The sequence below is a fragment of the Coregonus lavaretus genome (genome assembly GCF_964263955.1).
Source record: "Coregonus lavaretus genome assembly, chromosome: 35".
Lineage (NCBI taxonomy): Eukaryota > Metazoa > Chordata > Actinopteri > Salmoniformes > Salmonidae > Coregonus > Coregonus lavaretus.
In genome coordinates this window covers 5337014-5479664 of record NC_140022.1, presented here as the reverse complement: position 1 = coordinate 5479664, position 142651 = coordinate 5337014, and the positions used below count along the sequence as shown (strand labels likewise).

The 142651-nt window shown below is 43.1% G+C and overlaps 9 protein-coding genes across 13 annotated transcripts in view; 8 read left to right on the top strand and 1 right to left on the bottom strand.

Moving 5' to 3' along the window:
• The window catches only part of LOC311109776 (uncharacterized protein), an 11207-nt gene extending 7133 nt beyond the window's left edge, over positions 1–4074 (top strand). Inside the window, exons 8-9 of the mRNA XM_084152764.1 lie at positions 3556–3640; positions 3748–4074. Of these exons, the coding sequence (XP_084008890.1) occupies positions 3556–3595 (40 nt within the window). The 3' untranslated portion in view covers positions 3596–3640; positions 3748–4074. The remainder of the gene's footprint in view (positions 1–3555; positions 3641–3747) is intronic.
• Positions 4075–10786: 6712 nt separating this feature from the next.
• Positions 10787–15383, top strand: LOC311109538 (importin-5-like; the record flags this gene model as incomplete). Its single annotated transcript, XM_084152462.1, has 4 exons — positions 10787–10825; positions 14127–14353; positions 14595–14736; positions 15145–15383. 4 exons carry the CDS (start codon positions 10787–10789, stop codon positions 15229–15231), a joined length of 495 nt encoding a protein of 164 aa, XP_084008588.1. The 3' UTR covers positions 15232–15383.
• A 14890-nt stretch (positions 15384–30273) lies between these two features.
• LOC311109775 (uncharacterized protein) lies at positions 30274–34919 on the top strand. Of its 2 annotated transcripts, XM_084152762.1 has the most exons (12): positions 30274–30424; positions 30926–30945; positions 31134–31331; positions 31510–31715; positions 31889–31936; positions 32086–32130; positions 32304–32343; positions 32438–32499; positions 32678–32717; positions 32819–32880; positions 33034–33118; positions 33226–34919. In XM_084152762.1, the coding sequence occupies exons 2-11, from the start codon at positions 30930–30932 to the stop codon at positions 33109–33111; spliced, it is 795 nt and encodes a 264-aa protein (XP_084008888.1). In that variant the 5' UTR covers positions 30274–30424; positions 30926–30929; the 3' UTR covers positions 33112–33118; positions 33226–34919. The 2 variants fall into 2 exon arrangements, with proteins under 2 accessions (XP_084008888.1, XP_084008889.1); XM_084152763.1 differs by lacking the exon at positions 30926–30945.
• Positions 34920–38806: 3887 nt separating this feature from the next.
• Positions 38807–42582, top strand: LOC311109537 (importin-5-like; the record flags this gene model as incomplete). Its single annotated transcript, XM_084152461.1, has 4 exons — positions 38807–38852; positions 40538–40766; positions 40951–41092; positions 41320–42582. 4 exons carry the CDS (start codon positions 38807–38809, stop codon positions 41404–41406), a joined length of 504 nt encoding a protein of 167 aa, XP_084008587.1. The 3' UTR covers positions 41407–42582.
• A 2497-nt stretch (positions 42583–45079) lies between these two features.
• Positions 45080–49516, top strand: LOC311109774 (uncharacterized protein). Of its 3 annotated transcripts, XM_084152759.1 has the most exons (15): positions 45080–45169; positions 45684–45703; positions 45892–46089; positions 46268–46473; positions 47161–47205; positions 47379–47418; positions 47513–47574; positions 47753–47792; positions 47894–47955; positions 48134–48173; positions 48275–48336; positions 48515–48554; positions 48656–48717; positions 48871–48955; positions 49063–49516. In XM_084152759.1, exons 2-14 carry the CDS (start codon positions 45688–45690, stop codon positions 48946–48948), a joined length of 951 nt encoding a protein of 316 aa, XP_084008885.1. In that variant the 5' UTR covers positions 45080–45169; positions 45684–45687; the 3' UTR covers positions 48949–48955; positions 49063–49516. The 3 variants fall into 3 exon arrangements, with proteins under 3 accessions (XP_084008885.1, XP_084008886.1, XP_084008887.1); XM_084152760.1 differs by lacking the exon at positions 47161–47205; XM_084152761.1 differs by lacking the exons at positions 47379–47418; positions 47513–47574.
• A 7267-nt stretch (positions 49517–56783) lies between these two features.
• LOC311109536 (uncharacterized protein) lies at positions 56784–60526 on the top strand (the record flags this gene model as incomplete). Its single annotated transcript, XM_084152460.1, has 6 exons — positions 56784–56966; positions 57484–57503; positions 59453–59653; positions 59832–60037; positions 60210–60257; positions 60407–60526. The coding sequence occupies exons 2-6, from the start codon at positions 57488–57490 to the stop codon at positions 60524–60526; spliced, it is 591 nt and encodes a 196-aa protein (XP_084008586.1). The 5' UTR covers positions 56784–56966; positions 57484–57487.
• A 3513-nt stretch (positions 60527–64039) lies between these two features.
• LOC311109673 (ubiquitin-protein ligase E3A) lies at positions 64040–71549 on the top strand. 2 transcript variants are annotated; one of them, XM_084152635.1, is made up of 12 exons: positions 64040–64486; positions 65131–65175; positions 65676–65914; positions 66101–66765; positions 66949–67515; positions 67684–67828; positions 68090–68295; positions 68557–68721; positions 68894–69049; positions 69130–69203; positions 69353–69496; positions 69733–71549. In XM_084152635.1, coding segments are annotated over exons 2-12 (2484 nt in total). In that variant the 5' UTR covers positions 64040–64486; positions 65131–65173; the 3' UTR covers positions 69854–71549. The 2 variants fall into 2 exon arrangements, with proteins under 2 accessions (XP_084008761.1, XP_084008760.1); XM_084152634.1 differs by having other exon boundaries at positions 64041–64329.
• A 63-nt stretch (positions 71550–71612) lies between these two features.
• LOC311109629 (cyclic nucleotide-gated channel alpha-3-like) lies at positions 71613–80186 on the bottom strand. Its single transcript, XM_084152573.1, has 7 exons — positions 79983–80186; positions 79651–79818; positions 79441–79497; positions 78231–78317; positions 78024–78125; positions 77820–77926; positions 71613–73864 (listed from the first exon to the last, which is right to left on the bottom strand). The coding sequence occupies exons 1-7, from the start codon at positions 79988–79990 to the stop codon at positions 72507–72509; spliced, it is 1887 nt and encodes a 628-aa protein (XP_084008699.1). The 5' UTR covers positions 79991–80186; the 3' UTR covers positions 71613–72506.
• Positions 80187–89430: 9244 nt separating this feature from the next.
• Positions 89431–127513, top strand: LOC311109626 (transmembrane protein 131-like). The gene is made up of 35 exons (XM_084152565.1): positions 89431–89603; positions 90823–90884; positions 91335–91375; positions 97824–97892; positions 98613–98733; positions 99679–99795; positions 103473–103676; positions 103896–104046; positions 104263–104319; positions 104465–104635; positions 104755–104863; positions 105025–105178; positions 105458–105628; positions 106129–106239; positions 106442–106576; positions 112825–112929; positions 113208–113294; positions 113432–113660; positions 113745–113998; positions 114345–114454; positions 114630–114696; positions 114815–114969; positions 115537–115679; positions 115988–116174; positions 116295–116480; positions 116758–116916; positions 117064–117476; positions 117698–117977; positions 118207–118349; positions 118555–118719; positions 118915–119200; positions 119437–119561; positions 123596–123793; positions 125511–125671; positions 126417–127513. The coding sequence occupies exons 1-35, from the start codon at positions 89480–89482 to the stop codon at positions 126705–126707; spliced, it is 5541 nt and encodes a 1846-aa protein (XP_084008691.1). The 5' UTR covers positions 89431–89479; the 3' UTR covers positions 126708–127513.
• Positions 127514–142651: the final 15138 nt, after the last annotated feature.

Sequence of the window (142651 nt, the reverse complement as noted above, 5' to 3'; positions counted from 1 at the left end):
GGACTGGTTCATTTTTAGTGTGAAGCACCTTTGCTGTCTCTTCAAGGATGAAGGTCGTGTCACTCTGTGTATCGAGAAGAGCGTACACAAGAACTTCATGATTTGGCTTACTTGTAGTGGACAACCACACAGGAATGACTGAGGATGTATGGGTGCCTTTAACATTCTGGATAACTCTGTTAGATGTTACCTCGCGTGGTGGTTTTGTCACCCTCTCTTGTGAACGATCTGTCGTTCCTTCTCTTGACTTGTCACTCTCCATTTCTCCATCAGTCCTTGTTGACATTCCTCTTTCTTTGCTGCGATTATCGTGTAGGCAGGTTGGATGTCCTTTCTCACAAGTATCACAGATCCTTCTATTTTCACACTCCTTTGAGCGATGGCCAGGCTTCAGACAGCCAAAGCACAACTTCATCCCTTGAACAAACTTGACTCGCTCAGAGATGGTTTTATTCATAAATTTCCAACACTTGTGTAGACTGTGACCTGACTTCTCACAAAAAACACAGCTTGCGGAGGAAGCTTTTTCATCTGAGTTAGTTGCTAGTACCTTTGCTCCGAGAGCTCTGTTCTTTAAAACCTTGATCTGCTCACCTTCAGCAGGTTTCAGAGCATGGAGAGATGTTATTGGGTTATTTGCAATCTTAGCTTCACGTGTGAGAAACTTTACAAACTGCTGGAAGCTTGGGAATGTGTGACTTTCTTCCTCCACTTCTATGACCTTTCTGTTCCATCTCGAGGTCAGCCAGTCTGGAAGCTTTGCAAGTAACTTCTGGTTCTCATTGCAGTCATTAAGTACTTCGAGGCCTCTGATCTGAGTCATAGCAGCCTCACAGCTCCGAAGAAAATCAGCAAACTCTTGAAGTTCGATACTGCCTTTGGAGCTTATCTTGGGCCATGCCTCCAGCTTATCTCTGAATGCTTTGGCTATGAGGAATGGATTTCCATATCTTTCCTCGAGAATCCTCCATGCTGCGTGATAGGCTGACTCTGAACCAAGCAGGAAGTAGCTCTCTATAGCCTTTTTAGCAGGTCCACCCACATACTTTCGCAAGTAATATATATTTTCTTCGGCTGGAATGTTTTTCCGATCAATGAGTGTCTGAAATGAAACCTTCCAGTCATTGAATCTGAGTGGGTCGCCATTGAATATTGTTGGTTCAGGTATAGGAAGACGACCTGCACTGATGGACTCTGCAAGTGCTCTAACAAGAGCTGCTGTGCTGTCATCCTGCTTTGAATGTGCCCGGTCTTGTGGTGAAGAATGGTGCTGCAACAGATTATTTTCATGTTTAACTTCTTCCTTTTCCTTCATACAGACACTTTGATGGAGTAGACTGCTTATTTCTTTATCTGAGCACTCACTCTGATCATACACTCGCTGACGTGCCTTAGCAGCCTTTAACTTTTTAACTGTCTCTAGTCGCTCCAGTTGTCTCCGCTTTGCATCTAGCACCTTTTGTCTCTCTGCAGCTTCAGCTTCAAGCCTTTCCAATTCCTCAATGCAACACTCTTGTTCTAGTAGTACTTCTAGAGTAGCTTCATTGGCAGCAACTTCAGCAGCGGCATCTTGTCTGCTAACAGAAATCTGACTTGAATGTCTGGAGCTGCTTTGAGCATGAGAGGACTTAGTGCATTGGGATTTGATACTTATCTTGTCTGAGGCTACAGACTTGAATATAGACGATGTCGCCCTGTTGCCTCGTTGTTCATCTCCTCCACCGTTATCTGCTGTCTCCAAACGATCTTTTGCAGTTTGGATGATCTTCCTGGTTACTGCATCACAGGTGTCAATTCTGCGACGTGTGTCATGGTCAGGGTTGTCTATGCGCCTTAACTCATCATAAGCAATGTTCAGATTCTCTGAGGCAGCACTTATTTTGCTTATGTGTTCATGTAGCAGGTTGTTTGAGCATTGTCCACTCAAAGCTTGCTTGGCTTCTTTAGCAATAGCCTTCCACTCCTCATAGCTCACAGTGAAACGGTGAGCAAATCTTCTTATTTGCTCATTGTACAGTTCTTGGCCCTTTTCTGTTAACTTTCGGTCTCTTTGGCTTCTTCGTGGTTCTTGTGAGGAAGTGTGGTCATTAGCTCTTGTGCCTTTAGTAGCCTGTGGTTGCATGTCTATGCACTGCTGCTCTATACTTTCACCTACATTAACCTGCTTTCTCCCAGAGGTAAGACTCTGACATTGTTACTTGGTGTACTTAAATTTGGGTTAAATCTAATTTGGCCTGTAGCTAAGTGATTCAGCTCCCATTAGCTATTCACGTTTATACTATTTTTACCACTAATATTATTTTTTAGAACATATTCACATCTACTTCACACAAATCAATATCACGTTGTTCTATGAAATGCAAAATTCAGTCTCTTGGTTGTAGCTTATTTAACACTTAAACATACACACAACTATACCGTATGAATATGAAGGCAAAAATGTGTCAGTCTCTTGTGGGAAATAGTTTAAGCTTCTTTGCATCAGCTGGATTCATGGTAAGGCGCCTGGATTCTTCTGTGGATGCTGCGGCTGTGTAAATGTCAGGAGCAGATGCACACTCTTGGATGTAGAGATGTCCCTTCTTGTCCATGGATCACGGCTCTTTGGTACTGTCTTCCTCGTCTACTCATGCAGAGCAGATGAGTTCTCACTGTAGCTCCTCCAGTGACAGGCATGAGGCAAGAGGTGGTCTCCTGAGTGGCGCAGTGGTCTAAGGCACTGCATCGCAGTGCTAACTGTGCCACTAGAGATCCTGGTTCGAATCCAGGCTCTGTCGCAGCCGGCCGCGACCGGGAGACTCATGGGTGGCGCACAATTGGCCCAGCGTCGTCCAGGGTAGGGGAGGGAATGGCCGGCAGGGATGTAGCTCAGTTGATAGAGCATGGCGTTTGCAACGCCAGGGTTGTGGGTTCAATTCCCACGGGGGGCCAGTATATATAAAAAAATATGTATTCACTAACTGTAAGTCGCTCTGGATAAGAGCGTCTGCTAAATGACTAAAATGTAAATGTAAATGTAAATGTAAATGTAAGAGGTCTTGATTTGAATACAGGGCTTTAATGCTAGTCAACCCGTGACAACTCATTGCTGCTTATCACACAGAGGTGCTAAACATCCTTTTAAATGTCCTTTATCTTCTTCTGTATACTTTCTTTGTAAGTATGCACTTAAACACGATAACAGTGGAAAAATAATTCGCTTTTTGCGGTAAAGTTTCCTCGGTGCGTCGCTAAAAGGCACTCGGGTGACAACACTCGGGCGGAACCAATAATTAGTTCCGTCTTGCTGTAAACGTACAATTCAGAAGAAATTAAATAATAAAAAGTGCAAATACATGAAATAAACTAAAGTGCTAATACATGAAATAAACTGGCGACAGAGGCAGTTACAGCTATATAATGGTTTGTCAAATCATTGCAAATGATAAAACTATACATCATCAATCATGTGCCTCTTCGGTGCAACACTTAAAAAAAAAAAAAATAGAAGTCAAATTTAACGATGGTGTCTGTCATAATCGAGCTGTTAAACAAAAGTCATTATTCTCTTTTCAGTGGCGAGTGTCTTCAGGCTACAGCTGCATCTGTAGAGTGAGTTCATATGTGAAGCGGCGCTTCTGGGACAATAATGAGGTTCAAAGTAGGTAGTAGGTTGTCATTCATGTGGTCATTGTAATTAGAGTAATCATCACAGGTCAAATCAGGACCACTAACATCTTGTGTTTCATGTTTCCTAATCTTTTCAAGATCCATGTCCCTCTTCAACACCTCGTTCCAGAAGTGATGAAAGCAGTTCCACTTTTGTACCAACAATGAAGATATGAGAATTGTATTTATCTATCATTTCACGGCCTACTAAATAAGAAAATGTATTTACTTTGGATGTGAAGAGAATTTGCAGTTGTAATGTATAGTAATTGGGGCCGATATAAAAAATTTGATTAAAAATAATGGAAAATAATAAAGAAGAAACAGGATCTGTGGAAGGGGACACATCTCAACATCACTGGTAGTTTATACATGCATCCCACTTCTGACACCAGTGTAGCAAACAGTGGGGGTAACCCGGGTTGCTTGACGCAAGGCTAACTTGCTAGCCACAAATTCAACTATTTTGGAGGAGTTTGTAACAGGCATACAAAGGCCTCACTATTTTTGCAGTAGTTCAATGACTGAGCTGAGCTCTAAAGTGAGGGAAAAGGCGTTTGAACAAAACATTGCATTCTGGGACGTGTTACCTGGTCGGGTTGTTGAAGTCAAGATGGCTGTAAACACCAAACGGTGGCTAGAGCATGAAATTGGCCTCAAATGAAGTTCCTTATTCAGTAAAATCCTTAAAGGGCACCACTTATCAACCTAATTTTCATTATCTCCAGCACAATACCAGTGTCGACATATGTGAAAACGGCGCATTTGTACGTTTTGTAGGAAAAAATCTAACATTAACTTTACGTATGGGTGGTCCTCTGTAGCTCAGCTGGTAGAGCATGGCGCTTGTAATGCCAGGGTAGTGGGTTCGATCCCCGGGACCACCCATACGTAAAACATGACATGACACATGACTGTAAGTCGCTTTGGATAAAAGCGTCTGCTAAATGGCATATTATAATATATTATATTATTATATTACCTGATGACATTATCAAAGCACATTTATAAACACTGATTTTCAAACACTGAGATTCGCGGTGACGTGGGGAGCAAGAAAATACCCTCCCTTGGGCTAGAAACTCACTGCAGGTTTTGAAAATCAATGTTTTTTACTTTTAATCCTACCCTGTGATGTCACAGACAAGCATTTTTTTAGGACCTTATCTTTCTAACCACAGATTATAGAAACACGCTGTTTTCACATATGTAGACACTGGTTTGGTGAAGATTAATATGTGGCAGAATTTCCCTTTAAATGAAGTTCCTTATTCAATAAGAGTGTTTTGCTAAAATGTTATCCAGCCTGTGGAGGAAGCGTACATTCATATAGATGTCTGATTAACAGGATCACGAACTGAGGGATAGTCTTGTCTTACAGGTAGCTGCCAAAATAAAGGAAACGTTTGAGTAAATGAGGGATACAAAGTATATTGAAAGCAGGTGCTTCCACACAGGTGTGGTTCCTGAGTTAATTAAGCAATTAACATCCCATGATGCTTAGGGTCATGCATAGAAATGCCCAGTTGCCCATTATTTTGGCTACCAAGGCTAGAAGAAGAGATTTCAGTGACTTTGAACAGAAAGGATGAGGCGAAGTGAAAGGGTCCACTCCCGTCAAAATCTGTCCATGTGGGAAAACAGAAATTCTGTTTATTAAGCAGACCCCCTACCTTCCCACCTTTGGGACAATGACTCCCATTGTTAGGGCGGAGACAATAACATCTCTTCATTATATACAGTATCTCTGCTTTGAAAGAAGGGTCTCAAAGGAGCATAGGGGGTTTAAAAGGTATGTGTCTGTCTCGGTCACAAGGCTCAACCCAATTGGACACTTTTGGGAGATTCTGGAGCAGCGCCTGAACAGGGTTTTCCACCACCATCAACAAAACACCAAATGATGGAATTCCTCCAATAGATTTCCAGACACTTGTACAATCTATGCCAAGGCGCATTGAAGCTGTTCTGGCGGCTTATGGTGGCCCAACACCCTATTAAGACACTTTATGTTGGTGTTTCCTTTATTTTGGCAGTTAGCCTATCTGTACTATACCTTATATTACTATACCTTGTAGCAATGCCGCCCCTATATCGACATAATTCCTGCCTAAGAGCTGAAATGCATGTTTAGGTTCCCCCTCCGAAGAATGACGGGGAATACTTATAGGCCTACATATTCACGAATTGTGGGTGGGAAGGAATGTCGTGGTGAATTATATGGGGAATGCACAAACTAGAATGCTATTGTAACAGAGTTGCTTCCGTCCCTCTCCTCGCCCCTACCTGGGCTTGAACCAGGGACCCTCTGCACACATCGACAACAGTCATCCTCGAAGCACCGTTACCCGTCGCTCCACAAAAGCCACGGTCCTTGCAGAGCAAGGGAAACAACTACTTCAATGTCTCAGAGGGAGTGACGTGTTAGAAATTGCGTAATTCAAATCTGGTATTGGAATAAGAATCAAGAGATCTTCAATCCAAGCTAAATTTATTATATGCAAAATGTATGTATGATAAGTATGAAGGTTCGTATATACGGGTCCGCTGAGATACCACGCAGGGCACTCAGAGAACTAAACCATTGTTTACAGGTACTTTCTCAAATACTCTGACAGAGAGTTCCCACCTCTTCTGTTGGCCAATCAGAGTAAAGGACTGAGTGTGGTTTAGACTTTACTCAGCCAATCCGTTGGCGCACGGGTTAGTCCCACCCCTTGGCGCTCCACCGTTCCCAGGCATAAGTTGCTATCATAATAACCTGTAGAGTCAGCACCCAAAAGACTGTACGTTCCTACATCCAAGGACGGTTCACAGACAACGGTTCACAGACAACAAAGAGGCAGTGTTCGTATCTGTAAGAAATACAAGTCTTATCTGTCCTTCCCCTAACGTTCCACACATGAATCACAGCCTGTTATGTGAAACAATTTATATCAGTATAGTACAAACCTATGCTCCTCATTAATGCATTCCTTCTAAGCTATTCATCACTTCAATCCAATTATTAGAAAACAAATCCCAACAGACGTCACCGATTGAAATGCTACTAGCGCGCACCGCTAACTAGCTAGCCATTTCACACCGGTTACACTATCTTGCTAACCTTATCTAGCTAGCTAATGTTATCTGTTGTTTTTTGCTACACCATATTCAAAAGTTTAGCTGGCTAGGCTATTCTGGAGCTGGATTTGTCAAAAACATTTAGGGAAAGCATTGCCACAGATGGAAACCAATATCTTTGACTTCACATTCTATTGTTATCTCCAAAGATTGGGCATCTTCAATAAGATACTTATTTTTCTCCATTGTAATGGACACAGTGCAACCTTTTGTAGGTAGTCATTGAGCAAAGCCAAGTCATATAAACAGCCATTGAGCCAAGCCAAGTCAAATATACATTAATGTAGCAAAGTCAAGTCATATATACAGTCATTGAGCCAAGCCAAGTCATAAATGGTCATTGAGCAAAGCCAAGTCAAATATACAGTGGGGAAAAAAAGTATTTAGTCAGCCACCAATTGTGCAAGTTCTCCCACTTAAAAAGAAGAGAGAGGCCTGTAATTTTCATCATAGTTACACGTCAACTATGTCAGACAAATTGAGAAAAAAAAAACCAAAAATCACATTGTAGGATTTTTTATGAATTTATTTGCAAATTATGGTGGAAAATAAGTATTTGGTCACCTACAAACAAGCAAGATTTCTGGCTCTCACAGACCTGTAACATCTTCTTTAAGAGGCTCCTCTGTCCTCCACTCGTTACCTGTATTAATGGCACCTGTTTGAACTTGTTATCAGTATAAAAAACACCTGTCCACAACCTCAAACAGTCACACTCCAAACTCCACTATGGCCAAGACCAAAGAGCTGTCAAAGGACACCAGAAACGAAATTGTAGACCTGCACCAGGCTGGGAAGACTGAATCTGCAATAGGTAAGCAGCTTGGTTTGAAGAAATCAACTGTGGGAACAATTATTAGGAAATGGAAGACATACAAGACCACGGGGGGCCAGTATGAAAAAAAAAAAGAAAGAATAATGTATGCACTAACTGTAAGTCGCTCTGGATAAGAGCGTCTGCTAAATGATGTAAATGTAAAAATGTAAATGTAATAATCTCCTTCGATCTGGGGCTCCACGCAAGATCTCACCCCGTGGGGTCAAAATGATCACAAGAACGGTGAGCAAAAATCCCAGAACCACATGGGGGGACCTAGTGAATGGCCTGCAGAGAGCTGGGACCAAAGTAACAAAGCCTACCATCAGTAACACACTACGCCGCCAGGGACTCAAACCTGCAGTGCCAGACGTGTCCCCCTGCTTAAGCCAGTACATGTCCAGGCCCGTCTGAAGTTTGCTAGAGTGCATTTGGATGATCCAGAAGAGGATTGGGAGAATGTCATATGGTCACATGAAACCAAAATAGAACTTTTTGGTAAAAACTCAACTCGTCGTGTTTGGAGGACAAAGAATGCTGAGTTGCATCCAAAGAACACCATACCTACTGTGAAGCATGGGGGTGGAAATATCATGCTGTGGGGCTGTTTTTCTGCAAAGGGACCAGAACGACTGATCCGTGTAAAGGAAAGAATGAATGGGGCCATGTATCATGAGATTTTGAGTGAAAACCTCCTTCCATCAACAAGGGCATTGAAGATGAAACATGGCTGGGTTTTCAGCATGACAATGATCCCAAACACACCGCCCGGGCAACGAAGGAGTGGCTTCGTAAGAAGCATTTCAAGGTCCTGGAGTGGCCTAGCCAGTCTACAGATCTCAACCCCTTTTTGGAGGGAGTTGAAAGTCTGTGTTGCCCAGCGACAGCCCCAAAACATCACTGCTCTAGAGGAGATCTGCATGGAGGAATGGGCCAAAATACCAGCAACAGTGTGTGAAAACCTTGTGAAGACTTACAGAAAATGTTTGACCTGTGTCATTGCCAACAAAGGGTATATAACAAAGTATTGAGAAACTTTTGTTATTGACCAAATACTTATTTTCCACCATAATTTGCAAATAAATTCATTAAAAATCCTACAATGTGATTTTATTGATTTTTTTATCTCATTTTGTCTGTCATAGTTGACGTGTACCTATGATGAAAATTACAGGCCTCTCTCATCTTTTTAAGTGGGAGAACTTGCACAATTGGTGGCTGACTAAATACTTTTTCCCCCACTGTATATAGTCATTGAGAAAAGCCAAGTCAGTCCATGGACTGGAGTTTTTCAGTATCTCAGAAACAGCTGGCCTCATGGGCTTTTCACACATGAAATGAATGAATGGTTCGACAAACAAAAAACATCCAGTCAGTGGCAGTCCTGAGGGAGAAAACAGCTGGTTGATGAGAGAGGTCGAAGGAGAATGGCAAGAATCGTGCAAGCTAACAGGAGGGCCACAAACTGGCAAATACGGAGCAGTACAACATCTAACGCAAAACTCATCGGTCCTTGTCACGGACGGGCTATTGCAGCAGACGACCACACCGGGTTCCACTCCTATCAGCTAAAAACAAGAAGAAGCATCTCCAGTGTGCACAGGATCACCAACACTGGACAATTGAGGTGTGGAAAGCCATTGCCTGGTCCGATGAATCTCTGATCTATTTTTTCAAGAAAAACCTAGTTCAACCAAGACAGCAGCAGGGGGGAGCAATGTTTAAAACAAAGATCAGACATACTGTAAAAACTTACAGACATAGACACACTATAAAAAAATATATACATTTCAATTACAGAAACATACAAGCGTCATACTTAGAAAAAAGTAAATCATATGTACCACCGCATCAAGTCCTAATCACAATCACATTCCTCAGTAACATGTGAGTCAACCAAACTTTCAAACTCCTCCAAGGAAACAAGATCCAGGAATTTAAAGCTGGTCTGGAGAGAATTCCACCACCACGTAGCTGAGTAGCTAAAACACTTTTTGCCATGATCCGTTCAGATTTTAGGAACTGTTAAAAGTAAGTAGGAGAGAGGCCATAACAGGTGTTTATTTTCTGTCCTTATCAAAGATGAACAGCGATAAGGTGGCAGTTTTCCATAAGTGGCCTTATAGATCATAGTGTACCAATGTTTAACCCTACGTAGTCAACGAAGACCAGCCAACAGCACTATAGAGATCACAATGGTGTGTTAGACACTTTTGGTTGGTAATAAACCTACGTTTGAACGGCATAGATTATAAAGACAATTTAAGTCAAAACTGTAACTAGGCCACTCAGGTACATTCAATGTCATCTTGGTGAGCAACTCCAGTGTGTATTTGGCCTTGTGTTTTAGGTAATTGTCCTGATGAAAGGGGAATTTGTCTCCCAGTGTCTGTTGGAAAGCAGACTGAATCAGGTTTTCCTCTAGGATAGGCCTGTGCTTAGCTCTATTCTGTTTATTTTGATCCTAAAAAAACTCCCTAGTCCTTGCCGATGACCAGCATACATACCCAGAACCAGTGATTGACTTGGACTGAAATAGGTTCCGGTACTCATTTTGGGTGCCGGTACTGTTTATATGTAGGTGCAGGAGCTCCACAATACTGTTGAGCTTATATTCTATAAGAGGAACAGGAGCTCAAGCAGTAGAACATTTGAGGTGCCGGTACTCAGCTCTGGTGAGCTCCTGGCCAAGTCAAGTCCTGCCCATAACATGATGCAGCCATCACCATGCCTGAAAATATGAAGAGTGGTACTCAGTGATGTGTTGTGCTGGATGTGCCCAAACATGACACTTTGTAGTCAGGATATAAAGTTCATTTCTTTGCCACAATGTTTGCAGTTTTACTTTAGTGCCTTATTGCAAACAGGATGCATGTTTTGGAATATTTTTATTCTGCACAGGCTTCCTTCTTTTCACTCTGTCATTTAGGTTAGTCTTGTGGAGTAAATACAATGTTGTTGATCCATCCTCAGTTTTCTCCTATCACAGCCATTAAACTGTAACTGTTTTAGTCACCATTTAGTCACCTCCCTGGTCTTTGTAGTTGAATCTGTGTTTGAAATTCACTGCTCGACTGAGGGACCATACAAATAATTGTGTGGGGTAAAGAGATGAGGTAGTCATTGATATCATGTAATTATATTGAACCTAGTCAATGGGCAAACCATGATTTGGACATGCTCCCTTGGCTACAGCCCACTATGGATAGCAACAAGAATGAAGAGTTTCATGCAGTGAGGGTAAAAAGTATTTGATCCCCTGCTGATTTTGTACGTTCGACCACTGACAAAGACATGATCAGTCTATAATTTTAATGGTAGGTTTATTTGAACAGTGAGAGACAGAATAGCAACAACAAAATCCAGAAAAAACGCATGTCAAAAATGTTATAAATTGATTTACATTTCAATGAGGGAAATAAGTATTTGACCCCTCTGCAAAACATGACTTAGTACTTGGTGGCAAAACCCTTGTTGGCAATCACAGAGGTCAGACGTTTCTTGTAGTTGGCCACCAGGTTTGCACACATCTCAGGAGGGATTTTGTTCCACTCCTCTTTGCAGATCTTCTCCAAGTCATTAAGGTTTTGAGGCTGACGTTTGGCAACTCGAACCTTCAGCTCCCTCCCAGTGGCGGCTCCTGAAAAAATTCTCAGGGGGGGCAATTTTTCTGATGATTTAGGTGACCTACACACATTTAAAAAAAGATATGTCCAGCAACAACATGAAGACAGGGGCAGCATATAAGTCAATACTGATGTACACATTACTTGCTTCAAAAAGGCCTCATGGTTGAATTGGAAATATGTGCACCTGAGCATAATTCACAACAAGCAAGCAGGAGCTTTTGATAGAGGCTACTGAAAACATTGATGCAAGTTATTGGTAATAGGAAATTTTTATAGACTTCCATATTCTGCCCTCTTGTATAGATTTGTGAAAATGAACAGTGATAGACATTTTGCCTGAAAACAGAATTTGAAAATAATTTCTAGAAAAGGTAAACACAGCTATCTGTATGGCTTTGTAAAAATGAACAACCATATTCTGGCCAATTGTATAGATTTGTAAATATGAACAACCATATTCTGGCCAATTGTATAGATTTGTAAAAAAAAAGTTTTACTTTTTTTTTAATGAAAAATAACTATTTTAAACAACATCAACTGTGAACTGATTTGGGCGTGTGTGTGTTAAAGAGACAGACAGGGAGGGACAAAGAGAGAGAGAGGCTACATTACTTGTACTGAAACTGTTCTCTTCTCTCTTTCAATGCAGCAAAGCGGTCAATGACTTTCTCATTGAAATCAGGCATGCTGAGGACTAGTTTACTAGTTACTTTTTTGATGCGAGAAGTAGCTTGCTGCATGATAAAATTCAGCTGATGCACATAGCAATGCACGTAATGGGCATTCTTGAAATGCTCATGTACCTTTTGCTGCACACCAGCCTTCTCTCGCCTCATCACACTGGCTCCATCGTAAGCTTGCGCAATGAGTTTGACTTTCTCGTCGTCGGCAAAAAGACCGTTCAGTCTCTCCAAAAGCACACTGGCGATTGAGACTGAGGTTGATTCCGAGATGGGAAGGAACTCAAAAAAGCGCTCCTGCACTTTGTGGTTGCTATCTATGTACCTCAGCACCAGCTGTGTCTGTGTAGAAACATCCGTGGTCTCGTCAGCTTGGATAGCTACGAAGTTCGCCGACTTCACCTCCTCCACAATATGTTCCCTCATGACCGCTAGCATACACTCCAGTAGCTCGTTTTGAATGGTCTTTGATGTGAACTTCTTTCAAAGAGACAATCGAGTTGCACTGAACGCTAGCCATCTTGATAGTAGTACGTGAATTGATTGACGCTGCTACCCGCTCTTTTCTTAGTTACGTTCATGGTTATGTTACGTATGACGAAAGCGCGTAAGTGCAAGCCCTCAGAAACCCATAGAGATTGTATTGAAAGCTCTGATATTTGAAAAAAAAAGATTTTACATGAGAGGCTATGAGAGACTTCTGGGCGATTTTCAACCTGACTGAAATCGCCCCAAAACGGGCGGGGCCATTTGAAGCACGACTTTAGCCTGATTGGACATTTAGTGGCAGATCAGACGTCTAGATTAGAACACTGATAACTACTGTTGCCGTGATATAATTGATTAGAAAAAAAATCCCTTGCTTTTCCCGTTTGGCAGTGCGTCGCCCATATCGCCCTAATGAACACACCGCCCCTGCTCCCTCCACAGATTTTCTATGGGATTAAGGTCTGGAGACTGGCTAGGCCACTCCAGGACCTTAACGTGCTTCTTCTTGAGCCACTCCTTTGTTGCCTTGTCCGTGTGTTTTGGGTCATTGTCATGCTGGAATACCCATCCACAACCCATTTTCAATGCCCTGGCTGAGGGAAGGAGGTTCTCACCCAAGATTTGACGGTACATGGCCCCTCTCCATCGTCCCTTTGATGCGGTGATGTTGTCCTGTCCCCTTCGCAGAAAAACACCCCCAAAGCATAATGTTTCCACCTCCATGTTTGACGGTGGGGATGGTGTTCTTGGGGTCATAGGCAGCATTCCTCCTCCTCCAAACACGGCGAGTTGAGTTGAGACCAAAATCGAGCTCTTTGGCATCATCTGACCACAACACTTTCACCCAGTTCTCCTCTGAGTCATTCAGATGTTCATTGGCAAACTTCAGACGGGCCTGTATATGTGCTTTCTTGAGCAGGGGGACCTTGCGGGCGCCGCAGGATTTCAGTCCTTCACGGCTTAGTGTGTTATCAATTGTTTTCTTGGTGACTATGGTCCCAGCTGCCTTGAGATCATTGACAAGATCCTCCCGTGTAGTTCTGGGCTGATTCCTCACCGTTCTCATGATCATTGCAACTCCACGAGGTGAGATCTTGCATGGAGCCCCAGGGAGATTGACAGTTCTTTTGTGTTTCTTCCATTTGCGAATAATCGCACCAACTGTTGTCACCTTCTCACCAAGCTGTTTGGCGATGGTCTTGTAGCCCATTCCAGCCTTGTGTAGGTCTACAATCTTGTCCCTGACATCCTTGGAGAGCTCTTTGGTCTTGGCCATGGTGGAGAGTTTGGAATCTGATTGATTGATTGCTTCTGGGGACAGGCGTCTTTTATACAGGTAACAAGCTGAGATTAGGAGTGTGCTCCAAATCTCAGCTCGTTACCTGTATAAAAGACACCTGGGAGCCAGAAATCTTTCTGGTTGAGAGGGGGTCAAATACTTATTTCCCTCATTAAAATGCAAATCAATTTATAACATTTTTGACATGCGTTTTTCTGGATTTTTTATTTGTTATTCTGTCTCTCACTGTTCAAATAAACCTACCATTAAAATTATAGACTGATCATTTCTTTGTCAGTGGGCAAACATACAAAATCAGCAGGGGATCAAATACTTTTTTCCCTCACTGTATGTTACCTGCACTGCTTATTGCACGTTCTACATGAGGGCCTTGACATTTGTGAGTGTATCTGTGTTTCTATCCCCCTCCTGACTGGTTATGGACTCTGCTCTCTTCTCCAGAGGCCCTGCCCCTACTGGTGGGAGTGATCCAGTCTCCAGACTCCAAGGTCAAGGAGAATGTCAACGCCACAGAGAACTGCATCTCAGCCGTGGGCAAGGTCATGAGGTTCAGGCCCGAGTGTGCCAACGTCAACGAGATCCTTCCCCATTGGCTCTCCTGGCTGCCACTCAACGAAGACAAGGAGGAAGCTGTGCACACCTTCGACTTCCTGTGTGACCTTATTGAAAGGTGGGGGACTGACTTTACTGATTTGGGTTGTTCATTAGGCTCCGAACGGTAGTTAACTAACAAATGGGGAGTAACTAATTGAACTTAGCCAATAAGAAATGTTTCATTTAGCTTTCTGTTGCTACGAGTTTAGACATTTTCCATTGTGTCGCCTAATGAACGTGACCCGAGTGTTGCAGTTGATATGTCTATGTTGTAGATGTTGTTCTCTTTTGTTAATAATGTATTTTCCTCCCAACAGCAACAATCCTATTGTCCTCGGACCAGACAATGCAAATCTTCCCAAGATATTCCAGATCATCGCTGAAGGGGTCACAAACGAGTCTGTTAAGAGTGAGGATGCATGCAGCAAGAGATTGGCAAATGTCATCCGTCAAGTGCAGGTCAGCTATTGCTCTGCTTGCCAAAGTTACCTTTTGTTCTATCTAGAAACTTTTTTTCTTTTCTTTTTTTTTTGTCATTTAGCAGACGCTCTTATCCAGAGCGACTTACAGGAGCAATTAGGGTTAAGTGCCTTGCTCAAGGGCACATCGACAGATTTTTCACCTAGTCGGCTCTGGGATTAGAACCAGCGACCTTTCGGTTACTGGCACAACGCTCTTACCCACTAAGCTACCTGCTTTTGATCAATCAAATTGTGCAAAACAATGAGGAATACTGAATATTGGCTTGAACCAAACAGGTTAATTTGAAACACCTTGTCAGTGTCCCACATTGAAATGTCCTAGGTCCAGTCTAGTCTGTCAGCAGTTTCTTCATCTAAAAAGGTATTGTGTTCCTCTACCCCCCAGGGTTCTGGAGGACTGTGGACACAGTGTGTAGCGATGCTGAATGAGACGCAACAGAAGGCCATCCAGGACCTCCTCAACACCGCTTGAGAAGCCTTATCCCCTTAGTTTGTTGGAAAGCAACAAAATCATGTTTAAACATCTAGCTCCTGGATCTCCTCCTTTCTAGATCACCATCTCCTTTTCCAGCTCTGATCTGTAGCGTGTGTGTGGACTTCACTGCAGCCTCCTGCCGCCCCCCCCTCCCCCCCCCCTCCCTATCCCCTCAGTCAGTCTCCCCTGCACTCGACTAACTGTAGGGACCAGGTTGGTTTGTTTCTGAGCGACTGAGACTCCGCCCCCTCCATAGGATGACCCTTCACCTTTTTAAATCAGTAATGCGTCGACGACGCCCCCTGGAGCGGACTATACCCTCTTCTTGAATCCAGACGGTTGGAGCGTTGTTGGCCTCACCTGCGCAAAGGGAACACAAACACAAGTATTAATCCAGTTTCTTCTCCATCCTGTTAAACTGTTCAGAAATATCTGGTTTTATGATGAAATTGACTTAATCCTTTCCACGATAAGTTTGACTGGTGTAGTTGTGCTCTGTGGAACCATGTGAAAATGTCATGTTTACCCAGGTGTAAGAAACTCCTAGAAGTGTCAGACTTGGTAGGACCCAGCCGTTGTAAGAGGAGGAGTCTTGACTGGGGAATAGAAGAGGTGGGAGTGTGTACATGCCATGGGGTGACCGCTTCCTGCCTCTAGGAATTCACGGTTATTCTATATATTATTTCTTTTGTCTAGGCTTTTTTTGTTTCTTTCTGAAGGCGCCCCACAGTGGCACCTGGAGGAAACGGCCTCTGTATGCCATCTGCTCACTGATCTGAATCTGTCTATTCTCAGACTAACAGCATGTGTGTCAGTGGCTAACTCGCACTCTCCTTTAAATAAATGATAGTGAGAGGAAATCATTATTGTCCGTCTGGGAGATTTAAAACAAACACCTAAAGGGGTTATTTTCCTACTCTTGAAACCCTGTATAGAGGTAGAAGGGTAGGTTTGTTTTTCATGAAGGTTTACACCCATTGAATATGAATGAGGAAAGTTGGTTTAGGATTGTTAATAGTGTCTTTGCCACGATGTGCTGGGTTATGGACATGTAGAAGCATGATTAGAATTTCTTAAGGTGTGCAACAATCCTCAGCTAAGATTTGGTTTAGAACCTTAACACCCCTGCAGGTATTTGGTGGATTCCAACAATATCAACAATAAAATTCACATTGACAGAATTGAGGTATTTGTCATTAATTCATCTTTGTGTGCATGCACATGCATGGGTTTTCACTTTCACTGCGAAGTTGGCTTATTATACTGAACAAAAATATACATGCAACAATTAAAGATTTTACTGCGTTACAGTTCATATAAGGAAAATGTGTCAATTGAAACACACATTAGACCCTAATCTATGGATTTCGCATGACTGGGAATACAGATATCTGTTGGTCAGATACATAAAAAAAAAAAAAAACTTTTGACTCATGCATCGCGACACATCTCTGCATGCTAAATGACGTAAATGTAAATAGTTGATCAGGCTGTAGATTGTGGCCTGCAGTGTGGAATGTTGCCCCACGCTTCAGTGGCTGTGCGAAGTTGCTGGATATTGGCTGGAAATTGAACACGTTGTCGATCCAGAGCATCCTAAACACACTCAATAGGTGACATGTCTGAGTATGCAGGCCATGGAAGAACTGGGACGTTTTCAGATCCAGGAATTGTGTACAGATCCTTGCGACATGGGCAGTGTATTATCATGCTGAAACATGAGGTGATGGCTGCGGCAATGGGCCTCAGGATCTCTTCACCGTATATTTGTACATTAAAATTGCCATTGATAAAATGCAAATGTTGTCGGTAGCTTATGCCTGCCCATACCATAACCCCACCGCCCACCACGGGGCGCTGTACTCACTGTGAACAGAGTGGCCTTCGAAGGTGAGCATTTGCATACTGAAGTCTGATCAAGATCCTGGTGAGGACGACGAGCGCGCAAATGAGCTTCCCTGAGACTGTTCCTGACAGTTAGTGCAGATATTCTTCGGTTGTGCAAAACCAGTTTCATAAACTGTCCGGCTGGCTGGTCTCAGACGATCGCAGGTGAAGCCAGATGTGGAGGTCCTGGGCTGGCGAGGTTACGCGTAGTCAGCGGTTGTGATGCCGGTTGGAAGTACTGCCAAATTCTCTAAAATGACGAATGTGGTTTATGGTAGAGAAATTAACATTAAATTCTTTGGCTACTTGGTGGAAATTCCTGCAGTCAGCATGCCAATTGCACGCTCCCACCGCCGAATTTGAGACATGTGTGGCATTGTGTTGTGACAAAACTGCACATTTTATAGTGGCCTTTTATTGTCCCTGATGGAAATTCCTGCAGTCAGCATGCCAATTGCATGCTCCCACCGAATTTGAGACATTTGTGGCATTGTGTTGTGACAACTGCACATTTTTAAAGTGGCCTTTTATTGGCCCCAGCACAAGGTACATCTGTGTTATGATCATGCTGTTTAGTCAGCTTCTTGATATGCCACACCTGTCAGGTGGCTGGATTATCTTGGCAGAAGTGAAATGCTAATTAACAGCGATGTAAACAAATTTCTACATATTAAAAATTGCTGGGAATTTGTATTTCATGGGACCAACACTTTACATGTTGCCTTTAGATTTGTTCAATATACATCTACTGAATAAGGAGTTGCATAGAACAAAATGGAACTATGACTGCTAGGACCATTCAACCTAAATGATAGGACAATAATATGAATCACGATCTGTGGTTGAAATTACATTTTACATTTACATTTTAGTCATTTAGCAGACGCTCTTATCCAGAGCGACTTACAGTTAGTGAATACATATATATATATTTTTTATACTGGCCCCCCATGGGAATCAAACCCACAACCCTGGCGTTGCAAACGCCATGCTCTACCAACTGAGCTACATCCCTGCCGGCCATTCCCTCCCCTACCCTGGACGACGCTGGACCAATTGTGCGCCGCCCATGAGTCTCCCGGTCGCGGCCGGCTGCGACAGAGCCTGGATTCGAACCAGGATCTCTAGTGGCACAGTTAGCACTGCGATGCAGTGCCTTAGACCACTGCCCCACTCAGGAGTACAAATAATTCTACATTTCAGCCTAAAGACATTCTACCGCGAGAGCCAGGAGTGCAGACCGCCATTGAGTTATCTGATGGACAAAAAATGACCGTACACCACATTGTTTTCATCTGTCCAGTCTTTTACAATCAGTGCAGGTGAAGAGGACTAGATGACAGATTTTAAGCAATTTAAGTAAGCAAACACATTTTAATCTTGCTTGGTCTAACTACTATGACGTACTTTACCTTCTATTAAAAGGGCAATCTGTGTTTGGTACATTCATTTTTGGACTTAAGAATCAATGGTTATATGTAATGAATTCAAAAGACTATAATTTATAATTGCACTATCAGCTTAATTCAACTGCCGTACCCCATCAGAACCCAAAATATAAGCTTTTTTTACTCCGTTGTTTTGAAATGTGTAAATGTAAACTAGTACTGTATAGCCTCAACCTGGCTAAAACTATCATGTTGATGTTATGGATGGTCTGTCGTTCCTTGCATCCACAGCTCTGTCTATGAATGTAAGGGTAGTTAAATTTTTACAGCACCATCACTCAACTGTTTACCAAATAAGTGGCGGGGTAGATGGCTTTGTTGTTTGAACTATAGATTGCCAAAGTGACTTTCTGATAAAATAGCCTCCTCCTCTTCCTATCGGTCGTCACTAGTTACCACATCCACAAAGTCATAGACCACGCCTATTTTTTATTATTTATCATTTTAAACGATTAGTTACCGGAGTGTAACTCCAGTTCTATGAGTGGAGCGGAGCCCCATAGGGGAGCTATGCTCCTAGTGGTTTACCCTCTGCCCTAAGGCAGAACAGCCTGAAGCAAAATTATGCACACACCTACAGCCAATAGGAGTACAGGTGTCCCTATATAAGGAACCCCGTTCCCTCAATCTGTCTCCCGAGATATTATCTTCAGCGACACTAGAGAGGGTCGGTAGGGCCTTAAGTCCTATGGGGCTCCGCTCCACTCATAGAACTGGAGTTACACTCCGGTAACTAATCGTTCTATATCGTGGAGCTCCGCCCCATAGGGGAGCTATGCTCCTAGTGGTTTAAGGCGGAGCGAAACGCTCCAAAATGTACTCCCTGCCGAGCCTAACATTTCCCATTAAAAAATGAAAAAGGTCAAGCCCAGCAATGGCTGCAACCAATTCCCGCAGTACTGCGACTAAAAAATCCATTAAGGCGTCACAATATACCGCGTCATCGGTTATAGACCCGCCCCATCTAGCTCAATGACAATGTCAATGGCTATTGGGCAGATCAATAGAATAGACGCCGTGCTAATCTGTACTAGCAGATAGCCGTGCCTCAATATTCTATGACAACACTATTATCCACTAATGGAATGACATAAATGTCACTCTACATTATGTGTCCAATAGCCCGCCCTACTCACTCAATGGAACCCAGAGATTAGTAGGCAGGGACAAAATATACCAGTCATACTGAACCTCAGATAGATGACCTCATATTCTGTCCACTCAATACATGTTTCCACATGCTGACACTGTCAGCCAGGAGACATGCCACAGAATATGCTCTTCATCCAAAGCGGACCTGATAGAGACCAGTCTATCATCCTGCTTCTCCTTCCTCTACCTCAAGATTCTCCTTCAGCTGTGCTGAGTGCAATCGAGATTGGAGTTAAAAAGCTTATCCTTGACATAAGTCTTCCTAACCAAAGCGGACCTGATTGGAACCTGTCCAAGGCCCTGCTTTGTCCTCTCTTTCTAGCTCAAGAGCGCCTTTCAGCTCTGCTGAAATTTGATCGAACAAAAGAGTTGGAAAACATGTCCATAATATGTTACTTCTAATAAAAGCGGACTTATGAACATGGTCACAATCCTGCTTTCCTTCTCTGTCTTGCTCAAGGTCTCCCTTCAGCCACGCTGAGTACAGACCGAGCCAAAGAGTTAGAAGACATATCCAACAGATAGAAACGGATAAAAGGAGACGGTGTCGACCATGACGCTGCTCTACAAATATCCTCTACCTCTGTTCCTCTGAAGAGGGCAGTAGAAGCTGCCACTCCACGAGTGGAGTGCGCTCTAATACCCTGAGGTGGTTGTTGCCCCGCCGCCTCGTACGCCGTCTCAATGCCTTCACAAAGCCAATGAGACAAACGCTGTTTTGAAAGTGGTCTACCCAATGCAGCCGCACCGTGACACACAAACAGCTGAGGCGATGACCTAACCGCCGCTGTGCGCCTAACGTAACACGCCAAAGCGCGTACTGGGCACAGACAGTGAAGCTTTTCCTCACTCCTCTCCCCATGGGGAGGGGGATGAAAAGCCCACAATTCCATGATCTGTGATCTATATGCACTGTTAATAACCTTCGGCACAAATGCCGGGTTAGGACGTAACACCGCTCTGCTCAGATCGCCATTAATGGCAAGGCAGTCGGGTCTCGTCGACAGTGCACACAAATCACTGACTCGTTTAGCAGTAGTCAAGGCGAGCAACAGCGCCGTCTTGATAGACAGCATCTTGAGGGGTATTTGATTCAATGGCTCGAACGGCGACTTACATAGTGCTTCGAGAACCAGTGCCAAATCCCACTTGGGCAGCGTAGCTCTAGGCCTTGGCCTAAGCCGTTGCGTTCCCAATAGGAAACGTTTCACTAATGGGTGACTGAACACACTTTTTCCGTTAAACCCTTCATGACCAGCTGAAATCGCCGCTGCAAACACTCAAATAGTGGAGGGCGATTTCTGCTTATCAAACATAGACTGTAGGAATGAGAGCACACTCTCTACCTGACAGCTCATGGGGTCCACGTCCTGTGTATCACACCATCGTGAGAAAACGTTCCATCTGCTGGTATACACCCTAGAAGTGGAACCGGCTCTTGCGCCCTGTATTGTTCTGATCACTGCATCAGACAACCCACGGCGCTTTAACCTGTCCCATTCAGGAACCAAGCCCTCAGTGGTTGGCCGATTACGGGCCATTGCCCTATCGAGCCTCCCGCCTGAGTCAACGCGTCTCGTCGATGTGGAATTGGCCAGGGTGGCGCAATCAACATCTGACTCATCTCTGCAAACCACGGAGCCCCCGGGCGATCGGGCGCTATCAGTATCACTGACAGCTCCTCTGACCTCACCCTGGCTAACAGTGGGAGAATGCAAGACAGCGGAGGGAATGCATACAGGAGAACTTTCGGCCACGGGTAGTGCGCGAATGCGTCTCTTCCCAATGGCGGTTCGTCCTGGTTTCTCAGAGAGAACCATAGGGGACACTGCGCGTTCACACGTGACGCGAACAGGTCCACCTCGGCTCTCCCGAATTGTTCCCAAATCTGTAGAACAATGTCCGGGTGCAGACACCACTCGTCGTCTCGAGGACCCCCTCTTGACATGAGGTCTGCCCCTACGTTCAAGTAGCCCGGAATGTGTGCTGCTCTCAACGAGCGAAGGTGCTTGTGAGCCCACAGCCACAATTCCACTGCCGCCCGATGAAGGGCAGGTGACCTGACCCCTCCCTGGCGGTTTATGTGAGCCACTGTGGTTCGGTTGTCTGACCAGACCAACACATCGCGACCCCGAAGGGTAGACGCGAAGTGGGTCAAGACCAGTCGCACCGTTTCCAACTCTAGGAGGTTGATGTGACGACCTGATTGAGGCCATGCACCTCCTATCGCTTGAGACTGACATGTCCCTCCCCATCCAGTCAGAGAGGCATCTGTAAACACTGGAATGTAGGATGACACCTTGCCCATCGGGACTCCGTGCGTGAGAACGCACGGGTTCCGCCAATAGTCCAGGTCTGCTCTTAGCGAGAGAGGAACCACCACCAACCGATGACGTTGACGCACTGGGTCTAGTCTTAGTTGGGCGAACCACCGCTGTGCTCTGCGCATATGCAGAAGCCCTAGCGGGACCACAGAGTGGGCTGCCGACATGAGACCCAAAAGTGACATGATCGATAGCGCCGTTACTGTGTGATTCGGACGACACTTCCTCAGGGCTAGTAACAATGCTGCCCTTCGAGGGTCCGAAATTCGTGCCCTCATCATTACAGTGTCTAGCTGTAGTCCCAGGTAGACAATCTGATGACTGGGCCAGGGTGCGCTCTTTTTCCAATTCACAGCAAACCCCAGACGCGTGAGATGAATCACTGTCTGTGTCGTGTGTGTGAACGCCAGCTCTGCTGACGGGGCGAGAATCAGCAGGTCGTCCAGGTAGGCTAATAGCCTTATCCCTTGACGACGCAGCGGTTCCAATGCCGCCTCCACACATTTGGAAAACGTTCGAGGTGCCAGGGCGTACCCAAACGGCATCCTCGTGAACTCGTACGCCACCCCTTGAAAGGCGAACCGCAGAAACTTTCTGTGGCGCGATTGTATCGGCACATGAAAGTACGCGTCCTTTAGGTCTATGCTTGTACAAAAATCTCCCTTCTGAACACATTCCAGTAGGCGTTTTGTCGTCAGCATTCGGAAGGGCCGTTTGGTTATGCTCTCGTTGAGAATGCGTAAATCCAAAATCGGCCTCACTCCCCCCGTCTTTTTTGGCACTAGGAAATAGGGCGCTCTCGGGGAACTACTGTGACCGCCTCCTTCGCCAAAAGTTCCGTAATCTCTGATCTCAGAGCGGCTACTTTGTCTGGCGTTTTCATCACCGTTTCCACCACTCCCCTGAACGGGGGTGGGGTCCGATGGAATTGGAGGGCATAACCCTTCTCTAACGTCTGTTCTAGCCAGCGTGAGAGGGTACAGCTTCGACGCCACTGCCAGCAATGCAGAGAAAGCGGGTGCGCACGAAGCTGTGGTGCGTCCAGTAGGAAGGACCTGTATTCCTCTATGGCCCTCGCCGCCGCTATTCCCCAGCACTGGGTTGGTGGAATAGCCCAAGGCGGGCCCCCTTTGAAAGGGAGAGGACACATCAGCTCGTTCTGGGTGAGTCGGGGGCTTTGTTACGTTGGTTACGACCGTAACTCCAGTAATCTTGCCCTCCGTGAACGCAGCACGGGTTTGAACTGCACTGTCTGAGGTACTGGCCTGAGACAGAGCGCTCTTCCCGGAAAGCGATTGCGTCATCATGTCATTGTCTGACTGAGACTGCCGCTTAGCATGAGACTTATCCTTTACAGAACTCAACAGAATCTGAAAGGTGTGATCTCTGACTGATACCACACGGTGGTGCCACAATGCCTCTTTACTGGTCTTAAGCGGCTGTTCAACGACACACTCAATGTGTGGTGAGCTGCGCTCAGAGCCATGGGCATTGATACGTTCAGAATAAGCCGGAGGCGTCCATACCTTGGTTATACCTGTAACCCTGGTATTCCCGCTCTCCGTGAACGTCGCACGGGTCTGATCTGCGCTGACTGAGGCATTAGCCTGCAGCAAGGCGTCATTCCCGGCTAGCGGCTGCGTCTTCATGTCACATTGGGACAGAGACAGCTGCCTGCTGAATGTGAGGTATCCTTGAGATAAGCCAAGACGGTGTCTTGGTATCTTTCCTCCCTTCACCTCCTGTGTGCGTTCAGCTCTGCACCTCTGGTGGGCTGAACTACGCTCAGTGTGGTGAGTATTAGCGCGTTCAGAAAGAAGTGGGGGCGCCGATACACTGGGAAACTTCGTCACCGTGGTAATCGGGCCCTCCGTGAACGCAGCATGGGTCTGAATCGCACTAACCGAGACCTTAGTCTGCGATAGTGCGCCATCCCCAACTAGCGGCTGCGTCATCATGTCTCCTGACTGAGACTGCAGCCTGCTATGAGAGGCACTCACTACAGTACTCCTTGGAGTCTGTAATGTGAGGTCTCTTTGAGATAAACCAAGACGGCGTCTAGGTATTATTCCTCCTTTCACCTCCTGTGTGCGTTCAGCTCTGCACCTCTGGTGGGCTGAACTACACTCAGTGTGGTGAGCCTGGGCGCGTTCAGGAAAAGGTGGGGGCGCCGATACACTGGGCACCTTCGTGACCGTGGTAATCGGGCCCTTCTTGAACGCAGCATGGGTCTGGGTCGTACTAACAGAGACCTTAGTCTGTGATAGTGCGCCACCCCCAATGTGGTTATTATCAGCGCGTTCTGAGAGAAACGGGGGCGCCGATACGTGGTTACGCCCGTAACCGTAGTAATCAGGCCCTCCGTGAACGCAGCACGGGTCTGAACTGCACTGACTGAGGCGTTAGCCTGAGACAGAGCGCCGTCCCGGATAGCGGTCGCGTCATCATGCCATTATCTGGCTGAGACTGCAGCCTGCTATGTGAGACACTCACTACGGCACTCCTAGGAGTCTGTAAAGTGAGGTCCTATAAGGTACACTTAATACCTTTTATATACCTGTCTTATGTGTGCATTCAGCAACGCACCATGGTGGGCTGAGCTGCACTCATAGTGGTAAGAGAGAGAGCGAGAGTGAGGAAGGTCGAACGCTCTCGGATGTATTATGGAAAAGGGGCTCTTTCTTGACAGTGTCAAGTAGAGCCAACTCTTTATTACACACATCAACAAAAAACATTCTCCTCCATACACTCAACGGTAGAGTGGGGGGGGACAGTGGGCTCGGTCACAGCAGGCGCTGTGCCGTCTTCCGTTCTCTCCCCCTCGCCTGTCATAAACGGCGTCTCTTCTGGCCGCCCTTCGGGTGATGCCAGGATGACGCTTTAATGACCTCTCTCGCCGGCACCTCTGGCGCTGCAGGGGGGGGCGAGGCCCGCTCCCTTGCTGCTGGAGGCCGCCGTCTGACGCCAAGCTGTAGCGAGAGTAACGGCCGCCCTTCCTCATATCCACTTCCGGGTTGGAGGGAATGGGGGGCAGCTTAATCTCCCGCTGTTTAGCAGCCCACTCAATGAGACCTGAGAATTCAGGCACAGAGAGGCTGTGGCGTCATCATCCAGGGATGTAATGACCTCACAATTTCCCGAAGGAAAAGGGGTGTTAAACATCTGGGTCAGTGTAATGAATTGTTCCAATAGAATATTCATTTCTTCCCCAATAGCCCTGTCATCTCCTGAGTCAGTGCCCTCAGATGATGCCTCAGCTGAGACTAACACTGATAGCACATCCTCAAGAGGAATATCCTCCCTAAAAATGCCCAATGCTGCTTCCACTCCTTCAAAAAAGGAGGGCGCAGCTGGCGCATAGTGGGGGATTGATGAAGCTGTCCCTGGCGTGCTGTGCCCCTCAACCCACGAAACAATGTCGGGGGGGGTCGACAGCCGCCAAGGGGAACAGCGACATTGAGCTCTGAAAAGAGCTTTTGTTAAATGCTTACCTTATGGATAAGCTTGGTGTGCTCATTGTAGGACGACGTCGATGATCTGGAAAATCGACGGCGTTTTCTTCGTCCTGAGTCTTCTCTTCTTGGCTTCTTCAGTCTAGTCCAGTCGCTGAAGATAATGGGAGGCAGATTGAGGGAACGGGGTTCCTTATATAGGGACACCTGTACTCCTATTGGCTGTAGGTGTGTGCATAATTTTGCTTCAGGCTGTTCTGCCCTAGGGCAGAGGGTAAACCACTAGGAGCATAGCTCCCCTATGGGGCTCCGCTCCACTCATAGAACTGGAGTTACACTCCGGTAACTAGTCGACACCACTCGTCGTCTCGAGGACCCCCTCTTGACATGAGGTCTGCCCCTACGTTCAAGTAGCCCGGGATGTGAGCTGCTCTCAACGAGCGAAGGTGCTTGTGAGCCCACAGCCATAATTCCATTGCCGCCCGATGAAGGGCAGGAGACCTGACCCCTCCCTGGCGGTTTATGTGAGCCACTGTGGTTCGGTTGTCTGACCAGACCAACACATCGCGACCCCGAAGGGTAGACGCGAAGTGGGTCAAGACCAGTCGCACCGTTTCCAACTCTAGGAGGTTGATGTGACGACCTGATTGAGGCCATGCACCTCCTATCGCTTGAGACTGACATGTCCCTCCCCATCCAGTCAGAGAGGCATCTGTAAACACTGGAATGTAGGATGACACCTTGCCCATCGGGACTCCGTGCGTGAGAACGCACGGGTTCCGCCAATAGTCCAGGTCTGCTCTTAGCGAGAGAGGAACCACCACCAACCGATGACGTTGACGCACTGGGTCTAGTCTTAGTTGGGCGAACCACCGCTGTGCTCTGCGCATGTGCAGAAGCCCTAGCGGGACCACAGAGTGGGCTGCCGACATGAGACCCAAAAGTGACATGATCGATAGCGCCGTTACTGTGTGATTCGGACGACACTTCCTCAGGGCTAGTAACAATGCTGCCCTTCGAGGGTCCGAAATTCGCGCCCTCATCATTACAGTGTCTAGCTGTATTCCCAGGTAGACAATCTGATGACTGGGCCAGGGTGCGCTCTTTTTCCAATTCACAGCAAACCCCAGACGCGTGAGATGAGTCACCGTCTGTGTCGTGTGTGTGAACGCCAGCTCTGCTGACGGGGCGAGAATCAGCAGGTCGTCTAGGTAGGCTAATAGCCTTATTCCTTGACGACGCAGCGGTTCCAATGCCGCCTCCACACATTTGGAAAACGTTCGAGGTGCCAGGGCGTACCCAAACGGCATCCTCGTGAACTCGTACGCCACCCCTTGAAAGGCGAACCGCAGAAACTTTCTGTGGCGCGATTGTATCGGCACATGAAAGTACGCGTCCCTTAGGTCTATGCTTGTACACAAATCTCCCTTCTGAACACATTCCAGTAGGCGTTTTGTCGTTAGCATTCGGAAGGGCCGTTTGGTTATGCTCTCGTTGAGAATGCGTAAATCCAAAATCGGCCTCACTCCCCCCGTCTTTTTGGGCACTAGGAAATAGGGCGAGTACAGCCCCTTGTTCCTTTGCTCTCGGGGCACTACTGTGACCGCCTCCTTCGCCAAAAGTTCCGTAATCTCTGACTTCAGAGCGGCCACTTTGTCCGGCGTTTTCATCACCGTTTCCACTACTCCCCTGAACGGGGGTGGGGTCCGATGGAATTGGAGGGCATAACCCTTCTCTAACGTCTGTTCTAGCCAGCGTGAGAGGGTACAGCTTCGACGCCACTGCCAGCAATGCAGAGAAAGCGGGTGCGCGCGAAGCTGTGGTGCGTCCAGTAGGAAGGACCTGTATTCCTCTATGGCCCTCGCCGCCGCTATTCCCCAGCACTGGGTTGGTGGAATAGCCCAAGGCGGGCCCCCCTTGAAAGGGAGAGGACACATCAGCTCGTTCTGGGTGAATCGGGGGCTTTGATACGTTGGTTACGACCGTAACTCCAGTAATCTCGCCCTCCGTGAACGCAGCACGGGTCTGAACTGCACTGTCTGAGGTACTGGCCTGAGACAGAGCGCTCTTCCCTGAAAGCGATTGCGTCATCATGTCATTGTCTGACTGAGACTGCTGCTTGCCATGAGACCCATCCATTGCAGTACTCAACAGAGTCTGAAAAGTGTGATCTCTGACTGGTACCACAAGATGGTGCCACAATACCTCCTCACTGGTCTCATACGGCTGCTCAACAGCACACTCTTGTGTGGTGAGCTACACTCAGAGCCATGGGCATTGTTACGTTCTGAATACACTGGGGGCGTCCATACATTGGTTACGCCTGTAACTCTAGTATTCTCGCCCTCCTTGAACGTCGCATGGGTCTGATCTGCGCTGGCTGAGGCATTAGCCTGCAGCAAGGCGTCATTCCCAGCTAGCGGCTGCGTCCTCATGTCACATTGGGACAGAGACTGTTGCCTGTTGTGTGAAACCTTTACTACAGAGCTCCTAGGAGTCTGTAGTAAAAAGTCCTTATCAGGTGAGCTAAGGCTGCGCCTTGCTACCTTTTTCCCTTTCCTCTCCTGTGTATGCTCAGTTACACACCTCTGGTGAGTCGAGCTACATACAGAGTGGTGAGAATCAATACGTTCTGTGAGAACAGGGGGCGCCGATACGTTGGTTACACCCGTAACTCTAGTATTCCGGCCCTCCTTGAACGTAGCACGGTTCTGAGCCGCCCTGACTAAGGCACTAGCCTGAGACAGGGCGCCGTCCCCAGATATAGGTCGCGTCATCATGCCATTCTCTGGCTGAGACTGCAGCCTGCTATGAGAGGCACTCACTACAGTACTCCTTGGAGTCTGTAATGTGAGGTCTCTTTGAGATAAACCAAGACGGCGTCTAGGTATTATTCCTCCTTTCACCTCCTGTGTGCGTTCAGCTCTGCACCTCTGGTGGGCTGAACTACACTCAGTGTGGTGAGCCTGGGCGCATTCAGGAAAAAGTGGGGGCGCCGATACACTGGGCACCTTCGTGACCGTGGTAATCGGGCCCTTCTTGAACGCAGCATGGGTCTGGGTCGTACTAACAGAGACCTTAGTCTGTGATAGTGCGCCATCCCCAATGTGGTTATTATCAGCGCGTTCTGAGAGAGACGGGGGCGCCGGTACGTTGGTTACGCCCGTAACCGTAGTAATCCGGCCCTCCGTGAACGCAGCACGAGTCTGAACTGCACTGACTGAGGCGTTAGCCTGAGACAGAGCGCCGTCCCGAATAGCGGTCGCGTAATCATGCCATTATCTGGCTGAGACTGCAGCCTGCTATGTGAGACACTCACTACGGCACTCCTAGGAGTCTGTAAAGTGAGGTCTTTATAAGGTACACTTAATACCTTTTATATACCTGCCTTATGTGTGCATTCAGCAACGCACCATGGTGGGCTGAGCTGCACTCATAGTGGTAAGAGAGAGAGCGAGAGTGAGGAAGGTCGAACGCTCTCGGATGTATTATGGAAAAAGGGGCTCTTTTTTGACAGTGTCAAGTAGAGCCAACTCTTTATTACACACATCAACAAAAAACATTCTCCTCCATACACTCAACGGTAGAGTGTGCGGGGACAGTGGGCTCGGTCACAGCAGGCGCTGTGCCGTCTTCCGTTCTCTCCCCCTCGCCTGTCATAAACGGCGTCTCTTCTGGCCGCCCTTCGGGTGATGCCAGGATGACGCTTTAATGACCTCTCTCGCCGGCACCTCTGGCGCTGCAGGGGGGGGCGAGGCCCGCTCCCTTGCTGCTGGAGGCCGTCGTCTGACGCCAAGCTGTAGCGAGAGTAACGGCCGCCCTTCATCATATCCACTTCCGGGTTGGAGGGAATGGGGGCAGCTTAATCTCCCACTGTTTAGCAGCCCACTCAATGAGATCTAAAAATTCAGAGCACAGAGAGGCTGTGGCGTCATCATCCAGGGATGTAATGACCTCACAATTTCCTGAAGGAAAAGGGGTGTTAAACATCTGGGTCAGTGTAATGAATTGTTCCAATAGAATATTCATTTCTTCCCCAATAGCCCTGTCATCTCCTGAGTCAGCGCCTTCAGATGATGCCTCAGAGCTGAGACTAACATTGATAACACATCCTCAAGAGGAATATCCTCCCTAAAAATGCCCAACGCTGCTTCCACTCCTTCAAAAAAGGAGGGCGCAGCTGGCGCATAGTGGGGGATTAATGAGGCCGTCCCTGGCATGCTGTGTCCCTCAACCCACGAAACATATTTCGGGGGGGGTGACAGCCGCCAAGGGGAACAGCGACATTGAGCTCTGAAAAGAGCTTTAGTTAAATACTTACCCTATGGGTAAGCTTGGTGTGCTCATTGTAGGACGACGTCGATGATCTGGAAATCGACGGCGTTTTCTTCGTCCTGAGTCTTCTCTTCTTGGCTTCTTCAATTCTAGTCCAGTCGCTGAAGATAATGGGAGACAGATTGAGGGAACGGGGTTCCTTATATAGGGACACCTGTACTCCTATTGGCTGTAGGTGTGTGCATAATTTTGCTTCAGGCTGTTCTGCCTTAGGGCAGAGGGTAAACCACTAGGAGCATAGCTCCCCTATGGGGCGGAGCTCCACGATATAGAACCTAACCTTTACCCGAATCTTAACCACACTGCTGACCTTATGCCTAACCTTAAATTAAGACCAAAAAGTTAATTTTAGTTTTCATGAATTTTTACAATATAACCTATTTTGACTTTGTGGCTGTGGTAACTAGTATAACCCCTGGTTTATCATGCTGTTTAGTTTCACTTTCTCTTAGTTTAGCTATTGGAACAGATCACTTCAAACCACAACTGCAATACAGTCAACAGACAATTATCCCATAGCTGCAATACAGGGAACAGAAAATTATCCCATAGCTGCAATACAGGGAACAGAAAATTATCCCATAGCTGCAGGGTAAGTCTACTTTCCTCATTTCCTTTCATTGACAATTCATGTTCAACATGAACACCATAACTATCATTTACAGTTGGGTGGGTGTCATGATAGGTTTTGTGATCATTTAATATTCTATGTCTACAACAGGAATAAAACAGTAGACACGGTTAAGTGGAAACTGGTAGTGTAGATTTTAGTGAAAATTGTTTAGACGTGTAATTCTATGAATGTAGAATAGAACAGAGGCAGTAAGTACTTTTACACTAACACATTGCTTTCACTTTCTAATTCCAAGAAATCATGTGGTCCAGTGGAAGGAGTGAGGTGGCAAAGTACTCTAGTGCCAGATATTGTGAAAGATTACAGCAAAAAGTTAATGTTTAGAATGTGAAAAAGCTTCACGCTGCTGTACCCAGTTTGGACCATAGAGAAAGATAGGTTATCTTAATAGTTTGTATACTGGTTGTAGTTTTATTATCCTGAATGTATCTATCTAGTCTGTTCATTCACTTTCTATAGATCCATGTCGGAACGCAGAGGTAATTTTCAACAGGGCGCTTTTGTATAATTTAAGATTTTGATATTTGGGGTACATTATAAAATAAATGGTTAAACCTAAAACACTCTTATAGATGGCTGAACTATGATCCAAATATTCATTGTTCCAATTAACACCAACATTAATACTTTCATAAATAACATTTTTGATTTCTCTCTCTTGTCTAAGTGGCACACAAGATGAAATACTTCACAGTTAAGACTGGCAGTACTTTTGGTTCTCATATTCAGTTTATGAGACAACTCAACACCACAAGATGTTTTACGGAAGTCAAGTCTCCAGTGGAGAGTGATGTCATCATGGCTTTCTGTCCCATCGTCTCCCGCGCTGGGACTGATATTGAAGCAGCACTGCAACAGATTCCAAGTACAGTAACTCATCCCAAATATAACTTCCCAAGCAATGTTATTTCCTTCTGTACCAGATATTCTCTTTCCACACCAGATTTACTCAAAATGTACCAACAACATAAATTATATTACTAAATTGTTTATTTGAGATGCTTATTGGTTTATTTTGACGTATTCCCTCATTCTCTTGACAGCTGGTAAAGATGTCATTCTGGTAGTGCTGCATCACACCTTCAACCCAGACTACACTGTACCTGGCAGCAGCAGACTAGTGACCAGAAGTGATGTAATACTCACAGTGGACTGTCTGTTCCATGAGAGCCAGGGAGGACTACTGGACTGTCCTCGCAATGATGCAGCAGTCAGGACTATTCTGAAGAGGCTGAACATACAGCCAAAGGTAGCTAACCCTAATTCAAGGTTCAGGGAGGGCCACTCTCTTTAAATAGCTCAAAATGCAAAACCATATAGTTAACCAAAGTATTTTATTACACAGGGTCTGATAGTGTAAGAGAAAATAAATAGTTGTAGTATGAATCAAATATTAGTATTTGTAATGAGTGTTTTCTATAGATTGGAGCTGAAGAATGGATCAGTATCCCTGAGCAGGGTAACAGGCGGGTAAGTACATTCACAATTTAGACTGTGTTACTGAACTCTGTAGCTGTCACACAGATTGTAATTGGGGTTTTGTATCAATGAATCATCATTGTGAGTACAGCATCTCTCTGTATTTGATGTACTTTATACTTCTTCATCTCTTTTTACAGACCGGACATCCTGGCATTCTAGCTGTGATTCAGAGCATTATAATGGTTTGTCAAATCAATGATAAAACTAGACATCGTCAATCATGTGCCTCTTCGGGGCGACACTTTAAAAGGAAGAAAAATTGAAGTCAAATTTATGGATGGTGTCTGTCATAATGGAGCTGTTAAACAAAAGTCAGTACTGCTGTGGATCTCACAAGTCATTATTCTCTTTGCAGTGGCCAGTGTCTTCAGTCTACAACTACCTTTTCAATCACAGTAGGTTCTATTGTGTTCATTAATGTGGTCAATGTAATACAGTAATCATCACAGGTCATATCACTAACATTTTCTGTTTCCTAATCTTTTCAAGATCCACGTACCTCTACAAGACCCAGTTATGGCAGTGTTTCTGTGATTCTGAGCTATATAATGGTTTGTCAAATCATTGCAAATGATAAAACTATACATCATCAATCATGTGCCTCTTCGGTGCGACACTTTAAAAAAAGAAAAATAGAAGTCAAATTTAACGATGGTGTCTGTCATAATCGAGCTGTTAAACAAAAGTCAGTACTGCTGTGGATCTCACAAGTCATTATTCTCTTTGCAGTGGCCAGTGTCTTCAGTCTACAACTACCTTTTCAATCACAGTAGGTTCTATTGTGTTCATTAATGTGGTCAATGTAATACAGTAATCATCACAGGTCATATCACTAACATTTTCTGTTTTCTGTTTCCTAATCTTTTCAAGATCCACGTACCTCTACAAGACCCCGTTATGGCAGTGTTTCTGTGATTCTGAGCTATATAATGGTTTGTCAAATCATTGCAAATGATAAAACTATACATCATCAATCATGTGCCTCTTCGGTGCGACACTTAAAAAAAAGAAAAATAGAAGTCAAATTTAACGATGGTGTCTGTCATAATCGAGCTGTTAAACAAAAGTCATTATTCTCTTTTCAGTGGCCAGTGTCTTCAGTCTACAGCTACATCTGTAGAGTGCTTTCATATGTGAAGCGGCGCTTCTCGGACAATAATTAGGTTCAAAGTAGGTAGTAGGTTGTCATTCATGTGGTCATTGTAATTAGAGTAATCATCACAGGTCAAATCAGGACCACTAACATCTTGTGTTTCATGTTTCCTAATCTTTTCAAGATCCATGTCCCTCTTCAACAACTCGTTCCAGAAGTGATGAAAGCAGTTCCACTTTTGTACCAACAATGAAGACATGATAATTGTTTTTAGGGATTACATCTATCATTTCACGGCCTACTAAATAAGAAAATGTATTTACTTTGGATGTGAAGAGAATTTGCGGTTGTAATGTATAGTAATTGGGGCCGATATAAAAAATGTGATTAAAAATAATGGAAAATAATAAAGAAGAAACAGGATCTGTGGAAGGGGACACATCTCAACATCACTGGTAGTTTATACATGCATCCCACTTCTGACACCAGTGTAGCAAACAGTGGGGGTAACCCGGGTTGCTTGACGCAAGGCTAACTTGCTAGCCACAAACTCAACTATTTTGGAGGAGTTTGTAACAGGCATACAAAGGCCTCACTATTTTTGCAGTAGTTCAATGACTGAGCTGAGCTCTAAAGTGAGGGAAAAATGCATTTGAACAAAACATTGCATTCTGGGACGTGTCACCTGGTCGGGTTGTTGAAGTCAAGATGGCTGTAAACACCAAACGGTGGCTAGAGCATGAAATTGGCCTCAAATGAAGTTCCTTATTCAGTGAAATCCTTAAAGGGCACCACTTATCAACCTCATTTTCATTATCTCCAGCACAATACCAGTGTCGACATATGTGAAAACGGCGCATTTGTACGTTTTGTAGGAAAATATCTAATGTTAACTTCTACCTGATGACATTATCAAAGCACATTTATAAACACTGAGATTCGCGGTGACATGGGGAGCAAGAAAATACCCTCCCTTGGGCTAGAAACTCACTGCAGGTTTTGAAAATCAATGTTTTTTTACTTTTAATCCTACCCTGTGATGTCATAGACAAGCATTTTTTTAGGACCTTATCTTTCTAACCACAGATTATAGAAACACGCTGTTTTCACATATGTAGACACTGGTTTGGTGAAGATGATTAATGTGGCAGAATTTCCCTTTAAATGAAGTTCCTTATTCAATAAGAGTGTTTAGCAGTAACATAACGTTTTGCTGAAATGTTATCCAGCCTGTGGAGGAAGCGTACATTCATACAGATGTCTGATTAACAGGATCACGAACTGAGTGTGGGGATCTATTTTCTTACAACTAGATGTGATGCCTAGCTTAGCAAGAATACATGAATGATTAAACATAATAGGTTTGTGCTGTACTGATATAGATTGTTTAACATAACAAGCTGTGATTAACGTGAGGAACCGTTAGGGGGTAGGCTGAGACAGACTTGTGACTCACATACACACACACTGCCTCTTTGTTAAACCGCTCAAGGACAAAGTACTGCAACATGAAGAAGAGAACTGTGTCTGGGGTTGCTGACTCGAGACAAGTTGTGAAGATAACAACTAATGCCTGGCAACAGTGAAGCGCCAAGGGGCTGGGACCAGCCTGAGCGCCATCGATAGGCTGGGTAAGTTTAAACCACGCCCAGCCTCTATCCTGACAGGCCCAGTCGGGAGCGGGAACTATCTCTGTCAGAGTATTTAAAGAAGAACTTATAACAAAAGCTCAGTTCTCTGACTGCCCTGCGTGGTTTTTCAGTGGGCCCGTATATACGAACATCATATTTACCAATTCAAGTGTTTGCATTAATTAAAATACTAGTCTATTTTAGAAGACGTGTATTGACCTCTTTTTGTTCCTATACCAGATTTGAATTGACGCAACTTGACATGAGGGATAGTCGTGTCTTACAGGTAACTGACAAAATAAAGGAAACGTTTGAGTAAATGAGGGATACAAAGTATATTGAAAGCAGGTGCTTCCACACAGGTGTGGTTCCTGAGTTAATTAAGCAATTAACATCCCATGATGCTTAGGGTCATGCATAGAAATGCCCAGTTGTCCATTATTTTGGCTACCAAGGCTAGAAGAAGAGATTTCAGTGACTTTGAACAGAAAGGATGAGGCGAAGTGAAAGGGTCCACTCCCGTCAAAATCTGTCCATGTGGGAAAACAGAAATTCTGTTTATTAAGCAGACCCCCTACCTTCCCACCTTTGGGACAATGACTCCCATTGTTAGGGCGGAGACAAGAACATCTCTTCATTATATACAGTATCTCTGCTTTGAAAGAAGGGTCTCAAAGGAGCACAGGGGGTTTAAAAGGTATGTGTCTGTCTCGGTCACAAGGCTCAACCCAATTGGACACTTTTGGGAGATTCTGGAGCAGCGCCTGAGCAGGGTTTTCCACCACCATCAACAAAACACCAAATGATGGAATTCCTCCAATAGATTTCCAGACACTTGTACAACTTATGCCAAGGCGCATTGAAGCTGTTCTGGCGGCTTATGGTGGCCCAACACCCTATTAAGACACTTTATGTTGGTGTTTCCTTTATTTTGGCAGTTAGCCTATCTGTACTATACCTTATATTAAAGGACCCACCAGAGGGCAATGCCGCCCCTATAACGACATAATTCCTGCCTAAGAGCTGAAATGCATGTTCAGGTTCCCCCTCCGAAGAATGACGGGGAATACTTATAGGCATACATATTCACGAATTGTGGGTGGGAAGGAATGTCGTGGTGAATTATATGGGGAATGCACAAACTAGATTGCTATTGTAACAGTGTTGCTTCCGTCCCTCTCCTCGCCCCTACCTGGGCTTGAACCAGGGACCCTCTGCACACATCGACAACAGTCACCCTCGAAGCACCGTTACCCGTCGCTCCACAAAAGCCACGGCCCTTGCAGAGCAAGGGAAACAACTACTTCAATGTCTCAGAGGGAGTGACGTCACCGATTGAAATGCTACTAGCGCACACCGCTAACTAGCTAGCAATTTCACACCGGTTACACTATCTTGCTAACCTTATCTAGCTAGCTAATGTTATCTGTTGTTTTTTGCTACACCATATTCAAAAGTTTAGCTGGCTAGGCTATTCTGGAGTTGGATTTGTCAAAAACATTTAGGGAAAGTATTGCCACAGATGGAAACCAATATCTTTGACTTCACATTCTATTGTTATCTCCAAAGATTGGGCATCTTCAATAAGATACTTATTTATCTCCATTGTAATGGACACAGTGCAATCTTTTGTAGGTAGTCATTGAGCAAAGCCAAGTCATATAAACAGCCATTGAGCCAAGCCAAGTCAAATATACATTAATGTAGCAAAGTCAAGTCATATATACAGTCATTGAGCCAAGCCAAGTCATAAATGGTCATTGAGCAAAGCCAAGTCAAATATATATAGTCATTGAGAAAAGCCAAGTCAGTCCATTGACTGGAGTTTTTCAGTATCTCAGAAACAGCTGGCCTCATGGGCTTTTCACACATGAAATGAATGAATGGTTCGACAAACAAAAAACATCCAGTCAGCGGCAGTCCTGAGGGAGAAAACAGCTGGTTGATGAGAGAGGTCGAAGGAGAATGGCAAGAATCGTGCAAGCTAACAGGAGGGCCATGTAGTGTCGAGAAAACAATGCTAATTATGCTGTGAGAACAAGGAAATCCGCTGACACTGTCCTCGATTATAATTATTTATTACATTTGAAGATCTCAGCGCCAATTTACAGATATCTGCAGACATCTGGAGAACAACCTGACCCAAACTCTAAATATGTTATTCTCCCCGTCCTTTGTTTTAACCGTGGTATTTATCCTATGTAACCTGATATGGGTGTTTTCCCCTACAGACCAATCCCAGGACTCCACCTAACAGACTTCCTCTGCTTTAGGGTGCCCCTATAGAACTACTCTCCAGATGCTCCCCTTAAGCTGAGTCAACATCCTCTAAGACCATTTGCAACCATTAGCAAAGTCATAAATTGTCCAGATACCACAGCCACAAACTGGCAAATACGGAGCAGTACAACAGTGGTGTGCATCTAACGCAAAACTCATCGGTCCTTGTCACGGACGGGCTATTGCAGCAGACGACCACACCGGGTTCCACTCCTATCAGCTAAAAACAAGAAGAAGCATCTCCAGTGTGCACAGGATCACCAACACTGGACAATTGAGGTGTGGAAAACCATTGCCTGGTCCGATGAATCTCTGATCTATTTTTTCAAGAAAAACCTGGTTAAACCAAGACAGCAGCAGGGGGTAGCAATGTTTAAAACAAAGATCAGACATACTGTAAAAACTTACAGACATAGACACACTATAAAAAAATATATACATTTCAATTACAGAAACATACAAGCGTCATACTTAGATAAAAAGTCAATCATATGTACCACCGCATCAAGTCCTAATCACAATCACATTCCTCAGTAACATGTGAGTCAACCAAACTTTCAAACTCCTCCAAGGAAACAAGATCCAGGAATTTAAAGCAGGTCTGGAGAGAATTCCACCACCACGTAGCTGAGTAGCTAAAACACTTTTTGCCATGATCCGTTCAGATTTTAGGAACTGTTAAAAGTAAGTAGGAGAGACCATAACAGGTGTTTATTTTCTGTCCATATCAAAGATGAACAGCGATAAGGTGGCCGTTTTCCATAAGTGGCCTTATAGATCATAGTGTACCAATGTTTAACCCTACGTAGTCAACGAAGACCAGCCAACAGCACTATAGAGATCACAATGGTGTGTCAGACACATTTGGTTGGTTATAAACCTACGTTTGAACGGCAATAGATTATAAAGACAATTTAAGTCAAAACTGTAACTAGGCCACTCAGGTACATTCAATGTCATCTTGGTGAGCAACTCCAGTGTGTATTTGGCCTTGTGTTTTAGGTAATTGTCCTGATGAAAGGTGAATTTGTCTCCCAGTGTCTGTTGGAAAGCAGACTGAATCAGGTTTTCCTCTAGGATAGGCCTGTGCTTAGCTCTATTCTGTTTATTTTTATCCTAAAAAACTCCCTAGTCCTTGCCGATGACCAGCATACATACCCAGAACCAGTGATTGACTTGGACTGAAATAGGTTCCGGTACTCATTTTGGGTGCCGGTACTGTTTATATTTAGGTGCAGGAGCTCCACAATACTTTTGAGCTTATATTCTATAAGAGGAACAGGAGCTCAAGCAGTAGAACATTTGAGGTGCCGGTACTCAGCTCTGGTGAGCTCCTGCCGAAGTCAAGTCCTGCCCATAACATGATGCAGCCATCACCATGCCTGAAAATATGAAGAGTGGTACTCAGTGATGTGTTGTGCTGGATGTTTTCCCAAACATGACACTTTGTAGTCAGGATATAAAGTTCATTTCTTTGCCACAATGTTTGCAGTTTTACTTTAGTGCCTTATTGCAAACAGGATGCATGTTTTGGAATATTTTTATTCTGCACAGGCTTCCTTCTTTTCACTCTGTCATTTAGGTTAGTCTTGTGGAGTAAATACAATGTTGTTGATCCATCCTCAGTTTTCTCCTATCACAGCCATTAAACTGTAACTGTTTTAGTCACCATTTAGTCACCTCCCTGGTCTTTGTAGTTGAATCTGTGTTTGAAATTCACTGCTCGACTGAGGGACCATACAAATAATTGTGTGGGGTAAAGAGATGAGGTAGTCATTGATATCATGTAATTATATTGAACCTAGTTGATGGGCAAACCATGATTTGGACATGCTCCCTTGGCTACAGCCCACTATGGATAGCAACAAGAATGAAGAGTTTCATGCAGTGAGGTTAAAAAGTATTTGATCCCCTGCTGATTTTGTACGTTCGACCACTGACAAAGACATGATCAGTCTATAATTTTAATGGTAGGTTTATTTGAACAGTGAGAGACAGAATAACAACAAAAAAATCCAGAAAAAACGCATGTCAAAAATGTTATAAATTGATTTGCATTTCAATTAGGGAAATAAGTATTTGACCCCTCTGCAAAACATGACTTAGTACTTGGTGGCAAAACCCTTGTTGGCAATCACAGAGGTCAGACGTTTCTTGTAGTTGGCCACCAGGTTTGCACACATCTCAGGAGGGATTTTTTGTTCCACTCCTCTTTGCAGATCTTCTCCAAGTCATTAAGGTTTTGAGGCTGACGTTTGGCAACTCGAACCTTCAGCTCCCTCCACAGATTTTCTATGGGATTAAGGTCTGGAGACTGGCTAGGCCACTCCAGGACCTTAACGTGCTTCTTCTTGAGCCACTCCTTTGTTGCCTTGTCCGTGTGTTTTGGGTCATTGTCATGCTGGAATACCCATCCACGACCCATTTTCAATGCCCTGGCTGAGGGAAGGAGATTCTCACCCAAGATTTGACGGTACATGGCCCCTCTCCATCGTCCCTTTGATGCGGTGTAGTTGTCCTGTCCCCTTCGCAGAAAAACACCCCCAAAGCATAATGTTTCCACCTCCATGTTTGACGGTGGGGATGGTGTTCTTGGGGTCATAGGCAGCATTCCTCCTCCTCCAACCACGGCGAGTTGAGTTGAGACCAAAATCGAGCTCTTTGGCATCATCTGACCACAACACTTTCACCCAGTTCTCCTCTGAGTCATTCAGATGTTCATTGGCAAACTTCAGACGGGCCTGTATATGTGCTTTCTTGAGCAGGGGGACCTTGCGGGCGCCGCAGGATTTCAGTCCTTCACGGCGTAGTGTGTTATCAATTGTTTTCTTGGTGACTATGGTCCCAGCTGCCTTGAGATCATTGACAAGATCCTCCCGTGTAGTTCTGGGCTGATTCCTCACCGTTCTCATGATCATTGCAACTCCACGAGGTGAGATCTTGCATGGAGCCCCAGGGAGATTGACAGTTCTTTTGTGTTTCTTCCATTTGCGAATAATCGCACCAACTGTTGTCACCTTCTCACCAAGCTGCTTGGCGATGGTCTTGTAGCCCATTCCAGCCTTGTGTAGGTCTACAATCTTGTCCCTGACATCCTTGGAGAGCTCTTTGGTCTTGGCCATGGTGGAGAGTTTGGAATCTGATTGATTGATTGCTTCTGGGGACAGGCGTCTTTTATACAGGTAACAAACTGAGATTAGGAGTGTGCTCCTAATCTCAGCTCGTTACCTGTATAAAAGACACCTGGGAGCCAGAAATCTTTCTGGTTGAGAGGGGGTCAAATACTTATTTCCCTCATTAAAATGCAAATCAATTTATAACATTTTTGACATGCGTTTTTCTGGATTTGTTATTTGTTATTCTGTCTCTTACTGTTCAAATAAACCTACCATTAAAATTATAGACTGATCATTTCTTTGTCAGTGGGCAAACGTACAAAATCAGCAGGGGATCAAATACTTTTTTCCCTCACTGTATGTTACCTGCACTGCTTATTGCACGTTCTACATGAGGGCCTTGACATTTGTGAGTATCTGTCTTTCTATCCCCCTCCTGACTGGTTATGTACTCTGCTCTCTTCTCCAGAGGCCCTGCCCCTACTGGTGGGAGTGATCCAGTCTCCAGACTCCAAGATCAAGGAGAATGTCAACGCCACAGAGAACTGCATCTCAGCCGTGGGCAAGGTCATGAGGTTCAGGCCCGAGTGTGCCAACGTCAACGAGATCCTTCCCCATTGGCTCTCCTGGCTGCCACTCAACGAAGACAAGGAGGAAGCTGTGCACACCTTCGACTTCCTGTGTGACCTTATTGAAAGGTGGGGGACTGACTTTACTGATTTGGGTTGTTCATTAGGCTCCGAACGGTAGTTAACTGACTAACGGGGAGTGACTAATTGAACTTTAGCCAATAAATGTTTTATTTAGCTTTCTGTTGTGACCCGAGTGTTGCAGTTGATGTCTATGTTCTCTTTTGTTAATAATGTATTTTTCTCCAAACAGCAACAATCCTATTGTCCTCGGACCAGACAATGCAAATCTTCCCAAGATATTCCAGATCATCGCTGAAGGGGTCACAAACGAGTCTGTTAAGAGTGAGGATGCATGCAGCAAGAGATTGGCAAATGTCATCCGTCAAGTGCAGGTCAGCTATTGCTCTGCTTGCCAAAGTTACCTTTTGTTCTATCTAGAAACTTCTGCTTTTGATCAATCAAATTGTGCAAAACAATGAGGAATACTGAATCTTGACTTGAACCAAACAGGTTAATTTGAAACACCTTGTCAGTGTCCCACATTGAAATGTCCTAGGTACAGTCTAGTCTGTCAGCAGTTTCTTCATCTAAAAAGGTATTGTGTTCCTCTACCCCCCAGGGTTCTGGAGGACTGTGGACACAGTGTGTAGCGATGCTGAATGAGACGCAACAGAAGGCCATCCAGGACCTCCTCAACACCGCTTGAGAAGCCTTATCCCCTTAGTTTGTTGGAAAGCAACAAAATCATGTTTAAACATCTAGCTCCTGGATCTCCTCCTTTCTAGATCACCATCTCCTTTTCCAGCTCTGATCTGTAGCGTGTGTGTGGACTTCACTGCAGCCTCCTGCCGCCCCCCCCCTCCCTCCCTATCCCCTCAGTCAGTCTCCCCTGCACTCGACTAACTAGGGACCAGGTTGTTTTGTCTCTGAGCGACTGAGACTCCGCCCCCTCCATAGGATGACCCTTCACCTTTTTAAATCAGTAATGCGTCGACGACGCCCCCCTGGAGCGGACTATACCCTCTTCTTGAATCCAGACGGTTGGAGCGTTGTTGGCCTCACCTGCGCAAAGGGAACACAAACACAAGTATTAATCCAGTTTCTTCTCCATCCTGTTAAACTGTTCAGAAATATCTGGTTTTATGATGAAATTGACTTAACCCTTTCCACGATAAGTTTGACTGGTGTAGTTGTGCTCTGTAGAACCATGTGAAAATGTCATGTTTACCCAGGTGTAAGAAACTCCTAGAAGTGTCAGACTTGGTAGGACCCAGCCGTTGTATGAGGAGGAGTCTTGACTGGGGAATAGAAGAGGTGGGAGTGTGTATATGTCATGGGGTGACCACTTCCTGCCTCTAGGAATTCACGGTTATTCTATATATTATTTCTTTTGTCTAGGCTTTTTTTGTTTCTTTCTGACGGCGCCCCACAGTGGCACCTGGAGGAAACGTCCTCTGTATGCCATCTGCTCACTGATCTGAATCTGTCTATTCTCAGACTAACAGCATGTGTGTCAGTGGCTAACTCACACTCTCCTTTTAAATAAATGATAGTGAGAGAATCATTATTGTCCGTCTGGGAGATTTAAAACAAACACCTAAAGGGGTTATTTTCCTACTCTTGAAACCCTGTATAGAGGTAGAAGGGTAGGTTTGTTTTTCATGAAGGTTTACACCCATTGAATATGAATGAGGAAAGTTGGTTTAGGATTGTTAATAGTGTCTTTGCCACGATGTGCTGGGTTATGGACATGTAGAAGCATGATTAGAATTTCTTAAGGTGTGCAACAATCCTCAGCTAAGATTTGGTTTAGAACCTTAACACCCCTGCAGGTATTTGGTGGATTCCAACAATATCAACAATAAAATTCACATTGACAGAATTGAGGTATTTGTCATTAATTCATCTTTGTGTGCATGCACATGCATGGGTTTTCACTTTCACTGCGAAGTTGGTTTATTATACTGAACAAAAATATACATGCAACAATTTAAGATTTTACTGCGTTACAGTTCATATAAGGAAAATGTGTCAATTGAAACACACATTAGACCCCAATCTATGGATTTCGCATGACTGGGAATACAGATATCTGTTGGTCAGATACATAAAAAAAAAAAAAAGTTTATGGTTGCTCAGAACCAGTCGGTATCTGGTGTGACCACCTTTTGACTCATGCATCGCGACACATCTCTGCATGCTAAATGACGTAAATGTAAATAGTTGATCAGGCTGTAGATTGTGGCCTGTGGAATGTTGCCCCACGCTTCAGTGGCTGTGCGAAGTTGCTGGATATTGGCTGGTAATTGAACACGTTGTCGATCCAGAGCATCCTAAACACACTCAATAGGTGACATGTCTGAGTATGCAGGCCATGGAAGAACTGGGACGTTTTCAGATCCAGGAATTGTGTACAGATCCTTGCGACATGGGCAGTGTATTATCATGCTGAAACATGAGGTGATGGCTGCGGCAATGGGCCTCAGGATCTCTTCACCGTATATTTGTACATTAAAATTGCCATTGATAAAATGCAAATGTTGTCGGTAGCTTATGCCTGCCCATACCATAACCCCACCGCCCACCACGGGGCGCTGTACTCACTGTGAACAGAGTGGCCTTCGAAGGTGAGCATTTGCATACTGAAGTCTGATCAAGATCCTGGTGAGGACGACGAGCGCGCAAATGAGCTTCCCTGAGACTGTTCCTGACAGTTAGTGCAGATATTCTTCGGTTGTGCAAAACCAGTTTCATAAACTGTCCGGCTGGCTGGTCTCAGACGATCGCAGGTGAAGAAGCCAGATGTGGAGGTCCTGGGCTGGCGAGGTTACGCGTAGTCTGCGGTTGTGAGGCCGGTTGGAAGTACTACCAAATTCTCTAAAATGACGGATGTGGTTTATGGTAGAGAAATTAACATTAAATTCTTTGGCTACTTGGTGGAAATTCCTGCAGTCAGCATGCCAATTGCACGCTCACACCGCCGAATTTGAGACATCTGTGGCATTGTGTTGTGACAAAACTGCACATTTTAAAGTGGCCTTTTATTGTCCCCTGGTGGAAATTCCTGCAGTCAGCATGCCAATTGCATGCTCCCACCGAATTTGAGACATTTGTGGCATTGTGTTGTGACAACTGCACATTTTAAAGTGGCCTTTTATTGTCCCCAGCACAAGGTACATCTGTGTTATGATCATGCTGTTTAGTCAGCTTCTTGATATGCCACACCTGTCAGGTGGCTGGATTATCTTGGCAGAAGTGAAATGCTAATTAACAGCGATGTAAACAAATTTGTGCATATTAAAAATTGCTGGGAATTTGTATTTCATGGGACCAACACTTTACATGTTGCCTTTAGATTTGTTCAATATACATCTACTGAATAAGGAGTTGCATAGAACAAAATGGAACTATGACTGCTAGGACCATTCAACCTAAATGATAGGACAATAATATGAATCACAATCTGTGGTTGAAATAATTCTACATTTCAGCCTAAAGACATTCTACCGCGAGAGCCAGGAGTGCAGACCGCCATTGAGCTATCTGATGGACAAAAAATTACCGTACACCACATTGTTTTCATCTGTCCAGTCTTTTCCAATCAGTGCAGGTGAAGGGGACTAGAGGACAGATTTTAAGCAATTTAAGTAAGCAAACACATTTTAATCTTGCTTGGTCTAACTACTATGACGTACTTTACCTTCTATTAAAAGGGCAATCTGTGTTTGGTACATTCATTTTTGGACTTAAGAATCAATGGTTATATGTAATGAATTCAAAAGACTATAATTTATAATTGCACTATCAGCTTAATTCAACTGCCGTACCCCATCAGAACCCAAAATATATGCATTTTTTACTCCGTTGTTTTGAAATGTGTAAACGTAAACTACCACTGTATAGCCTCAACCTGGCAACAACTATCATGTTGATGTTATGGATGGTCTGTCGTTCCTTGCATCCACAGCTCTGTCTATGAATGTAAGGGTAGTTAAATTCTTACAGCCCCATCACTCAGCTGTTTACCAAATAAGTGGCGGGGTAGATGGCTTTGTTGTTTGAACTATAGATTGCCAAAGTGACTTTCTGATAAAATAGCCTCCTCCTCTTCCTATCTGTCGTCACTAGAATACCACATCCACAAAGTCATAGACCCCGCCTATTTTTATTATTTATCATTTTAAACCTACCTTTACCCGAATCTTAACCACACTGCTGACCTTATGCCTAACCTTAAATTAAGACCAAAAAGTTAATTTTAGTTTTCATGAATTTTTACAATATAACCTATTTTGACTTTGTGGCTGTGGTAACTAGTATAACCCCTGGTTTATCATGCTGTTTAGTTTCACTTTCTCTTAGTTTAGCTATTGGAACAGATCACTTCAAACCACAACTGCAATACAGGGAACAGAAAAGTATCCCATAGCTGCAATACAGGGAACAGAACATTATCCCATAGCTGCAGGGTAAGTCTACTTCCCTCATTTCCTTTCATTGACAATTCATGTTCAACATGAACACCATAACTATCATTTACAGTTGGGTGGGTGTCATGATAGGTTTTGTGATCATTTAATATTCTATGTCTACAACAGGAATAAACAGTAGACATGGTTAGGTGGAAACTGGTAGTGTAGATTTTAGTGGAAAATGTTTTAGACGTGTAATTCTATGAATGTAGAATAGAACAGAGGCAGTAAGTACTTTTACACTAACACATTGCTTTCACTTTCTAATTCCAAGAAATCATGTGTTCCAGTAGAAGGACTGAGATTGCAAAGTACTCTAGTGCCAGATATTGTGAAAGATTACAGCAAAAAGTTAATGTTTAGAATGTGAAATAGCTTCACGCTGCTGAACCCAGAGACCATAGAGAAAGATAGGTTATCTTAATAGTTTGTATACTGGTTGTAGTTTTATTATCCTGAATGTATCTATCTAGACTAATAAACCATTTGTCTGTTCATTCACTTTCTATAGATCCATGTTGGAACGCAGAGGTAATTTTCAACAGGGCTCTTTTGTATAATTTAAGATTTTGATATTTGGGGTACATTATAAAATAAATGGTTAAACCTAAAACACTCTTATAGATGGCTGAACTATGATCCAAATATTCATTGTTCCAATTAACACCAACATTAATACTTTCATAAATAACCTTTTTGATGTTTCTCTCTTGTCTAAGTGGCACACAAGATGAAATACTTCACAGTTGAGACTGGCAGTACTTTGAGTTCTCATATTCAGTTTATGAGACAACTCAACACCACAAGATGTTTTACGGAAGTGAAGTCTCCAGTGGAGAGTGATGTCATCATGGCTTTCTGTCCCATCGTCTCCCGCGCTGGGACTGATATTGAAGCAGCACTGCAACAGATTCCAAGTACAGTAACTCATCCCAAATATAACTTCCCAAGCAATGTTATTTCCTTCTGTACCAGATATTCTCATTCCACACCAGATTTACTCAAAATGTACCAACGACATAAATTATATTACTAAATTCTTTATTTGAGATGCTTATTGGTTTATTTTGACGTATTCCCTCATTCTCTTGACAGTTGGTAAAGATGTCATTCTGGTAGTGCTGCATCACACCTTCAGCCCAGACTTCACTGTACCTGGCAGCAGCACACTAGTGACCAGAAGTGATGTAATAATCACAGTGGACTGTCTGTTCCATGAGAGCCAGGGAGGACTACTGGACTGTCCTCGTAATGATGCAGCAGTCAGGACTATTCTGAAGAGGCTGAACATACAGCCAAAGGTAGCTAACCCTAATTCAAGGTTCAGGGAGGGCCACTCTCTTTAAATAGCTCAAAATGCAAAACCATATAGTTAACCAAAGTATTTTATTACACAGGGTCTGATAGTGTAAGAGAAAATAAATAGTTGTAGTATGAATCAAATATTAGTATTTGTAATGAGTGTTTCCTATAGAGTTCCTCCGAACTCCTGAGTGGCGCAGTGGTCTAAGGCACTGCATCGCAGTGCTAACTGTGCCACTAGAGATCCTGGTTCGAATCCAGGCTCTGTCGCAGCCGGCCGCGACCGGGAGACTCATGGGCGGCGCACAATTGGTCCAGGGTAGGGGAGGGAATGGCCGGCAGGGATGTAGCTCAGTTGATAGAGCATGACGTTTGCAACGCCAGGGTTGTGGGTTCGATTCCCACGGGGGGCCAGTATAAAAAAATATATATATATGTATTCACTAACTGTAAGTCGCTCTGGATAAGAGCGTCTGCTAAATGACTAAAATGTAAATGTAAGAATGGATAAGTATCCCTGAGCAGGGTAACAGGCGGGTAAGTACATTCACAATTTAGACTGTGTTACTGAACTCTGTAGCTGTCACACAGATTGTAATTGGGATTTTGTATCAATGAATCATCATTGTGAGTACAGCATCTCTCTGTATTTGATGTACTTTATACTTCTTCATCTCTTTTTACAGACCGGACATCCTGGCATTCTAGCTGTGATTCAGAGCATTATAATGGTTTATCAAATCAATGATAAAACTAGACATCGTCAATCATGTGCCTCTTCGGGGCGACACTTTAAAAGGAAGAAAAATAGAAGTCAAATTTATGGATGGTGTCTGTCATAATGGAGCTGTTAAACAAAAGTCAGTACTGTTGTGGATCTCACAAGTCATTATTCTCTTTGCAGTGGGCAGTGTCTTCAGTCTACAACTACCTTTTCAATCACAGTAGGTTCTATTGTGTTCATTAATGTGGTCAATGTAATACAGTAATCATCACAGGTCATATCACTAACATTTTCTGTTTCCTAATCTTTTCAAGATCCACGTACCTCTACAAGACCCAGTTATGGCAGTGTTTCTGTGATTCTGAGCTATATAATGGTTTGTCAAATCATTGCAAATGATAAAACTATACATCATCAATCATGTGCCTCTTCGGTGCGACACTTTAAAAAAAGAAAAATAGAAGTCAAATTTAACGATGGTGTCTGTCATAATCGAGCTGTTAAACAAAAGTCAGTACTGCTGTGGATCTCACAAGTCATTATTCTCTTTGCAGTGGCCAGTGTCTTCAGTCTACAACTACCTTTTCAATCACAGTAGGTTCTATTGTGTTCATTAATGTGGTCAATGTAATACAGTAATCATCACAGGTCATATCACTAACATTTTCTGTTTTCTGTTTCCTAATCTTTTCAAGATCCACGTACCTCTACAAGACCCAGTTATGGCAGTGTTTCTGTGATTCTGAGCTATATAATGGTTTGTCAAATCATTGCAAATGATAAAACTATACATCATCAATCATGTGCCTCTTCGGTGCGACACTTTAAAAAAAGAAAAATAGAAGTCAAATTTAACGATGGTGTCTGTCATAATCGAGCTGTTAAACAAAAGTCAGTACTGCTGTGGATCTCACAAGTCATTATTCTCTTTGCAGTGGCCAGTGTCTTCAGTCTACAACTACCTTTTCAATCACAGTAGGTTCTATTGTGTTCATTAATGTGGTCAATGTAATACAGTAATCATCACAGGTCATATCACTAACATTTTCTGTTTTCTGTTTCCTAATCTTTTCAAGATCCACGTACCTCTACAAGACCCCGTTATGGCAGTGTTTCTGTGATTCTGAGCTATATAATGGTTTGTCAAATCATTGCAAATGATAAAACTATACATCATCAATCATGTGCCTCTTCGGTGCGACACTTAAAAAAAAGAAAAATAGAAGTCAAATTTAACGATGGTGTCTGTCATAATCGAGCTGTTAAACAAAAGTCAGTACTGCTGTGGATCTCACAAGTCATTATTCTCTTTGCAGTGGCCAGTGTCTTCAGTCTACAACTACCTTTTCAATCACAGTAGGTTCTATTGTGTTCATTAATGTGGTCAATGTAATACAGTAATCATCACAGGTCATATCACTAACATTTTCTGTTTTCTGTTTCCTAATCTTTTCAAGATCCACGTCCCTCTACAAGACCCCGTTATGGCAGTGTTTCTGTGAATCAGAGCTATATAATGGTTTGTCAAATCATTGCAAATGATAAAACTATACATCATCAATCATGTGCCTCTTCGGTGCGACACTTAAAAAAAAGAAAAATAGAAGTCAAATTTAACGATGGTGTCTGTCATAATCGAGCTGTTAAACAAAAGTCATTATTCTCTTTTCAGTGGCCAGTGTCTTCAGTCTACAGCTACATCTGTAGAGTGCTTTCATATGTGAAGCGGCGCTTCTCGGACAATAATTAGGTTCAAAGTAGGTAGTAGGTTGTCATTCATGTGGTCATTGTAATTAGAGTAATCATCACAGGTCAAATCAGGACCACTAACATCTTGTGTTTCATGTTTCCTAATCTTTTCAAGATCCATGTCCCTCTTCAACAACTCGTTCCAGAAGTGATGAAAGCAGTTCCACTTTTGTACCAACAATGAAGACATGATAATTGTTTTTAGGGATTACATCTATCATTTCACGGCCTACTAAATAAGAAAATGTATTTACTTTGGATGTGAAGAGAATTTGCGGTTGTAATGTATAGTAATTGGGGCCGATATAAAAAATGTGATTAAAAATAATGGAAAATAATAAAGAAGAAACAGGATCTGTGGAAGGGGACACATCTCAACATCACTGGTAGTTTATACATGCATCCCACTTCTGACACCAGTGTAGCAAACAGTGGGGGTAACCCGGGTTGCTTGACGCAAGGCTAACTTGCTAGCCACAAACTCAACTATTTTGGAGGAGTTTGTAACAGGCATACAAAGGCCTCACTATTTTTGCAGTAGTTCAATGACTGAGCTGAGCTCTAAAGTGAGGGAAAAATGCAATTGAACAAAACATTGCATTCTGGGACGTGTCACCTGGTCGGGTTGTTGAAGTCAAGATGGCTGTAAACACCAAACGGTGGCTAGAGCATGAAATTGGCCTCAAATGAAGTTCCTTATTCAGTGAAATCCTTAAAGGGCACCACTTATCAACCTAATTTTCATTATCTCCAGCACAATACCAGTGTCGACATATGTGAAAACGGCGCATTTGTACGTTTTGTAGGAAAAGATCTAATGTTAACTTCTACCTAATGACATTATCAAAGCACATTTATAAACACTGAGATTCGCGGTGACATGGGGAGCAAGAAAATACCCTCCCTTGGGCTAGAAACTCACTGCAGGTTTTGAAAATCAATGTTTTTTTACTTTTAATCCTGCCCTGTGATGTCATAGACAAGCATTTTTTTAGGACCTTATCTTTCTAACCACAGATTATAGAAACACGCTGTTTTCACATATGTAGACACTGGTTTGGTGAAGATGATTAATGTGGCAGAATTTCCCTTTAAATGAAGTTCCTTATTCAATAAGAGTGTTTAGCAGTAACATAACGTTTTGCTGAAATGTTATCCAGCCTGTGGAGGAAGCGTACATTCATACAGATGTCTGATTAACAGGATCACGAACTGAGTGTGGGGATCTATTTTCTTACAACTAGATGTGATGCCTAGCTTAGCAAGAATACATGAATGATTAAACATAATAGGTTTGTGCTGTACTGATATAGATTGTTTAACATAACAAGCTGTGATTAACGTGAGGAACCGTTAGGGGGTAGGCTGAGACAGACTTGTGACTCACATACACACACACTGCCTCTTTGTTAAACCGCTCAAGGACAAAGTACTGCAACATGAAGAAGAGAACTGTGTCTGGGGTTGCTGACTCGAGACAAGTTGTGAAGATAACAACTAATGCCTGGCAACAGTGAAGCGCCAAGGGGCTGGGACCAGCCTGAGCGCCATCGATAGGCTGGGTAAGTTTAAACCACGCCCAGCCTCTATCCTGACAGGCCCAGTCGGGAGCGGGAACTATCTCTGTCAGAGTATTTAAAGAAGAACTTATAACAAAAGCTCAGTTCTCTGACTGCCCTGCGTGGTTTTTCAGTGGGCCCGTATATACGAACATCATATTTACCAATTCAAGTGTTTGCATTAATTAAAATACTAGTCTATTTTAGAAGACGTGTATTGACCTCTTTTTGTTCCTATACCAGATTTGAATTGACGCAACTTGACATGAGGGATAGTCGTGTCTTACAGGTAACTGCCAAAATAAAGGAAACGTTTGAGTAAATGAGGGATACAAAGTATATTGAAAGCAGGTGCTTCCACACAGGTGTGGTTCCTGAGTTAATTAAGCAATTAACATCCCATGATGCTTAGGGTCATGCATAGAAATGCCCAGTTGCCCATTATTTTGGCTACCAAGGCTAGAAGAAGAGATTTCAGTGACTTTGAACAGAAAGGATGAGGCGAAGTGAAAGGGTCCACTCCCGTCAAAATCTGTCCATGTGGGAAAACAGAAATTCTGTTTATTAAGCAGACCCCCTACCTTCCCACCTTTGGGACAATGACTCCCATTGTTAGGGCGGAGACAAGAACATCTCTTCATTATATACAGTATCTCTGCTTTGAAAGAAGGGTCTCAAAGGAGCACAGGGGGTTTAAAAGGTATGTGTCTGTCTCGGTCACAAGGCTCAACCCAATTGGACACTTTTGGGAGATTCTGGAGCAGCGCCTGAGCAGGGTTTTCCACCACCATCAACAAAACACCAAATGATGGAATTCCTCCAATAGATTTCCAGACACTTGTACAACTTATGCCAAGGCGCATTGAAGCTGTTCTGGCGGCTTATGGTGGCCCAACACCCTATTAAGACACTTTATGTTGGTGTTTCCTTTATTTTGGCAGTTAGCCTATCTGTACTATACCTTATATTAAAGGACCCACCAGAGGGCAATGCCGCCCCTATAACGACATAATTCCTGCCTAAGAGCTGAAATGCATGTTCAGGTTCCCCCTCCGAAGAATGACGGGGAATACTTATAGGCATACATATTCACGAATTGTGGGTGGGAAGGAATGTCGTGGTGAATTATATGGGGAATGCACAAACTAGATTGCTATTGTAACAGTGTTGCTTCCGTCCCTCTCCTCGCCCCTACCTGGGCTTGAACCAGGGACCCTCTGCACACATCGACAACAGTCACCCTCGAAGCACCGTTACCCGTCGCTCCACAAAAGCCACGGCCCTTGCAGAGCAAGGGAAACAACTACTTCAATGTCTCAGAGGGAGTGACGTCACCGATTGAAATGCTACTAGCGCACACCGCTAACTAGCTAGCCATTTCACACCGGTTACACTATCTTGCTAACCTTATCTAGCTAGCTAATGTTATCTGTTGTTTTTTGCTACACCATATTCAAAAGTTTAGCTGGCTAGGCTATTCTGGAGTTGGATTTGTCAAAAACATTTAGGGAAAGTATTGCCACAGATGGAAACCAATATCTTTGACTTCACATTCTATTGTTATCTCCAAAGATTGGGCATCTTCAATAAGATACTTATTTATCTCCATTGTAATGGACACAGTGCAATCTTTTGTAGGTAGTCATTGAGCAAAGCCAAGTCATATAAACAGCCATTGAGCCAAGCCAAGTCAAATATACATTAATGTAGCAAAGTCAAGTCATATATACAGTCATTGAGCCAAGCCAAGTCATAAATGGTCATTGAGCAAAGCCAAGTCAAATATATATAGTCATTGAGAAAAGCCAAGTCAGTCCATTGACTGGAGTTTTTCAGTATCTCAGAAACAGCTGGCCTCATGGGCTTTTCACACATGAAATGAATGAATGGTTCGACAAACAAAAAACATCCAGTCAGCGGCAGTCCTGAGGGAGAAAACAGCTGGTTGATGAGAGAGGTCGAAGGAGAATGGCAAGAATCGTGCAAGCTAACAGGAGGGCCATGTAGTGTCGAGAAAACAATGCTAATTATGCTGTGAGAACAAGGAAATCCGCTGACACTGTCCTCGATTATAATTATTTATTACATTTGAAGATCTCAGCGCCAATTTACAGATATCTGCAGACATCTGGAGAACAACCTGACCCAAACTCTAAATATGTTATTCTCCCCGTCCTTTGTTTTAACCGTGGTATTTATCCTATGTAACCTGATATGGGTGTTTTCCCCTACAGACCAATCCCAGGACTCCACCTAACAGACTTCCTCTGTTTTAGGGTGCCCCTATAGAACTACTCTCCAGATGCTCCCCTTAAGCTGAGTCAACATCCTCTAAGACCATTTGCAACCATTAGCAAAGTCATAAATTGTCCAGATACCACAGCCACAAACTGGCAAATACGGAGCAGTACAACAGTGGTGTGCATCTAACGCAAAACTCATCGGTCCTTGTCACGGACGGGCTATTGCAGCAGACGACCACACCGGGTTCCACTCCTATCAGCTAAAAACAAGAAGAAGCATCTCCAGTGTGCACAGGATCACCAACACTGGACAATTGAGGTGTGGAAAACCATTGCCTGGTCCGATGAATCTCTGATCTATTTTTTCAAGAAAAACCTGGTTAAACCAAGACAGCAGCAGGGGGTAGCAATGTTTAAAACAAAGATCAGACATACTGTAAAAACTTACAGACATAGACACACTATAAAAAAAATATATACATTTCAATTACAGAAACATACAAGCGTCATACTTAGATAAAAAGTCAATCATATGTACCACCGCATCAAGTCCTAATCACAATCACATTCCTCAGTAACATGTGAGTCAACCAAACTTTCAAACTCCAAGGAAACAAGATCCAGGAATTTAAAGCAGGTCTGGAGAGAATTCCACCACCACGTAGCTGAGTAGCTAAAACACTTTTTGCCATGATCCGTTCAGATTTTAGGAACTGTTAAAAGTAAGTAGGAGAGACCATAACAGGTGTTTATTTTCTGTCCATATCAAAGATGAACAGCGATAAGGTGGCCGTTTTCCATAAGTGGCCTTATAGATCATAGTGTACCAATGTTTAACCCTACGTAGTCAACGAAGACCAGCCAACAGCACTATAGAGATCACAATGGTGTGTCAGACACATTTGGTTGGTTATAAACCTACGTTTGAACGGCAATAGATTATAAAGACAATTTAAGTCAAAACTGTAACTAGGCCACTCAGGTACATTCAATGTCATCTTGGTGAGCAACTCCAGTGTGTATTTGGCCTTGTGTTTTAGGTAATTGTCCTGATGAAAGGTGAATTTGTCTCCCAGTGTCTGTTGGAAAGCAGACTGAATCAGGTTTTCCTCTAGGATAGGCCTGTGCTTAGCTCTATTCTGTTTATTTTTATCCTAAAAAACTCCCTAGTCCTTGCCGATGACCAGCATACATACCCAGAACCAGTGATTGACTTGGACTGAAATAGGTTCCGGTACTCATTTTGGGTGCCGGTACTGTTTATATTTAGGTGCAGGAGCTCCACAATACTTTTGAGCTTATATTCTATAAGAGGAACAGGAGCTCAAGCAGTAGAACATTTGAGGTGCCGGTACTCAGCTCTGGTGAGCTCCTGCCGAAGTCAAGTCCTGCCCATAACATGATGCAGCCATCACCATGCCTGAAAATATGAAGAGTGGTACTCAGTGATGTGTTCATTTCTTTGCCACAATGTTTGCAGTTTTACTTTAGTGCCTTATTGCAAACAGGATGCATGTTTTGGAATATTTTTATTCTGCACAGGCTTCCTTCTTTTCACTCTGTCATTTAGGTTAGTCTTGTGGAGTAAATACAATGTTGTTGATCCATCCTCAGTTTTCTCCTATCACAGCCATTAAACTGTAACTGTTTTAGTCACCATTTAGTCACCTCCCTGGTCTTTGTAGTTGAATCTGTGTTTGAAATTCACTGCTCGACTGAGGGACCATACAAATAATTGTGTGGGGTAAAGAGATGAGGTAGTCATTGATATCATGTAATTATATTGAACCTAGTTGATGGGCAAACCATGATTTGGACATGCTCCCTTGGCTACAGCCCACTATGGATAGCAACAAGAATGAAGAGTTTCATGCAGTGAGGTTAAAAAGTATTTGATCCCCTGCTGATTTTGTACGTTCGACCACTGACAAAGACATGATCAGTCTATAATTTTAATGGTAGGTTTATTTGAACAGTGAGAGACAGAATAACAACAAAAAAATCCAGAAAAACGCATGTCAAAAATGTTATAAATTGATTTGCATTTCAATTAGGGAAATAAGTATTTGACCCCTCTGCAAAACATGACTTAGTACTTGGTGGCAAAACCCTTGTTGGCAATCACAGAGGTCAGACGTTTCTTGTAGTTGGCCACCAGGTTTGCACACATCTCAGGAGGGATTTTTTGTTCCACTCCTCTTTGCAGATCTTCTCCAAGTCATTAAGGTTTTGAGGCTGACGTTTGGCAACTCGAACCTTCAGCTCCCTCCACAGATTTTCTATGGGATTAAGGTCTGGAGACTGGCTAGGCCACTCCAGGACCTTAACGTGCTTCTTCTTGAGCCACTCCTTTGTTGCCTTGTCCGTGTGTTTTGGGTCATTGTCATGCTGGAATACCCATCCACGACCCATTTTCAATGCCCTGGCTGAGGGAAGGAGATTCTCACCCAAGATTTGACGGTACATGGCCCCTCTCCATCGTCCCTTTGATGCGGTGTAGTTGTCCTGTCCCCTTCGCAGAAAAACACCCCCAAAGCATAATGTTTCCACCTCCATGTTTGACGGTGGGGATGGTGTTCTTGGGGTCATAGGCAGCATTCCTCCTCCTCCAACCACGGCGAGTTGAGTTGAGACCAAAATCGAGCTCTTTGGCATCATCTGACCACAACACTTTCACCCAGTTCTCCTCTGAGTCATTCAGATGTTCATTGGCAAACTTCAGACGGGCCTGTATATGTGCTTTCTTGAGCAGGGGGACCTTGCGGGCGCCGCAGGATTTCAGTCCTTCACGGCGTAGTGTGTTATCAATTGTTTTCTTGGTGACTATGGTCCCAGCTGCCTTGAGATCATTGACAAGATCCTCCCGTGTAGTTCTGGGCTGATTCCTCACCGTTCTCATGATCATTGCAACTCCACGAGGTGAGATCTTGCATGGAGCCCCAGGGAGATTGACAGTTCTTTTGTGTTTCTTCCATTTGCGAATAATCGCACCAACTGTTGTCACCTTCTCACCAAGCTGCTTGGCGATGGTCTTGTAGCCCATTCCAGCCTTGTGTAGGTCTACAATCTTGTCCCTGACATCCTTGGAGAGCTCTTTGGTCTTGGCCATGGTGGAGAGTTTGGAATCTGATTGATTGATTGCTTCTGGGGACAGGCGTCTTTTATACAGGTAACAGCTGAGATTAGGAGTGTGCTCCTAATCTCAGCTCGTTACCTGTATAAAAGACACCTGGGAGCCAGAAATCTTTCTGGTTGAGAGGGGGTCAAATACTTATTTCCACCATTAAAATGCAAATCAATTTATAACATTTTTGACATGCGTTTTTCTGGATTTTGTTGTTGTTATTCTGTCTCTCACTGTTCAAATAAACCTACCATTAAAATTATAGACTGATCATTTCTTTGTCAGTGGGCAAACGTACAAAATCAGCAGGGGATCAAATACTTTTTTCCCTCACTGTATGTTACCTGCACTGCTTATTGCACGTTCTACATGAGGGCCTTGACATTTGTGAGTGTATCTGTCTTTCTATCCCCCTCCTGACTGGTTATGCACTCTGCTCTCTTCTCCAGAGGCCCTGCCCCTACTGGTGGGAGTGATCCAGTCTCCAGACTCCAAGGTCAAGGAGAATGTCAACGCCACAGAGAACTGCATCTCAGCCGTGGGCAAGGTCATGAGGTTCAGGCCCGAGTGTGCCAACGTCAACGAGATCCTTCCCCATTGGCTCTCCTGGCTGCCACTCAACGAAGACAAGGAGGAAGCTGTGCACACCTTCGACTTCCTGTGTGACCTTATTGAAAGGTGGGGGACTGACTTTACTGATTTGGGTTGTTCATTAGGCTCCGAACTGTAGTTAACTAACAAATGGGGAGTAACTAATTGAACTTAGCCAATAAGAAATGTTTTATTTAGCTTTCTGTTGCTATGAGTTTAGACATTTTCCATTGTGTCGACCTAATGAACGTGACCTATTTTTACTCTGTGGCTGTGGTAACTAGTGTAACCCATGGTTTATCTTGCTGTTTAGTTTCACTTTCTCTTAGTTTAGCTATTGGAACAGATCACTTCAAACCACAACTGCAATACAGTCAACAGACAATTATCCCATAGCTGCAATACAGGGAACAGAAAATTATCCCATAGCTGCAATACAGGGAACAGAAAATTATCCCATAGCTGCAATACAGGGAACAGAAAATTATCCCATAGCTGCAGGGTAAGTCTACTTTCCTCATTTCCTTTCATTGACAATTCATGTTCAACATGAACACCATAACTATCATTTACAGTTGTGTGGGTGTCATGATAGGTTTTGTGATCATTTAATATTCTATGTCTACAACAGGAATAAACAGTAAACATGGTTAAGTGGAAACTGGCAGTGCAGAATTTAATGGAATGTTTTTTAGATTAGTAATTCAATGAATGTAGAATAAAACAGAGGCAGTAAGTACATTTACACTAACACATTCCTTTCACTTTCTAATTCCAAGAAATCATGTGTTCCAGTAGAAGGACAGGTTGCAAAGTACTCTAGTGCCAGATATTGTGAAAGATTAGAGAAAACAAGTTAATGTTTAGAATATGAAATAGCTTCACGCTGCTGTACCCAGTTTGGACCATAGAGAAAGATAGGTTATCTTAATAGTTTGTATACTGGTTGTAGTTTTATTATCCTGAATGTATCTATCTAGACTAATAAACCCATGTGTCTGTTCATTCACTTTCTATAGATCCATGTTGGAACACAGAGGTAATTTTCAACAGGGCTCTTTTGTATAATTTAAGATTTTGATTAAGGGGTGCACTGTAAAGTAAACGGTTAAACCTACAATACTCTTATAGTTGGCTGATCTACAGTGAGGGAAAAAAGTATTTGATCCCCTGCTGATTTTGTATGTTTGCCCACTGACAAAGAAATGATCAGTCTATAATTTTAATGGTAGGTTTATTTGAACAGTGAGAGACAGAATAACAACAAAAAAATCCAGAAAAACGCATGTCAAAAATGTTATAAATTGATTTGCATTTTAATGAGGGAAATAAGTATTTGACCCCTCTGCAAAACATGACTTAGTACTTGGTGGCAAAACCCTTGTTGGCAATCACAGAGGTCAGACGTTTCTTGTAGTTGGCCACCAGGTTTGCACACATCTCAGGATGGATTTTGTTCCACTCCTCTTTGCAGATCTTCTCCAAGTCATTAAGGTTTCGAGGCTGACGTTTGGCAACTCGAACCTTCAGCTCCCTCCGAAGATTTTCTATGGGATTAAGGTCTGGAGACTGGCTAGGCCACTCCAGGATCTTAATGTGCTTCTTCTTGAGCCACTCCTTTGTTGCCTTGGCCATGTGTTTTGGGTCATTGTCATGCTGGAATACCCATCCACGACCCATTTTCAATGCCCTGGTTGAGGGAAGGAGGTTGTCACCCAAGATTTGACTGTACATGGCCCCGTCCATCGTCCCTTTGATGCGGTGAAGTTGTCCTGTCCCCTTAGCAGAAAAACACACCCAAAGCATAATATTTCCACCTCCATGTTTGACGGTGGGGATGGTGTTCTTGGGGTCATAGGCAGCATTACTCCTTCTCCAAACATGGCGAGTTGAGTTGATGCCAAAGAGCTCCATTTTGGTCTCATCTGACCACAACACTTTCACCCAGTTCTCATCTGAATCATTCAGATGTTCATTGGCAAACTTCAGACGGGTATGTATACGTGCTTTCTTGAGCAGGGGGACCTTGCGGGCGCAGCAGGATTTCAGTCCTTCACGGCGTAGTGTGTTACCAATTGTTTTCTTGGTAACTATGGTCCCAGCTGCCTTGAGATCATTGACAAAATCCTCCCGTGTAGTTCTGGGCTGATTCCTCACCGTTCTCATGATCATTGCAACTCCACGAGGTGAGATCTTGCATGGAGCCCCAGGCCGAGGGAGATTGACAGGTCTTTTGCGTTTCTGTTGTCACCTTCTCACCAAGCTGCTTCTTGATGGTCTTGTAGCCCATTCCAGCCTTGTGTAGGTCTACAATATTGTCCCTGACATCCTTGGAGAGCTCTTTGGTCTTGGCCATGGTGGAGAGTTTGGAATCTGATTGATTGATGGCTTCTGTGGACAGGTGTCTTTTATACAGGTAACACACTGAGATTATGAGCACTCCCTTTAAGAGTGTGCTCCTAATCTCAGCTCGTTACCTGTATAAAAGACACCTGGGAGCCAGAAATCTTTCTGATTGAGAGGGGGTCAAATACTTATTTCCCTCATTAAAATGCAAATCAATTTATAACATTTTTGACATGAGTGGAACAAAATCCCTCCTGAGATGTGTGCAAACCTGGTGGCCAACTACAAGAAACGTCTGACCTCTGTGATTGCCAACAAGGGTTTTGCCACCAAGTACTAAGTCATGTTTTGCAGAGGGGTCAAATACTTATTTCCCTCATTGAAATGCAAATCAATTTATAACATTTTTGACATGCGTTTTTTCTGGATTGTTTTGTTGTTATTCTGTCTCTCACTGTTCAAATAAACCTACCATTAAAATTATAGACTGATCATTTCTTTGTCAGTGGGCAAACGTACAAAATCAGCAGGGGATCAAATACTTGTTTCCCTCACTGTATGATCCAAATATCCATTGTTCCAATTAACACCAACATTAATACTTTTATAAATAACGTTTTTGATTTCTCTCTCTTGTCTAAGTGGCATACAAGATGAGGTACTACACAGTTGAGACTGGCAGTACTTTGGAATCTCATATTCAGTTTATGAGACAACTCAACAACACCACAAGATGTTTTACGGAAGTCAAGTCTCCAGTGGAGAGTGATGTCATCATGGCTTTCTGTCCCATCGTCTCCCGCGCTGGGACTGATATTGAAGCAGCACTGCAACAGATTCCAAGTACAGTAACTCATCCCAAATATAACTTCCCAAGCAATGTTATTTCCTTCTATACCAGATATTCTCTTTCCACACCAGATTTACTCAAAATGTACCAACGACATAAATTATATTACTAAATTCTTTATTTGAGATGCTTATTGGTTTATTTTGACGTATTCCCTCATTCTCTTGACAGCTGGTAAAGATGTCATTCTGGTAGTGCTGCATCACACCTTCAGCCCAGACTTCACTGTACCTGGCAGCAGCAGACTAGTGACCAGACGTGATGTAATACTCACAGTGGACTGTCTGTTCCATGAGAGCGAGGGAGGACTACTGGACTGTCCTCGTAATGATGCAGCAGTTAGCACGGTTCTGAAGAGGCTGAACATACAGCCAAAGGTAGCTAACCCTAATTCAAGGTTCAGGGAGGGCCACTCTCTTTAAATAGCTCAAAATGCAAAACCATATAGTTAACCAAAGTATTTTATTACACAGTTCTGATAGTGTAAGAGAAAATAAATAGTTGTAGTATGAATCAAATATTAGTATTTGTAATGAGTGTTTCCTATAGATTGGAGCTGAAGAATGGATCAGTATCCCTGAGCAGGGTAACAGGCGGGTAAGTACATTCACAATTTAGACTGTGTTACTGAACTCTGTAGCTGTCACACAGATTGTAATTGGGGTTTTGTATCAATGAATCATCATTGTGAGTACAGCATCTCTCTGTATTTGATGTACTGGATACTTCTTCATCTCTTTTTACAGACCGGACATCCTGTGGACTGTCTGTTCCATGAGAGCCAGGGAGGACTACTGGACTGTCCTCGCAATGATGCAGCAGTCAAAAAGATTAAGCAGAAGCTTGACATAGCTCTTATGGTATGATATCAATTAATCATAATTTTGAATACATCATCTCTGTATTTGATGTACTAATTCTTCCTCTCTTTTTTTTTACAGGCCAGAAATCGTGGCTGTCCAGCTTGGATTCCAAGCTTTGTCAAAGTATGTCATATCATTGCAAATTATAAAGTAACTATACATCAGCAACTACTACACTGAACAAAAATATTAACGCTACATGCAACAATTTCACAGATTTTACTGAGTTACAGTTCATATAAGGAAATCAGTCAATTGAAATAAATTCATTAAACCCTAATCTATGGATTTCACATGACTGGGAATACAGATATGCATCTGTTGGTCACAGATACCCTAAACAAATGGTAGGGGCGAGGATCAGAAAACCAGTCAATATCTGGTGTAACCACCATTTGCCTCATGTAGCGTGCCACATCTCCTTCACATAGAGCTGATCAGGCTTTTGATTGTGGCCGTTTGAATGTTGTCCCACTCCTCTTCAATGGCTGTGCGAAGTTGCTGGATATTGGCGGGAACTGGAACACACTGTTGTACACGTCAATCCAGAGCATCCCAAACATGCTCAATGGGTGACATGTCTGGTGAGTATGCAGGCCATGGAAGAACTGGGACATTTTCAGCTTCCAGGAATTGTGTACAGATCCTTGCGACATGGGGCCGTGCATTTTCATGCTGAAACATTAGGTGATGGCGGTGGATGAATGGCACGACAATGGGCCTCTGGAGCTCGTCATCGTATCTCTGTGCATTCAAATTGCCATCGATAAAATGCAATTGTGTTCGTTGTCCGTAGCTTATGCCTGCCCAGAACATAACCCAACTGCCACCATGGGGCACTCTGTTCACAACGTTGACATCCGAAACCGCTGGCCAACATGATGCCATACACGTGGTCTGCGGTTGTGAGGGCGGTTTAATCTAAAAAGACATTGGAGGCGGCTTATGGTAGAGAAATTAACATTAATTTATCTGGCAACAGCTCTGGTGGACATTCCTGCAGTCAGCATGCCAATTGCATGCTCCCTCAAAACTTGAGACATCTGTGGCATTGTGTTGTGACACAACCCAGCACAAGGTGCACCTGTGTAATGATCATGCTGTTTAATCAGCTTCTTGATATGCCACACCTGTCAGGTGGATGGATTATCTTGGCAAAGGAGAAATGCTCACTAACAGGGATGTAAACAAATTTGTGCACAAAATCTGAGAGAAATAAGCTTTTTGTGCGTTTTTATGGGATATTTTATTTCAGCTCATGAAACATGGGACCAACACTTTACATGTTGCGTTTATATTTTTGCTCAGTGTATTAAATATCCTCCTTTCTGTCTAGTGTTGGGGAGACACTTTAAATAGAAGTCAAACTTATGGATGGCATCTGCCATAATGTAGCTATTTAAACAAAAGTCAGAACTGCAGCATATCTCTGAAGCAGACAGGTCACTTTGAAATCATTATTTTCTTTCCAGTGGTTATGGTTTTCATGCTGCAGCTGCCTTCGTACAGTGTTTTCTTGCAGGATGTGGCACATCTGTGGCAAAAGTAGGTTCCAGTAGGTTTAAAGGATTCATTAATATCATCATTGTAATTACAGTAATAATCACAGGTCAAATCAACACTAACATCTTTTGTTTTATGTTTTCTAATATTTTCAAGATCATTGTCCCTCTGCAAGACCACGTTCCAGAATTTCTGATGAAGAGTATTCACTTTTGGCCTAACAATGAACACATGATAATATTTAGTTTGATTTCTGTAAATTAGGCCTGGCTATATCAATGTAACATTGTTCATCAAATGAATGGAAAATAATAAAGAAGAGGCAGGATCTGTGGAAGGGCACGAGTCTTAACATCACTGGTTATACCCTAGAGTCTATGTGTCAATCTGAGTAACACAAATAAGGGGTTAAATACTATATGTGTAAAAAAATATATACAGTACCAGTCAAATGTTTGGACACACCTACTCATTGCAGGGTTTTTCTTTATTTTTACTATTTTCTACATTGTAGAATAATAGTGAAGACATCAAAACTATGAAATAACACATATGGAGTCATGTAGTAACCAAAAAAGTGTTAAACAAATCAAAACATATTTTATATTTGAGACTGTTCAAATAGCCACCCTTTGCCTTGATGAGTGTGCCTTGAATTCTAAATAAATCACAGACAGTGTCACCAGCAAAGCACCCCCACACCATAACATCTCCTCCTCCATGCTTTACGGTGGGAAATACACATGCAGAGATCATCCGTTCACCCACACCGTGTCTCACAAAGCCACGGCGGTTGGAACCAAAAATCTCAAATTTTGACTCCAGACCAAAGGACAGATTTCCACAGGTCTAATGTCCATTACTCGTGTTTCTTGGCCCAAGCAGGTCTCTTCTTATTATTGGTGTCCTTTAGTAGTGGTTTCTTTGCAGCAATTCGACCATGAAGGCCTGATTCACACAGTCCCCTCTGAACAGTTGATGTTGAGATGTGTCTGTTACTTGAACTCTGTGAAGCATTTATTTGGGCTGCAATTTCTGAGGCTGGTAACTCTAATGAACTTATCCTCTGCAGCAGAGGTAACTTTTGGTCTTCCATTCCTGTGGAAAGTCAGTTTCATCATAGTGCTTGATGGTTTTTGCGACTGCATTTGGAGAAACGTTCAATGTTCTTGAAATGTTCCGTATTGACTGTCCTTCATGTCTTAAAGTAATGATGGACTGTTGTTTCTCTTTGCTTATTTGAGCTGTTCTTGCCATAATATGGACTTGGTCTTTTACCAAATAGGGCTATCTTCTGTATACCCCCCCTACCTTTTCACAACACAACTGATTGGCTCAAACGCATTAAGAAGGAAATAAATTCCACAAGTTAACTTTTAAGAAGGCACACCTGTTAATTGAAATGCATTCCAGGTGACTATCTCATGAAGCTGGTTGAGAGAATGCCAAGAGTGCGCAAAACTGTCATCAAGGCAAAGGGTGTCTATTTGAAGAATCTAAAATATAAAATATATTTTGATTTGTTTAACACTTTTTTGGTTACTACATGAGTCCATATGTGTTATTTCATAGTTTTGATGTCTTCACTATTATTCTACAATGTAGAAGAAAAACCATTGAATGAGTAGGTGTGTCTAAACTTTTGACTGGTACTGTACATATTTCCTGAGCTTTCTTATATCTCTTAGATATAGGACAGACACTTCAAAAATCTTATTCCTTATGAATTTCATATGTCAGCTTAAAATTAAAACGTTAGTACATGCATCCCACTTCTGACACCAGTGTAGTGAACAGTGGCAGAACCCGGGTTGCCTGACTCAAGGAATACTTTGATTGCCAGTGAACATCATAGGGATAGCTATGTATTTTGGAGGAGTTTGTAACAAGCATACAAAGGCTTCACTATTTTTGCAGTAGTTAAATCACTGAGCTGAGCTCAAAAGTGAGGGAAAAGGCTTTTGAACAAAACATTCCGAGGGCAACATTGCATTCTGGGACGTGTCCCCTGGTCGGGTTGTTGAAGTCAAGATGGCTGTAAACACCAAACGGAGACTAGAGCATGAAATAGGCCTTAAATGAAGTTACTTATTCAATAAAATCGTCCACCACCGCCAAGATCATTTAGCAGTAACATAACGTTTTGCAGAAAATTTATCCAACCTGTAGAGGAAGTGTTCATTCATACAGATATACAGGATCACGAGCAACTGCGGGATAAAGTCTCGTATGAATTCCGACGAGAGGGACTGTGAGTGTGCGCCACCACAGGCCGAGACATCCCCTGCAGGAGGATACGACAGGTCGGCATGGAGATAAATAGAGTGTCGTGGTTGGGGGAACAATGCATGTTTTGTATCGTAGCAATGAAATGTTTCCCAACTTGTGGTTTCTGGCTAGCTAGCTATGTGACTGAAATGTAAAATGAAGTGAAAGTACAACTGTCCTGCAGATTTCCAGGTAGGTAGCTAGGTAACTAGTTAACGTAGCCATCTACCTTAGATAGGCCTGAAAAGTGAATTTAGCAACACCTAGTTGGATAGCTAGCTATGCTACTTAGCTAGTTATTAACATAACTGTTAGGTAGATAGTTCGTTTGCTGTTCTGATTTCACGTTAGCGTACAGCTACGACGATGTATTGCAGAATTGTAACTATGTTACCGAAAATATTAGCTAGTTAGCTCACTATTGTATTATCAGCTGTCTATCACCTGAACGAATTTGCCGGCTAGTCGAAAAGCTAGTTAGCAAGCAAGCTGCACTGTCATCACTCTGTCTGCGTTAGCTAACTAGCTACTAGCTAGTTAGCCAACGTTAACTACTTGTGTTGGTCTTTGTCTAGATTTATATTCACTGTTCCTATAGCCATTTCATCATCAGTCAGGAGTTTGTTTACATTAACGTGAGATTAAATAGTGTTCGCTTGCTGTTAGCCACAATAACTATCTTAACTAGCTAGCTAACGTCGTTCAATTCGTTTCACTCTCTAGACAAGCTAGTTAATTTCTCTGCTATAGCTAGCTGTAGTAGGTAGGCTAGATGGTTCTGTCAACAGATTAAGCTACATATTCCTGACATGCTATTGATGTATTTGTTTGTTTAGAATACAAGAGGAGTCTGACATAGAAAACCCTGAAGCAAGCCGAATGTAAGTTTATTTTAAGTTGTCAGTCATGTCATTCTGTGATTAACATAGCTAGCTACAGTAAGTTAATTTAGTCAATCACCATGTTCTATCTATGGAATGCTAATATTTAATGTCTCCCTCCTTTCACTAACCAATGAATGTCCACCACCATTCTGTCAATGTGTCTCCATCCATGCACCTTTTAAATTAATCATTTTCCTATTTGGCTTCCACACACCATCCCTCCTGCATGGTCTGCTGATTGTAGCAGGCACACAGTGGATGCTGTGTCCCCAAGTTCCCATTGAAAATGGAAGTCTACATTCTTGAATGTCTAGGGGCTTACCTCTTTTCCAATGTAGAAACATTGATATTTATATATGACGTTAAGTTCCCTTTTTTAATGTTTATCACTTTGTGGATGTTGACATGACTGATTTCAGTGCTGTTTTGATTGAGACTCCCAGCCATGAGTTTCATAGCTCTTCAAGCTTCCAATTTGAACGGTCTCTCCAATGCAGGAAGCGAGCAGCCGCCAAGCATCTAATAGAGCGCTACTACCACCAGTTAACGGAGGGCTGTGGAAATGACTCGTGCTCGAATGCGTGGTGCGCTTCGTCCCAGGGCTTCCGCCGCTTGGACAACAATGCGGCCGCCGTCAAGGCCCTGGAGCTGTACAAGAGCAATGCCAGACTGTGCGACCTGCACCCCTCCAAGAAAGGCACCACAATGAACCATTGTGTAAAGGATGACTTCAAAGGTGTGTTGGCATCAGTGACTCATTCGTGCATTAGTACTTTTCGGAGTATTTCAATTGTTGTGCAGAATTTCAGAATCAGACCGTCGATCTTGACTGAACACTTAACTGAAATAGTTAACTTTTTAGCCGTAACTGGATATTTTATGTGTTGCGTTAATGAACTGTATTTCTTTGATGTGTTTCCAGATGTGAATTACCTAACAGAGGAAAAAGTGTATGAGATCCTACACATCTGTGCGGAGAAGGAGGACTACTCCCCTCTGATCCGGGTCATAGGACGGGTGTTCTCCAGCGCAGAGGGCCTGGTGCAGAGCTTCCGCCTGTCCAAACCACCCACCAAGGAGGAGCTGAAGTCCCTCCAGAGCAAGGACGAGGACAAAGACGAGGACGAGGAGGAAGCTGCTGCTATGGAGGAGGACTCGCCCGGCTCCTCATCCCGGTTAGACGGCGCTGCCTCGGGGGACAACGATGTGGGCAAGCTGGGTCCTGACGAGGTGTCTGTGGACATCGACGCGGTCAGGAGGGTCTACCAGAGACTGCTGTCCAATGATAAGATCGAAGCTGCCTTCCTCAACGCGCTGGTCTACCTGTCGCCCAACGTGGAATGTGACCTGACTTACCACAACGTCTACTCCCGGGACCCCAACTACCTGAACTTGTTTGTGGTGGTGATGGAGAACAGTAACCTCCACAGCCCAGACTACCTGGAGATCGCCCTGCCCCAGTTCTGCAGGGCCATGAGCAAGCTGCCCCTGCCCGCGCTGGCCAAGCTGGCCCGCCTGTGGTCTCACTACAGTGCGGAGCGCATCCACCGCATAATGGAGACCTTCCAGCAGCTCATCACCTACAAGGTAGCTAGATTATTTTGGTATTTAGTATTATTTTCCTCTTTTATTATGCCTACGTAGAGCTATTAGATTCCTCTGTAATGAAAAGCACTATAAAATGAAATGTATGGTTATCATTATTAAGGTAGATTCTTTATACATTTTCACTTTTCCAAATTAAATATAGTATTATTTTCAATTACTAAGGTGGTCAGCAACGAGTTCAACAGCCGCAACCTGGTGAACGACGACGATGCGGTGGTGGCTGCCACCAAGTGCTTGAAGATCGTCTACTATGCCAACGTGCTGGGAGGGGAGGTGGACACGGAGCACAACGAAGAGGAGGATGACGAGCCCATCCCTGAGTCCAGCGAGTTGACGCTGCAGGAGCTGCTGGGGGAGGAGAGGAGGAACAAGAAGGGCCCCCGGGTGGACCCCCTGGAGACAGAGTTGACCATCCGGACGTCCGACAGCCGGCGGCCCCTCATCCCCTTCGAGGAGTTTGTCAACGAGCCCTTGAATGAAGTCCTAGAGATGGACAAGGACTACACATTCTTTAAAGTGGAGACAGAGAATAAGTTCTCCTTCATGACGTGTCCGTTCATCCTCAACGCCGTGACCAAGAACCTGGGCCTGTACTACGACAACCGCATCCGCATGTACAGCGAGCGACGCATCACAGTACTCTACAGCCTGGTGCAGGGACAGCAGCTCAACCCCTACCTGAGGCTTAAAGTACGCCGAGACCACATCATCGATGACGCCCTCGTCAGGGTAAGTCCAAGGCCCCGTTTAGTGTCTCCCACTCCGAAGTGTGCAGTTGTTTCGTCTACTCAAGGATTTAAAAGCATTGGAGTGGTGTTTGTACTGACTGGAGAGAGTGTCCACTATATTCCTCACACTAGTCTTAGCCCTTTCTTTTCATTCCATTCTTCCTGTTAGCTTGAGATGATCGCCATGGAGAATCCTGCAGACTTGAAGAAGCAGCTGTATGTGGAGTTTGAAGGAGAGCAAGGTGTAGATGAAGGAGGGGTTTCCAAAGAGTTCTTTCAGCTTGTCGTGGAGGAGATCTTCAACCCAGATATTGGTGAGAAACAAGAGTTGTCAGTCAGTCGGTCGAAACATAGCTGAACTCTCACTGTGAGACTGGGATTGGATGTGGTTGGTTTGTGTTGCTGTTGTGTTTTTATAAATGTCCTCGTCGTTACTACAGTGGATGTGGTTGGTTTGTGTTGCTGTTGTGTTTTTATAAATGTCCTCGTCGTTACTACAGTGGATGTGGTTGGTTAGTGTTGGATATTGTAAAGGTTGTTTCTTGTCTTTAACACAGCTTCCTTCTCCTCCTCAGGAATGTTTGCGTACGACGAGCGCACCAAGATGTTCTGGTTCAACCCATCCTCGTTTGAGAACGAGGGTCAGTTCACGCTGATCGGCATCGTCCTGGGCCTGGCCATCTACAACAACTGCATCCTGGACGTTCACTTCCCAATGGTGGTCTACAGAAAGCTCATGGGCAAGAAAGGAACCTTCCGGGACCTCGCAGACTCCAATCCGGTTAGTATTTGAAGTCCTGTTTATGAGTTTAATGATATTGAAACCCCAGAGTGGTATTTAGAGCTTTGTGCTGAGACATGGCTGTCGACTCCTATGGCGTTACATAATATATTACTTAGCAATTTATTTCAGGGCAATATAGACCTTAACAGCTAGATACCATTTGAAATTGTGGTATGTACGAAGGTAGACAACGGAGAGTGTTATTGATAGCGTGTTGCTGTCTGCTCTCCCCTGTGTCCTGTCCTGTTCTGTGTGCAGGTTCTGCACCAGAGTCTGAAGGAGCTGTTAGAGTACGAGGGTAGTGTGGAGGAGGACATGATGATCACCTTCCAGATATCCCAGACGGACCTGTTCGGAAACCCCCTCATGTACGACTTAAGGGAAAATGGGGATACAATTCCAGTCACCAACGAGAACAGAAAAGTGAGTTTCAAGAATTTGTGAAGAAAATTATTTCATTCTAAATCATGCTTTTAGACATGGAATTATTAGTGTTTTTTCTATTTTAGATGGAACTTATTTGACCAGTGGGGTTGAATAGAGTATAAGGTAGCGTCCAGAGAATCATACCGTTGTTTCATCTTGTGGTCTGCAGGAGTTTGTAGCTCAGTATGCAGAGTACATGCTGAATAAGAGCGTGGAGAAGCAGTTCAAAGCCTTCAGAAGAGGTTTTCACATGGTCACCAACGAGTCCCCGCTGAAATATTTATTCCGGCCGGAGGAAATCGAGCTGCTCATCTGTGGAAGCAGGGTAAGCTGTAGAAAATAGATGTATTTTTATTTTGTGTTTTGAATATCATTTTAACTCACCATAATGTCTCTGGCACATAGAACCTAGACTTTCAAGCACTTGAAGAAACCACAGAATACGATGGGGGCTACAGCAGAGATTCACGCATTATTAAGTAAGGAATTGCTTTATTTTAGGTGTGTGAAAGGACAGTCCAAACATTTTTGAAATTCAACTATTTGAACTGCTGCTGATATCCGGGACAGTGACCAAATCCCTGAATATGACACTAATATAAAGCATTGTCTGTACTTGACCAACCAGAGAGTTCTGGGAGACCTTGCACTCGTTTGCTGAGGAGCAGAAGAGGCTGTTCCTGCAGTTCACCACGGGCACAGACAGAGCCCCTGTCGGAGGCCTGGGCAAGCTCAAGATGATCATCGCCAAGAACGGCTCCGACACAGACAGGTGAGGACATCTTCCTTCTGCAGGCCCACAAAGATCACACTCACATCAGTTTGGAAACATGCAACTAGCAAATGTGTCATGTGTGATATATATATTTTAAATCTAACCATGTACTTTCAATGCATTTGGTTTTAGGGGAAATTGATGAATTGGCTTCAGATTACAGTGGAACATCAGGGTAATCCCATACCAAATGAATGGCCTTTGACCCCTTCCCTCTCTGCCCCTTTCTGCAGGTTACCCACATCTCACACCTGCTTTAACGTGCTGCTGCTCCCGGAGTACGACACCAAGGAGAAGCTGAGAGAGAGACTGCTCAAAGCCATCCTCTATGCCAAAGGGTTTGGCATGCTCTAGTCTGAGGCCATGGCTGCCACACTGCAAAAGGACTCCTTTTCACAACCTCCTCCTTCACCCATATCAGAAAAAACAATACGAAAGAAAGAAGACCAACCAACACAAAATCATTTGAGATGAGAAAATCAGAAAATAAACACAGTGGTTGTTATAAAGGTAGAGTGCTCTAGTAGTCCAGTTTGTCCGTGCCTGCTTCCCGATCTCTTGGAGCAGCTTCATTGAACTTCATGTGATCAAACGTACGTTTCCTTTCCCACGTTGTGTGAATGTGTTCCGAATGCATCCCGTATTTTATTTTTTTATGTACAGAGAGGATTTTTTCCCTTACTATTTATTTTAAGGTTGAAATTGGTTATTTTGATCCTTGACTGGATTAACACCTTTTTTTGGTGGTAAAGAGGAGGGCTGGGATTATTTAATAATATGGATTGGGACAATGAAAATGTAAGAAGCCATTTGTAAGAGAAGAAAAGGCTGCATCCATTCATGCTTTGCAGTCCCCATCTCTGTTACTTTGCGATCGCCTAAACCTTGTTGGGTTGTGTCCCTGTAGTCAGAAGCTGGTGTGACTAGGGAAACAGTGAGCTCTTGGAGTTAATATGATGTCCTGCCCCCCCACCTTCCATATTATTTTGCCTCTCGAACCAGACTCAGTTTTTCATGGAAGTGTTTGGAACTTCATTCAGACAGCATCTTCAGAAAATGTTTACCAAGAGCAGTCCTAAATGACACCCTATTCCCCATATAGTGTTCTACTTTCGACTAGGGCCCATTAGTGTGCCATTTGGGGGGGACACCATTATTTTCACCATTGGGAGCACTGAGAGTAGACTGAAACTTTGCCGGAGCTGTTGTAAGTGCACTTAGACATTTTCAGAATGTTTGGTTTTTTGGCCACAAGTGTACATGATTGTTCTCAAAGCATTATTTTCTAAAGTCTTCCTATGTTGCCCTTGTCTAACCAGTATTATATTGTAATCCTCAGTACATTTATATAATCAGAATGGCATTTATTCTGGATGTCTCCACATCAAGAAGACCAACCCCAAATATGTCCCAGGTTTAGCTAGAGTATCTTCCTTTAGAACCAAATCTAGAAGATTTGTCTCTGTGTAGAAAATAACTTACGACAGCCCTTTTACGTTTTGATTTGGCAAAGCTCGCTGCGAATTCCCTCAGCACTGGCACAGTAAACAGTTTATTTGTCTTTTAGTTTCTGGACAATTCGATAGGGATGTAATCACTGCTTAGGATTGTCAATGGATCCTGAATCCTGATGCGGTCTTTCTTTCAGTCTGTCGAGGCGTAAGCAGTCAGCCAGCTCAGCTCACAGTAATGCCACTAAACAACGGTGCTCAGGGCTGCTTGTGAAGAAGCTGCCCCAACAAATACATTTCAGATGTTGTGCCCTGAGCCTTCCCCTCCTCCATCGCTTTTTTGGGTTTCTGCTGTACCTCGTTTATTTGTATCTCTGTTTTGTACTGCTGAAGTTGCTGCTCACCTGAACATGTAAAAGGACTCTAGGGCCCAGTGAATGGAAAACGTTCACCCTGATGATCTTGGAAGGGAAGCAGTCAGTTTATAGGTTGGTTTGAATTAACGGTTACATTTTTTAAAAATTCTATTGATAAAAGGCTTAAAATCAAGTGTTGTGAAAACATGCTAAATAAAAGTGACTGCTTTTTTCTAACTTGTACTTGGTGAAGAGTTCATTTAATTTTTACTGTCTCGTACCCCCAGTGAAGTTAATCCAGACATGTTAATTTATTAACATTACAATTTATTCAACAACATTCAGTCGATTGGCTTAAAAGAGCCGAGTTGTTCAACCTCTGAAAAGAAGAGAACATATTACTGAAATTTCAAATAAGTTTGCATTTGATTTGACAGTTTAAGCTTCTTAGTTTAAACAAGTACAGTACAATCTGAGTTTAAGTGAAAATGACTTGGAAAGGATAATAAACCAAAAACAGTATTTTCAGATAATGTCCATTGCAACTGCCAACTGACCTAGACATTTCAAAAGCACACCAGCAGTCAAATTCAACTACCAGTATCTTTTGGATTCAAATACAGACCAATTTTGGACAATGATCTGTATTTCTTACAAAATAAAAACCTTTTGGTATCACTTTAAACATAGCAAACAAGCAGTACAAATATCTCCCCAACAAGTACATCCAGGGGAACCACTTCCTTCAAGTGAGTATTACAGCATTTCAGTACAGTTTACTTCATACCATGTTTACTGTATTTTTAAATATGTTTGACTCTATAGGTATACTTTTGACCAGAGGAGGCTGGTGGGAGGAGCTATAGGAGGCCGGCTCATTGTAATGGCTGGAATGGAATTAATGGAACGCTATCAAACATATGGAAACCACGTTTGACTCCGTTCCATTAATTCCACTGCAGCCATTACAATGAGCCCATCCTCTTATAGCGCATCCCACCAGCCTCCACTGCTTTTGACTAGTCAACAATGCAGTCTATGATTACAATCCACTTGGATGGAAAGCTATTTAGATCTAACCAGATCTAAATAGTGAGTATAGGCTATAGATTTACATTTAATATACACTTAATGTCCGTGTCTGTCAAATGTGTGGAGTAGAGTAGTAACACCGCATGTAACCATGTGTCCTTCATCACCTCATCCATCCTCCTGCCTGAGGGGTTTGACCCTGGCCTCCATGTTGCTGATGCGCTGCTTGACCTTGGCCTGGTATGTTTCCCACTCTGCAATCATTCTGGTGAACTTGATCGTCATGACCTCCATGTTGGTCTCCATCGTAAGGACTTTGTTCTCCATTTCTTTGGGGTCGGCCTTGTTTCCCAATTCCTCGTCAATGAGGTTGTCCTTCATCAGGATGGCCCTGCCTTTGTCCTCCAGAGCGTACTTGGCGTCAGGGTACTCAGTGAGCGCATCCATCAGGTCGTCTTTAGACAGGGCGAAGAGGTCAGAGTAACCTACGCTCCTGATGTTGGCTGTTCTCCTGTTGCCAGCCTTACTGCCCTTGATACCCAGGATACTGAGATCTCCGAAGTACGCCCCGTCGCTCAGCACACACCACTGTGTGACCCCGTCGTCCGCCACCACAGCAAGCTTCCCCTCTTTGATGATGTACATCTCTCTGCCGATGTCGCCCTTCTTACAGATGTAGTCTCCGGGGCTGAAGACCTGCGGCTGCAGCTTGAGCACCAGCTCGATCAGCAGGCCGGCTTCACAATCCTGGAAGATACGCACTTTCCTCAGTGTCTCCATGTGGACGTTGATGGCAATCTCAGCCTTTAGCTTGTCCGGCAGGTTCTTCAGCACCTCCTTCTCGTCGCAGGTCTTCTTCTCCGTCCACAGGTAGTCGAACCACTTGACCACCCTGGCCTCCAGGACCTTGGAGACTTTACGAAACTCCATGTACTGCTTGATGGAGTCGATCTTGGCCTGGAACTCGGCGCGTGCCGCGTTCATGTTGGAGATCATGGCGCCCACGTTACCGACAATGGTGGCAAAAATTAGCACTCCCGTGAGGAAGTCAGCGACGACAAACAGGTACTCGATGTCTCTGACAGGAGGCGGGGTCTCTCCAATGGTGGTCAGGGTCAGGGTGGACCAGTAGAGGCAGTAGACGTACTTCCTGGACAGCTGGCCCATCTCGGGGTCAGTGATGTTTGGGTACACCCAGGTGTCTGAGCCGAAGCCCAGGATTTTGGAGAGGGCGAAGAAGACACAGGCGTTCCAGTGGATGATGATCAGGATGTAAAGCACAAGGTTGCTGATTCGGAAAATGTTGGGGTAGTTCGTCCTGGTTTCTGTTCGGTCGAAGAACTCAAAGAGGCGCGCCATCTTGCCGAGGCGGTTGAATCTGAACTCTGGATTGTTGTAACCGTATGGAATGAAGGCAAGATCGGTAGGTATCATCGATATGATGTCAAATTTAAATTGCTTCTGGGCTCTGTAGCGTTCTTTTAGTTTCACTGGGTCCTTCACGAGCAATCCTTGTTCCAGGAAACCTGTTGATGACATTTCAAAGCTTTATTGCAAAAATCGTTAAACGAGACTATGTTAGTGGAAAATAATAAAGCAAAATATATTTTTAAAAGATATATGTGTGTGTGTGTGTGTGTGTATATATATGTATACAGTTGAAGTCGGAAGTTTACATAAACTTCGGTTGGTGTCATTAAAACTTGTTTTTCAACCACTCCACAAATGTATTGTTAACAAACTATAGTTTTGGCAAGTCGGTTAGGACATCTACTTTGTGCATGAGACAAGTAATTTTTCCAACAATTGTTTACAGACAGATTATTTCACTTATAATTCACTGTATCATAATTCCAGTGGGTCAGAAGTTCACATACACTAAACTGACTGTGCCTTTAAACAGCTTGGAAAATTCCAGAAAATTATGGCATGGCTTTAGAAGCATCTGATAGGCTAATTGACATAATTTGAGTCAATTTGAGGTGTACCTGTGGATATTTCTCTAGGCCTACCTTCAAACTCCATGTAAAATGAACTTTTTTTTTTATTATACGAACTGACAACATTTCTCCCAAATTCCAAATAAAAATATTGTCATTTAGAGCATTTATTTGCAGAAAATGAAAATGTATGTAAACTTCCGACTTCAACTGTATATACACTACCATTCAAAAGTTTGGACACACCTACTCAATCAAGGGTTTTTCTTTATTTTTACATTGTATAATAATAGTGAAGACATCAAAACTATGAAATAACACATATGGAATCATGTAGTAACCAAAAAAGTTTTGATGAGGTTATATTTGAAATAGCCACCCTTTCCCTTGATGACAGCTTTGCACACGCTTGGCATTCTCTCAACCAGCTTCATGAGGTAGTCACCTGGAATGGATTTCAATTTACAGGTGTGCCTTCATAAAAGTTAATTTGTGGAATTTATTTCCTTCTTAATGCGTTTGAGCCAATCAGTTGTGTTGTGACAAGGTTGGGGGGTGTACAGAAGATAGCCCTATTTGGTAAAAGACCAAGTCCATATTATGGCAAGAACAGCTCAAATAAGCAAAGAGAAATGACAGTCCATCATTACTTTAAGACATGAAGGTCAGTCAATACGGAACATCAAGAACTTTGAAACGTTTCTTCAAGTGCAGTCGCAAAACCCATCAAGCGCTATGATGAAACTGGCTCTAATGAAGACTGCGACAGGAATGGCAGACCCAGAGTTCATTAGAGTTACCAGCCTCAGAAATTTTAGCCCAAATAAATGCTTCACAGAGTTCAAGTAACAGACACATCTCAACATCAACTGTTCAGAGGGGACTGTGTGAATCAGGCCTTCATGGTCGAATTGCTGCAAAGAAACCACTACTAAAGGACAACAATAATAAGAAGAGACCTGCTTGGGCCAAGAAACACGAGCAATGGATATTAGACCGGTGGAAATGTGTCCTTTGGTCTGGAGTCCAAATTGGAGATTTTTGGTTCCAACCGCTGTGTCTTTGTGAGACGGGGTGTGGGTAAACGGATGATCTCCACATGTGTATTTCCCACCATAAAGCATGGAGGAGGAGGTGTTATGGTGTGGGGGTGCTTTGCTGGTGACGCTGTATTTAGAATTCAAGGCACACTTAACCAGCATTGCTACCACAGCATTCTACAGCGATACGCCATCCCATCTGGTTTGGGCTTAGTGGGACTATCATTTGTTTTTCAACAGGACAATGACCCCACACCTCCAGGCTGTGTAAGGGCTATTTTACCAAGAACGCGAGTGATGGAGTTCTGCATCAGATCACCTGGCCTCCACAATCCCCCGACCTCAACCCAATTGAGATGGTTTGGGATGAGTCCGAGCGCAGAGTGAAGGAAAAGCAGCCAACAAGTGCTCAGCATATGTGGGAACTCCTTCAAGACTGTTGGAAAAGCACTCCAGGTGAAGCTGGTTGAGAGAATGCCAAGAGTGTGCAAAGCTGTCATCAAGGAAAATGGTGGCTATTTGTAGATTCTCAAATATAAAATATACTTTGATTTGTTTAACACTTTTTTGTTTACTACATGATTCCATATGTGTTATTTTATAGTTTTGATGTGTTCACTATTATTCTACAATGTAAAAATAAAGAAAAACCCTTGAATGAGTAGGTGTGTCCAAACTTTTGACTGGTAGTGTATGTATGTAGGTGTGTATATATATACACAGTGCATTCGGAAAGTATTCAAACCCCTTCCCTTTTTCCACTGTTTGTTGCGTTAGTCTTATTCTAAAATGGATAAAATATTTTTTTCCCCCTCATCAATCTACACACAATACCCCATAATGACAAATCGAAAACAGGTTTTTAGAAATGTTTGCAAATGTATTACAAATAAAAAACAGAAATACCTTATTTACAAAAGTATTCAGAACATTTGCAATGAGATTTGAAGTTGAGCTCAGGTGCATCCTGTTTCCATTGATCATCCTTGAGATGTTTCTACAACTTGATTGGACATGATTTGGAAAGGCACACACTTGTCTATATAAGGTCTCACAGTTAACAGTGCATGTCAGAGCAAAAACCGAGCCATGAAGTCAAAGGAATTGTCCGTAGAGCTCCGAGACAGGATTGTGTTGAGGCACAGATCTGGGGAAGGGTACCAAAAAATTCTGCAGCATTGAAGGTCCCCAAGAACACAGTGGCCTCCATCATTCTTAAATGGAAGACGTTTTGAACCACAAAGACTCTTTTTGGAGCTGGCCACCCGGCCAAACTGAGCAATCGGGGGAGAAGGGCCTTGGTCAGGGAGGTGACCAAGAACCTGATGGTCACTCTGACAGAGCTCCAGAGTTCCTCCAGAAGTACAACCATCTCTGCAGCACTACACCAATCAGGCCTTTATGGTAGAGTGGCCAGACGGAAGCCCTCCTCAGTAAAAGGCACATGACAGCCCGCTTGGAGTTTGCCAAAAGGCAGCTAAAGGACTCTCAGACCATGAGAAACAAGATTCTCTGGTCTGATGAAAGCAAGATTGAACTCTTTGGCCTGAATGCCAAGCATCATGTCTGGAGGAAACCTGGCACCATCCCTACGGTGAAGCATGGGGGTGGCAGCATCATGCTTGTGGGGATATTATTCAGTGGCAGGGACTGGGAAACAAGTCAGGATCGAGGGAAAGATGAACAGAGCAAAGTACAGAGAGACCCTTGATGAAAACCTGCTCTAGAGCGCTCAGGACCTCAAACTGGGGCGAAGGTTCACCTTCCAACATGACAACAACCCTAAGCACACAGCCAAGACAACGCAAGAGTGTCTTCGGGACAAGTCTCTGAATGTCCTTGAGTGGCCCAGCCAGAGCCCAGATTTGAACCCGATCGAAAATCTCTGGAGAGACTTGAAAATAGCTGTGCAGCGACGCTCCCCATCCAACCTGACAGAGCTTGAGAGGATCTGCAGAGAAGAATGGGAGAAACTCCCCAAATAAAGTTGTGCCAAGCTTGTAGCGTCATACCCAAGAAGACTCGAGGCTGGAATCGCTGCCAAAGGTGCTTCAACAAAGTACTGAGTAAAGGGTCTGAATACTTATGTAAATGTGATATTTAAGTTTCTTATTTTTAATAAACTTGCAAAAATGTCTAAAAACCTGTTTTTGCCATATCATTATGTGGTATTGTGTGTAGATTGATGAGGGGGGGAAATAACTATTTAATCAATTTTAGAATTAGGCTGTAACGTAACAAAATGTGGAAAAAGTCAAGGGTTCTGAATACTTTCCGAAGGCACTGTGTGTGTGTGTATGTGTGTATATATATTTACAAAAATGTATATGGGGGATTGGAAATGATGCAGACAATTACATTGGAAGCTACAATCTATCTGCAATATTAAAGCTAATTTACCCACTAAAATAATTCAATATTATAAAAAATAAAAACGAGGCTATGCTATGCTATGTAGAAATTATTTAAACAACTTCAACCCTAAACAAGAATGATTTTACCTGTCCTAGATCTCACAAACGTGTCAATGTAATAGATGACATCTGAAGTGTAGTCGAGAACCATCCACAGTATTACGTAGTTGGCCTGCAGGTCATTGAAACTAGCCCTGGGAGACAAGCAGAAAAACATGAGTATTGATCATTTCCAATTACTCAACAACATCTTGGGAAACCTTAAAACTGGAATTCTAAAGCAGCACACACCTTGGCACCAGAAGCATCAAGTTGTAAAATGTTGGGACAGCTACTATTGTCAGCCAATGGTAGTACATATCTGTAGCGGGGTCAATGATCCACACTTCTTTCCTGAAAGAAACATCAAATAAAAATCTCTTTCCTGTTAACTTATATCATTTTTTGGGTTTATACATATAAGACATCTATATAACCATAGAAACGGAATATACTTACGGGGGTTCAGGTTTCTTATCATCCGGCTTCTTATCAGGCGGCTTCGGGGGATCAGGTTTCTTATCATCCTTTTTCTCATCCTTCTTGCTGAACAATTATTATTATTTATTTTACACATAATATTATACATCTCAATGAAGCATGTACTAACTACAGCACAGCACACTGTTATACAAGGGGAAAATAAGAGGATATCTATAGGGGGTGGAATCAACTAAGCCTCGTTCCACCATCCTGATCTCGCGAGCTTACGTTCTGTTTCTCTATACGAAGCAGAGGAGGCTGGTGGAAGGAGCTATAGGCGGACAGGCTTATTATAATGGCTGGCATGGAATAAATGGAAGGAGTGAAACGTGTTTCCATATGTTTGATGTGTTTGATACCATTCCATTTATTCCATAAAAATGAGCCTGTCCTCCTATAGCTCCTTCCACCAGCCTCCACTGATACGAAGTGAAAGGAAACGAAAGCGCAGCAGTCTGGATGGTGGATCAGGCTAATCAACTGAGCTAACTTCACTCTTACAGATTTGTTTGGAGATATTGGATCATAATGTTCATGGAGAGTGTTATTTGGTTTCAATTAGGTTTTCCATTGCATGAAACTATGTGCAATGATTTATCAAGACCAGAGGGGGGCAGCGTGCTACAGTTGGGTAAGAGAGTGGTGACAGGTCTCTTGGCTTTCTACTGGTATTACTTTGTCATTTCACTACTCCTCCAGTATGACATTTATAAATATGTATCTGGTCACAATTATGTAACACAAAATACTATGGAGAGTGACAGGGAGGGGGAACAAAACCATGTACAGCTATTTATTTACAAGCATTTCGCTACACCCGCAATAACATCTGCTAAATATGTGTATGTGACCAATAACATTTGATTTGATTAGATTAGTGACTACCTACATAGTGAATTAAAGGTTCTAAATACTTATGTAAATGTGATATTTCCGTTTTTTATTTTAAATAAATTTGCAAACATTTCTAAAAACTTGTTTTTCCTTTGTCATTTTGGGGTATTGTGTGTAGATTGATGAGGGGGAAAAACTATCTAATACATTTTAGAATAAGGCTGTTACATAACAAAATGTGGAAAAAGTCAAGGGGTCTGAATACTTTTTATATCGATTTGACAAAAGCTGTATCCCATCTAGACATGACCCCTCTCTAGCGTTAACAGGAAGCTATAGTTGGTCCACTTACTCATCTTTGTTGTTGCAGTTGTTCATATTGTATGCCGCAAGGGGCCATTGACCGTTGCTTGAAAAAATATATCAATACACGTGTTAGCTTCAAATCTAAGTAGCTATTTCATTTCTAAGTCATAATAATTGCAGCATGAGAGAAAGAGAGTTTGAGAGAAACACAAACATATATACACACACGCGCACACACACACACACTGGGACTCACTTCCTCCTGCGGACTTGGTCAGAGAGTCTGGTGCTGGACATGCTTTCTGCCCTCCAGGCTTCTCTGAACTCTGTGTGTGACTTCAAGGTTGAGTCTAAAGGAAGGGCATCTGAGGGCTGACTACTGTGAGATGACCAGCTCTTCACCAACACCATGAAGCGAGACAGCCTGAGAGAAATGCATGAAGTTATTTTATTTTTAAAACTACATGTAATGTTGTTCAAACAATGAGAAAACAAGTATACACACATTATACATTATTAAGGATTTAAAAAATAAAGTATATTGACTTATTTCCGTTGTAGTCCTCAAAAAAAGAAATCTGCACTGACCTGGACATGCCTCCTGTCCCTGTGAAGGAGGGGTCCAGTTGGTCCTCATGGCTGCAGTGTAGAGAGGACACCAGGAAGAGAGTGAGGCATAACCTCCACCATGCTAAAAATATACACTGAAATTGTACTAGCTTGGGACATGTCAAAGTTTGTGTTTCCTGTGTTTGGAGTGTCACCACACTGCAATAAATTGTGATCACACAGAACGCTTCCTGGCATTCTAAAATGGAGTCTGTGTGTTGTTGGCTCTTCAAAGTAAAAGCTTGCTATTCCTAAGCTAAACCCAAGCTGGTAAAATCCTGTAACTGTCTTACCTGCTGCCACTCTCAATCTGGTCCAGGTTGTCAGGTGTGTTTACCGAACAGCGGCCGTGGCTGGGATAAGACTGCTCTGTGCAGATCTTAGGCATCTTGGTTTACTCTAGGGTCCCCAATGCATCAGGTTTGTGGACTGCTGTGAACAGAATAGAACAGTAGGATATATTAGAGTAGGATACATGTCAGTTTGATTATTTATAATGTTCATAGTCTCACAAGTCAGACAATTGTTTCTTAAATATTTCATATACATACAACAATAAACAGGGACATTTCAATGTTTAAGCCTGGAAATAGAGGTTACAATGTTCATATCAGTAGTTTTTAACCCAACATTTTATAGTAATGTATCACAACTTTATAAAGTCTATGACTATAACTCAACGATCTATTCTAGGATGACTCTAGGTCTAGGATGACTGTGACTCTCCTAGAGTGGAGAAGCTTGAATAGGGATTTTAAGGGATGTGAACCACATGTCTCACTGTGGATTTAGAAGTGATTTTTACAGACTAAACAATGGTCTGAGAAGCTGTTCTAGAAATAAGGCCTGATTGTCTTAAATGTCACACAGGAGCAACTCCCTACACTGTCTTCTAAGAAAGAAGTGTTTAAAATAAGCACTTGGTAGGGCAAATTGTTGTATCTTTGAAGAGGTTTCAGAGATTACATCTATCTACAGATATACACCTACACTGAGTGTACAAAACATTAGGAACACCTGCTTTTTTTCTATGACATAGACTGACCAGGTGAATCCAGGTGAAAGCTACAGTGGGGGAAATAAGTATTTAGTCAGCCACCAATAGTGCAAGTTCTCCCACTTAAAAAGATGAGAGAGGCCTGTAATTTTCATCATAGGTACACGTCAACTATGACAGACAAAATGAGAAAAAAAAATCCAGAAAATCACATTGTAGGATTTTTAATGAATTTATTTGCAAATTATGGTGGAAAATAAGTATTTGGTCAATAACAAAAGTTTCTCAATACTTTGTTATATACCCTTTGTTGGCAATGACACAGGTCAAACGTTTTCTGTAAGTCTTCACAAGGTTTTGGCCCATTCCTCCATGCAGATCTCCTCTAGAGAAGTGATGTTTTGGGGCTGTCGCTGGGCAACACGGACTTTCAACTCCCTCCAAAGATTTTCTATGGGGTTGAGATCTGGAGACTGGCTAGGCCACTCCAGGACCTTGAAATGCTTCTTACGAAGCCACTCCTTCGTTGCCCGGGCGGTGTGTTTGGGATCATTGTCATGCTGAAAGACCCAGCCACGTTTCATCTTCAATGCCCTTGCTGATGGAAGGAGGTTTTCACTCAAAATCTCACGATACATGGCCCCATTCATTCTTTCCTTTACACGGATCAGTCGTCCTGGTCCCTTTGCAGAAAAACAGCCCCAAAGCATGATGTTTCCACCCCCATGCTTCACAGTAGGTATGGTGTTCTTTGGATGCAACTCAGCATTCTTTGTCCTCCAAACACGACGGGTTGAGTTTTTACCAAAAAGTTATATTTTGGTTTCATCTGACCATATGACATTCTCCCAATCCTCTTCTGGATCATCCAAATGCACTCTAGCAAACTTCAGACGGGCCTGGACATGTACTGGCTTAAGCAGGGGGACACGTCTGGCACTGCAGGATTTGAGTCCCTGGCGGCGTAGTGTGTTACTGATGGTAGGCTTTGTTACTTTGGTCCCAGCTCTCTGCAGGTCATTCACTAGGTCCCCCCGTGTGGTTCTGGGATTTTTGCTCACCGTTCTTGTGATAATTTTGACCCCATGGGGTGAGATCTTGCGTGGAGCCCCAGATCGAGGGAGATTATCAGTGGTCTTGTATGTCTTCCATTTCCTAATAATTGCTCCCACAGTTGATTTCTTCAAACCAAGCTGCTTACCTATCGCAGATTCAGTCTTCCCAGCCTGGTGCAGGTCTACAATTTTGTTTCTGGTGTCCTTTGACAGCTCTTTGGTCTTGGCCATAGTGGAGTTTGGAGTGTGACTGTTTGAGGTTGTGGACAGGTGTCTTTTATACTGATAACAAGTTCAAACAGGTGCCATTAATACAGGTAACGAGTGGAGGACAGAGGAGCCTCTTAAAGAAGAAGTTACAGGTCTGTGAGAGCCAGAAATCTTGCTTGTTTGTAGGTGACCAAATACTTATTTTCCACCATAATTTGCAAATAAATTCATTAAAAATCCTACAATGTGATTTTCTGGATTTTTTTTTCTCAATTTGTCTGTCATAGTTGACGTGTACCTATGATGAAAATTACAGGCCTCTCTCATATTTTTAAGTGGGAGAACTTGCACAATTGGTGGCTGACTAAATACTTTTTTTCCCCACTGTATGATCCCATATTGATGTCACTTGTTAAATCCACTTCAATCAGTGTAGATGAAGGGGATGAGACAGGTTAAAGAATGATTTTTAAGCCTTGAGACAATCGAGACATGGATTTTGTATGTGTGCCATTCAGAGGGTGAATGGGCAAGACAAAATATTTAAGTGCCTTTGAAGGGGCTATGGTAGTAGGTGCCAGGCGCACAGGTTTGTGTCAAGAACTGCAACGCTGCAGGGTTTTCATGCTCAACAGTTTCCCGTGTGTATCAAGAATGATCCACCATCCAAAGAACATCCAGCCAACTTGACACAACTGTGGGAGGCATTGGAGTCAACAAGGGCCAGCATCCCTGTGGAATGCTTTCGACACCATGTAGAGTCCATACCCTGACAAATTGAGGCTGTTCTGAGGGCAAAAGGGGGTGCAACTCAATATTAGGAAGGTGTTCCTAATGTTTTGTACACTCAATGGCTGTATTATTGAATGACATTCTTATATTTGTGTGTGTGTGTGTATCATTCAGTTTTTATTTGGACTACAGATATACTATATATATATATATATATATTTGCACACTGTCTTTGTGAACGGACTAAATTATTTTCACAACTGAAACTTAAACAAAATCTCACTACATCTAGACTGATTCAGGATTTTTATGAATCTACATTGTAATAAAAAGCGTGCGCTGGCGCACACCCAGACACAATTATTTAGTGTAGAGTTGCTGACTAACGGCGAATAAACTGTAAGCTGTAAAAATGAATAAAGAGTGTCGCACACTCTAAATAAACTCCCAGCAATGTATTGGGTGAAACACCAACGTTTCGGCATCACTGTGCCTTCTTCAATGAATGTGTGAATATGTGTTGGACGTGTACCTACAATGACATTTGCATAATACAATAAATAAATGTTCTAAAAAAATTACGATTTATCTTGTTGGTCCACAACCATAATGCACCCAAACTGCATTATAGAATCCCACTGAAGTGATACTTTGCTTTGCTTTCCAAAAGCATGACATGCAAATGGTTTGGTGTAATGACATGACCTGCCCATAGTATGCCGTGTGTGATGTTTTTGAATGGCCCTGTCTGAACCTTAAATTGAACAATTAAACGAAACACGAGATTAGAGAAAGAATACTTATACAGTCGTAAGGCATGATTGTATTATTCTGCGCAAAATTTTTATTTGAAATTATTTTAAAATGTATTGAAATGGAAAATTAATTCGTGCTTATTTTTAAAATGTCAAATAACGGATTAACACGCATTCAACCAACATTTTACAACCTGCATGCAATGATTAATTAATTAATTAATGAATCCACACATTTTACAACACTTTCGGGTAGGCTACAACTCTATTGTTAAGGATTATGAAGGAGACTGAATTAAATCCAAGACATTGACCTTTCCCCTTTCAGAATGTTTGATGTTTACACTTTAATTTCTTTATAATTTATGTTAACATGTCTTTATGGTTGATTATAAATTATTTCAGCAACTAGTGATAATAATTAAAATGTGTTTAAAAAAAAGTTAGAATAAGGCCTACATTCTAGTTGTATTTTTTTTTAAATTACTTTTGTAAACTTGGAGTGAATTGAAATGGCAACATTGTTTTAGATATAGTTGTTTAATTCCTGAAGGTAGAATAATTGTGATTTAATTTAGTTGTTTAGTTCATCCTATTTTTAACGCAGTAGTCTGCTTAAATGTGATATAATCAGAATGTCCTCACAAATTGCCTTACCAAGAGCCATACCTGCTTAGGTCTATCCTTCATTGTTGGTCCCGATGAAGTTTAGGCTATACGACTTTTTTTTAATCTAGCTATAACATCTGATGAATCCTATATTATTTCCAACATTCCGGATAAATCAGGGATTTCTTAAGACTACCACACAATTTGTGCAAATCTCTAGTCTAAATGTACCTGAATATAGTTTAGGGAAGGATAGTCCTCAAGCAAACGTCTTCGTCAAAGGAATTCTCGATGTGATATAATCCCATATTTTCCTCCTTTGCTTCATAGGCTACACAAACTTCTTCAAATCAATAATTATTCGGTAGACACGGCCTTACGTTAGTTTCAAATTATACTACTGGACACAACTACTTGGAAATCTATTTCAGCACCCAGGCTAACGGACAGCTCCTCCTTTGTCCAAGCAGCCTTCTTTAAACCGCAACGCACCTCCGTCACCTTCATAAACAGTCATTAACTGCTTGTGGGGAGAAGAGGGAGAAGGGAGGGGGAGTGGTGTGTGTGAGTGCCACCGCTTGTTGCTAGGTGAACTTTCTACAACTTTTAACGACTACCACAGAAGGGCAGTATTCATTTAGTGTCTGAATTTTTTGCCATTAGTCTACAGTTAGGTAAGATAGTATATGTTCAGGTGGTTACGTCATATAATTTATCATTCGATGTTATCTGAAATAAAGGGATGTAGTGCAAAAGAGTCCATGCAATGAGCCCTAAATGTCAGTCACCCCTGGACCAGATGTCAGCTCTTCCAAACAGGGTTCGAGACCAGTCTGCCATAAGTGCATGGTCATGAGAGCATATTGAAGGAAGATGGATTTACTCTTTGGCTCCAGTGAATAATAGAGCAGGAGATGAGTCAGAAGGATGAGATGAACTGGGGCTTAAAGGGGCTCAAAAGCTCATAGCCCATTAGAAATGTAGAGCATAGCTCATTCTCACCCCCTCTCCCTGCCATCCTGAAAATGAGTCCCTAGATTCCCACTCAGCAACGCCGCTCCTCCTTTGGGACTGAGAGAGGTGCTAGGTGTTGCTCCTCACCTGCATAATAACGCATAACAAGAAACGGCCCCCAACGGATTGGATAAGTGGTCGAAACATGGCGTAAATTCTACGTAGCCTATCAGAGGGCAAGGTGAAAATAGTACAATACTTCTATCCACTCCTTTCATATCTACACAAGTGTCTAGTGGGTAGTGGGTAGGGGTCGATTTGGGACTGGGTGATTGGCATTGTGGCGTATCAGGCAGGTAGTTTACCTACAGTTTACAAATACTGGAAGAGCCAAGTGCCCTTTTTCTGCCCTTAGCTTGGTAGGACATGGTTGGCACTCATCTTTCCTTCGGCACAGCCTGGGCCACGAGCTCCACTGATAGGCTGCTGTGAGATGTCACCGATGTTCCGAATGTCTCACCCACTAGGCTACTCTACTGCATGGCCACAGAGGCCCCACCCTCCTGGGAAAAGGGGAAAAGACACAGGGGAAATCCTCCGTCCTCCATCTGTAGAACAGAAGCTCTAATCTTAGATTTAAGACTCCAGCTTGTCCCTAGATCCACTAATGTGTTTCCCTGGACCAAGTGTTAAGTCAGTGCTTGTCATGAGGGATTTAAGGAGCCGCAGAGGCACCCAAATGAACGGGAGAGTAAAGCAATTCATTAGTTGTTCAGACAGTGTTTCTCCACTACCACTGCTATAAATAGTTATCAAGGGCTCAGAAATAGACATTGGATTAACAGTCATTAATAAAAGGTTAAATCGGTCCAACAACAATACCCAGAAACTGCATGACCTGACCTGTTGGTTGTGCGATGTAGGTGTTTACTGGCCATACAACGTCAGATAAAGGGCCAGAAAAGTTATTGTGTGACTGTGAGACATGCATTCATACCAGGAACCCTCTTCAATAAGTAGACTAAATCTACACTGAAGTAATATTACAGGCATAGATGGAGGTTCAGTGTCCATAGACTGAAATTGTCTTGAAGTCTTTTTGTTTGTGTTTTATTTGTCTTTACGTATCGAACCTTGTGTACTCCAAAAGCCTCCTTGTGGCCAGACTGCAGTCACTGTCACTGTGGGATTAGTACCTACAAAGGAGATTGCCTCTAATCTTTTGATGGTATTTGGATGTTCACGAGAGAGACAATAACAACTGCAGTCGGCAGGGAAGAAGTTAACAAGAAGAGTCTGAGGTGTTCTTGAGGGTCTCCCACAATACAGTTGATCAAAATATCAAAATGTATCCTAATATGGAGAAGCCACTTCCTTTTCTCTCACATGAGAAGTCATTGATCTTGTGAGATTATGTGTGTAACCATGCTACCAATGATTCACTCCATCCTAGGCGTCATTGTCAATGTCCTGAGGGATCAATTAAAATCTCTTTGTGCTGGAACAAACAAGCCAATTCAGATCATACACTGCTGTCCTGGAGCATTTCCTAGTATGACCTGGAGCATTTCCTAGTATTTCCCATATATCCCAGTTTATTAGGTACACCCATCTAGTACCGGTTCGGACCCCTCTTTGCCTCCAGAACAGCCTGAATTCTTTGGGGTATGGAAACGTTGCTCAATTGGTACCAAGGGACCTAACGTGTGCCAGGAAGACATTCCCCACACCATTACACCACCGCCACCAGCCTGTACCGTTGACACCAGGCAGGATGGGGTGATGGACTCATGCTGCTTACGCCAAATCCTGACGCTGCCATCAGCATGACACAACAGGAACCGGGATTAGTCGGACCAGGCAATATTTTTCCACTCCTCAATTGTCCAGTGTTGGTGATCGCGTGCCCACTGGAGCCGCTTCTTCTTGTTTTTAGCTGATAGGAGTGGAATCTGATTTTATACAGATGTCTGGTCATAAAGTTTAACATTTGCCACATAATGTAAATTATTATGGTGAACAAAACATTTTTGCTTTTTTTCACTGAAGATCAATTAAATTCATAATCTGTTATCTGCATAATCTGTTATATACTTCCCCTGTGCTATAAGGCCTGGCCCATCAGCATCCTGTATGTCTCCAGGCACTGGTTTATTTTATTGTGTTATGGGTAAGCTCAACAATAATTGCTAAACCCATGTGCATTTCTAATTGCGTAACCATCTTTCGCTTCACTCCATTCACATCACTGGGTCCCTGATCTCCTCTACTAACTGTGCAGTTGTCAAGGTAGAGGTACACCTTTGTGTCCTGGGGGGCCTGTATTATCTCCCCTTGGCCCCAGCACTACGGCATATGGACCTTGCACGGAAAACAATTGGCCATATATATTCCCACGGGGGGGGCCAGTATGAAAAATGTATGCACTCACTAATTGTAAGTCGCTCTGGATAAGAGGGTCTGCTAAATGACTGAAATGTAAATGACTGAAATGAAATGTAAAATATCAGCAAAACAAATTGAATGTCTGCATGCTGGTCACAAATTATATGAGGTGCATTTACTTTAGTGTATTAAAGTGTGTCATACATTATAACTTACATTTTATGGTTTCATTGGGTTATGGTGTCATTTGGTTCATACAAATATATTGTGTGTGTTTTTCCTTGTTCTCGCTAACTTTATTAAGGGGCTATTGAGATTTGAGTGGAAAATCATGTAGTAGTGCTGCCCTCTGGAGTTGAATTGTATGATTCCACTTGATTTCACCCATCAATTTATGTGAAAAACAAAGTGAAAAGCAAAGTGTAAGGATGAGAATCAGATGTTCATCATTGATTAGTAATGCCTGACCTGTGTCTATAAATTCCTGTCTGTCAAATGAACTGATCGAGGCGGCTAGGATTTCGGTCGGGCGATTGTGATTATGTGGCGGACCAAATATTTTCCGATAGAAGACGAAGGCCAAGATGTCGACACAAGTCCAGAGGATAGAATAGACGCCGGAGGGAGCAATGAAGAGGTCATTGTGGACTGTGAGGTCGAGGATAGAATAGACGCCGGAAGGGAAAGGAGGGGGAAATAGAGTCCTTTTGAGAAGGCAAGAATATTGGTTAGGAGAAATGCAGTATTATCATAAGGATACGTATACTTGGATGAATGAGGAGGAATGGGGGGGAAAAGAGAAAAAATGGCGGGAAAAGGGGAGAAGGTTTGTTAAAGAAGAGTGGTAGGAAATGTAAGCAGAGTGAGCTGAAGACAGGAGTAGAAATGGAAGAGGGTGAAGTATCGGAGGTGGTAGGTGTGGTGAAATTTGAGAGTAGGACATGTAAACCAGTACAGTGGGCAAGCAAGTGATATATGTTTCAGTAAGATTGGGTTTTTAGCGTTTATAGCAATGGTTATTAATTGTACTGCAGGGATGGAACGCAAATCGAAGAAAATTGAGGTTGTGGTGGCAGCTGCTGAGAGATATTTGGGTGTGCGAGACCTGACAGCAGAAGAGTTACAGGGAGTGTTAAGTGGTGATGTCCCATCATTTCAGGTTGAGGTTTAAATAGTGGAGAAAGGTGGGGTTAATTATTATTAGTAGTTTTGAAGTTGTGAGTGTAGTGTTAGATGGTAGGATATTTATTTGCTTTGTTTTATTTTATTTTTCAAGAAAAGATAAGATAAGGGAGTTGTACTCCAGTATAGTAGGTGGCGGTAATGCAACAAATTGGATGCCAACATCCGTTAAACCTCATTGAAGAAGAACTGATCGAGATGGTTGATGTTAAGAGAATTAAGGCACGTTCTACATAGCGCCTGTCTAGTCCTAACTAAGCATTAAACATTTAACTGCTATAATAAAATATAAAATAAAAAGAGATATCTATGAAGTCTGGAACTGCTTATAAATACAATTATGTATGAACATGAAACATAACTTATATCGCTGTTGCATGTGAAATATAACATCTAAATTAAGGATGTAAAAACACTAAAACGTGTGATAAGGTCGAGGGGCAAAGACCAAAGTACTTGCTCTTGTGCTGTTGGCAAGTGCCAACTGCACTGTTCACGGTGTCCACAAAGTTTACTCGTGTCACTGCTTGCCAGTTCTTGCGCTCAATGTTTATAGCTAGGAGCACACGATCATAGTGATGCAGTCAGAGCAGAAGAATGGCGCAAGCAGAAAGAACACCGAGTTTCCTCCACTTGCCAGTGAGGGAAAAAACGTCATGTTTCGGATATCTTCGGGTTTTATTTTTTGCACTCTTTCATATAGCTCAGGCAAACAAACAAGGTTTGTATTTTTAGTTGTCATTTTTTTCGCTACAGTTAGCTAGCAAGTGTACTGTTGCTAGCTAGCTAGCAAGCTTAGCTACCTAGCCTGTGTGTTCAAGGCTAGAGCCAAGGTGTCCAGTGATTGAGGAGGGTTTTCGGCTTGTATTTGGACTAGCTAGTGAATGACATGGCTCAATAGCTAAATGTAATACTTCATTGCATTATGACCAAACTAGCTAGCTAATAGATTCACACATTTCTAACTAGTCCAGTCGCTTCTTTAACGTCGGTAACGTCGTTAGCCAAGCTAGCTAAAGTGGCCCTTGAGAATTCAAGCGGTATCGTTAGCTAACTCAATTGTTTTGCTAGCTAGCTCCAATCATGTTTCACTGAGTATCCTGAAGTTAGCTAGTTAGCTAACGTTAGAATGTTTTATATATATATATATATATATCGCTAGCCCTGAGTAACGTGTCTGCAACCTTCACGTAGCTAATGTTAGTGCTTGTCACAGGAAATAAGTGGTATTTTTACTTTGTCAAGACCAACATAAGTTCAAGTTCGTTTATTTGTCATATACATAACGTTACAAGCTATACATGATATACATCACGAAGTACAGTGCAACGAAACGCTTACTCATCATAGGTGTGTTCATTTAGCAGGTCAGCGTTTTTCTCAGCGCTTGTTAGCAAAGCAAACCTATCTAGCTAGCTATCCTAGTAACGTTATGTTGCATACAGTCAGAATAAAGGCCATTCCTCACTAGGATTCAACAACACAGTAGCTAGCTAGCTGGCTACGGTTGTTTGGGGGAAGCATTCGTTTGCTAGTAAAACTTCCCTTATTCAATTAACTGTAGCTTTAAAAAAAAAAAAAAAACAAGTGGCCTATGGCTAGGGTGAAAAGGGGAACTGTTTCCACCAGCCGTTTCAATGTGTGAAGCAGTGGTGGGTTGAGTTTAAATGCCACAGTTTAAATGCTTCCTATCTAAAATATGGCTGTTTCCTGCCTTGCTGAACAGAATCATGAAATTTTTAAGGAATGCACAGAAAATTGTGACCTATATGCACACTTAACATATACCCTATCAATAGCAGAGACATGGATATTTTTTTATCTGTTTTCTGCTCTGTTTATGGTTGTACCTTCAGTTTGGTTGTCATGTCAACTGCCACTTCCTGCAGAATGTAATTATGGGGGTCTTTAATAACTGTTGATAAATTGTGTGTCCACAGCATTCATCCAATCAGACACAATCTTAGAGGTACTTCACTTTGGTGAGGGAGGCCACTTGCAGGTAAGACACTGTTTCCTTGCACTCCCCTCCTAGCGACCACACATACAGGCACATGGCCCTCCCTATACAACATGCACAGCTGAACACACTATCATGCTACTATGTAGTTACTAAGTAAACACCAGGTGAATAGTAGCCTGTGAAATGAAGTATGATCGCTGTAAAAAAAATTAAGATGAGATCAGTATCTTCTTCTGAAAGCTATAACTTTCACTTTCTCTGCTATATGACTAATATAATCTGTATTTTGACCAACGTAGTCTGTGGTTAGCCTTTATCAGGTGTCCTTGGTCGTGTACTGTTCACTGTTTCAGACGAGACAAACGACAGACAGGACTTATGTGAGATGTGCCTGAAAATACATCAGTGGCAGTGCTACTACCCAGATATCACAGTTTACAAACATGTCACTGTGACAGAGGCTAGCTAGCTCTTTACTTTGTTTTACAGATGGAGCCTGACCTTCACCTGGGTTCATATCATCAAAAAATGTATGTTTTTTTTGTTATCTTTGAATGCACCTGTTACTGTCTCTGTGAGAGAGCTATATTTGTTGTTGCAGGCCACAATGACTGTAAACACTTCATTCATTAAACAGCCTTAAGTATCACCAGTCATACCTAGATAGACTCCAAACGGGAGGGTAAACCCTGGCATTAGAATCACAACTCTACTCAGCTCATCTATGCCTGAGTTGTTATGGTTTTATGGCGGCTAGCCAATTCCATACTTAGTGGCTTGGCTTCGTTGTAGACCGATCCTCCGCGTGCCACACCTTGTTCTCATTTTCATCAACATAGTCATGCTCTAGGAGGTGGGGCTGGCTGGCTGCTGTGAGGTGGGGTTGGTTGACTGGCTGCTGGGAGGTGGGGCTCGTTGGTTGGTTGACTGGCTGCTGGGAGGTGGGGCTCGTTGGTTGGCTGACTGGCTGCTGGGTTTCACTGGAGGTAGACTACAGGGGAGGGTGTGGGTCTGTGTGTGTCCTAGTCACTATGGAGAGAGTGGAGGGATGATCAGACAAGTGTTTTCAGAAGGCTCAATCATAGCCCCCCTGCATCAAGGCAGTGTTAGGATCACATCGGGAGGGGACTGGGTTTATATAGCATGTGGACAGACCTTGTTAAAAGGGAGAAGTGGATTCCACAAAGTCTCACCCTGTGAAAACGTTACCCATTTTAGACCTTAGTTATGAAGCTTGCAGCCAAACTAGGTGGCAGTTAGCTACACTTAACCTTGGGGGTATTTTGAAGAACCAGTCTGAGACATGTTAATCCTCTTGAATAATCAGTGTGTGTGTGTCCTGCCTTGCGTTCCTCAGGCCAGGTTAACCGTCACCCTCAGCCAATGAGGTTTCTCCAGATCAGAGGCCTGTCTCTTCCCTTACGTAAACACACACAGGTGAACTAAACAGGCTTCCAGGGATTGTTGGGCGTTCTGTGTGTTTCTGTGCTAGGGTCATAAAGTAACTCAATCTGCACAATGCACTCCACACAGGCAGCACACGCCCATCAGGCAGAAATACCTGTGGCGTGACATAATAAGTCGGTCAGATCACCATGGGAACAACATCAGAAAACTTGGATGGGATGAAAGGCCACAGTGCAGCATGTCATCGTGGCGATTGTTGTCAATAGCAGCAAGGTTTCCTTCCCATGACATTCTGTGTGCCCCGGCTCTATTTTGGTGTAAAAATAGCCAAAGCACAGGCCGTGGTTGGGATATTTGAGTGCTTCTCTCCAGGGCTTTAGTGGAGGGCTCCAGGGCTTTTCCTTCACATGAATCGAATTGGTCTGAAAGTGTCTTGCTCTACTTTTTCTCTGTCCTTCATCTGCTCTGAAACTAACAGAGACTATTATGGTGGATGGGATCATGTGAGTTTCACAGAGGGATCTCCTCTCAGTATCACACACAGACAAGTGCTCCTCTCTCCCCTGCTCAGAGAGAGCCTTAGGTGAACATCTGGGGTGTCTAGCAACGTGCTTGCCTCTATTGCAGTGGTTCTCAGCTGGTTTTGCCTTGGGACCCAAATTAAACCAGGTTGTCTCAGTCGCGACCCAATATTCGCATCCTGGATTATTTGTATTTTTTTAAAACAGTTTTTAATGCTATATTGATAGTAAATGTACCAATTTATATGACAACGGAACAACACGCAACATTCAGCAATTTCAAATATTTTACTGAGTTACAGTTCGAATAAGGAAATCAGTCAATTGAAATACATTTATTTGGCCCTCATCTATGGATTTCACATGACTGGGAATGCAGTTGTGAGGCCGGTTGGACATACTGCCAAATTCTTTAAAACAACGTTGGATGCTGCTTATGGTAGAGAAATTAACATTCAATTCTCTGGCAACAGCTCTGGTGGACATTCCTGCAGTCAGCATGCCAATTGCATGCTCCCTCAACTTGAGACATCTGTGGCATTGTGTTGTGTGACAAAACTGCACATTTTAGAGTGGCCTTTTATTGTCCCCAGCACAAGTTGTACCTGTGTAATGATCATGCTGTTTAATCAGCTTCTTGATATGCCACACCTGTCAGGTGGATGGATTATTTTGGCAAACGAGAAATGATCACTAACAGGGATGCACACAATTTGAAAGAAATAAGCTTTTTGTGCGTATGGAACATTTCTGGGATCTTTTATTTCAGCTCATGAAACATGGGACCAACACTTTACATGTTGCGTTTTATATTTTTGTTCAGTGTATTTCATGCCTTCAACTATGTAGGCCTAGATCTATTTTCATATGTATTCATTCTGATAGACCCTAATGGCAGCAGCTCATATCGACGATGACAATGGAGTCCCCTCACGCCTCCCTCTCTGACCACCTTTTGTCCTCTTAGTTGACTTGATTCCTCTCCATTGTTTGTGTAAACGTCCCTAAGGGAAATTACGTTTATCTCTCTTATCTAGAAGTGTTGGGTTAAACCAGTGCTTAGATTGGAGGAAGTTGGTATAACTCAGTTGAAGGAAGTGATGTCCCAAGTGGATGAAAATTAATTTAATTGAAAAATGAAATTGAATGGCACTGAATGGTCTCGCTGCATAAAGTGAATTGCTCGAAGAGCATGGAATTCAATTGAGAGATCAATACAAATGGAAAAGCAAGGTGGTGAATAGATTTTGTAGTGGACATTTATGCTGTTAGTTATTGTATGCCTGTGGCTTAAAGTCTGACTTGATAATGAAGGTCAATGTCCAGACTCCAGGGCAGCATGTGTGTATGAGAAGGCAGGCGGTGCTCAGAAGAGCCTTATGTTGTGGTGATCTCGTAGGGCTGCAGGTTCCTGTTCTATTACACCGGTGTGTCTAGTCTACGGTTTCTAACAGCTGAGATGCCGTGTTTGCTCTTTGTCATTAATCTCTGAAGATGGATATCTCACATGGTTTATCAAGACACACAATGATTAGGCTACTTCAGTACTTTTCCAGCTCTACATATTTTGCAATGTTCTGCTTTGGCTATTTAAATCAGTTTCGATTAAGTTGAAAGAGCCCTTATGGTTTTTGGAACTGTAAATGCAAGCCTGTCAATTTTCCTTTCACTTTGACTTGAGGTTTCTGTCCACAAAACCAAGGACTGATTGACCACAAAAGCATGAAATAACACAGCGACTTATGTATTTTCTCTCAAGACGACAAGTTGTGTTCAGCTTGTTAATAGTAGTCATTCATTGTCAAGTCAGCATCATGTTAAGGTCAACTCAATGGCCCTTCTATCTGAGATCTTGATTAGATTTAGTAACGTGGTTAATCTGTTTCCCCCCCCCCCCTCCATTTTATTAACCTTTCTCCTTTTATTTTTGTCTTTCCATTGCTTCGGCGTCATGCCAGTTATTATATATATATATATATATTGCAGTAGGTGTCTATTTCTGGCTAGCAGCCAGTATCATTATGTTTCTTTTACATTTCTCTACACTATGTGGAAGATTCATTTTCTGGCCAGCATTCAGCGGGTTTAAAGTTCTCTAGACAGTCTCTATAATATGCAGAAGAGACTTTTGCGGTGTTCAGTTGCTTAGTTGGAACAGGAAATGTCTTGTGGCTTTTTAGTCACGATGCTAACAGACGATGCATCTGTTCCTTTTTATAGGCTAAACTTCACACCTCTCCTCCACCCCCCGCGAACTAACACCTCCAAGCGCCCATCTATCTATCTGCTGACATTGCTTAAAAAAAACATTGTCTACATCCAGAAGTTGACGAATGCACACCATGCAGAAAGGCAATATCATAATATTTGCATTTTGAAACCTTCTCAAGAATTTAGAGTGATTGATTGATTGACCGTTATATGGCCCATTAAAGAAAGCATGATTTGTATTCTGAAGCGATAGGGGAAAACTACAGGGAATCTACCTCTGTTTACATTATGAATAATATGATCTACAATCAATATAGGCTAAACAGTCTGTGTTGTTTTGGCACCTGGAGATGTATGTTCAAACCCAGTTATTAACGCTGCAAAATGCAGGAGTGGAGGAGTCATTCTGATAGAGATCTGGTTGGTTTTAGAGCTCCTCTGTAAACACACACACTACCTACCACACATAGACAGAGGGGTGTGTATGATTTACCCAGCTGAAGGTCAATCTCCCATAGCTACAGTGAGGGAAAAAAGTATTTGATCCCCTGCTGATTTTGTACGTTTGCCCACTGACAAAGACATGATCAGTCTATAATTTTAATGGTAGGTTTATTTGAACAGTGAGAGACAGAATAACAACAACAAAAATCCAGAAAAAACGCATGTCAAAAATGTTATACATTGATTTGCATTTGAATGAGGGAAATAAGTATTTGACCCCTCTACAAAACATGACTTAGTACTTGGTGGCAAAACCCTTGTTGGCAATCACAGAGGTCAGACGTTTCTTGTGTGCAAACCTGGTGGCCAACTACATCTCAGGAGGGATTTTGTCCCACTCCTCTTTGCAGATCTTCTCCAAGTCATTAAGGTTTCGAGGCTGACGTTTGGCAACTCGAACCTTCAGCTCCCTTCACAGATTTTCTATGGGATTAATGTCTGGAGACTGGCTAGGCCACTCCAGGACCTTAATGTGCTTCTTCTTGAGCCACTCCTTTGTTGCCTTGGCCGTGTGTTTTGGGTCATTGTCATGCTGGAATACCCATCCACGACCCATTTTCAATGCCCTGGCTGAGGGAAGGAGGTTCTCACCCAAGATTTGACGGTACATGGCCCCGTCCATCGTCCCTTTGATGCAGTGAAGTTGTCCTGTCCCCTTAGCTGAAAAACACCCCCAAAGCATAATGTTTGACGGTGGGGATGGTGTTCTTGGGATCATGGGCAGCATTCCTCCTCCTCCAAACACGGCGAGTTGAGTTGATGCCAAAGAGCTCGATTTTGGTCTCATCTGACCACAACACTTTCACCCAGTTCTCCTCTGAATCATTCAGATGTTCATTGGCAAACTTCAGACGGGGCTGTATATGTGCTTTCTTGAGCAGGGGGACCTTGCGGGCGCTGCAGGATTTCAGTCCTTCACAGCGTAGTGTGTTACCAATTGTTTTCTTGTTGACTATGGTCCCAGCTGCCTTGAGATCATTGACAAGATCCCCCCGTGTAGTTCTGGGCTGATTCCTCACCGTTCTCATGATCATTGCAACTCCACGAGGTGAGATCTTGCATGGAGCCCCAGGCCGAGGGAGATTGACAGTTCTTTTGTGTTTCTTCCATTTGCGAATAATCGCACCAACTGTTGTCACCTTCTCACAAGCTGCTTGGCGATGGTCTTGTAGCCCATTCCAGCCTTGTGTAGGTCTACAATCTTGTCCCTGACATCCTTGGAGAGCTCTTTGGTCTTGGCCATGGTGGAGAGTTTGGAATCTGATTGATTGCTTCTGTAGACAGGTGTCTTTTATACAGGTAACACGCTGAGATTAGGAGCACTCCCTTTAAGAGTGTGCTCCTAATCTCAGCTCATTACCTGTATAAAAGACACCTGGTAGCCAGAAATCTTTCTGATTGAGAGGGGGTCAAATACTTATTTCCCTCATTTAAAATGCAAATCAATTTATAACATTTTTGACATGCGTCTTTCTGGATTTTGTTGTTTTTATTCTGTCTCTCACTGTTCAAATAACCCTACCATTAAAATTATAGACCGATCATTTCTTTGTCAGTGGGCAAACGTACAAAATCAGCAGGGGATCAACTACTTTTTCCCCTCCCTGTATGTTCAGAGCATGTGCGGTTCTTTTTCCACCTCGCTCTCTTAGAACACACACGACCACAGTAGTAGCACAACTAAGTTCTAATGTACAACTATGACTTCATAGAATTCATTTGTATTCCAAGTGTAGGCCTTGGAATCCAAGGAATAATAAAACACATTCCTTGTTGCACTCCTACTTCATTTAGAAGCAAATGCATTCTTAACGATGCATAACATTGGTCATGAATCCACAGTGACACCTTTTATGACTTGCTTGTGTGCTGTCGACAAATACGTGTTGTTCAGTGAAGTCATACTGTCTGTGATGTGTGCAGGGAGCGGTTTCCCGTTTGGTTGCCTTGTTTCTCATGAAAAGATCTTGTTTGTCTGACCTGAATACACATGCAATTACACTCTGTTTAATGCATAAATATGACTTCAATTTTCTTTGATAATATGCAAAAACTATTTTTAGGGGAAATTACAATATGTAGTCAGTCAAAATGATAAAGGGGAAACAACCTTGCAGTACATCACTTGTTTTTGCAAAGCAGGTTTGGCAGGTTTCCTGTCTTGTTTTGGCGGTTGCCTTGAGTTTTTACACGTTAACCTGATTTGCGTTACACACACACACACACACATTTCTCTTGGAACACAAGCGTTAGGAAGTAGGACTGCAGCATGGATGACAAGGCATCCTTGTTTCCCCTCTGATCCTCACTATGGTTCCTCTCTTCTCTCCCACAGCTCACCCTTACAGAGAGGGAACAGCAGGCCCATACGCTTTGAGCCGCCAATGCTGGACTTCCATGAACAGTGAGTTAACTTCCTCTACCTACAGATACACCTGCAGTTAGAGCGTTGGGCCAGTAACTGTAAAGGTAGCTAGTTCGAATCCCCGAGCCAACAAGGTGAAAAATGGGTCAATGTGCCCTTAAGCAATGCACTTAACCCTAATTGCTCCAGGGTTGCTGTTGATAATGGCAGACCCTGGCCGTGACCCCACTCTCCGAGGGTGTCTTGGGGGGGGGGGGGGGGGGGGTTGGGATATGCAAAAAAAACACATAACAAGCATTTCGCTACACCCGCAATAACTGCTAAATATGTGGATGTGACCAATACAATGATATCTGATAATACAGACTTGTACATGTGTGAAATAGGACAAATACAAACAACCACCTAATTATTACATCAACTATTCTGTTGATTTGCTTCCTGACACTTTGTTGAGATTACGTTCTGTGCATCCCCCACTCAGATCATTTGACAACATGGCATTGATACGTTTTAAACGTGCTCTTATCTGCTGGGTGTTTCCACAGTTAAGATAAGTGGACTTCTGGAACATGATCGTTTCCCTAGTTTTATCAAGATCTGTTAGGAGAGCGGCAAGGAAATGGAAATAAAATAGATTTTCTTTGAGACTCCATTTGACCCCATGAAGCCTATGTGTTTCTGACCACTATATGTTTTTGCGACAACTATATGTTTGTGCGACAGCTTTCACAACAATATTTCTCTTCCTGTTCCCAGGCCTGTTGGAATGCCAAAAATGGAGAAAGTTTATTTGCACAATCCTAGTGCAGAGGAAATAAACTTGATATCTATATCAGCAACAACTGCACATTTTCATGCATCATTCTTTCAAAACAGGGTGAGTAGCTAATAAGTATAACCCTATGGCTGTGTCCCAATCCACAAGTATGCAGCATTTCAAGGCAGGACATCAAAATTGGCGTGTCCCAATCCCAAGGCCCCTTTAAAATGCTGCCTTTGAATTCTGTCTTAAATGTCAGTTACCTACTGAGAAAAGTGCTACCTATAAAGGTATGTGCTTTTGTAGGCAGCAGGCAGGTAGGCAGCAAGCTGCCTTTTGGTTTGGGACACAGCCGATATCTCCTGTCTTGAGGAGTCTCCTCCTCTGCAGGCATACGCGTGGCTCGTTCAAGGGCTGAAAGAATAAGCCCTGTGTTTGTCGGTGGACAGAGGCACATTTATCTGACCATTCTGATTCCCCTGCCTGTCAGTCTGACCATGTGACCTGGCTGTTTGTTTGGGTATTATGTGCTGATTTCTACTTTTTGAAAAACAAGAGGCACGTGCTCAACTGTCAACATGCCGCCATCTTGGGCCTCTTAACTGAATTGTAAAACTCTTGACAGCTCTGAACCCAGTGCACTCGTGAGCAGAGGAGACGGTGAATGGTGTGACTGTGCTGCTCAGCATGTTGGAGTCCTGAGACTAGAGCAGTAAAATCAAGTCAAATAAGGAAGAATGTGGACTGGAGCAAAATGCACCCTCTTTCCACCTGGTCTTTAAACTCTGACATTTGTATTGTTAAAACGATTTGTTTATGTCTGGCTGTCTCCCAGTATCTTATAAAACAATATGGCATCATGACAAGAATCTTCGTTTTACTGCGTCATCACATTAATTAATTTAACATTTTCAATAAATGTTCTCAATCTTAATTGGTTGGTTATATTGACATTTCCAAAAGTAGCTCGACCTTTTGATTCCAATCTTTTCATTGGATAATTTTCGTCTTCTTTCTCCACAGTTAATTCATCCGATCCCTTCTCTTTGTTTCTCCCTGTAGATAATTCCACCAGGGGGGAATACATCGTTTGATGTGGTCTTCCTCGCTCGAGTAGTAGGGAATGTAGAGAATACTTTATTTATTAATACCTCGCATCATGGAGTGTTTACATATCAGGTGTGTATGAATACATATGTTTAGGTAATAATGTGTCATATCTATACTAATAATTAATCATGGAGTGTTTACATATCAGGTGTGTATGAATACATATGTTTAGGTAATAATGTGTCATATCTATACTAATAATTAATCATGGAGTGTTTACATATCAGGTGTGTATGAATACATATGTTTAGGTAATAATGTGTCATATCTATACTAATAATTAATCATGGAGTGTTTACATATCAGGTGTGTATGAATACATATGTTTAGGTAATAATATGTCATATCTATACTAATAATTAATCATGGAGTGTTTACATATCAGGTGTGTATGAATACATATGTTTAGGTAATAATGTGTCATATCTATACTAATAATTAATCATGGAGTGTTTACATATCAGGTGTGTATGAATACATATGTTTAGGTAATAATGTGTCATATCTATACTAATAATTAATCATGGAGTGTTTACATATCAGGTGTGTATGAATACATATGTTTAGGTAATAATATGTCATATCTACTAATAATTAATCATGGAGTGTTTACATATCAGGTGTGTATGAATACATATGTTTAGGTAATAATATGTCATATCTATACTAATAATTAATCATGGAGTGTTTACATATCAGGTGTGTATGGATACATATGTTTAGGTAATAATGTGTCATATCTATACTAATAATTAATCATGGAGTGTTTACATATCAGGTGTGTATGAATACATATGTTTAGGTAATAATGTGTCATATCTATACTAATAATTAATCATGGAGTGTTTACATATCAGGTGTGTATGAATACATATGTTTAGGTAATAATGTGTCATATCTATACTAATAATTAATCATGGAGTGTTTACATATCAGGTGTGTACGGATACATATGTTTAGGTAATAATATGTCATATCTATACTAATAATTAATCATGGAGTGTTTACATATCAGGTGTGTATGAATACATATGTTTAGGTAATAATATGTCATATCTATACTAATAATTAATCATGGAGTGTTTACATATCAGGTGTGTATGAATACATATGTTTAGGTAATAATATGTCATATCTATACTAATAATTAATCATGGAGTGTTTACATATCAGGTGTGTATGAATACATATGTTTAGGTAATAATATGTCATATCTATACTAATAATTAATCATGGAGTGTTTACATATCAGGTGTGTATGAATACATATGTTTAGGTAATAATATGTCATATCTATACTAATAATTAATCATGGAGTGTTTACATATCAGGTGTGTATGAATACATATGTTTAGGTAATAATGTGTCATATCTATACTAATAATTAATCATGGAGTGTTTACATATCAGGTGTGTATGAATACATATGTTTAGGTAATAATGTGTCATATCTATACTAATAATTAATCATGGAGTGTTTACATATCAGGTGTGTATGAATACATATGTTTAGGTAATAATGTGTCATATCTATACTAATAATTAATCATGGAGTGTTTACATATCAGGTGTGTATGAATACATATGTTTAGGTAATAATGTGTCATATCTATACTAATAATTAATCATGGAGTGTTTACATATCAGGTGTGTATGAATACATATGTTTAGGTAATAATGTGTCATATCTATACTAATAATTAATCATGGAGTGTTTACATATCAGGTGTGTATGAATACATATGTTTAGGTAATAATGTGTCATATCTATACTAATAATTAATCATGGAGTGTTTACATATCAGGTGTGTATGAATACATATGTTTAGGTAATAATGTGTCATATCTATACTAATAATTAATCATGGAGTGTTTACATATCAGGTGTGTATGAATACATATGTTTAGGTAATAATGTGTCATATCTATACTAATAATTAATCATGGAGTGTTTACATATCAGGTGTGTATGAATACATATGTTTAGGTAATAATGTGTCATATCTATACTAATAATTAATCATGGAGTGTTTACATATCAGGTGTGTATGAATACATATGTTTAGGTAATAATGTGTCATATCTATACTAATAATTAATCATGGAGTGTTTACATATCAGGTGTGTATGAATACATATGTTTAGGTAATAATGTGTCATATCTATACTAATAATTAATCATGGAGTGTTTACATATCAGGTGTGTACGGATACATATGTTTAGGTAATAATATGTCATATCTATACTAATAATTAATCATGGAGTGTTTACATATCAGGTGTGTACGGATACATATGTTTAGGTAATAATATGTCATATCTATACTAATAATTAATCATGGAGTGTTTACATATCAGGTGTGTATGAATACATATGTTTAGGTAATAATATGTCATATCTATACTAATAATTAATCATGGAGTGTTTACATATCAGGTGTGTTTGAATGCATATGTTTAGGTAATAATATGTCATATCTATACTAATAATTAATCATGGAGTGTTTACATATCAGGTGTGTATGAATACATATGTTTAGGTAATAATATGTCATATCTATACTAATAATTAATCATGGAGTGTTTACATATCAGGTGTGTATGAATACATATGTTTAGGTAATAATATGTCATATCTATACTAATAATTAATCATGGAGTGTTTACATATCAGGTGTGTATGAATACATATGTTTAGGTAATAATATGTCATATCTATACTAATAATTAATCATGGAGTGTTTACATATCAGGTGTGTATGAATACATATGTTTAGGTAATAATGTGTCATATCTATACTAATAATTAATCATGGAGTGTTTACATATCAGGTGTGTATGAATACATATGTTTAGGTAATAATATGTCATATCTATACTAATAATTAATCATGGAGTGTTTACATATCAGGTGTGTATGAATACATATGTTTAGGTAATAATATGTCATATCTATACTAATAATTAATCATGGAGTGTTTACATATCAGGTGTGTATGAATACATATGTTTAGGTAATAATGTGTCATATCTATACTAATAATTAATCATGGAGTGTTTACATATCAGGTGTGTATGAATACATATGTTTAGGTAATAATGTCATATCTATACTAATAATTAATCATGGAGTGTTTACATATCAGGTGTGTATGAATACATATGTTTAGGTAATAATGTGTCATATCTATACTAATAATTAATCATGGAGTGTTTACATATCAGGTGTGTATGAATACATATGTTTAGGTAATAATGTCATATCTATACTAATAATTAATCATGGAGTGTTTACATATCAGGTGTGTATGAATACATATGTTTAGGTAATAATGTCATATCTATACTAATAATTAATCATGGAGTGTTTACATATCAGGTGTGTATGAATACATATGTTTAGGTAATAATGTCATATCTATACTAATAATTAATCATGGAGTGTTTACATATCAGGTGTGTATGAATACATATGTTTACGTAATAATATGTCAATATATCTATACTAATAATTCTGTAATGTCTGTATACTGGAGATATGTTCTGGACACTGTATGTAAGGGTCCTTTATGGGTTGCATTTTCTGCTGTTTTTTTTCTCGTGCCTGCCACTTGAAAACCAGCACACAGTGTGATCCTCTGGATCTGAGTGCTCTAGATCAGGTAGATCCCTGCTGTAGATCACGTAGATCCCTGCTGTAAATCCTGAGTGTAATGTTGTGCTGTTGGTTGTCTTATCCCCTGCAGGTGTTTGGTGTGGGTATCCCCAACCCCTACAGGCTGCGGCCGTTCATAGGGGCCCGAGTCCCAGTCAACAGCAGCTTCTCTCCACTCATAAACATCCACAACCCACATAGTGAGCCACTGCAGGTAGTGGAGATGTACTCTAGTGGAGGAGACCTGCACCTGGAGCTCCCCACAGGGCAGCAGGGAGGAACGCACCATCTGTGGGTGTGTATAGATCAGGACAGTCAGGGTATTTTTATATAATCCATCAGGAGATTATTATCTTTTTTACTTTCATGCATAACATAACTTCTACACAATTGGGATTGGAATTGAGACATTCCTGACCGGAGCTGAATTTTAAATGAGGCAACTACTTGACCCCTGAATAAAAGAAAGGACTAAACTTGTATTTTCTGTTCTTCCTTCCTGTGTGGTTCTCAGGAGATTCCCCCGTTTGAGACAAAGGGGGTGATGAGAGCCAGTTTCTCCTCTAGAGACGCAGACAACCACACAGCCTTCATCAGAATCAAAACAAACGCCTCCAACCAGGATGAGTTCATCATTTTGCCTGTAGAAGTGGAGGTCACCTCAGGTACGTTTCCAATAGCAACGCCTCACACCATATGTTTCCAATAACAACGTTGTTTCCAATAGCAACGCCTCACACCATACGTTTCCAATAACAACGTTGTTTCCTATAGCAACGCCTCACCGTACATTTCCAATAGTAAACACCTCACACTTGTACACTTTTAGCTGTGACTGGCTGATTGAGCCGTCTCCTGATCCTGTGTATCTTTGTCCTCAGCACCGGGAATCTACTCCTCAATAGAAATGCTGGACTTTGGTACGCTACGCTCACAAGGTATGCTGTGTTCACTTCACGTTTATACCCTCATTCTCGAATGGGTCAGGCTTTCGTTAAATATTTTTGTGATTTGGTCATTTGAAAATGGTACTTCGGTGATTGATTTTTTGTTTGTTGTATATTCTGTTGAAACGTTTCACAGATCGACCAAAGCAGTTGAATTTGCACCTTCTCAATTCCGGAGCGAAAGATGTGCAGATAATGAGTGTTCGAGCGACGCCGTCAAACGATGCCGTCATGATAGACTTCAAGGCTGTCACGTTAAAAGCTGGAGAACATAGATACACCAAAGTCGCCAGTATTAGTTTTGATGGTAAGTGAGCTATATTGCTCACTACTCCCCATACCTTCTGGAATTTCTCCTGCATATTGCACCTCTGCCTTTTTGTTCCAACGTGTTTTGACACAATTTTTTTATATTTTTATTTCCAGCATCGAAAGTTCAAAAAGCTTCCCAGTCCTCCGGTAAAATAACAGTAAAAGCGAAAGAGAAAAGCTACTCCAAACTTGAAATCCCATACCTAGCTGAAGTTCTAGAAGGGTATGTGTTTCTGTTTCTGTGACCAATGACAAGTAGTTTATTTAATCACTGAAAATAAGTTAATAGTTTTTTTTTTTTTTTACCTAAACAAATCACCATTACAAAATTTCAGAACAATTGAAACGTCTTCCCTAACTCTCCTCTCCATCTCTGTGTGTCAGGTATTTGGGGTTTGACCATACGGTCACGTTGTTCCACATCAGGGACAGTGTGCTAGAGCCAGTGGTCAAGCCCATCCACCTCACCAACACTTTCCACTTTGCCATCCGCATCCATGACGTGTCCCTTCCAGACGAAGCCAAGACCATGTTCTTAGTAAGTTACTGTTATGCACTGTACTGTGTTCCAGAGGCCTGTTGCTGTCGGGCAACTCAATGCTTGCAGGCTTTTGTTCCAATGCAGCTCAAACACAACAAACTTCAATCAATTACTAATCACGGCTCTCAAGTCTTAAGATAAGAAATGGCTACTTTATTGATCCCTGAGGGGACTTTGGTTTGTCAAGTCTTAAACCTGTTGAACCGCTCTGTTGTCCTCTGAGTGTGTCCTAATGCTGCAGCATATATGAACGGTCCCCTGTGTTTTCCTCCTCAGGTGCAGAACTTCAGTGAGCCAGTGTTGATCCCCCCTCAGGAGTCTCGCTACATCTTCTCCCTCCACTTCCAGCCCGTCCGGCCATCCAATCACATTGACAGCAACATTCTGCTGGTCACCAACGCCTCTAAGTTCCACCTCCCCGTCCGCGCCTACACTGGCTTCCTGGAGGTACTGCAACACACACACACTGGGGAAAACGCATACACACTGGGGAAATAGTGTACACACACACGCATGAAATCGAACACACATACACACACACGAACACGCTCAAGCAAATTGGGGGAAACACCTGCAAATGCATATTGTTATGAAACCCGTAACTAGACCTTCACCTCTTGGTCGCCAGTCCAAGCAGATTATTATTTGTTCAGATGGTGAAGAAACATGAATTCCAAACGGGCAAGCCTAAACTAAAAATTCAAAATCAAAAACGAAAGGCCATGAACCAGCAGCCTCACGGCTTGTAAGATGGGACGCTGACTGACGATCACCTGATGTGCTTATCAACCAGGCTGAACAAGGTTCCTGCTGCCCCCTGGGGGAATGGAGTGTGGAAGTGTATCCTGTATAGGGTGTTTGTGTATGTCCTAACGCTAACCTTGCCTCCATATCATAACAATATACTCACCTTTTTTCCTCCCCTTCTTCCCCTCTCCTCCCAACAGCCCTTTGTCCTGCCGCCCAGTCTGCAAGAGAACTTCCTGGACTTTGGTGTTCTCAGCGCTACAGACACCAGCAGCATCCTGTTTGTGGTTGTCAACAGCAACCCCATAGAGGTAGGCTCAACCTCTGCTCTGTAGACATCCCATAATAAAGCAGTACAGCTCTCTTTTTGAATGCATGTGTAACTATTTCAATGCTTCACTAGAGGTAGCTGCCTAGTATCTCTCCTTCACCTCAACCAATTTGAAAACAGATTTGATTCGTGTGACGAAAAAAGAGACAAGGAGTCATTTTATCACTCTCTCACTCGTACAGCTGGTGATCCGGCCGTGGCTGATGACAGGAGAGAGTCTGAGTGTGGAGCTGTTGAAGATAGAGAGAGGCAACAGAACCACAGTGCTGACCAAGAGCAGAGAGCTACACAACGCCTCAGCTTCTCCTCACAAAACGGTAACAGCATCGCACCTACTACTGTCCCTGGGCTGGCTGAGTCTAACAGTACTTGAAGACAATGGAGATCATTTAAGCCTGCTATAAAATATTATGAAATGTTCCCTTCTTCTTTAAAAAACAACAACATTTTAGTCATTTAGCAGATGCTGTTATCCAGAGCGACTCAGTTAGTGCATTCATCTTAACATAGCTAGGACAACCACACATTTATTTATATATATATATATATATATATATACAGTGCTATGTAAAAGTACTACTTTTGCATATTTGTGATACTGAATGTTATCAGATCTTCAACCAAAACCTAATATTATATCAAGGGAACATAAGTGAACAAATAACACAACAATTACATATTTATTTCATTTATTTGATAAACAAAGTTATGCAACACCCAATTCCCCAGTGTGAAAAAGTAATTGCCCCCTTACACTCAATAACTGGTTGTGCCACCTTTAGCTGCAATGACTCCAACTAAATGCTTCCTGTAGTTGTTGATCAGTCTCTCACGTCGCTGTGGGGGAATTTTGGCCCACTCTTCCATGCAGAACTGCTTTAACTCAGTGACGTGTGGGTTTTCAAGCATGAACTGCTCGTTTCAAGTCCTGCCACAACATCTCAATTGGGATTAGGTCTGGTCTTTGACTAGGCCATTCCAAAACTTCAAATGTATTACTTTTTAGTAATTTTCATGTAGACTTGATTGTGTGTTTTGGATCATTGTCTTGCTGCGCTTCAGCTTCAGCTCACAGACGGATAGCCTGACATTCTCCTGTAGAATTCTCTGATACAGAGAAGAATTCATGGTTCCTTCTATTAAGGCAAGTCGTCCAGGTCCTGAGGCAGCAAAGCATCCCCAAACCATCACACCATCACCACCATGCTTGACCTTTGGTATGATGTTCTTACTGTGGAATGCAGTGTTTGGTTTTACTTTTTCACACAGGGGAATTGGGTGTTGCATAACTTTGTTTATGAAATAAATATGTAGTTGTGTTATTTGTCCACTTATGTTCCCTTTATCTAATATTAGGTTTTGGTTGACGATCTGATAACATTCAGTATCACAAATATGCAAAAGTAGAGAAAATTTGAAAGGGGGCAAATACTTTTTCATAGCACTGTGTATGTATGTATGTATGTATATATATATATACACACACACACACACACACACACACACAGTTGAAGTCGGAAGTTTACATACACTTAGGTTGAGTCATTAAAACTAGTTTTTCAACCACTCCACAAGTTTCTTGTTAACAAACTATCGTTTTGGCAAGTCGGTTAGGACATCTACTTTGTGCATGACACAAGACATTTTTCCAAAAATTGTTTACAGACAGATTATTTCACTGTATCACAATTCTAGTGGGTCAGAAGTTTACATGCACTAAGTTGACTGTTCCTTTAAACAGCTTGGAAAATTCCAGAAAATGATGTCATGGCTTTAGAAGCTTCTGATAGGCTAATTGACATCATTTGAGTCAATTGGAGGTGTACCTTGAAACTCAGTGCCTCTTTGCTTGACATCATGGGAAAATCAAAAGAAATCAGCCAAGACCTCAGAAAAAAATATTGTAGACCTCCACAAGTCTGGTTCATCCTTGGGAGCAATTTCCAAACGCCTGAAGGTACCACGTTCATCTGTACAAACAATAGTACGCAAGTATAAACATCATGGGACCACGCAGCCATCATACCACTAAGGAAGGAGACACGTTCTGTCTCCTAGAGATGAACGTACTTTGGTGCGAAAAGTGCAAATCAATCCCAGAACAACAGCAAAGGACCTTGTGATGATGCTGGAGGAAACGGGTACAAAAGTATCTATATCCACAGTAAAACGAGTCCTATATAGACATAACTTGAAAGGCTGCTCAGCAAGGAAGAAGCCACTGCTCCAAAACCGCCATAAAAAAGCCAGGCTACGGTTTGCAAATGCACATGGGGACAACTGCACATGGGGACAACTTTTTGGAGAAATGTCCTCTGGTCTGATATAATAAAAATAGAACTGTTTGGCCATAATGACCATCGTTATGTTTGGAGGAAAAAGGGGGTTGCTTGCAAGCCGAAGAACACCATCCCAACCGTGAAGCACGGTGGTGGCAGCATCATGCTGTGGGGGTGCTTTGCTGCAGGAGGGTCTGGTGCACTTCACAAAATAGATGGCATCATGAGGAAGGAATATTATGTGGATATATTGAAGCAACATCTCAAGACATCAGTCAGGAAGCTTGTGGAAGGCTACCTGAAACGTTTGACCCAAGTTAAACAATTTAAAGGCAATGCTACCCAATACTAATTGAGTGTATGTAAACTGCTGACCCACTGGGAATGTGATCAAAGAAATAAAAGCTGAAATAAATAATTCACTATTATTCTGACATTTCACATTTTAAAAATAAAGTAGTGATCCTGACTGACCTAATACAGGGATTTTTTACTAGGATTAAATGTCAGGAATTGTGAAAAACTGAGTTTAAATGTATTTGGCTAAGGTGTATGTTAACTTCCGACTGTGTGTGCATATGTATGTATGTATGTATATATACATTGGGGGGGGAAAAAGTATTTAGTCAGCCACCAATTGTGCAAGTACTCCCACTTAAAAAGATGAGAGAGGCCTGTAATTTTCATCATAGGTACACGTCAACTATGACAGACAAAATGAGAAAAAAAAAATACAGAAAATCATATTGTAGGATTTTTTATGAATTTATTTGCAAATTATGGTGGAAAATAAGTATTTGGTCAATAACAAAAGTTTCTCAATACTTTGTTATATACCCTTTGTTGGCAATGACACAGGTCAAACGTTTTCTGTAAGTCTTCACAAGGTTTTCACACACTGTTGCTGGTATTTTGGCCCATTCCTCCATGCAGATCTCCTCTAGAGCAGTGATGTTTTGGGGCTGTCGCTGGGCAACACGGACTTTCAACTCCCTCCAAAGATTTTCTATGGGGTTGAGATCTGGAGACTGGCTAGGCCACTCCAGGACCTTGAAATGCTTCTTACGAAGCCACTCCTTCGTTGCCCGGGCGGTGTGTTTGGGATCATTGTCATGCTGAAAGACCCAGCCACGTTTCATCTTCAATGCCCTTGCTGATGGAAGGAGGTTTTCACTCAATCTCACGATACATGGCCCCATTCATTCTTTCCTTTACACGGATCAGTCGTCCTGGTCCCTTTGCAGAAAAACAGCCCCAAAGCATGATGTTTCCACCCCCATGCTTCACAGTAGGTATGGTGTTCTTTGGATGCAACTCAGCATTCTTTGTCCTCCAAACACGACGAGTTGAGTTTTTACTAAGAAGTTCTATTTTGGTTTCATCTGACCATATGACATTCTCTGGATCATCCAAATGCACTCTAGCAAACTTCAGACGGGCCTGGACATGTACTGGCTTAAGCAGGGGGACACGTCTGGCACTGCAGGATTTGAGTCCCTGGCGGCGTAGTGTGTTACTGATGGTAGGCTTTGTTACTTTGGTCCCAGCTCTCTGCAGGTCATTCACTAGGTCCCCCCGTGTGGTTCTGGGATTTTTGCTCACTGTTCTTGTGATCGTTTTGACCCTACGGGGTGAGATCTTGCGTGGAGCCCCAGATCGAGGGAGATTATCAGTGGTCTTGTATGTCTTCCATTTCCTAATAATTGCTCCCACAGTTGATTTCTTCAAACCAAGCTGCTTACCTATTGCAGATTCAGTCTTCCCAGCCTGGTGCAGGTCTACAATTTTGTTTCTGGTGTCCTTTGACAGCTCTTTGGTCTTGGCCATAGTGGAGTTTGGAGTGTGACTGTTTGAGGTTGTGGACAGGTGTCTTTTATACTGATAACAAGTTCAAACAGGTGCCATTAATACAGGTAACGAGTGGAGGACAGAGGAGCCTCTTAAAGAAGAAGTTACAGGTCTGTGAGAGCCAGAAATCTTGCTTGTTTGTAGGTGACCAAATACTTATTTTCCACCATAATTTGCAAATAAATTCATTAAAAATCCTACAATGTGATTTTCTGGAATTTTTTTCTCAATTTGTCTGTCATAGTTGACGTGTACCTATGATGAAAATTACAGGCCTCTCATCTTTTTAAGTGGGAGAACTTGCACAATTGGTGGCTGACTAAATACTTTTTTTCCCCACTGTGTGTGTGTGTGTATATATATATATATATATATATATATATATATATACAGGTAAAAGTCAGTAAATTAGAATATTTTGAAAAACTTGATTTATTTCAGTAATTGCATTCAAAAGGTGTAACTTGTACATTATATTTATTCATTGCACACAGACTGATGCATTCAAATGTTTATTTCATTTAATTTTGATGATTTGAAGTGGCAACAAATGAAAATCCAAAATTCCGTGTGTCACAAAATTAGAATATTGTGTAAGGGTTACATTTTGAAGACACCTGGTGCCACAAAATAATCAGCTGATTAACTCAAAACACCTGCAAAGGGCTTTAAATGGTCTCTCAGTCCAGTTCTGAAGCCTACACAAACATGGGGAAGACTTCAGATTTGACAGCTGTCCAAAAGGCGACCATCGACACATTGCACAAGGAGGGAAAGACACAAAAGGTTATTGCAGAAGAGGCTGGCTGTTCTCAGAGCTCTGTGTCCAAACACATTAATAGAGAGGCAAAGGGAAGGAAAAACTGTGGTCAGAAAAAGTGTACAAGCGATAGGGATCACCGCGCCCTAGTCAAGATTGTGAAAAAAAACCCATTCAAAAATGTGGGGGAGATTCACAAGGAGTGGACAGCTGCTGGAGTCAGGGCTTCAAGATCCACCACCAAGAGACGCTTGAAAGACATGGGTTTCAACTGCCGCATACCTCGTGTCAAGCCACTGTTGACCAAGAAACAGCGCGAAAAGCGTCTCACCTGGGCTAAGGAAAAAAAGAGCTGGACTGCTGCTGAGTGGTCTAAAGTCATGTTTTCTGACGAAAGCAAATTTTGCATTTCCTTTGGAAATCGAGGTCCCAGAGTCTGGAGGAAGACAGGAGAGGCACAGGATCCACGTTGCCTGAAGTCTAGTGTAAAGTTTCCACCATCAGTGATGGTTTGGGGTGCCATGTCATCTGCTGGTGTCGGTCCACTCTGTTTCCTGAGATCAAGGGTCAACGCAGCCGTCTACCAGCAAGTTTTAGAGCACTTCATGCTTCCTGCTGCTGACCTGCTCTATGGAGATGGAGATTTCAGGTTCCAACAGGACTTGGCGCCTGCACACAGCGCAAAATCTACCCGTGCCTGGTTTACGGACCATGGTATTTCTGTTCTAAATTGGCCAGCCAACTCCCCTGACCTTAGCCCCATAGAAAATCTGTGGGGTATTGTGAAAAGGAAGATGCAGAATGCCAGACCCAACAACGCAGAAGAGTTGAAGGCCACTATCAGAGCAACCTGGGCTCTCATAACACCTGAGAAGTGCCAGAAACTCATCGACTCCATGCCACGCCGCATTAATGCAGTAATTGAGGCAAAAGGAGCTCCAACCAAGTATTGAGTATTGTACATGCTCATATTTTTCATTTTCATACTTTTCAGTTGGCCAACATTTCTAAAAAATCCCTTTTTTGTATTAGCCTTAAGTAATATTCTAATTTTGTGACACACGGAATTTTGGATTTTCATTTGTTGCCACTTCAAATCATCAAAATTAAATGAAATAAACATTTGAATGCATCAGTCTGTGTGCAATGAATAAATATAATGTACAAGTTACACCTTTTGAATGCAATTACTGAAATAAATCAAGTTTTTCAAAATATTCTAATTTACTGACTTTTACCTGTGTATATATATATATATATAACAAATTATTTTAGCAGACGCTCTTATCCAGAGCGACTTACAGGAACAATTGGGGTTAAGTGCCTTGCTCAGGGGCACATCGACAGATTTTTCACCTAGTCGGGGAAATCGAACCAGCAACCTTTCGGTTACTTGCCCAACCTCTTAACCACCACTAGGCCACCTGCCACCCCTACATATCCATAGCTATCAGCAAAGCCAGAGCTAGTAAATTGTCTTTGTCTTGAGTCCTTAGTAGTGAGTACACTCATGATCCTGTACAGATGGAGTAGAAAGGAGGTGTGTGTATAGATAACAGCAGAATGCTTTATTCATCTGCTAGGTAACACCAATAAAGTGGCCTTGTGTCTGTGAGCAGCAGGTAAAGTAGATGGAAATCAGGAGGCTGACTGACAGCTGTTGTTGTTCCACCTGCAGGTGATCCTAGCCTCGGGCTACTACGCTGCCTTCCGGGTCACCCTGGTGGCGAAAGACCTGGAGGGGGCCTACGACGGAGCTATCCACATCACAACAGACTACCAGGTATACCTGTCAGCTGGCCCACTGGCCCGTTGAAGTGCTACTGTCACTAAGTCATGCTATTTGAGTTGCTCGTGGCTAAGGCAACTATATACGTATTTTACTTTTGTGAAGTTCAATTTGGCCAGGGCTCACTTGAAATGGATTTACATCTCAATGTGACTTCTCTGGTTAAATAAAGGACACACACAAAAATAAAATCAATACATAAAATGCATTCATTTGTTCATTGTTGTGATGTTCAAGAATTGTCATTGATTTTCATTCTCTTCTGTAAACAGATATTAACGATACCAGTGAAAGCAGTCGTTGCAGTGGGCACGTTGACCAGCTATCCCAAACACATTGTCCTCCCGCCGTCTTTTCCGGTTAGACGAACAATACTTTACTGTTCATAGATATTGCTATATTGTTTTGAGTGTTTCAAACATTTTGTATTTTGCCTCTCTAATATTCAACATGTGCACAAGTAACCCCTGTTCTCCGTGTGTTCTGTCCCTCCCAGGGTAAAGTGGTGCAGCAGAGTCTAAGCATGGTGAGCTCGTTCTCTCAGAAGGTGACACTGCAGCAGATCCACTCTCTGACTGAGGACTCACGTTTCTACTACAGGAGACTGAAGAACAACCGGGACGAGCTGGAACCCAAACGCAAGTCAAAGGTCGCCAAGATTTATTTTGACGCCAGCTTGCAGTGTGGCGACCACTGTTATGTGGGAGTACCGTTTGTTCTGAAATGTGAGTGTTTCTGGTTATTGGGGTTAGTTTGCGGCTACACTTACCGAACTTCTGCTTTGCTGAAACATCTTGATCTTCTTTCAGCTGAGAGCAGACCGCCTGGGCTCTCAATGCAGGAGGATATGTGGGACGCGGACGTAGATTTGTATCAAATGCTCCGTCGGAGATGGAAAGAGCTGAAGGAGAGTTCAGGACACATGGCGGAGGCGGTGTTTGAGGCCAACGCTGACCTCCAGAAGAATATTGAGACCAGAGTGTCTGCTCAGCTGAAGTGGCCTTCTATCATTAACTCCTCCCGGCAGGTCCTGTTCCCTCTCACCAGCCTCACCAGCTCCTCGGTGAGGCAGATTCATTAACATCTATTCTATGGGAAGATCTCAATTGCGTACTCCTCATCTCCTTCTCAAAACCCATTGGATGAGAACCAGAAACCCTCCTCCAATGGGTTTTGAGAAGGATGTGAGGAGTATGCAATTGAGATCTTTCCTATGTCTAGCTTAGAATTCTAGATTGTCAGGCCAAGGGGAGGTTCCCAGACCATGTGACCAGAACAACTCTAAACTAAGTGCTATAACTAGAGCCAAGAGTTTTCCTGGTCAAGTCACACCGTCAAGAACAACTCGGGGTCCTATACATGCTACTGTATTGAGCCTTCTGTTCTAACCAGCTGTCTTCTGTTGTCAGGAGGTAGAGGTAGTCTTGGAGAACCCAGCTGACGTCCCTGTATATGTCCAAGTCCTGCCGTTAGCCCTCTATCCCAACCTCCCGGCCGTCACCGACAAACTAGCACAAATGTGAGTAGCCTTCAGTATGCACCTGTAGTTTGCTAATAATCATTGTGTCTGTCACCCCTTTGGCAAGATGTTTCATGTCACACTGATGGGGTTTCTCGACCGTAGAGTTAGAATGAATGGAAAATCATTCTAGAAGTAATTCTATGGTCTTAACTCCATTATCTCTTCACGCCAGGTTTCCCCTGGAGAGGCTCCCACACTTCACCCCCGACACAATGGAGTTCCAGGTACACAGAAACCACGTGAGTTTACTTTGACTTCACTTTCCTATCTTTTATTCCTGTGTGGTGCGAGTTGATCAGACACAATCATTTTGCAATGACCGTTTGAGACTTGACTCTTTCTCCTTCCCCTTTGCAGACGCCCGTGGTTAGAGGCAGCGCAGGCTTCGCCGAGGGCTCGACGGCACAACCCTACGTTTACAACCTAATTCTGCAGCCAGAGGAAGTGAGGTCGCTACGTTTGAAATTCTCCCCTGTCAGCAACCACACCGTCACCTCTCTGCTTATTCTCAGGCATGTTAACCCTAAAGCCTGTAGGACTTCACCAAATGTCCACTTACATAAGTCTCTGGCTGCGTCCCAAATGGCACCCTGGTCCCTATATAGTGCACTACTTTTGACCAGGGCCTATGGGGTTGTGGTCAAAAGTAGTGCACTATATAGGGGATAGTGTGTCATTTTGAGGGAGGGAGGGGGTGAAGTTCCGGCAAGCTCTGATGTTGCCTCTTAAAATCAGCAGCTGTTAGAGGCAGGGTGGTGATTTGAGAGACGTTCAGCTATGAATATCTCTATTGGACTGAGGAGGACGGGCAGAGGAGGGATATAGTCTCCCAGGTGCACTAGTAGCTACAGGATTACAGAGAGAAGTCAGCAGTCAGAACATTATCTCTTTTACAGGCTTTGTCTGAGAGATGTGGAGGTCTCCTCACTCAAGTTCATTTGACGACTTGGCGATATTGGTGTTTGTATGCAATGAATTGCATTTTGAATCGTAGCAGTTTGTGTGAAATAAAATATAAACTGCTGTTTATTGTGCTAATGATTTGTATTTAACCTTTTGTTTACTGTGTGTGTCTACAGGAACAACCTGACGGTGGTAGAGATCCTGGTGGTGCAGGGTCAGGGCAGCTATGAGAGGCTGAAGGTAGGGGGCAAGGCCCCGGGTCCAGGGGGGTTCCTCAGGTTCAAGATGACTGAGTCTCTACTGAAGGACTGCACAGACAGTGAGTGGTCTACAATCCAGTTTGTTATAGATGCCCTGCATGCACAGACAGTGAGTGGTCTACAATCCAGTCTGTTATAGATGCCCTGCATGCACAGACAGGAAACCACTACTTATAGGCGGTTTGAACTCCGAGAATAGTCTTGAAGAGCCCTTTTGATAGTTTTTTAATTAAGCTTGAGTGTAAATTATACATTTGATCTCTAGTTAGGATTGGGCCCTGGACACACAACCCTCTGCAGTTAAAAATGGAAATGAAAGAGGAAGTTGTCTAAGGTATGTGACTTAACCGTGTGAACCTTGTTTCAGAAATTAAGTTGAAGGAGCCGAACTTCACTCTGAGAAAATCCTTTAAGTTAGAGAACACTGGACAGCTGGAAATGAACATTCAATCCACTGAAATAAACGGACGTCTCTGTGAGGGATTTGGCTTTAAAGTCCTTAATTGTCAAGAGTTTCCACTAAAACCCAATGCTTCAAAAGAAATCGTCATATTGTAAGTAAACCTATAGATAAATATCATCAGAATTGTTTTGTGCTCTCTTTGTTTAATCATTACTACCTCCAATGACCGACTGAAATGACCAACGTTGATGCATCTCTGCATCTCACTCAGGTTCACGCCAGACTTCACAGCGTCCAGGGTGATCCGGGAGTTAAAGTTCATCACCACCGGAGGCTCTTACTTTGTGTTCTCCCTCAACGCCTCTCTGCCCTACCACATGCTGGCTTCCTGTGCTGCTGTCCTCCCCAGACCCAACTGGGAGCTGGAGCTCTACATCATCATCTCTGTCATCATGAGGTGAGAGGAGGAGCCTCACAAATACACATTCTAATTCTATGGGCGGAACCCCACCTAGACCGTGTTTCCCCTAGATTAGTTCAGCGGCCCCGAACTCCGTATCCAGAACTAGGCTCATAGGTTGCACCCCGTATATCATGAATTATCTTGGCACAAATCATACCAGCCTTTCTACATGTATTTTTAACATTTATTTAGCTACATTTCTGGGACTGATATTTCCCAAGTATCTAAGGCTGTAAAGATAACTAACGTTGCCTTTATCTGTTGTCCCCAGCTCTATGTTTCTGCTGGTGATTGTAGCAGCTTATCTGGAGGCCCTGGGGATCTGGGAGCCGTTCAAGAGACGCATGTGTTTCGAAACATCCAGCACCTCCATGGAGACAGGGAGGCCCTTTGACCTCAGGGAAATAGTACGACTTCAAAGCGATGCACAGTGAGTTTGTTTTCTGAATGTACGGTTTTGTGTAAACTTTGTCTGATATGTTGACGTTAGCATCTGAAATGGTTTGATGAGTAGATCAGAGATGTTTAGTATGTAAATATTATATAACTATTAACTTGTCAGTATTTTGTCTCCCAGTATGAATGGCTATGGTGGAGAAGCCAACAACAACTCCCTGCGAGGGATGCCAGCCTCTGCCTCCAGGGCTGCTAGCAGGAACACCAGAGGAGGCCACAACCGAGGCCCCACACAACCCCCTATCCCCCCCTCCCAGCCAGGCTCCAAAGTCTCCGACGGCACCTCCTCCTCTGGCCAACAGACCAGCCGCAAGGCCCGGAGCCCCAAGCAGCCCCAGCCGGCTCCTCCAGAGAACCAGCAGCACCCCTCACAGGCTGGTCCTTCAGCCCCAGGAAGAGGTCCCCTAGATGGGCCACGCCGGCACAGCTCGGAGGACTCTGACTATGTAAGCTTGGTGGAGACTATGGATAAAGACCTGGACCGACCAGAGTCTGCTGAGGAGGGGGGAAATCAGGATGCAGTTCAGGGCAAAGGTACCTACCTGGATATTAGTATTAACCCTGAGAAACATATGCTTTTGTGTTGAGAATTAGGATGGCCCTTAAAATGCGATTACCTGCTAATTTAACAATTTACTGTGATTCAGGGGTACGCCGGACGAACACTCCTGTTATTGATGGGGATTTTATTCAGTTCACACAGTATACACCGTGATATGAATCTGAATCCGTCTCATCTACTTCCCTCCTTCCAGCCAGTGCAGCCAAAGGGAAAGTGCAGCAGGCCAAAGCCAAAGCCCAGAAGAAGAAGGAAGAGAGGGAGAGGAGGAACAAGGGAAGGGCTCAGGGAGGAGAGGAACTGAGGGAGGACAACGATGACAGCTCCTCCACCACCACAGAGAACTCCAACCCAGACATAGTAGAGGACAACAAAAGGAGGAAGAAAGATGAAACTCCCGAAGCTTACTGCAAATCCAAGAACAAGAAGCCAGCAGCCATTACAAAGGAGAAGAGCCAAACGGATGCAAAGTCTAGGTGGGTTTTGGTTTGGTTCCTCTTTGGTTATTCCGGCTTGTACACGTTTCTCTCAATTCAAATTCTGACATGCTCCGCTCTTAATACGTTTTGTAGCCCAGGAGTAATCTGACATGCGTGAAAAAGAGGGCCAGCACTCACAAATAAAGCATTCCTTTTATTTTGTATTATTCAGACGTGATTGAGGTTCCAGACATTGACCACTTTATTCCATGTTGTTTTTCCACAGCTCCCTGGAGCTTCCATACGTCACCCCACTGGAAAACAAGCGCAAGAGCTTCAATTCCAAGAACATGGTGGCGGTGCAGCAGGCCCTGGCCAGCAGCTCAACGACAACAATCACGCCAAGACCCATACCTCCTAAACCAAGAGGTCAGTTACCTTTCCAGCTAACTGAACTTTGACCTTTGTTTTCTCACGTTGACATGGCAAAAGTTTTCTCTTGTTTGGATTCTACCTGCCTTTTTTCTGTTGACTTGGGACATACCTCTTCAGCACTGTGTGGGTTTATGTCAGGTTATGTTTAAGTATAGTAAGTGACCCTCTATGCCCTTTCATTCCCCTTCTCATACCCCAGTGCCTCGTGGGAAGCTGGAAGACTTCCGCCCCACTCTCCTGGCTAAGTTCCTGTCCAACGGCCCGGTGGTGCAGGAGCTGGGGAACAGCAGCGGCTCAGAGGGGGAGAAGGACATCTCTCCTCCCCCAGAGTGGGACTGTGTACCCCTCCACATAGCACACAATGGTGAGTTACCCACTGCACTACCAACACCCCCTCATACCTGCTCCAGACCTGTTTCTTGACACCTTCTTGCATATTAATACTGGTTTTACAATAACTCTTTTAACTCCCTGAATCAAGCATGTATCAATCCAATCTTTCAAATAAGTGTTGTGATAAAGGCAGCCATATGACATGCATCTACCCATTTCTTCTCAGCTGTGGACAGTCTCCAACAGATCTCCCTGCAGACCATGAACGCTGATCCCTTCCTGAAGAGACCCATCGGAACCCCTCCCCCTCCCTCGTCTGATCCCTTCATGAAGAGATCCGTCGGAACCCCTCCCCCTCCCTCGTCTGATCCCTTCCTAAAGAGACCCATCGGAACCCCTCCCCCTCCCTCGTCTGATCCCTTCCTGAAGAGACCCATTGGAACCCCTCCCCCTCCCTCGTCTGGCTTCTCTCTGTGTGACTCCTATAGCGGCATGGTCAACACTGCTACCAGGTAAACAGACCTACAACAGCAACAACAACAACAGTCTTACATAGCTCTAACATCTTAAACTGATCTAGAAGTCATACAACTAACTGTGTAGTTACCTGTGCCAGAGTGACATGAAACATACACAACCTAATGGGTAATGAAAAGAAGAATGCAAAAAGAATAACCCCAGAATATATATTGAGCAAAATAATCATTTCTAAATACCAAAGTCTTCATTGTTTCTGTGTGTTTTCCAGCGAGGTGGGTCTGATGTCTGCTGCCCCAGGCAGTAAGAACAAGCTGACCAAGTCGGTCTCTGTACCTGGTCAGAACGGGAACCCTACCTTCGCTGCTGTGGCGGCTGGATTCGACAAGAGCCCAGGTTGGTCAGATATCCTGTCTCTGACCACTTCTACCTTCATGCCCCTTCACCCTACACCCTATCCCCTACACCCTCAGCATCTGTGTAGACTTGAGATTATTGGATGCGTCTAAGCAATATGGCCATATAGCCTGTCAAAATCAAATCAAATTAAATTACATTTGTCACATGCTTTGTAAACAGCAGGTGTGGACTAACAGTGAAATGCTAACTTACGGGACCTTCTCCATAATGCAGAGAGAAATAAAATAGAGAAATAATAGAAACATAAAACACGTTATAATAAAGTAATAATAAATTGAGTAACAATAACGTGGCTAATACACGGGGTACCAGTACCTAGTCCATGTGCAGGGGTACAAGGTAATTGAGGTAGGTATGTACATATAACTAGGAATAAAGTGACAGATAACAAATGATAGCAGCAGTGTATGTGATGAGTCAAAACGTTAGTGCAAAAAGGGTAAATGCAGATAGTCCGGGTAGCTATTTGACTAACTAACTATTTAGCAGTCTTATTGCTTGGGGGTAGAAAGGTCCTGTTGGTTCCAGACTTGGTGCATCGGTACCGCTTGCCGTGTGGTAGTAGGAAGAACAGTCTAAGACCTCAGTGGATGGAGTCTTTGACAATTTTTCTCTGATACCGCATGGTATAGAGGTCCTGGATGGCAGGGAGCTCGGTCCCAGTGATGTACTGGGCCTTACGCACAACCCTCTGTAGCGCCTTGTGGTCGGATGCCAAGCAGTTGCCATACCAAGCGGTGAGGCAGCCAGTCAATATGCTCTCAATGGTGCAGCTGTATAACTTTTTGAGGATCTGAGGGCCCATGCCAAAGCTTTTCAGCCTCCTGAGGGGGAAGAGGCACTATCGTGCCCTCGTCACGTTGGTGTGTGTGGACCATGATCGATCCCCCGTGTTGAGGATCAGCGTGGCGGATGTGTTGCCTACCCTCACCACCTGGGGGCGACCCGTCAGTAAGTCCAGGATCCAGTAAGAGAGGGAGGTGTTCAGTCCCAGGGTCCTTAGCTTAGTAATGAGCTTGGAAGGCATTAACACTGAGCTGTAGTCGATTAACAGCATTCTCACATAGGTGTTACTTTTGTCCAGGTGGGAAAGGGCAGTGTTGATGCAAAAGAGATTGCGTCATCTGTGGATCTGTTCGGGTGGTATTGAATTGGAGTAGCTCCAGGGTATCTGGGATGATTGTGTTAATGTGAGCCTTTCAAATAATTTCATGGCTACAGATATGAGTGCTACAGGGCGATATTCATTTAGGCAGGTTACCTTGGCGCTCTTGGGCACATGGACTATGGTGGTCTGCTTGAAACATGTAGGTATTACAGACTGGGTCAGGGAGAGGTTGAAAATGTCAGTGAAGACATTTGCCAGCTGGTCAGTGCATGCTCTGAGTACGCGTCATGGTAATCTGTCTGAATCCATGAATTTAGACATGTTTAAAAGTCTTACTCACATTAGCTACGGAGAGCATGATCACACAGTCGTCCGGAACAGCTGCTGCTCTCATGCATGGTTTAGTGTTGCTTCCCTCGACGCGAGCATAGAAGGCATTTAGCTCGTCTGGTAGGCTCGCGTCATTGGGCAGCTTGCGGCTGGGTTCCCCTTTGTAATCCGTGATAGTTTGCAAGCCCTGCCACATCTGACGAGCGTCAGAGCCGGTTGTAGTAGGATTCAATGATTTGATGGTTAGTCAGAGAGTGTAGTAGGATTTCTTATAAGCGTCCGGATTAGTGTCCAGCTCCTTGAAAGCGGCAGCTCTAGCCTTTAACTCAGTGCGGATGTTGCCTGTAATCCATGGCTTCTGGCTGGGATATTGTACGTACGGTCACTGTGGGGATGACGTCGTCGATGCAATTTTTAATGAAGCTGTTGACTGATGTGTTAAAGTCCTCAATGCCATCGGATGAATCCAGGAACATATTCCAGTCTGTGCTAGCAAAACAGTGCTGTAGCTTAGTATCCACTTCATCTGACCTCTTCCGTGTTAAGCGCGTCACTGGCACTTCTTGTTTGAGTTTTTGCTTGTAAACAGGAATCAAGAGGATAGACTTATGGTCAGATTTGCCAAATGGAGGCAGGGGAGAGCTTTGTATGTGTTTCTGTATGTGGAGTAAAGGTGATCTAGAGTTTTTTTCCGCTTCTAGTTGCACAGGTGACATGCTGGTAGAAATTAGGTAAGACTGATTTAAGTTTCCCTGCATTAAAAGTACCAGCCACTAGGAGCGGCGCTTCTGGATGAGCATTTTCTTGTTTGCTTACGGCCTTATACAGCTTGTTGAGTGCGGTCTTAGTGCCAGCATCGGTTTGTGGTGGTAAATAGACAGCTGCGAAAATATAGATAAACTCTCTTAGTAAATAGTATGGTCTACAGCTTATCATGAGACGAGCAGAACCTCAACTTCCTTAAAGGGTTACTTTGGGATTTTAGCAATGAGGCCCTTTTATCTAGTTCCCCAGAGTCAGATGAACTCGTGGACACCATTTTTATGTCTCTGCAAGCCTTTTAGTAGATACCCATATACTTCCAGTCATTGTGATAACACTAGTTAGCATTGGCTCGCAAAACTACGTCTAACTTCTGTCATTTTCCGTTAGGAAAATGTGGCGCGGGACTTTTGACCGGCAACATTTTTTATTTACCGGACATTTGAGAAATGTATTGGACCTATATGCATTGGGTGCATAACCTGATTAGGGCGTCCACCCACGGTGCTCAGAATGACAGAAATCACATTCTGATTATGGTAATTCATATTAACAGAACATGCATGTCGAGGATGCAACGATTTGCAGTCTTACCGAGTTCTGATATGCACTTTGAAGATGTTAGAATAACTGTCCACATTGATCTTTTCCTCAGCCAACAAGACAAGTAACGAACAGCAAAATCACTAGCCTATTTCAATCTACTATCCCCCATAGTAGAAAGGTTTACCTATTCTATTGGTCAGCTTGTTGAGAAAGAAATGGCCTGTTCCAAACAGACCCTGGGACAGTTGTGGGACAATAGATCCCAAATTCATACAACCAGTAGGCATAAAAATAAATAATTAAAAAGGATGAGTCTGATGCAACAGATCAGAACGGTTACCTTAAAATGTTGATAAACTATTGTTTCTTCACATTATAAACACAGCAATGAGCACAAGGCAGTAGTCTACGTGTGAAGGTTCGTTCCATAATGCAATTAGCAGGAAAACGCTGTTGTCAAAAGGGCAGCGCACATGCGAGCGGTTTCATGTGACCGAGATAAAATGTAGAAAGAAAAGAGATCTAATAGGCTACTTTGAAGCAAGGTAAGACATGCCTCAGATGTATTAAAACATTCAGGTTTCAAACAATTAAATATGTTTTCAAAATACATACTGCCTTCAGCTCATTGTTGCTAAGGGGAATGTGACGCGCTGATGAAGCCTGCCTTCCGTTGCAGTTTGAGATGCAGCAGCTCTCGCGCTGTCTGACAACTCAAGGACTCTGTAGCTGTCCAATAGGACAGATAAGATCCATAATGAGGATACTGTACGCACACGGCAATTGAATTCCACTAAATTATGCAAATTACCTATAGACCGATAAGCATGACCAGTCAAATGTATTTAGGCTAAAAAGCATTATTTCGCAATGGTATTTTTTCTTCTTGGCACCACTTTTATTTATCAGCTTTTCTATTTTTTTTTATCGGCCAAAAGTCTGCTATTACCGGCTAATGGAAACCCTGACATAGACATAAAAATGGGATCCACGAGTTCATTTGACTCTGGGGAAGTAGATAAAGGGCCTCCTTTCCAAAATCCCCAAGTATCCCTTTAATATTAATATTAGAGATCGTGCACCAGCTGTTGTTAACAAAGAGACACGCACCTCCAAGGTGGAGTTCTTACCATATCTCTTCTACCTATCCAATCCTTTCACCTCTACACAAGTGTCCAGGGGGAAGGGGTTGATATGGGAGTCAATGTGTCCACTCCTGTATCAGTTGTGCTAACCTGCTGCTGTTCTCTCCTCCGACCACCAGGTTGCAGCAGCAGTGCAGGGAAGGCGGCTGTGGGGAGCAGAGACAGAGATGTCCTCCAACACCTCTCCTCTGTAGAGAGTGATGGATCAGACAGCTCGGGGTTGTGGAGCCCTGTAAGGAACGGCAGGAGACCCAGCCTCAGCTCTGTCAACTCCTTCTCAGCCTTCGGACCCAGCAACACCTTCAACCTGTCTGGAGGTAAGCAGTCAGAAAAGCAGCCAGAATAGCTTGTGAAATGCATGAATATGTCGAATCGGGACACAATAGCACCTGCACTCTGTACACTCTCTTGAGCATCTTCAGAGCGTCTTTCGAGATAAGATCGCATGGAATAATGTGTTGTGATCTGTTTCATGTTGTAGGGCCCGGAGTCTTTCATGGACATGTGACTTGTCCAGGAAAACAAGGACATAGACAAAGCTGTTTAAATGAACTACACTGAGTGTACAAAAAAATTACAAACTTTCCATGACATAGACTGATCAGGTGAATCCAGGTGAAAGCTATTATGTCAGTGTAGCTGAAGGGGAGGTGAAAGGTTAAAGAAGGATTTTTAAGCCTTGAGACAATTGCGACATGAATTGTGTAGTGTGCCATTCAGAGGGTGAATGGGCAAGACAAAATATTTACAGTGCCTTCAGAAAGTATTCCCACTTTTTATTTTTATTTATTTTTTACAGCCTGAATTTAAAATGGATTAAATAGATTTTTTGCCTCTGGCCTACACACAATTCCCCATAAAGTTAAAGTGGAATTCTGTTTTTAGATTTAAAGAAAATATATTATAATAAAAAATGAAAAGCTGAAATGTATTAAGTCACATAATAAGTTGCATGGACTCACTCTGTGTGCAATAATGGTATGTAACATTTTTCAATGACTACCTCAGCTCTGTACCCCACACAATTATCTGTAAGGTCCCTCAGTCGAGCAGTGAATTTCAAACCCAGATTCAACCACAAAGACCAGGGAGGTTTTCCAATGCCTCACAAAGAAGGGCAGAAGGGTAGATGAAAAGCAGACAGTGAATATCCCTTTGAGCCTGGTGAAGTTATTCATTATACTTTGGATGGTGTATCAATACACCCAGTCACTACAAAGAGACGGGCATCCTTCTTAACTCAGTTGCCGGAGTGGAAGGAAACCACTCAGGGATTTCACCATGATGCCAATGGTGACTTAAATCTGTTTGAAAATCTATCACAAGACTTGAAAATGGTTTTCTAGCAATTATCAACAACCAATTTGACAGAGCTTGAAGAATGTTGAAAAGAATAATGGTAAAATATTGTACAATTCAGGTGTGCAAAGCTCTTAGAGACTTAACCAGAAAGACTCACAGCTGTAATTGCTGCCAAAGGTGATTCTAACATGTATTGACTCACTGGTGTGAATACGTATGCATTCATACCCCTGAATGTAAATTCATTTTCAGTATATTTGCAAACATTTCTAAAAACATTGTCATTATGGGGTATTGTGTGTAGATGGGTGAGAAAGAAAATCTATTTAATCCATTTTGAATTCAGGCTGTAACACAACAAGATGTGGAATAAGTCTAGGGGTATGAATACTTTCTGAAGGCACTAAGTGCCTTTTGAACAGGGTATGGGAGAGTGTGTCAAGAACTGCAACGATGCTGCATTTTTCACGCTCAACCGTTTCCCGTGTGTATCAAGAATGGTCCACCACCCAAAGGACATCCAGCCAACTTGATACAACAGTGGGAAGCATCGGATTCAACATGGGCCAGTATCCCTGTGGAACGCTTTCGACCCCATGTAGTCCATGCCCCGACAAATTAAGACTATTCCGAGGGCAAAAGGGGATGCAACTCAATATTAGGAATGTGTTCCAAATGTTTTGTACACTCACTGTATATGGAAACCAGTTGACGTTTGACTGTGCTGTGTAGTGTTCAGTGGGATGACCTCGGGGAGGAGTGCTATGGAGCCACAGCAGAGTTGGCCTGAGTTCAGACATGCCACCCCGTCCGTCTGGCCAAGCGAGTCCCTGCAGCCTCTACAGCCCTGGTCGATCCAGCCCAGCTCCAGCTCCCCTGCCACCCCCACCACGGTGAGTCCTCTTTCACTGCTCCATTACTTCGTCTCTCCTGACACCTTACAGTATTCCCCATGTAGTGCACTACTTTTGACCAGAGCCACATAGATTGCACTACTTTTGCATCCCTATGTGGAATGCTGTAGGATGGCTGTCAAGAGAGACGCAGGCTATTTCACAGGTGAAACGGGGTGTGATGTGGGACGTATACATGGGCTCCAGAAATGTCTTCAGTGTTGGAGTCACGCTCTTCATTTTTAGTTAAAGGCCCAGTACAATCAAAAATGTGATTGTCCTGTATTTATTATATATATATATTTCCACACTGAGGTTGGAATAATACTGTGAAATTGTGAAAATGATGCTAATGCCCTTTTTTTTTGTCTAAGAGCTGTTTGAAAAGAATGCCTGACATTTCAGCCTGTTTTGGTAGGAGGGAGTTTTGGCCTTCCATGGTGACATCGCCATGCGGTAAATTAGTTAATAGACCAATAGGAAAGAGAGTTCCAAACCTCTCTGCCAATAACAGCTAATTTTAAGTTTTCCCCTCCCCACTCAGACCACTCTGACAGTTGCTAAGAAGATATTTTGTTTATTTTAGACTATTTTTAATTGAAAACAATCACTGTATGTTTAATTGTTACCCAGAAATTATTTGATATTGAGACAAAAATGGCTGCATTGGACCTTTTTAATGCCTGTTCCACAAAGTCCCTAACCATCAGCCTCTCTCTCTCTCCCTCTCTCTCTCTATATCCAGTCCATCCTGGGCAGCAGTAGCCTGTGGGGCTCCAGCCCTCCATTCAGCCCCTCCATCTGGTCCACCAGCGCCCCCTCTGACTCCCCCCTACACTCCTTCTCTCCTCCCTCTGCCTCCCCCCTGACCGATATGATGGGTAGCACAGACAGTGGAACCACGCTCCCGGCCCAAACAAAGCCCTCCCCCACGCAGCTGAGCCCCTCCTACAACCCCTGGAGCATGTGGAGGCCCACCTTCAGTAGACGAAGCTCGGAGCCCTGGCCCAACCAATCAGACAGCAGCACCGGCTGAAGGGGACGTCACCGCGGTCTCCTCCCACTGACAGACTGAGAAGAAGACGGATGCATTCTCCCCTGTTTTGAATTTCACCAAATTCCTATTATAATGTACACATTGGTTCTCTAAGCAAATTATGTCCTCGGAATTAGTTTCTATGACCACTTGGCCAAACTTATCAACAAAACAATATTAGAAGAAGAGTCACCATAATGTCCTTATCAGACTGACATAATGTGGTTAAATGCGGCTGCTTTTTTCAAATACATCCTCAGTAATGTTTTTGATAGCAGTGACGGACCTAAGTGCAATCAGGAAAAACCTGAGAAATAATATTCTGTTCATTATTTAGTACTACTGCTGTTTTGGTGTTACAGTAGAGTTACTTTTTGGAATCAAGCACATTGTTTAAGCCTTATCATTGCTCTATTAGAGAGATTATTATTTAAGGGTTAAAATCAGTTAAGACTGGCAGTAAAGGGATTTTTTTTGGGGGAAATAGTCATTTTCATGACTGCTGTATCAAGTCGATGCCAATGGCATCAGAAGACCATGACTGTCAGTTTCTATACCATCGCAAGCCTGAACACAATTTTATTTTGTCAAACAACTCAACATTCATGGTCAATATTGGCGAGAGATGCTTTTTAAGTTATTTTAATGACCACGCTAAGTTTTTAAAGTCAGTTAAAGGAGAGGGTTTTCAGTTACTTTTTAAACATTTTGAAAAATGTTGGTTGATACTAAGCTTCCCCTCGTTCTGACATGTTGGAAATGTGGGACATTTGTCACATCTTCCATATAAAACATATGAGACAGTTGTCATGGTGTAAAATGTGCTTTATTTGGTATTATGTATGCGTTTATTCCTTTTTAACTCCCATTGTCTAATCAATGCTACTTCTTGAGTCAATAGCTAAGGGTGGTAGGTAGCCTAGCGGTTAAGAGCGTTTGGCCAGTAACTGAAAGGTCGCTGGTTAGAATCCCGAAGCCGACTAGGTGGAAAATCTGTCCGTGCCCTTGAGGATGGCACTTAACCCAAATTGCTCCTGTAAGTCGCTCTGGATAAGAGTGTCTGCTAAATGACTAAAATGTACATGTGTAACCTCCATTCCTCTGCTCCTCCCTCTCTTCCAATATCACCTTTTCGAGTTGTTTCAGGTCTGCTCCACTAGATGGCAGCACAGCTCTAGAATAGGATAATATACGACAGAATAGGCAGGTTGTATTGAAGGCAGCTTGTATCTGGTGGCTGTCTGTGCCTGATCTAGGGTGTAATAATTAGTCCAAACAGTTGCAAACAAGAGTTTCTATTGGACAAATGCATGTAGGTTTATCACCGTTTCATTCAGTTTCCTCCGTTCTTAAGAAAATATTTTTAACAGAGTCGGCGGAATGAATACACCCCTGATCACCCGCACACACAGTTCACTTTCATAGCCAGATACAAACAGCATCATCACTTTGCTTGTTGTATAATTCCTTTTTCCATCTACACGCTCTCCTCTCATCTTTTCACTTCGCTTGTGGACTTCAGTGCACAACACAGCAGCTGTCTGTGACCAGGTGAAAAAACCTTTCCAAGCCAAACCTTCATACCACATAACTGCTAACCACTACACCCAGCCTACATCGTTGTCGATGTCACTATATTATTTAACATTATGCAGCCAGCTAAGTGAAAAAAATACAATGAAATGTAGGAAGCTAGCTCTCTCTGCTGCTTCTCCTTCAATTTGGAAGAAATTAATTTGTTCAAAACAGTTCAACTATTATCTTTCTCTTTGAGTCAACTACTCACATTTTATGCACTGCAGTGCTAGCTAGCTGTAGTTTATGCTTCCAGTACTAGATTCATTTTCTGATCCTTTGATTGGGTGGACAACATGTCAGTTCATGCTGCAAGTGCTCTGATAGGTTGGAGGAAGTCCTCTGGAAGTCGTCATAATTACTGTGTAAGTCTATGGAAGGGGGTGCGAACCATGAGCCTCCTAGGTTTTGTATTGAAGTCAATGTACCCAGAGGAAGACTGAAAATAGATGTCCTCCGGCTACACCATGGTGCTACCCGAGAGAGTACTGTTGAGGCTAGTGTACATTTTTTAGACTTTCATTGCAAAACACTGTGTTTTAATCAGTTATTTGGTGACGTGAATATATCTAATATAGTTTTATCTAAAAAGGATAACTTTTTGAATGTTTTAAATATTTATATTTTCTGAAATTCACTAAGTCGGATGGTCCTCCCCTTCCTCCTCTGAGGAGCCGCCACTGCTTGTATCATATTACTCCGACAAGGTACCTGATATGACGCTTACCCATGCAGAATCAGATCTACTGTGTACAGTGTAGTGTATACAACAAGTTCCCCACAATGGGTGTAGCCTAATTCTCTTAGTACCTCTTACAACTGAGGACTGCTTTATTAACAGTATGCAAAGATGAATAAATCCAGAGTGATTTCTCTATAGATCAACTGATGTTGACAAGACGCTGGGGTTCTAGGTGGACTAAGGGCTATGGAGAGACTGTCTCTAGTACATGTCTGTCCTCTGTTTAGAGAAGAATCCAGATATCAGTGGCTGTAACATACCAGGTATTATCTCTGCTATAACAGTATTAAGTCATTTCTTCCCCTCGTTCCGTTTTAGTGTACATCCATTCTGTACGTCACACATTCTCTTTCAACTGCCATTTTATCCATAATGTACTACATATGTTTGTTGTTTAGAAAACTGAAAATGTGTAAATAAGAATATATACAGTTGCAGTTTAAATAATTCCCACTTCTAAAATAAGTTTAAATGTAAAAAACGGGGTGCTTTTTGATGCGTGTTTGGGGTCATTGTCCTGCTGGAGGACCCACAACCTTCAATGGAGACCCCATTTTTGGACACTGGGTTGAACGTTGACTTCAAAACACCTAATAATCTGCTGATTTCATTATGCTTTGCGCACGTAGCAGAAGCAGTAAAGGAACCTCACAGCGTTATCAAACCTCCCTATCTGTGATTGTAGGGAGGGTGTTCTTTTCATTGAATGCTTCATGTGGTCATCAGTAAACACAGCACTGATTTGTATTGCCAAATAGCAATTTTTGTTATTGGCTTGTTTAGGTGGGTTTCAATCTCTGTCTCTGTTTGAAGGTTGTGGGTCTTCCAGCAGGACAACAACTCCAAACATACAGTGCATTCTGAAAATATTCAGACCCCTTGACTTTTTCCACATTTTGTTACGTTACAGACTTAGTCTAAAATGGATTAAATATTAAATACACGCAATACTCCATAATAACAAAGCAAAAACAGTTTTTTAGACATTTTTGCTAATTTATTAAAAATAAAAAAACGATACCTTATTTACATACGTTTTCAGACCCTTTGCTATGAGACTCGAAATTGAGCTCAGGTGCATCATGTTTCCATTGATCATCCTTCAGATGTTTCTACAACTTGATTGGAGTCCACCTGTGTTAAATTACATTGTTTGGACATGATTTGGAAAGGCACACACCTGTCTATATAAGGTCCCACAGTTGACAGTGCATGTCAGAGCAAAAACCAAGCCATGAGGTCTAAGGAATTGTCCGTAGAGCTCCTAGACAGGATTGTGTCACAGACCTGGGGAAGGGTACCAAAAAATGTCTGTAGCATTGAAGGTCCCCAAGAACATGGTGGCCTCCATCATTCTTAAATGGAAGAAGTTTGGAACCACCAAGACTCTTCTTAGAGCTGGCCACCCAGCCAAACTGAGCAATCGGGGGAGAAGGGCCTTGGTCAGGGAGTTGACCAAGAACCCGATGATCACTCTGACAGAGGTCCTCTGTGGAGATGGGAGAACCTTCCAGAAGGACAACCATCTCTGCAGCACTCCACCAATCAGGCCTTTATGGTAGAGTGGCCAGACGGAAGCTACTCCTCAGTAAAAGGCACATGACAGCCCGCTTGGAATTTGCCAAAAGACACCTAAAGGACACTCAGACCATGAGAAACAAGATTCTCTGGTCTGATGAAACCAAGATCGAACTCTTTGGCCTGAATACCAAGGGTCACGTCTGGAGGAAACCTGGCACCATGGTGGTGGCAGGGTCATGCTGTGGGGGTGTTTTTCAACGGCAGGGACTGGGAGACTAGTCAGGATCGAGGGAAATATTAATGGAGCAAAGTACAGAGAGATCCTTGATGAAAACCTGCTCCAGAGAGCTCAGAACCTCAGACTGGGGCGAAGGTTCACATTCCAACAGGACAATGACCCTAAGCACACAGCCAAGACAATGCAGGAGTGGCTTCGGGAGAAGTCTCTGAATGGCCCAGCCAGAGACCGGATTTGAACCTGATTGAACATCTCTGGAGAGACCTGAAAATAGCGGTGCAGTGACACTCCCCATCCAACCTGACAGAGCTTGAGAGGATCTGCAGAGAAGAATGGGAGAAACTCCCCAAATACAGGTGCGCCAAGCTTGTAGCGTCATACCCAAGAAGACTCGGCTGTAATCGCTGCCAAAGGTGCTTCAACAAAGTATTGAGTAAACGGTCTGAATATTTATGTAAATGTGATGTTTCCGTTTTTTATTTGTAATACATTTGCAAAAATTAAAAATAAACGGTTTTTGCTTTGTCATTATGGGGTATTGTATGTAGATTGATGAGGTGGAAAAAAAACAATTTAATCCATTTTAGAATAAGGCTGTAACCTAACAGAATGTGGACATAGTCAAGGGGTCTGAATACTTTCCGAATGCACTGTACATCAAAAGCATCCTGGAATGGTTCAAGAAGAGATGCCGGAGTGGCCAGCGAAGAGTCCAGATATGAATCACATCCATAACCTATGGCAAGAGCTGAAAACAGCACTTGTCAGAGAGCTGAAAACAGTACTTGATGGAGGGCACCCCTCAAACGTTTAAGTATTAGAGCAGTTTGCTGCTGAAGAGTGGACCAAATTGCCAGTAGAAAGGTGCAGCAAGCTCGTTGATGGCTACAATAACCATTTGTTGGCAGTTATCTTTTGAAATATAACACATTGGCTATGCAATGACGAAAATCCAATAAGGTGTGGAGACCAAAAGTTGTTTTTCATTTTCAACTTATTCTAAAAGAAATAGGGAATTATTTAAGAGAAGTGCAAAGGTGCCAATATATTCAGCTGCAACTGTATATATATGTATTGTTTATAAACTGACATGTAATAATCACCCAGCAGTGTTGTACTTGATCAGTGATTGCATCTTACTCACAGTGTGATGTCATTGTGTTATTGCCACACAATGGGCTGTTAAAAATGGAATTAGCCAGATGGTCCTTCTCCTTGGGTGTAGATGAGCCTAGCGTTACGTCTGATAGGCCTCTGTAACAGGGTGTAGATGAGCCTAGCGTTACGTCTGATAGGCCTCTGTAACAGGGTGTAGATGAGCCTAGCGTTATTCTGATACAGTGCCTTGCTATAGTATTCATCCCCCTTGGTATTTTTCCTATTTTGTTGTATTTCAACCTGTAATTTAAATGGATTTTTATTTGGATTTCATGTAATGGACATACACAAAATAGTCCAAATTGGTGAAGTGAAATGAAAAAAATAACTTGTTTCAAATAATTCTAAAAAATAAATAACGGAAAAGTGGTGCGTGCAAATGTATTCACCCCCTTTGCTATGAAGCCCCTAAATAAGATCTGGTGCAACCAATTACCTTCAGAAGTCACATAATTAGTTAAATAAAGTCCACCTGTGTGCAATCTAAGTGTCACATGATCTGTCACATGATCTCAGTATATATACACCTGTTCTGAAAGGCCCCAGAGTCTGCAACACCACTAAGCAAGGGGCACCACCAAGCAAGCAGCACCAAGAAGACCATGGAGCTCTCCAAACAGGTCAGGGACAACGTTGTGGAGAAGTACAGATCAGGGTTGGGTTATAAAAAATATCAGAAACTTTGAACATCCCACAGAGCACCATTAAATCCATTATTAAAAAATGGAAAGAATATGGCACCACAACAAACCTGCCAAGAGAGGGCCTCCCACCAAAACTCACGGACCAGGCAAGGAGGGCATTAATCAGAGAGGCAACAAAGAGACCAAAGATAATCCTGAAGGAGCTGCAAAGTCCCACAGCGGAGATTGGAGTATCTCTCCATAGGACCACTTTAAGCCGCACACTCCAAAGAGCTCGGCTTTACGGAAGAGTGGCCAGAAAAAAGCCATTGCTTAAAGAAAAAAATAAGCAAACGCGTTTGGGAGACTCCCCAAACATATGGAAGAAGGTACTCTGGTCAGATGAGACTAAAATTGAGCTTTTTTGCCATCATGGAAAACGCTATGTCTGGCACAAACCCAACACCTCTCATCACCCTGAGAACACCATCACCACAGTGAAGCATGGTGGTGGCAGCATCATGCTGTGGGGATGTTTTTCATCGGCAGGTACTGGGAAACTGGTCAGAATTGAAGGAATGATGGATGGCGCTAAATACAGGGATATTCTTGAGGGAAACCTGTTTCAGTCTTCCAGAGATTTGAGACTGGGACGGAGGATCACCTTCCAGCAGGACAATGACCCTAAGCATACTGCTAAAGCAACACTCAAGTGGTTTAAGGGGAAACATTTAAATGTCTTGGAATGGCCTAGTCAAAGCCCAGACCTCAATCCAATTGAGAATCTGTGGTATGACTTAAAGATTGCTGTACACCAGCGGAACCCATCCAACTTGAAGGAGCTGGAGCAGTTTTGCCTTGAAGAATGGGCAAAAATCCCAGTGGCTAGATGTGCCAAGCTTATAGAGACATACCCCAAGAGACTTGCAGCTGTAATTGTTCGAAAAGGTGGCTCTACAAAGTTTTGACTTTTGGGGGGGGGGGGGGGGGGGGGGGGGGGGTGAACAGTTATGCACGCTCAAGTTTTGTGTTTTTTTGGTCTTATTTCTTGTTTGTTTCACAATAAAATATTTTGCATCTTCAAAGTGGTAGGCATGTTGTGTAAATCAAATGATACAAATCCCCCCCCAAATCCATTTAAATTCCAGGTTGTAAGGTTACAAAATAGGAAAAATGCCAAGGGGGGTGAATACTTTCGCAAGCCACTGTAGGCCTCTGTAATAAGGTGTAGATGAGCTTAGCGTTACGTCTGATAGGCCTCTGTAATGAGATCCCCCTCATCTCATTACCTACCACCCTCAGGCCTGGGTCCTCTGAGAGAGACCATATGTTTCTGAGATAGGCTGTAGGTCTCTGAGAGAGGCTGTATGTCTCTGAGAGAGGCTGTAGGTTTCTGAGAGAGGCTGTATGTCTCTGAGAGAGGCTGTATGTCTCTGAGAGAGGCTGTATGTCTCTGAGAGAGGCTGTATGTCTCTCAGAGAGGCTGTAGGTCTTTGAGAGAGGTTGTATGTCTCTGAGAGAGACCATATGTTTCTGAGATAGGCTGTATGTTTCTGAGAGAGGCTGTAGGTTTCTGAGAGAGGCTGTATGTCTCTGAGAGAGGCTGTAGGTCTCTCAGAGAGGCTGTAGGTCTCTGAGAGAGGCTGTATGTCTCTGAGAGAGGCTGTAGGTCTCTGACCTATGCTGTGCAGTAATGTAACAAGCTCATTAGCCTGATACGGTAATGGTAATTGTCTTGGCTTTATCAATCACCCGTCCCGTTAGCCGTGAAGGTCATGACTGTCAGTCAGTGAAGGCATTGTGGAGGCTGCTGTATTGTGCTGCTGCTCCATGTAATTACACGTTCTGCTTAATTCTGCTGCTGACTGTCAGGTTAGAGCTACAATCTGTGCGTGCTAGTGTGTGAGGGTGGGTGGGTACTGGATATTCAGGGATGTGCAGCTATAGTAAGTCGTGACGGCCTTAGAAGTCAGTGTGCAGTGCTATTCATTGTACTGTGAGATAGGCTGTATGTCTCTGAGAGGAGCTGTATGTCTCTGAGAGGAGCTGTATGTCTCTGAGAGGAGCTGTATGTCTCTGAGAGGAGCTGTGTGTCTCTGAGAGGAGCTGTATGTCTCTGAGAGGAGCTGTATGTCTCTGAGAGGAGCTGTGTGTCTCTGAGAGGAGCTGTGTGTCTCTGAGAGGAGCTGTGTGTCTCTGAGAGGAGCTGTATGTCTCTGAGAGGAGCTGTATGTCTCTGAGAGGAGCTGTATGTCTCTGAGAGGAGCTGTGTGTCTCTGAGAGGAGCTGTATGTCTCTGAGAGGAGCTGTATGTCTCTGAGAGGAGCTGTATGTCTCTGAGAGGAGCTGTGTGTCTCTGAGAGGAGCTGTGTGTCTCTGAGAGGAGCTGTGTGTCTCTGAGAGGAGCTGTATGTCTCTGAGAGGAGCTGTGTGTCTCTGAGAGGAGCTGTGTGTCTCTGAGAGGAGCTGTATGTCTCTGAGAGGAGCTGTGTGTCTCTGAGAGGAGCTGTAGGTGTCTGAGAGGAGCTGTATGTCTCTGAGAGGAGCTGTAGGTATCTGAGAGGAGCTGTATGTCTCTGAGAGGAGCTGTGTGTCTCTGAGAGGAGCTGTGTGTCTCTGAGAGGAGCTGTATGTCTCTGAGAGGAGCTGTATGTCTCTGAGAGGAGCTGTGTGTCTCTGAGAGGAGCTGTGTGTCTCTGAGAGGAGCTGTATGTCTCTGAGAGGAGCTGTGTGTCTCTGAGAGGAGCTGTAGGTGTCTGAGAGGAGCTGTATGTCTCTGAGAGGAGCTGTAGGTATCTGAGAGGAGCTGTATGTCTCTGAGAGGAGCTGTATGTCTCTGAGAGGAGCTGTAGGTGTCTGAGAGGAGCTGTATGTCTCTGAGAGGAGCTGTAGGTGTCTGAGAGGAGCTGTATGTCTCTGAGAGGAGCTGTATGTCTCTGAGAGGAGCTGTAGGTGTCTGAGAGGAGCTGTATGTCTCTGAGAGGAGCTGTAGGTATCTGAGAGGAATTGTATATCTGGAAGCATTGGTGCATCTTATCTAGATGAGTCACTGTGTCTGAGAATGCTGCTTACACCTGCTGTGAATACTAACAGTCCTGCCTGCACCTCTCTCCTCTACTGCCTGCACATCTCTCCTCTGCCCTGCCTGCACCTTTGTCCTTTACCCTGCCTGCACCTATCTCCTCTGCCTTGCCTGCCCTGGGTAAACACTATGTGGATGTGATGCATCCTTCCTTCCCTACCTCTTTTGTTGATGCGTTCAGAGATCAGACATGACAGGATTGTTGACATAAAGCTATGCAGCAGGATTCAGGAGGATTCTTGATTTCATCCATCAGTGATTATTACAAAGAGAAGAAGGCATTATTACAGCTCAGTCTTGATCCTTGCTCAGTCATGGATTATCTCACATAGATTCTCTCTCGTCCTCAAGTCACCCTCTTTCACTCCTTCAACTCAGCCTCTCATTGAACTGGTAGAAAGAGAGTTAATGGCAAGACTCCCATGGCTGCGGAGTTAACCTCAGTTATTACCTGAAAACAGATGGTGGCAGCACCACCCCACTCAGTGTACATTTTATAGACATGTAGAGACTGCAGCCTTTGCAGACAGTGACTGATGTGGAAAGGAAGGACTTGTGTTCAAATAAACTCCTGGCCATAGAGAGAGGGAGTGGGAACAGGGCATTTAATTGTGTTATTTAGAGAATAATGAGCTTCTTAATTCTATGCCTCCCTTGGGGGACTGTTGTGGTTTTAAATTCCCCCATCTTGCATGTTCAGTAAAGAGCCCAAATCTGTCTATCCTTAACTTGGAGATTGTTATCTTAAAGTAAGCACACCTCTTTCTTTTATGGTGGTTTGCATTGTAGTTCCATGGTTGACTAAATGTGCTGTGTTGTGAGGAATTTATCAGCACTATATCTTTCTTAGTCAAGCATAACATGGATAGTGCTGATTGTAGTTGTAACTTGGAAGTCCTTTTAGTTATCATGCTTGTAAGGTGGTAGGCATACAGTAGCAGTTAAATAGTTTGATGGGAAGTGAAATTGAGTAATTATTGCTACTCTTTTATTGCTGCTTTTAACAGCAGGTTGTGAATGACCCACCTTTAGTGATGCTTAAATGTATGAGTTCCTGATAATGAAAGTGTTAAGGAAGGTTTAAAGATCTGAGTACTATAGATGATGTAGATCTGAACATAATGAACCAGGGAGAGCGCTACCTCAAGTAACCTCTTTCTCTAGACACGTCTGAGGTCATTGAGTCTTTCTTAAAGGAGCATCCATCCTCTTTGCTGTTTGCTGTTTCATCAACACTGCTCATTACAAGTCAAGGTCAAAAAGCTCTCTCTCTCTCGCTCTCCTCTCTCATTTGTTACGTTAGTGGTGAGTAGTTCTGGATCCGACACCTATGATCGCGGTAGGGGAATCATGCCTCTACAACGACAAAAAATATATTTCCATGGAATCTGCTGAGGTGAGGTAGTCACAGAGCTGGGAAAGCAGGGAAGTGTCACCCGATGCTCGGCGGTCCCCTCTACTTCCCTTAACTGAACTGAATTATCTATGAGCAGTGCAGAGTCGACCAGCACTAGGCACAGACGGATCATGCAGAGTTCATATCTTTGTTGTTTACCTGTCTGTAGTTTTCAGCACACTGTTCCTGAAAGAGGACACGGGACAGGTCCCGGATCTCTGTGAGATCACATCAGAGCCATGTTCTCTCTTCTCGCTCTCTCTCTCTTGCTCGCTCTGTTGAATAACTGACAGTTGCATTCAGCCCCGGAGGTTGTGGGTTTCAAGAATTCTGCAAGAGAGGTTGGCTACTGGCATCAGCAATTTCCTGCGACATTGCAGTGACTTTGCAGTACGGTTACACTACACCAGCCGGAGCAGGAAAGGGAAAGTGCTGCCCCAAAGGTTTTGCTGTGAACTTTGTGTGATAATGAGACGTCAGAAAAAAATACATCTAAAGGAAGTGCTGAGTCATCATGTGTGTTTGAGACAATGTGTCTGTGTGTCTGTACTGTTAACACTTGTGTGTGTGTGTGTACCGGAAATATAAAAGAGGAATTTGAACGTATGACAGGTTCCTTTTTCTGACTGTGTTCTTATAGATCTCTGTTAGTTGGTCCAGTGTTCTAATAGCTCTCTGTTAGTTGGTCCTGTGATCTTATAGATCTCTGTTAGTTGGTCCTGTGTTCTAATAGATCTCTGTTAGTTGGTCCTGTGATCTTATAGATCTCTGTTAGTTGGTCCTGTGTTCTAATAGCTCTCTGTTAGTTGGTCCTGTGTTCTTATAGATCTCTGTTAATTGGTCCTGTGATCTTATAGATCTCTGCTAATTGGTCCTGTGATCTTGTAGATCTCTGTTAATTGATAATATGATCCCACTGTATATGGTATGATGCTATGGTGATTTTCATACTCTGATGCATACAAGACAATAGAGATGTTCTCATTATGTTAGCTCCCAAGCAACAGCACAGCATACCGTAGTGAAGTCACTACTGGCCCAGAATATCCTGTTGTTATTCTGTGTGTGTGTGTGTGTGTGCATGTACGCGTGCATGTGCCGATGTGCGTCACTCACGTGCTAAAGCCACAGCATTTATGTGACCCACGTTCCCTTCGGATTGTTCCAAATCCCTGGGGCCTGATCCCCCCGCCTCGGAGCATACCACGAGGCCAGCGACCTGTGAAATCCCAAATCCAGTGTATAGCTATGACCGGGAGACACTGAGGAGACAGGACAGCGTGTGTGTGTGTGTGTGTGTGTGTGTGTGTGTGTGTGTGTGTGTGCTCTAAACACAGGAACCCAGGCCGCCACCGTTCTGTTCTCTTCTGATGAGGTCTGTGTCCTATGAACTTTAAAGCTACAGCAGCTGGGTAGTGTGTCACAGTGCAGTGGAGCGCAAGGTACACACACACACACACACACAGGCTCATTTGGATCACTGGGGTCATTGGCAAATATGTGATGGTTATGGAGTACCATTGTGCTGTTTAGTAGAAACTTCTAGAGCCGGTGATGGTGTTTGATTTCTTAGAACTTCCAATAAGGCCATTTGTCAGCCCTTTGTAACAATTGTTGTTATTTTAATAATTGCTGCTGCATTACTTGAACTATATAGATATGTAGATTAGTGTCTGGGAAACAATCCCTGTCTGTTCAAAGCTATTGCTTATCAGCTAAAGAAATACCAAACTTGAAACAGAAAATTCAAATTGCAGGCCAGTATGTTTGCGAGCTTCTAGATGCAAAGCTTTCCAAAAGTCTTAACAAGATATCTTTACCTTGCTATTCTTGTTGTAGTACGTCATCTGAAAGATGGAGCAGAACTCAGCACCCCAACTCAGCAAAGTTTTGGTGGAAAGCTACACAGAGTGCTTCCACTTCTGCCCAGTGGGTGTATTTGACTCACACAGCCCTTCAGCAGAGTTTATTTATAGAAGGTCTCAGTGGTTGGGTACCATCTCTGTCTGGAGAGGGTGAGTTAACTACTCTGCTCTTCCCTGATATCCAGCTTGACCTGTGGGGGTGTGTACCAGTACACTGTGCATTTCAGTGTGTGTGGTGCTCCTCATATTCTGTAGGGTGGGTGAGTAGTCTGTTTGTTGAAGGGCTGTTCACTTTTAATGGTCTCTCTGCTCTGCTGCACCAACCACTAGGACTCATCAGGCCACTAGATCTACAGAGTTCTCTTGACGTGCCTGCATACACACACACACACACACACACAAACAACAGTGCTTTAGTATTTTTGAGTCATATTTCTGAATACATTACACAGCTAGCACATAACGTTCTGAGAACCATGTGTTTCTTAGAGCTTGGTGAGAGCGTAGTTGTCCTATGGTTCTTTTGCATACAACCTTCCCACAACTTTCTGGGAATGGTGCAGGATAGTTGCTTGGCTTTGGAACATCCTCAGCACATTTAAGGAACTTGACAAAAAAAAGTTTTTTTCTTGGTATATCATTACTTTAACAGAATGTTTCCTAAAAGTTCAAACATGGTTACATTTAATTTAATTTTTCATAATCCTTGATAACCTCCCATTAAATTGAATGTCACTTCTATTTTTTAAAGCTATTTTCAATTGAAGATTACATTAAGTACCGAGCTTGAACAGACAGTTTGATGTTCTGTAAGTTAATTTAGTCCATTTTCATCATTCTAAATTACCAAAAGGGTCATAATGCTCTCACTGTCCAGAGTCCATCTTCACTGTCCAGAGTCCCTCTTCACTGTCCGGGGTCCCACTTCACTGTCCAGGGTCCCTCTTCACTGTCTAGAGTCCCTCTTCACTGTCCAGAGTCCCTCTTCACTGTCCAGAGTCCCTCTTCACTGTCCGGGGTCCCACTTCACTGTCCAGGGTCCCTCTTCACTGTCCAGAGTCCCTCTTCACTGTCCAGAGTCCCTCTTCACTGTCCGGGGTCCCACTTCACTGTCCAGAGTCCCTCTTCACTGTCCGGGGTCCCACTTCACTGTCCGGGGTCCCACTTCACTGTCCGGGGTCCCACTTCACTGTCCAGAGTCCATCTTCACTGTCCAGGGTCCCTCTTCACTGTCCAGGGTCCCACTTCACTGTCCAGGGTCGCACTTCACTGTCCAGGGTCCCACTTCACTGTCCAGGGTCGCACTTCACTGTCCAGGGTCGCACTTCACTGTCCGGGGTCCCACTTCACTGTCCGGGGTCCCATTTCACTGTCCAGGGTCCCTCTTCACTGTCCAGAGTCCCTCTTCACTGTCCAGAGTCCCTCTTCACTGTCCGGGGTCCCACTTCACTGTCCAGAGTCCATCTTCACTGTCCAGAGTCCATCTTCACTGTCTGGGGTCTCACTTCACTGTCCGGGGTCCCACTTCACTGTCCAGAGTCCATCTTCACTGTCCAGGTCCCTCTTCACTGTCCAGGGTCCCACTTCACTGTCCAGGGTCGCACTTCACTGTCCAGGGTCCCACTTCACTGTCCAGGGTCGCACTTCACTGTCCAGGGTCGCACTTCACTGTCCAGGGTCCCACTTCACTGTCCAGGGTCCCACTTCACTGTCTATAGTCCCACTTCACTGTCCAGGGTCCCTCTTCACTGTCTATAGTCCCACTTCACTGTCCAGGGTCGCACTTCACTGTCCGGGGTCCCACTTCACTGTCCAGGGTCCCTCTTCACTGTCTATAGTCCCACTTCACTGTCCAGGGTCGCACTTCACTGTCCGGGGTCCCACTTCACTGTCCAGGGTCCCACTTCACTGTCCGGGGTCCCACTTCACTGTCCGGGGTCCCACTTCACTGTCCGGGGTCCCACTTCACTGTCCGGGGTCCCACTTCACTGTCCAGGGTCCCACTTCACTGTCTATAGTCCCACTTCACTGTCCGGGGTCCCACTTCACTGTCCGGGGTCCCACTTCACTGTCCAGGGTCCCACTTCACTGTCCAGGGTCCCACTTCACTGTCTATAGTCCCACTTCACTGTCCAGGGTCCCACTTCACTGTCCAGGGTCCCACTTCACTGTCTATAGTCCCACTTCACTGTCCAGGGTCCCACTTCACTGTCCAGGGTCCCACTTCACTGTCTATAGTCCCACTTCACTGTCCAGGGTCCCACTTCACTGTCCAGGGTCCCACTTCACTGTCCAGGGTCCCACTTCACTGTCTATAGTCCCACTTCACTGTCCAGGGTCCCACTTCACTGTCCAGGGTCCCACTTCACTGTCCAGGGTCCCACTTCACTGTCTATAGTCCCACTTCACTGTCTATAGTCCCACTTCACTGTCTATAGTCCCACTTCACTGTCTATAGTCCCACTTCACTGGACCAGAGGGTGGGTGAGCAGCCAAAGTGAGGGTGTTAAAGCGTTTATCTGTTGCTAGGCAGCCGGGGAAATCGTCTCCTAGCAACCTGAGCTACCTGCGGTGCGAAGGGGGAGGGGGGGTTGTGATGCAGTGGTGAGGCCCATGTGACGGCTGCTGCAGCGCTTGGGGAGAGCTCGGCCCAATATCTCTGGCTCGGCTGGAGCAGGGAACGACGACATCACCACAGCAACGCTGGATGGGATGGGAGGAGAGGAAGGACACATGAAGGTGGACTAGGGACGCTGGCGGTAAGGAGGAAGGGAGGGATGCTGGGAGGGAGACTTCTCTTTGTTGATCCAGTACTGTAAAGCTTAGCAGCAGCTGGGCTATCAGGAAATCATGTCTTATATAAATAGCTCTGGTGCTCCTGTCCTCATGCTCAGCATATTTAGATCACTGGATGTGCATTGGATGTGCACTGTATCCTGTGTTTGATTAAAGGGATTTGATATGATACCATATGAGTGGGGATGCAGAGAGGGGCTAAGGTCTACTTCCTCTGTCAATTTAATATCTCTTCGAATAGGTTATTCAAGAGCAGGGGTTCTTAAACCTTTTCAGCTTGAGACCCAAAAAGACCATCCTGCTGTGACCCTAATCGTCCTCCAATGACCTAAATTAAGAAGAAATAGTGTGATTATAGAGGTATTCCTGTAACTCGCGACCCACCTCAGATGCCCAGGGCCCACTTTGGGTCCACTTATGGTTTAAGAAACCCTGCTCAAGAGGATAGGCATGATTCCTTTATCTCACTTGTACTTTCCTCGCTGTGGATTGAGGACAATGCAGCCGCTCTAAGAATAGCAAGTGAAAGTGAAATCAGTGGAGGTCAGCTTTAGGTTAGTGCTTTAGAGGAGCCGCAGTGTCAATAGTGCTGAACTCTCAGCTCCGTTGGGATCATGGATGAGTCTGTGGGATGCCTCCTTCCCCTCAGTCTTCTGTTCCACTTACTGCAGAGGAAAGAAGAGGACCAGCACATGGATTTGAATATCCACTGTTGAAATGGGAAACCAAATGTGGTGATATGACACCACTTTTAAATCCCAATGAAACCCGGTTCCCTACTTGTTGGTGCACCGCTTTTGACCAGAGCCATACCTGGCCCTATATGGGCTATGTGTACCATAGGGGGAGCCCATCTCTTTGGGTTCAACAGTTGAACTGTGTAAATGGCCTCCCTTCAAGTAGTCTCTTGTGACATAAATCGAGTAGCTGGCTAGCATGGATGCTAAA

What these genes read in the sequence shown, in the direction of transcription:
- LOC311109775 (XM_084152762.1), top strand. An exon ending in CTGAGCAGGGTAACAGGCGG is followed by an intron (nt 31,937 to 32,085) that starts GTAAGTACATTC and finishes CTCTTTTTACAG; the next exon opens with ACCGGACATCCTGGCATTCT. An exon ending in CAACTACCTTTTCAATCACA is followed by an intron (nt 32,344 to 32,437) that starts GTAGGTTCTATT and finishes AATCTTTTCAAG; the next exon opens with ATCCACGTACCTCTACAAGA.
- LOC311109774 (XM_084152759.1), top strand. An exon ending in TGATTCTGAGCTATATAATG is followed by an intron (nt 47,956 to 48,133) that starts GTTTGTCAAATC and finishes TTCTCTTTGCAG; the next exon opens with TGGCCAGTGTCTTCAGTCTA. An exon ending in TGATTCTGAGCTATATAATG is followed by an intron (nt 48,337 to 48,514) that starts GTTTGTCAAATC and finishes TTCTCTTTGCAG; the next exon opens with TGGCCAGTGTCTTCAGTCTA.
- LOC311109673 (XM_084152634.1), top strand. Translation starts at nt 64,256, where the DNA reads ATGAATTCCGACGAGAGGGACTGTGAGTGTGCGCCACCACAGGCCGAG. An exon ending in AGCAGCTCATCACCTACAAG is followed by an intron (nt 66,766 to 66,948) that starts GTAGCTAGATTA and finishes TCAATTACTAAG; the next exon opens with GTGGTCAGCAACGAGTTCAA. An exon ending in AACGGCTCCGACACAGACAG is followed by an intron (nt 69,497 to 69,732) that starts GTGAGGACATCT and finishes CCCTTTCTGCAG; the next exon opens with GTTACCCACATCTCACACCT.
- LOC311109629 (XM_084152573.1), bottom strand. An exon ending in AACTGCAACAACAAAGATGA is followed by an intron (nt 78,318 to 79,440) that starts GTAAGTGGACCA and finishes ATAATTGTTCAG; the next exon opens with CAAGAAGGATGAGAAAAAGG. An exon ending in GTTTGTGAGATCTAGGACAG is followed by an intron (nt 73,865 to 77,819) that starts GTAAAATCATTC and finishes TGTCATCAACAG; the next exon opens with GTTTCCTGGAACAAGGATTG.
- LOC311109626 (XM_084152565.1), top strand. Translation starts at nt 89,480, where the DNA reads ATGGCGCAAGCAGAAAGAACACCGAGTTTCCTCCACTTGCCAGTGAGG. An exon ending in CGCCAGTATTAGTTTTGATG is followed by an intron (nt 104,636 to 104,754) that starts GTAAGTGAGCTA and finishes TTTTATTTCCAG; the next exon opens with CATCGAAAGTTCAAAAAGCT. An exon ending in TGGATTCGACAAGAGCCCAG is followed by an intron (nt 119,562 to 123,595) that starts GTTGGTCAGATA and finishes TCCGACCACCAG; the next exon opens with GTTGCAGCAGCAGTGCAGGG.